Source organism: Puma concolor, chromosome E4, assembly GCF_028749965.1.
Source record: "Puma concolor isolate L17-30 chromosome E4, mPumCon1.1.hap2, whole genome shotgun sequence".
Classification (NCBI taxonomy): domain Eukaryota; kingdom Metazoa; phylum Chordata; class Mammalia; order Carnivora; family Felidae; genus Puma; species Puma concolor.
Window position 1 is genome coordinate 56564818 of NC_141683.1, and position 144179 is coordinate 56708996.

At 39.9% G+C, this 144179-nt stretch overlaps 1 protein-coding gene, 1 long non-coding RNA gene and 2 other non-coding genes across 15 annotated transcripts; 1 reads left to right on the forward strand and 3 right to left on the reverse strand.

Moving 5' to 3' along the window:
- Positions 1-6015: 6015 nt before the first annotated feature.
- Positions 6016-101990, reverse strand: PRRC2C (proline rich coiled-coil 2C). 12 transcript variants are annotated; one of them, XM_086693482.1, is made up of 36 exons: positions 101853-101990; positions 76645-76806; positions 75111-75288; positions 72802-72911; positions 71592-71717; positions 69638-69861; positions 66000-66082; positions 65210-65343; positions 65042-65129; positions 63616-63760; positions 61566-61619; positions 56204-56825; positions 50642-50811; positions 49932-50184; positions 48734-48944; positions 44530-46779; positions 42279-42487; positions 37605-37759; positions 35508-36288; positions 35016-35101; positions 30177-30365; positions 29797-30048; positions 28378-28470; positions 24565-24666; positions 21610-21811; positions 18826-19029; positions 17033-17145; positions 16530-16666; positions 14041-14272; positions 13700-13822; positions 12456-12674; positions 11710-11813; positions 11196-11322; positions 10056-10292; positions 8444-8496; positions 7781-7992 (listed from the first exon to the last, which is right to left on the reverse strand). In XM_086693482.1, the coding sequence occupies exons 2-36, from the start codon at positions 76754-76756 to the stop codon at positions 7920-7922; spliced, it is 8451 nt and encodes a 2816-aa protein (XP_086549608.1). In that variant the 5' UTR covers positions 76757-76806; positions 101853-101990; the 3' UTR covers positions 7781-7919. The 12 variants fall into 12 exon arrangements, with proteins under 12 accessions (XP_086549607.1, XP_086549604.1, XP_086549606.1 ...); XM_086693481.1 differs by lacking the exon at positions 8444-8496 and having other exon boundaries at positions 6016-7992; positions 13715-13822; positions 75111-75282; XM_086693478.1 differs by lacking the exon at positions 8444-8496 and having other exon boundaries at positions 6016-7992; positions 75111-75282.
- LOC147572698 (uncharacterized) lies at positions 73330-75058 on the reverse strand. The gene is made up of 3 exons (XR_015245888.1): positions 74762-75058; positions 73627-74523; positions 73330-73596 (listed from the first exon to the last, which is right to left on the reverse strand). It is a non-coding gene; the product is annotated as an uncharacterized LOC147572698 (long non-coding RNA).
- On the reverse strand, positions 87546-87649 carry LOC147572699 (U6 spliceosomal RNA). Its single transcript, XR_015246472.1, has one exon. It is a non-coding gene; the product is annotated as a U6 spliceosomal RNA (small nuclear RNA).
- Positions 101991-139766: 37776 nt separating the features above from the next.
- LOC112863230 (small nucleolar RNA SNORA70) lies at positions 139767-139900 on the forward strand. Its single transcript, XR_003223887.1, has one exon. It is a non-coding gene; the product is annotated as a small nucleolar RNA SNORA70 (small nucleolar RNA).
- The last annotated feature ends 4279 nt before the right edge of the window (positions 139901-144179 follow it).

A 144179-nucleotide genomic window follows, 5' to 3' on the forward strand; every position in this document is an offset into this window, starting at 1 on the left:
CTGCGCTGAGTGTGGAGGCCCCATCCCAGGACCCTGGGATCATGACCTGAGCTAACACTGAACCAACTGGGCCACCCAGGTGCCCCCGGTTTAGAGATTCTTGCTCTGAGAAGAGGAATGCATCTACTAGTGACACAGGGACATACCCATTAAGCTTTATAGCTTAGAGTTACTTCGGGTCATTTTGCCAAGGAACAGCAGGCAAGGAAAGAAGTTACCATTTGGCAGAGGTGCAGGAGACTCCAGTCCTCAGGAATTGGGCCAAGGAAGAATATGTCTGACTCTCAAGTGATCTAAGAGGGCAGATAAACATGGCCGCCTGTGGTAGAAAGACCTGGTGAACAAGGGCTCAGACTCCTCAGAGATTAGGAGCGGGTCAAGCCATCCTGACCAGCAGAGGTGCGAGTTGATAGAGCACTCTAGGAGGAGGAGAGGGGAGGAGGTCACTTGTGGCCGGGACACCAGCTTCGATGGCAGGGTCTGTGTTTTGCCCACTAACCTTCTTCAAAGCAGGAAGAAATGAGGTGGACTCTGAAGCTATTCCCAGAGCTGCTTCTCTGAAGCCGGCACCTCCGAGCGGTGAAAGGATGGCCCACACTGGATGCAATAATCAGACTACGCCGAAGGTATAAAAGTCTGGCCCTCTGGCCTGATGGATACCGCAGGAATATCGTGTTTCCAGAGCATCTCACAGGATCTCTGCACAGCCTTTGTTGCAACACCATCTCAGTTCAATTCTTCCTCCTGCCCAGTCCTCCTTTTTACTCCCTCACAAATGTTCACCCCACGGTCAGGCCCCAAGAAACTCCCCGTACGCATCTTTTGCAGTTTCCTCTGGAACCCAACACAACAGCTGAACAAATGAATACATGGTTACCTATTTGGTGCTGTGCCGTCCTTAACTCATTTGCACAACCCAAGAACTAGGAGAAATGTGGTTTTAGAATGGCAGAGACCATCCAGAGTGGAGCTCAGGCCTATGCAGCGCCTTCTAATGGGAAGAATTCAAACCACTGAGTTGGAAAAGATGTCAATGGTCTTCCAACGGTTTCTTTTTCATAGAGAACCGCGTTTTTTGAGGTGCAGTCTTACGTGGGACCTTACGTGGAGAGGGAGTTCAAAGTTACCTCCACCAACATGGCTTCTCTTGCCGTGAGACACCTCTGAGGAACGAGATTCCCTCCGTATCATCTGAAATGGGCAAGAGAAACCCTGACCTGCTGCCATGTTTACAGAAGCTATTTAACTCTTCAGACTCCTGGAGTCTGAAGAGCAGACACCAGATTAAGCGACGTAGATTTAGCAAGACAATGACCTGCTCATTTTTTTGCAACCTACCAGACACCAGGCATTCTATTTATACGTATCTTATTTCATTTAATCATCAGAACCCTGTGAGGAAGAATCGTTTCTGTGTTACGGCTGGAAAAACCGAGAGCTGTGATCTTTCTTAGTAACTTCAAGTCCAGCGCTGCCCATAGCTCAGCGGTCAAAAGCTTGTGCTGGGCAGACTGCCGGGACCAACTCCCGCAACTACTGCGTAGCTTTGGGCAAGTGACCTGTGCCTCATTCTTCTAACGCCTAAGGGAGACTGGAAAGTCACCTACCTCAGGAGGACGTTGGGAGGAGTCAGCTGATACGTGTCAATTAGAACAGAGCCTGGTGCACAGGCAACTTCTAAATTTGGCTATTTCTCTCCAGACACGGCAGGCCTGGGAAGAAGCCAGTTTCGGACATGCGAGGCCGGAGTATTACCCTTTGTCACCGCTTTTCCCCTGTGACTTCTGGTCAGAACATACTTGGGGAGAGCCTTTGTACCAGAGGTGTGGATGGGCACCCGAGGGTCGGAGAGCGGTCTGTCCCATGGGTAACCTTCACCACCAGGGAAGAAGTTCCACCTGCGTCTTTTTCCCTCTGTGCTCCTTGGGAGGGTGGAATCATGCCTCTCTGGGATTCAGGACCTCGCAAGGGTGATGCCTGCCACATGTCCGGTGCTACACAAATCCTTCTGAAATGAAAAGCACTCATGAGAAGGGGATGGCTTCACGTGGGAGGCCTACTCCACCATTCTGTGCTTCCTGCTTGCGTCTCAAAGTACCTTCAGGATGAAGGTTAAAAATCTCAAGTACCTGAACCATGCCCTGATCCTGGGCTGCAGGGAAGGGGCGAGTAACATTTATTATGAGTAACTCTGTTTTTCCCTGTGTGGCTTTAAGCTGATAGAAAATCTGCTAACAGCCATTTAAGAGGAAAATTTGTAACATCCTTTTCAATGACCAGGTTATAGAAATCCAATACCCAATCAATCCCCCCACTGTGGGTATCACTAGCAGCTTCCGTGGGGGAGTATGGCTTTATATTTGTTATTTTCAGCTTCTCATACTGAGGAGTTGGAGAGCAGCTCCTCCCTGGCACCAATTACCCTTAATTTACGTTAGTACTCATATTCTGTACAAGCCATGGAATCCCTTAGCCAAACAAATACTAAAAACCACCTCAGGTGAACACTATGCGTACTTCCAGCCCTAAGTCAGTAAACCAGGGATCATTCCCCACAGAACAGGTGGGCTAGTCAACATGGGAGATCAGAAATTATGGATACCTTAATTCCTCGACCTTACGTGTGCACTGATTTTCCAAGCAATCTTTTGGTGAAGTCCTATGCCATTTCTTTGAGATGCCTGCTGGAGTCTTTCACACAGGGTAAAAGAATTGAAATCGAAATCGGGAAGGACCGGAACCAGGAGGGCTGTCCCTCCTGGTTTAGCTCCTCTGCACTATTGCCCTTCAACCTGAGGCCCACGCATCTGGCAGCACAGGCCTGCTTAAGGGAATCTCCCCGCTCCGATTCCCCACGGAGCACCAATGCGTTTGCGGGCTCCCTTTTCATTTCAGGTGAGGAAACTGTCGACTCCTGCTTTTGCTCAGAAACCAGTTAAGACCAAAATTTACAATCTCACGTATTAGCTGATGTGTCAGGAAATGGTGAGAAATGAGGCCAAGTAAGTACTGCCTAAGTACCTTTAGAAGATCTTAGTCATATTTAGGAAGTTAAGCAGTATAGATAGATGGAAAGAGAGATACAAAGGAGAAGGCCTCGATGGGCAGAAGATGGCCTAAGGCATCCAGAAAACAGGTCAGGTTATTAGTGGCAGAAATCTGAACGACCTCAAGCCACCACCTGTAGCTCTACCTCCTCCATCAGACTACGTTGAGGTAAGAAACGGGACTTCTGCAGTCCCAGCGACTGATACAGAAGTTGATACTTGACCCCTTGCCTCATTTTACCAGTCTCACCTTTTGCTTAAACTCTCTAGTTCAGGTGAAATTTTCTTCTCCTGTGGTACCTTATTCCCCTGTTGAGGGAAATGTGTTTTTAAAAACAGTTCGGGGGCACGTGGGTGGTGCAGTCGGTTGAGTGTCCAGCTCTTGATCTCAGCTCAGGTCATGATCTGTTTGTGAGATCGAGCCCCGTGTCGGGCTGTGTGCTGACACCGTGGAGCCTGCTTGGGATTCTCTTTCTCTCCCTCTCTGCCTCTCCTCCCGATTGCCCTCTCAAAATAAACTTAAAAAAAAAAAAATCTTACATTGGAAGATGGAGTACATTAGCCAGTCTTAAGCACATTCTGACCACTCGCTAGATACCAAACTGACCGATGCCCACAGCTAGTAGGCTGTTAAGTCCAGATTAGTTGAATTCTACCAATTTCACTCTGAAAAACTCTTGTCAAATTAGGTGTAGGGAAAACCAGAAAACTGAGGGAAAGTGTCTGTAAAAACTCAAAGGAATTCTGTGCTTACCCTGTGTAAAAGACTCCAGCAGCATCTCAAAGAAATGGCATAGGACTTCACCAAAAGATTGCTTGGAAAATCAGTGCACACGTAAGGTCGAGGAATTAAGGTATCCATAATTTCTGATCTCCCATGTTGACTAGCCCATCAGTCCAGCTTTCTGGTGTTTTTTTTTTTTTTTTTTTTTTAAGTAATCTCTACACCCAACACGGGGCTTCAACTCACAACCCTGAGACTGAGTCGCATGCTCTACTGACTGAGCCAGCCAGGCACCCCAGATCTGAAGGCTTCTACTTAAGAATCCAAGTGACACCAAGTCATGCTCCCCCACCACAGAAATAAGCTTCATTTCTGTCATAGCAGGAACACGACCTGCCAGCCCACTGTGCCCCAAGAAAGGCTGAAAATCAACAGCCCTCTTGGCCTGGAGCCTGTTGCCACTGTCTTCTGAATTACTTCAGGAAAACGAAACAGAGCCGCTACTTTGAGCGCCAACAGCAGACTCGGCCCTACACCTGAGGGTGTGAGTGAAGACCAGCACACAAAAGGAGGAAAAGGGACCAGCAAATGATCCCCTTTGGCAATGTGCGAATGCCTGGACGGCCAGTTTAACAGGAAGGCATCACTGTCCAGCTCTTTTCTAGTTCATTTCACAAGCAGATTGTTTTATGGCTGAAATTTCTTAATCACTTAAAATATAATCCAATTAAGATGCTTTCCACAAACAGGTCAACTGTGGCTCGCTGTAGCTGCAGGTTACGGGTAGAAGAGACTGGAAAGGGCATGTGGGGATACTGAAGATGCCAACAAGCTGTGGCAGCAGAGGAAGCCCTGTTAGAGGACGAACCCGACGCACTCAGTCCTGACAGTCCTCTCAGCTTCGTTTAACCCAAGGTATATGTGGACTCGGATCCCATCTTCCAGCCAAGAGTATGCTGGAACTTCACTTCCCGTAATTTGCATTGTGAAAATAAGTAGATTTAACGCCTTTTCAAACTATACCCTCCTCTCGTTCCCCAACCCGCCTCCCCCACTTACTCTTCCATCATAATGCACAATTTAGGACTAAGGACAAAAACGCCCTGTTCCTCCTTACCAGAACAGTTCAAACGGCAGAGAATGTTCAAAGGGTTACGCGACCAAAGCCACTACCGATGACTGACTGTAACATCTTCTGGGTAATCTAGTCACACGTCAGAAGAGCCAGAAACAAGAACTGTATGGCCAAACTGTGGAGATCATTTACATAAATACCTTACTTTCACCGGACACTCTTTTGTTCCCATTTTTAACACTGTATGATCCTACCCGGCAAAGGGCCCAAGGTGTTCGTGGTTTCAAATTCGCACAACCAGCTGAGCAGAACGTACCTGGTTGCTTACAAATGCAGAGTACAAACTACATAGTTCAGTCACTCTGAAGTTCTACCATTTACCAGGATCGAACTGAAGGGTCAGAATATGAAAAACAAAGGCCATCGAGGTGACTTGGTAAGAAGGCAAACAGGTGAAGTGGTGACTCCAGCTCTCTTGGTACCAGTCTGTGATCCTAGCCTTACCCGTCGCACCAATTCAGAACACACTTTGAGAAAGAAAACCTTACACAGAAAGCTTGGCTTCACAGTACTTGGGTGTTCTAAGTGATTAAGAATCACAGTAGCCACGAGTAAAGACGGCACACAGGTCATCAGTGACTGGATTACTATTTTTCCGAAAGCTGGGTCTGGAAGCCATGTGTTCTGGATAAGGGATTGTAGACAATTAAAATCCCTCAGCACTTCACGTTACAAAAGGAGTAAATGATAAAACAAATCTCTTACAGGCTGCTTGTGTGGGTGACGACGACTATCAGTGTGCTAGGAAAAATATGAAAAATGCTAACGTTTTAAGTACCGAGATCTATTTTGGGTCGTTCAATTTCTGCCCAGAACAGTGAAACTATTTTGCTACGTTCAGCACTTCACACCATGCACAAAGACCTCTCTCCTCCTGGGCAGACTTGTTTTCAAAAGGAGTATGGCTACCCTGGGAACAGAGGCCACGGCTAATATCTTCCATGACAACATCTACTTTGACTGAATAAGCTTTATAGTTCTTAAAAAAGCCAAATCAAGTCTTTGGATGAGAATCTCTGCCTCGAGCGCAATGTACCCTTGATCACTATTTTTGGTACATGACATACCTTCTTGCTCCAAATTTGGGGAATGGATCAGAAGTTCCAAGATTCATTATTTAGAGAATACTTTATTAGTTTCTGTAATCAAACCCATGTAGATAAGACCTTACACATTTAATACAGCGCGTTACCCCTGTACAAATGGAAAAAATTGTGTTTAACATTTCTAGACCAATATGGCTGTTAATTTCTGTACAATGCCAACCCAACACGGTACGACTGGGGTAGTTTTTCCAAAGTTGACAGCACAGCTAAGGTTTCCAAAAATTCAAATTATTTATATATATATATGTATATGTATGTATATATATATATATATTTATTTATTTATTTATTTATATAAAAAGACCAATAGCAGTATGTTATGCATCAATAGCAGCAACAGCCTTTCCAGGTTCTGCGGTCATCTGCACAAGATTATAGACACATCCAGCACGCTCCATTAATAAAAAAGAAAAAAAACCGGTAAAAAAACAAACCCCCAGAAAACAGCAAAGTTCTGTTACTGTTGTGGTACCTGGCACCATTTTTTTTTTTTTTTTTTTTATTAGCTTCTCAATCATCATCTGGAAAGAAAACATTCTAGAATAACGTCATTAAAAACAGCTCTGAGAAAGCACGGTCACTGTTACGTATCATAAAGCAGGTACAAGGTATTTTACATTCACAGAGGTATGATACAGTACTGTCCTACATCTAGAATACTAGAGGATACAATTTAAAAAGGCATTATTTGAGACTTGATTCTACTTTTCCAGCAGAGGGCCCAAAGGGTGGTACAACACAGCTCTGGTAAAGAAATGCACCTTCTCAGACAGGATTTCCTGTCATTAAGGGCACGGTTCTAGGTATTCACTGCTCTTGATGAACATGAGCTAAAAAACCGTTAAAAAAAAAAAACAACACCAAAACCCAACAAACCCCATTGGATTCATACAAAGATGATGGAGTGGAGGCAAGCCAGACTCAATCTAACTAGTATTTTACCCAATCTGTCGTGTTTGAACGGTAAGAACTCCGTGGAAGAAAGGAGACGCCAAGTAGCACTTGAAAGCTTCGGGCCACAACCAAAACAGCATCATTTCAAACAGAAGCGGTTAGCCAAACCCTGCCCTCTTGGGGACGTCCAAGGGTGTGGACGTCAACATTTCATCATCTACTCACTCATCCAGAAAGAAGGGGAGATCAGTTACTGTACTTTGATTGTGTTCAACTCAATCACAAGGTTACAAAAATAGCAAGCTGCCATAATAAAAAATAAGGCTCCTCTATCCAGCACCAGTTACCTTCAGTTCTTGACCACCAAGCCCACAAATGCTACAACCATACCCAAAGCACACAGGGAGCAAAGAGACCACACCTGACACATTAGCTGGAATCACTGCTGTTCAGCATCAGCTGTTCCTCTGCAGGGTTATTTTCCTCTACTTCTGGTGTTTCATCTAACCGTAAGGATCGCAGTTCTAAATTCTGTGCACTCACGGGATGCGTATGCATATCTGTACATAGATTCTGACCGAAGATGCACGGCGGTCAACCGAGTGTGCATCACATAGCAGGTGCGAGCCGGCAAAGCCTCACTTTACTGGTGCAGCAGCTGTGTGTCAGTGTAAATTGCTCCTGTGTCCCCTGTGTACCTCCAAGCTCTGGACAGGATAATGTCACAGACCATTTTACCCCTTTGGCTGCTGGCATTATCCGACTCAGTTCTCCCTCTTTCCCCGATCCCCTCCCCTGGCCCCCAGCCCCGGCAATAAACCACAGCCTTTAAGATTTTGTTTCTTCTGTTTTGATCGCCTGAGGCTTGATTGGTCCAGTTCTAACAGGTTTGGTGGCTATGGTGGGTGCAGGGGGTGGCTTTTCTTCTACTTTTTCCTGACAGACACCAGGTGGGTCGGCCAGTGTTTCAGGAGGTTTACTGGAATCACTGTCCACTTTCTGGGCTTTGCCTCCTATCTGTTTGCTCTGTTGTTGTTCAGAGAAGAACCGTTGCGTGGACTGAAGAACCTCTGCTCTCTGCTTTGCCTTAAAAAATAAGAAACAACAACTGAAAATGCTGCAGCGCCACCAAAGCCCATCCATCAGTCTCAGTTCACACTCTCGTACCGACCACAAATCAGTCTTCCCCTCGCTGGTCTGGCCCAAAACCAAAAGCACCTCAATGATCTTTCAGCTTTTAACTGATAGATTTCTTCCTATCTTTGCAATCATTCCATGTGATTTTTTTTTTTTTTTAAGCATTTGGAAACAGGACCACCTCCCACCACCTTTTCAAAGTTTGCCCTCTTATAAGATAAGAAGATAGAAATTGCTGTTGCTCTGTATCTTTTCCGGAACAAAACTTATTGATATCAAATTCTGTTTAGGGAAGCTGCTTGCAAATTTGAAAACATATATATGTAACACTTAAAACTTCTAGTTATCAATATGTGGTCTACAATAAAACGAAAAGGAAGCACTTATATTGTGGCATTACCAACACCTAGGACCAAATGTCTTGTGGCTGAGTCCTCTTCCCACAGCTCTCTTCTGCAGGGGAAGAGCGTCAGAAATTAGTAACTACAACTTCACTTGATCACTAAGTTCTGATAGCTCCTACCACATCCTGAGCTGGTAAAATAATCTCCTACTTTTAATGGCTACGTGCCCCGGAGAATATACTTACGTCAGTCACTCTGTAAATTATACCACTGTAATGTACACAAATAAAATTTAAGTTTCTGTATCTCTTGCATACAACAAAAAAGCCCTTCGTGTTCTATAGGAAACCTGTACTATCCAAAGATCTAAAGCAATTCAAGAAATTTTTACCACCCCCCTCCCCGTTATAAGCTCTACTGTCATTTCCAACATGGGCATTATATGAAAATCAAGTGCCAAGGAGACAGAAGCACAAGTGGAAACCATGGCCAAACAGTTTCCAAAGATTTCTACACTTGTATTAAATATACAAGTATATTTAATAGTTATGAACAGATGGAAATCCCTAGGCACACAGCCGTAATACAAGTAGATAATATTTAACAAGAGTTTCACCGCAGAGTAGTCTTTAAATTTGATTACTCAGGATGAGAAATGAGGGATATTAATGCAGAAAGAAACCAGTCAACCAAATTTTCTAAGCGACTGATCATGAACATGTTTCTAATTCAGAGTAGAGCATTACTTTGGACACTGCCCTATTTGAAAGCAGTAAACGTTTCTTTGTTCTAGTCTGACATGATAAACACACACACACACGTAGTGACAAAATAGGCAGAATTACTAAGACCTCTAAAGTCAAGTCTAAGTAAATACAGAAATCAATGGACTCTGCTGGCTGTACAGGCAGACAGGTACAGTTTACGCTAGAAAATCCCCACACAGACTCCTAAAGGCACTCTTCTGCATCAGCAAACATCACGTTATTAGTGCCTTTTATCGTGAAGGATCCCAAAGTGCTTCTCCCAGTCCTTCATCTACAGCTGCACCATCTGCTGTGGGACGTGCCAACTCAGGTGGCGGGCAAAAAAACGGGCATGGAAACAGCTTGAGAAGAAAACTGTACATGGATGACTCATGAAGGAAGAAAAATCAAGATAGGTAAAAATCTCTTACCCACTCCAGAGTTTTCACATAACCATGATGTATATCTTAAGTTTGGGGAGGGGGAAAGGATAAAAAAGAAAACCAAAGGGGGGAAAAAAAAAAAGAAAATGGGGAAGCCTATAATAATCTGTATCGCTTTTTTGCTCTTCCAAAAAATGGTAGCAGCTAAACTCAGATCTCCCTCAAATATGTATTTTTAAAGTAATTCATTTTGCCAGAGTTTAAAATGTCAACTTGTTTGCTAACTAAAGTTGCAAAAAAAAAAAAAATAATAATAATAATTAAAAAAAAAAAAAAAAAAACGAAAAAGTGGGGGGAATAGGGAGGAAAAAAAAGGAAAAAAAAAAAAAAAAAAAAAACCAGGAGTGAATAAAAGCAGTTAGCTCGGTTAAGTCTGCTAAGACAATGAATGCCTGGGTATGTGGTTATGGTCCAGAGGCATCTTAAGACATGGTTCAGAGACAGATTCTTGCTCTGTTGGCTGTTAACACTGTACTAACCTTCATGTCTTGTTCAGCCTTCAACGCAGCCTGGGCCTGATTACCTCTGACTCCAGATAGTGATCCACAAGGACCCCTGGCTACATGTGGCAAACGAGCATGGCTCATGAGGCCTGTGGTCAGCGGAGGAGGCATCTGACTGGCCAGTGCCATTGGTGGCCTCTGAACAGGCGCTGGGAAGGTGTTAGTATGTGGGGCTCTTACCAATGGAGGGACCAGGTTAGGCTGAGAGAGAATCTGAGTGAAAAAAACAAAACATACAACATTGAACTGTTAAAAAAAAAAATTCTGCCAACTAGACCAAGGTTGGCTTATCTCAGAGTAAATCTGTGCCCATTCTGCCAGTGAAAGGAAGTGTATGGATTTGTGCCATTCTATTACAGGACCAAGAACAAACAGGCCATGCTTGGAGAATCTAACAGAAAAATTAGGCAAAGCATGCTATGGCACTTCAGTGGACTCTAGCATTTCATTCAGCTACAAATTCTGAAGGGGAGATAGAAAAGCTATTAATTAGGATATTTTTTAAAAAGATATAATTGCAGAAAAGGCACACACTTATACCAAACATAATCTGAAGATAAATAAAAATGATACCAATTCAACAAATAAAGTGTTTTTTCAGGAACAAACGCTAGTTTGTGAGAGTTACTATCAATTTTAGTCTTTCCATACGATCAGCAAAGGGAAGAGAAGCCAACGTTTTTACACATATATTAGAACATCTTTTGGAAATTTTACCTCAACTACACATAGTTATCTTAAAAAACAACAACAACAACAACACAACAACAAAAAATCTTTAAACCTAGAAAACTTTAAGCACTGGGACCCTTCTCTGAAAAGTCAACTTCTTCAAAAAAAGATAAAAGAAACAGGACTAAAATAAGTGATCAGAGCTGTGTGGGGAATCTTCTGACTACTTCTCTTGTCTGCTTTAGAACTCTACGGATACTACCTGTATCTAGCTAAAAATTGCAGAGAACACAGGTCACAAATATACTGTTAAATAAGCTGTTTCTCATTAAAAACTGTTTCTCAACTAGTTACAATATGGCAAGATTATGAAATCACAGAATTAGCCAGATTAGCACTCATTTGCAAGGAAATAATACTCATTTCTCACTCGTATCTGCCCACCTGGGGTGCAAACTGTGTAGGAAATGGTTGTGTCATTCTCACAGTGGCAGGGGCTGACTGGAACTGCTTCTGATAGACAATGCTGTTCATTTTGCCGGACTGGCTGTTCGGACTTGTGGAAGTAGCCCTTGGAAAAAAGCCATCACTGGTCAGTACAGTAGTGCCAAATAAACAATGCTGTCAGACTTTTAGAGACGCTGCTCTTGGTAGATTCTTCCTGTGTGGTAGCTGATGAAAATTTACCACGGTGAGTTACCAAATATTATGGCAGTGGAGAGACACTGGAGGGGGCAGAGGTGAGAAAGAAAACTAGCTAGATATGCCCTGTATTTAAAAAAAAAAAAACAACTTAAAAATACAGTATAGCAAACACATTCTTAAGAATTTAATAGTTTAACATCTCAGATACAACTATCAGAATGTCTTGTGCTTACCACAGACCTGGTGACATAGTAAGTAAGATCTAACAAACAAATCGTGCTTAAGTATCTGAAAATCCAAATGCCCATTTTACCGGAAGGGACTAGATGTTGGTGTGGTGCTTCTACCACTGATCGGAGGTGTGCCTGGTTTTATATCAATGCCACTTCCAAAGGCTTTCAGTTCCATTTCAGACATCTGAAAAAAAAGCATAGGATAAACTCAGCATTTCTGGAATCCCATAAGCTGAATGCTGTGTTTAGTGTTCTATATACGAAGACTTAATCCAGGAACGGTCAAAAACCTTCAGTACACAAATCCTATAATTAAGTTGCAAATACCATGGAATGATCAAGGCCAAATTTATGGATGGAAAGTCTTAAGAGATTGTGTAAACCCAATTCTTCCACAAAATTTGTGAACTGTTATTAGGCAAAAACCAGAGGAAGCCAAACACATTAAAAGTAAATAGATCTTTAAAAGTATATTGGGGTTTGAGGGGCACCTGGGTGGCTCAGTCGGTTAAGCATCCGACCTCAGCTCAGGTCACGATCTCAGTTTGTGGGATTGAGCCTCGTGTTGGGCTCTGCACGGACAGCACAGAGCCTGCTTGGGATTCTCTTTCCTTTTTCCTCTCCCCCTGCACCTCCCCCGCTCATGCTCTCTCCTGATCTCTCAAAATAAATAAATAAACGTTAAAAAAGTATCTTGGGGTTTGAGACTTCCTGGAAGGTGGTAAAAACCGATGCATTTTATTTATTTTTATAAACTACACAGATGCATACATCTAAACACATGGCCATAAATTCTTAAAGAAACTGTCGGTTTCTCTTCACTTACTTTTCCCGTGGTTGCGATCATGCTATGCTGTGTTCCAGCAGGGATTAGTCCTCTAAAAGGCTGGCTTACTTGTGCAGGACGACTCAGGCTCTGGGCCTGGGCTTGCGGGGTGGTATGCTGTAATGGGGGCTGAAGAGTCTGAGGCAGAGCAATTAAAGGCTGCCCCGTAGATCCAAAATTAGGCAACGAAAGCTGAGATGCTGGTAAAGGTACCGTAACCTAGAAAATAAGCAAACAGTAACTGCAGCAATTTACTTATATCTACGGTATGTACATCCCTACAACTACATATACAACCCTTCATAAACTTTTGAATAACATTTTAAACAGACTATGTCAATCTGTTAATGTGTCTCACATATAATCTTTTGCTTAGTGCTATCTCCATTCTTTTATTAAAGGTGCAACATTAAGACAGATTAGTAGTACAGACGATATAACCAAAATAATTAGGACTATCTTTGAATGAATCCATGGTACATGTCTAACAACCACATAATACAATAAAATCATGGGGTATAACCTAAGAAAGCAGTGTTATTACCACTTCCCAAATAGACATTTCTATATTGTTTTCAGGTCTGGTCTAAATGACCTTTGACAATAAGAAACATAACCTTTCAGTTTTCATATAAACGGTATTTAATTTGAATGTCAATAAGGTTATAAATGTATTTATGAATTTCTACCCTCCAAAGAGGCACCAAAATTAGTAATAAGAAAATGACTAATGGTCTGCCTCTCTCCTTCAGTCCTCTACGAACTTTTAAAGATTAGATTTGTGACATTGCTAAGAGACAGTACATGTCTGTCATTTACACTGTCATACTCTGCCACACTGTTCTAAGTATGACATTAACCAGGGTGATGTTCTTTAGAGCCTTCCTTCGCCTCTAGCATAAATGGTTAAAGCACCTCTCACGCTTTTATGTAACTGTATATCCTGAAAATGGTTTTCGAACTTTTATATTCATGGTATCCTTTGTTACAATAAATGAGTACATGGAAACTCTTTTAAAACAAACAGGCAAACAGCTGAACTGACTTTCATGTGGCCAAGGAAAGGGTGTTGTGGGACCGAGCAGGGTCTACTTCCAGTGACCCCATGGAATTCTAGGAAACCTCAGAGAAAAGTCTGACAACTATCGTACCATCTCCCCCATCCTGGTTCTATTTAAAAACTGCCAAGCAACAACAAAAGCAGTAAAAGTAATAAAATAATGAAGAAAATTGAGGAAATTTACCATGCCATAGTTTACCTGCTGGAGAGCACTTGGTGACTGGGCAGTGTTATAAAAATTTGTCTGACCAGGCGGTTGTACTTGTCCAGAATAAAGATTTGAAGCCTGGGTAAGATTTGCTCTAGCCTAGGAGAAATTTTGTAGGAAAACAGCAGTAAGATTGAAAAATTTCCAATTCAGACATCAAGTGTGTAACTTGAAAGCAATTTCTCAGAATTTTAGTATTAGGTAAAAAGAGCTTTCCCCCGCCATTGTCTTTTAACATTTTTTCTTTAAAAACAGTTTCTTTAAGTAACCTGTTGCATAGGAATACAATGACAATGTAGGATCCTAGTTCATCTTACCTGGAGAAGATGTGTATCAATCAGCTGGGAACCTCCTAGTCCTGATGCCTGACCCAGCTGATGTTCATACAAGATAGGAATAGGTTGCGTATTTGAGGTTTGTTGAAAGGCAAGACCTGATTGTGCCTTTGCAAGTTCCTGGTGTTGCACAGCTGGAAAGTTATGGATGGCAGTACCAGAAAGGACCACAGATGGTTGTGACAGACTACTTTGCATAAAGGCTGGCTGAGACCTACATAGGTATTGAAGAGAAAAGACTTGCGTTAGCGAGTGAATTCTATTTTGGAATCTGGGGATCTTAAGAATGGGTATCCCAAATGACCAAGCACTCTCATTAGCACAATTAAGAAAAGAGAGAATGCAGATTGTGTCTAAGGCACTTGTGTCATGATTTAGAGCCCTGTACACAACAAAGTTCTAGGAAAAGGCTTGCTCTTCCTGAGAAAATAGTAAGATTTTTCTCCTCTTGAACAATGAGAATGATTCTCTTGTCATGTGTTCAATAGCAAGCTCATAACCAGATCTGGTTTTCTCTTTGGTATGGACATCCTTTTCAGATTGATAGCACTAATAGCTGACTTTTATTATTTATATTTCACTACTTCCCCTTGTATATATATTTCTTATAAAAGATCTCAACACTTCTATGGGATGAAGCAGAGTAGTTGTTCAGGATTACCCACAAAGTTTTGGTTTATTTTTATTGCGGTATAGTGGTCATATAACATTGTATTAGTTTCAGGTGTATTACATTATGATTCAGTATTTGGATTATGAAATGATCACCACCACAAGTCTATTTAACATCTGTCACCATACATGCACATAGTTACAAAAACACTTCTTTCTTCTGACGAGAACTTTTAAGATCTACTGTCTCAGCAGCTTTATTGTTTAATGTTTGAGAGAGCATGTGTGTGCATGAGCAGGGGAAGGGCAAGAGAGACAGGGAAAGAGAATCCCAAGCAGGCTCTGTGCTCAGCACAGAGCCCAACTCGGGGCTTGATCCCACAAACCGTGAGATCAAGACCTGAGCTGACATCAAGAGTCGGGCGCTTAACCGACTGAGCCACTCAGGCACTCCTCTCAGCAACTTTAAAATGCCCAACACAGTATTATGGCCAAAGGCTGCAAACTGCTACTTATAAAGTAAGTCATGGCAGGAGAGGGGTGTGTCTGGGCGGCTCAGTCAGTTAGACATCCCATTTTGGTTCAGGTCATGATCTTGCAGTTTCTGAGTTCGAGTCCTGCATTGGACTCTGTGTTGATGGTTCAGGGCCTGGAGCCTGCTTCCAATTTTGTGTAACTATAGTTAATAATACTGTATTGCATATTCGAATGGTTAAAAAAAAAATACAATGCTGAAATCTAACTTCAGACTACCCTCTTACCTCTGGGATAGGGTCCTTCAAGCTATATTTTTAAAAATGCTAAGATAAAAAGTAACTAGATCAAAGCAGTGGGTTAAAGACAATATGACCCATAAATAATATTACGCTTTGTTAAAGCTGACATATGTGGCAGAAACAAAAGCCATTAAGCAGGAATGCTAGCCTGGAGTCACGACCAATCTTTAGAAGGTCTATGTTTCAAATACAAAATGGGAAAACGTAAGCATACTGTTATAAACTGCCCTGTCATGGCATAAGTTAATTCAGGGATTCCATATTAATAAACATTATGCTGATTAGGTTGAGAGCAAGAAGTAGCAGAATGACGTAGGAATACAAACAACTGCTTTCAAAGGCTAACCTGTGCCTTCTAATATGGTTGTCATTAGCCACAATCACATGCACAGCATACATCATATTTCTATTGAACAGTCCTGGTCTTAAGAAGTACATCTTCCAAGACAGTCGTTAAGATGGGGATCAAGACACAGACCGTCAGTGCACAGCTACTCCAACTCCCACGGCTAAGGATGACATCGCTCATCACCGAACTCTTTTTTGCACAGCTGGAAAGTAGCCGCAAACTTTTCAACAATGTTTCGAGCAACTCATACCAATCAAAAGATTTCCTTGATCAAAAAAACAGTTTCTTCTATATTTGTCACCATTCTCACCACTGCTTCTGTTCTTTGACACTCTGCTCTTCTCTCTTTAATCACACCCCATCCTAAACCCTGACCCCTTACATACTCCTGTCACCTGCCAGGTCTCGGCTCACACCCCACAGCAGGCGTAGATTTCTAGTTGTTGCAGCAAGATGGCAGGCAGCCTTTTTAGGTCCGTTAGCAGCTATTTTCTGTGATTTCTAATTGTTCTGGGATTGTTGTTATCCTCATCTTCAAGAAGGTTTGAGGTCTCATTTTGTTAGGTAAAGTCTTGACTGAAATTACCAGAGGCTGAGTCTCATGACATATAATCATTTAACGTACTTTTATAACAGGGTCATCCTAGCTTGGGGGGGGGGGGGGGAGGGAGAAGGGGGGAGGAAGGAGCAGTAGGGATATGGCAAGAAGGCCCAGCGGTCACAAAAGCATGTACCTGTACGGCTGAAGTGAGGAAGTGAACAGCTCCTGAGTCTGGGAAACGGCAGGTCCAGCACCGAGACCCAGCTGGGCCTGATGCTGCCCTTGCAGTGGCGCGTAAATAGGGATCGGAATCTGCTGAACTGAGGCTGGCTGCAATGCAATAAAAAACAATACGTGAGCACCATATACACAAATCACAACACTTGGGAAAATAAAAATTTGAGATATGGAAAGAATAAAAGAACAATGCCATGCATATCAGCTCCCTTTTCAAACGAAACCAAATGTAAACATCTAAATTTTCCTTTCAATACATTACTTTTTCTACACTGCTAATCACTAAGGTTTGGCAAATTTGGGAAAAGTGTGAAAATTTGGCCAGTACCATATCAAAGTAATCGTGGATTGTCCCATGTTGTCAACAGAAGATTTTAACTTCAAAGAGGCTGTTATTTGTAGCCGAAGGTAACCATTACACCATTAGCATGCCAAGAAACAAACGTCTGTGGTATTTACCTGAGAAAGACCTGGCTGGAAGCCTTGTTGCTGAGCCAAGGATGGTGGGGCCAAGCGTGCATGTTGGGTGTTGAATAAATGACTCGTGTCCATATAGAAAGCAGGGATTTGAGCTACAGACCATCAGGAAAAATAAGCAGTAGTCAGTGTCTGAACTTCAGAATTTTCCAAAAAGTAACTAAAAACTAAATCTTGAAGCAGATTTCAAATTAAATGAGCCTTCTGAAAATTACTACAGCCAAGGAAAAACTAGATATGTGGAAAGATGCAAAACTTCTGGCAGACAGGTATATGCAAATTAAAACAACAAAACTCTAGTACAGTTGACCCTTGAAAAACATGGGTTTGAACCATGCAGATTTTTTTCGAATAATTCCATATAGTACTGTAAATGCATTTTTCCTCTCCTTACAATTTTCTTAGTAACGCTTTTTCTCTAGTTTACTTTATTGTAAGAATACAGCATATAATACATATGACCTACAAAAATATGTGTTAATCAACTGTTTATCAGTAAGGTTTCTGATCAATAGTAGGCTATTTGTAGTTACATGTGGGGGGGAGGGGCTAAAACTTGTATGTGGATTTCTGACTGTGTAGGGCGTCAGCATCCCAACCCTTGCATCGTTCAAGGGGTCAACTGTACCTGTGATGATATAGGAAAACAGATATTCATATACTGCCAATGGGGTATAAACTAGTAAAATTTGACCTGATCTACTAAAAGTGAAAATGAACCTACCTGCTTACTGGCAAACCTACTCTAATTTTATGTCTAATTAAGGAATTTAATAGTTCAAAGGCAGCGATGTTTAATAACTGAAAGAATTTGGTATAGATTCTTAACAAATTTCTATATATTATATAAACTATTTTGTGATTTGCTGTTTTTATATAATAGTATGTTTTGGAGAAGTTCCCATATTGTTTTTAATTTGTCATCATTATAAACAATATTGCAATCAATAAAAACTCTCATACATATATGTCTTATTAATAGAGAAATTTATTTATATAAGATTCCTAAGTGTGAAAACTCTCACTACAGTTAAGTACATACACATAGAATATTCTGAGATACTTTTCTAAAAGAATTAGGTTCAATTTATACACTCACCAGCAATGAATTAAGAAACTATTAATACCTGTGACCCTTAAAGAAATCAATCTTTATATCTTCCACATAGAAAATGCCTTTCTTTGAATAGAAAGGCAAGAAATAGACTGTGTTCATTTATTTTTTTCTTCTTTGCTAATCTTAGTTTACTCTTCCCCACAAATTTTATTATCAATTTGTCAAGTTTCAGATAACAAACTTTTGTAACTTGACTGGAATAACATCTAATGCAGAAGTTATTTTGCCAATTATTAGACACTAATTTGTCTAATATATTTGTAACATATGTATAAGGAACTGCTAAGAGTCCCAGAATACTTACCAAGGAGAAATAACATTAAATTCCATGAGGAAACAAATTTGCAAAGCAGATCAAAAAAATATTTAAACTTGAGGGGTGCCTCGGTGGCTCAGTTGGCTAAGAGTTCGACTCTTGATTTCAGCTCAGGTCACGATCTCGTGTTTTGTGAGACTGAGCTCTGTGTTGGGCACTGACAGCGTGGAGCCTGCTTGGGATTCTGTCTCTCCCTCCCTTTCTGCCCCTCCCCACCCTGCTGATGTTCTCTCAAAATAAATAAAGCTCAATTTTTTTTTTTAATTTGAAAAAGAGAAAATATAAGCATTTTAAAAAGTCTTCATTTTCTAAATTCCCTATACCCAAGCCCAAAAATCTTACCTGCTGCAGACTGAGACACATAGACTTGTGGACTCTGTTGTTGCTGGGCAATAAGGGAAGGCATACAGCTTAACTGTGAAAAATGACTTGCAGAAGGTAGGCTGCTTGTCTGTAACTGCTGGGGTTTCACTTTACAAATATTAGGAGGGTCTGATGTGGTTGTAGATTTTGTACTCAAAGAAGAGGTAGTGTATGTACCAGCTCCTATACATGGGAGAGGGGGAAAGTAGCATATTTTCAAGTGCCACTGTTGTTCACTGTAAAATAACTCAAGCACCAGCTGGAAACTGGCAAATTCATGTTTATGTTCCCCACGTACTTAAGTAACAATCACCAAATGTAAACAAGACTATAAAATTTGGGGAAATATATACAATAAAAACATACAAAGAGAAGACAATTTCAAAATACTACTCATAAAATAAGGTGGCCAAGGGCCTACAGGGTTGCTACAGTTTGGTCTCCAACTAATAGTGTTTAATCATCATAAAGAAAAGGAAGGTCAAGAGCTTCATTCATTTATGGCTAGGCTAAATGTAACAAGACAGAAGGATGAAATGCTGCACCTTATGAAAAATTAAGGATGTAAATGCATCTCAAGAGATCACAACTGCTCCTAAAAAGTCACGTAAACAAAAGGTTAGAGTTTTTCTTCTTTCCAGCGAAATACCTTAAGGGTAACCTTAAGAGCCGCATTCATTTATGAATATTTACAAACATCTACTAAGGTCAAGCATAGACATTAAGAATATAGAAGAACAAAGTGCTGCACCTTAAAAATCATTAATGTAAAAGGAGCCTTTAGAGATGACAAGTGCTCTTGAAAGTCATATAAACTTAAGGTTATAGTCAGTCCCCTCCCTCCTGGTATATATACCAGCAAAATACAGGTATGTGATGATACCTTAAAAACAAAGACAAATTATTAGTAAATAAGTAGAGTTATAAAACGTAAGATCTTGAGGGATCAATTAGTTCTGTAGATCAGTGAGCTTTAATGACTGTAACACTGGAGGAATGACAATACTGGCATTTGATTAAAAAGTGAGATGTAATCATCATTCTTTTCAGACTTCAAAAGATGTTCTAAGAGAGGACCAAGATCAAGGTACGTTTGTTCTTCCTTCCACTTGAGTTTCTAGCAGTAGGATAATTGGGCAGGAAGTATAAAAATTTATCTTAATCGAGGAGAGTGTGGGGGAACCAGACCTGAAGGAAAGAAGTACACCTGACCCTTGAACAATACAGGTTTGAAAAGTGTGGGGCGGTCCCTCCACTTACACATAGACTTCCCCCTGCCCGCCCCGCAATTAAATACAGTACGGTACTATAAATGTATTTTCTCTTATGATTTTTTTTAGTAACATTCTCTGTTCTCTTACTTTATTGCCAAGAATACAGTATATAACACATGTAACAGACAAAGTATGTATTAATCGGCTACTTGTATCAGTAAGGTTTCTGGTCAATAGTAGGCTATTAGTAGTTCATTTGGGTGGGGAAGGGAGGAGCCAAAAGTTATACCTAGGGAAAAGGTTATCCTGGGGTTTTGTTTTGTCTGTTTTTGTTTGTTTTTTGACTGCGCGGGGGAGGGGAGGGTCAATGCCCCTAACCCCTGCGTTGTTCAAGCTGGGTCCAAAGAAAGATGTAGGAACCTTCCCAGTCCCTTTATTTCCTAATCTCCCCACCACACTCCCCTCCTGGTTGCTTTACAGTCCCAACTCCTATCCACCCAAATGACTGGGTACAATGCTAAGTATAATGAAGATGTCTTACAAATTCATGGTAGGGAATGCTTGAAAGGGTCTTAAAGAGGGAAGAGAAATAGAATACTCTATGATTTGAATCTCTATGCTTGTCTTGATACATACTTTTGATTCATACTTTTGATAACACCAAAATAATGGTAGTATATTCTAAAGACCAATTCTTTTGGTATAGAATGCCAGAATATTGAAAGGCAGTAGTGCAATCACTAAATGAGAACCAAAGAAAGTAAATTATGTGCTGGATTATTTTATATCTTTTGGAAAGCAGCTTCTGTTGCTTTGGAAAACATTACAGAATATTGGGAAAGCTTGAAATGAAATTTGTTTTCAATATAAGAAATGTGGTTATACATATGGTAAAAGGGTGTACTTTCCTAGAGTCGAGCATTTTAGAAATGTAATTACTTAAGAACTGTAAAGTCCCCAAATGAGATATAGTTTAATGAAAGGATTACATACTAGCAAAAAATTTAAGGAAGAAAAACACTTTCTAACCTGGGGTCTTCATGGACTCTCCTTAAAAACAGATGAAACAAAAAACAAAACCCACTAGATATCATCTCGTCAAATAACAGACTGGAAATTCTTTACCCCTAATTCTTCACCAGAAAATACACGTCATCACAATAGATTTAGGCCAACAATTCCTTCAAATTAGATACAGATCACAAAAATCTACAGCTCGTGTGATTCTTTGTTATTTCTGAATTGGACTATTAGCTATATATATAGGTTAAAAACTAAAAATCCAACTGTGAATTTTATAGAAAAATTTAGAGGAAAAAGATAAACATCTTTTCGCCAATTACTTATTAGTACCTATGGGGGGGGTTGTTGCAAGCACACAGAAAGGCATGGGGGTGGGCAAGAAGAGTTTACAAAACAGCTAATGATCAGACCTTGTGCAGCCTTAAATATTTTAAAAATAGTAGGTTTTGGGGATAGTAAACAGGAAAAGATCATAGGAAATGTTAAATAATTAAGACATTTAAAGGAAAGGTATAAAACCTTCTACCTGATAGTGATGTTGTGGGAGTGACTGAAGCAACAGGAATCTGAGGCATTGATGCACTTGAGAATGAATTGTAATTAGCAGGGCTGGGCCCACTGGCACTACTGCTGACTCCACTTGCAATTGGAGGTGCTGTGGAAGTTACTGGAGACCCCTTTTCCCGTACATTTGGAGAATTCTCCCATGCCTTACGTGCCGACTCCATCTGTAATAAAATGGACATTTTTTTTAAAGGGGGAAAAAAAGCAAATGCAGAATACACATACCAACATACACATGTGTGCATATATTTAAATTCCAAATATAAAAAAAAATAAATAAATAAATAAATAAATTCCAAATATGATCCTTCAAAAAAAACTGCAAAAATTTAAAAGATTAAAATCCTAAGGCTTTCAAACCTTTCACTTTCCCCTTTATCTTTGTTCCCTTGCTCTAACTGGGAGGCAGTAGGCTGTAATTGTGTATCTAAAGAGAGCTTGTTGACAGCTTTGGCAAAGAAGTCAGTGAAATATAAAGTCAAAGCTCCTGTATCATGTCCATAGGAGTCCCCACCCCTCCAGATGAATAAAGAAACAGAAATGTCCTGCCCCTTAGGACTGACCTAAGGCTCTGACTCCAGTTGGAAAGGCACTGAAGGCCCTCCATAAATACCTATTCCTTCTGTATAAGGCAGTTGTCAAATGGCAGATGACAGGCACCTTTTGTTTGGCTGTTTTATGTTCAGCGTTTTAAAAGGCAAAGTAACCAGATAGGTTTTAGGCTTGGGTGCAGTAGAAATAGGTCTTGTTTTACACTCAGACCTCAACAAGCATTTCAGATACTGACTGCTGCCATTTGAATTTGTGACTATGGGCTTTACCTGTAGTCTCTTAGTTTCTTAAAATGTAAAAACAGGTTGCATTTTCATCTACCTAGACCAGTGCTACTGAACAGAGATGTAAATGCAAGCCATATATATAATCTTAAATTTTCTAACGTGTATTTATTTTTGATACAGGGAGAGACAGACCATGAACAGGGGAGGGTCAGAGAGAGGGAGACACAGAATCTGAAGCAGGCTCCAGGCTCTGAGTTGTCAGCACAGAGCCTGACACGGGGCTAGAACTCACGGACCGCGAGATCATGACCTGAGCTGAAGTTGGCCGCTTAACCGACTGAGCCACCCAGGCGCCCCATAATCTTAAATTTTCTAATAGCCACATTTTGAAAAACTAAAGAGATAATACTAATATCGATAACATCTTTTATTCAACCCAATGCATCCACAATGTAAATTAAAAACTACACATCAACACAAAAATTGACATGTTTTAATTTTTAAAACTATTAACATTTCAGATCTGGTGTCTATTTTACACTTACAGCACACACCTCAACTTGGACCAGCCCATTTAAGTGCTTACTAACTACATGTGGTGAGTGGATCCTGAACTGGATAGCACAGATGTAGATCTTCAACAGGAAGGAACAGATACACAGATTGTGGCGTTTTTAGACCTACTGGTCAAAATACTGGGCCAAGAAAAAATGCTGAAAGTAATCTATAAAATTCGGCTGTAAAAAATCAAGTAACAATTTTTAATGCCATAGTTAAGATGTTGTAGGTCTTTGAAATACCAACTTAAAAATACTAATTTTTCCCCTTGACAAAAACTGTCAACAAAATCCATGTAATAGAACTTTTCTATACTCATATATTACCCAACTAAAGACAGATGTCAGAAGAAGTAAAAGTAAAGAAACTAGAGAAGTTTTAAGCTAATGACATTTAATTTAAATTCGTTTGAATTTTAAATGTATATTTCTTCTTGGAATGTCAAAAACATTAAGTGAAAAGCAGTGTTGAATAGGTTCTCTGAAGAATTAACTGGCCTAAAGAATTTATGATGATATATTTGCCTATGTGAAATTAGACTAGCCTTGAATAGCATACAGTCAAAACCACACATTAAGACACAGTATAAAACACAGACTGAGACAGTCCTTCAAGTGGAAAAACAACGGCTGAGTAGGAACTGGTAATAAAGAGGAAGGACTGGGGAAAGATGGGGGCTGACACAAAGCAGAATGGTTACCTCATAAAATTTTAGTCTCAAACTTCTAGAACTGAACATTGGCCAACTCCTGAAGTTGGCCTCTCCTGAAGACCATCAAAGATTCGCTGTCAACCAATGCAGCATTAGGAGGCCCCGCTATAGAGGTTATACTTGCCCAAATTACAGAACTGAACAAACAGCACCAATGGAATAAACATACACACTTTAAAAAACCTTCACTTTATTTCATGTCTGTGCTTTTTTAAAAAACCTGACTAATCTGGAGGTGAGTGGAAATTGATTTAAAATTCTCAACTCAACTGTAAAAAAGCGTCAGTGACACAGGTCAAAGTTATAAACACAAAAGGAGTTTTAAAAACAAGCCTAAATTTCTTGATATAAAAAAAATGTGTGTTGTCTATTATCTCTTTTGCCCTCTCATTCAAAATTATCCAACAAAAATCAAATCAAAATCACTTGTAATTACCTCATTATAAAATATTCTACTTATTACAGTGCATTCATTCAATTCACATGATTTACAGGAAAGATAGAAAATTAAGTCTTACCATTACTGGTACTTAGGATAAAAAACCATGCAACACCAAGCTAGTTGGTTTGTTTTGTACACAACTGATGTATCCAAAAACTATGGTCCCTGAGAGGGACTCAGTACAAACACGGAATATAAGTGCTCTCCTGTATTTTTAACACAAAATTCGCAACCGTAACAAGCCTCACTTTAAAGTGGATTTAGAAATTAATAAAATTTTAGGGTATAATTTGACATAACTATTTCCTCAGCTTAGTAGTGTTGCTTACCACACAAAACAAGTTAAAAATACCAAAAGAATATTTTTAACGTGTGTCCCCTTGCATGCACTCATCAAGGACCTTTAGAGCAGGACGTTGTACATACCTTGAAGGTGAGGCTGAAAGTAGTGGGAGGAGCTGAAGTGAGGCTGGAGCTCTGCTGGATAGTCTCCCTCTTAGGGAGGGGGAGGGTGTTGGGCAGGGGCACCTGAAAAGGTAGGCAACACATATCATCATCAAAGTTGCTACAAAAGCCTCATTACGGAGAATGCTAAGGTACTCTTTGAGGGTGTTTATTTTTCATCAGAGCCAACAGGAATATTTCATTACTTAGAGTTACATTGTGTCTGCAGTAATTGATATTTTTGGACATCTTAGAGAAATGCAATCTGCTTTTTAAATGCATATTATTAAAGAAAAAGATCTGTTCCAAATATAAGGTATACACTCAAAGGCAGTTAAAATTTTTTTAAATTTATTTAGAGAGAGAGAATCCCAAGCAGGCTCCACACTGGCAGCACATGGCCTGATGCAGGGCTTGATCCCATGACCAAGAAATCATGGCCTGAGCCGAAATCAAGAGTTGGATGCTTAACCAACTGAGCCACCCAGGTGTCCTGCTTCGCATATTCTAATGTGTATACTAATCACCAGGGGATGTTATTAAAATGCAGATTCTAGTCAGCTGGAGTGAGGTAAGGCCTAAAATCCTGCATTTCAAACAGGTACCCAAGTGGTGATGCTTCCTAGACCATACATTACATTACGTAGCAGAGCTCTAAGGAATATAATTTCCATTAAAATTTTCAGGGACCCATGGGTTCTATCAGAAGCATTTAACATGATAATGTAAATATTAAGAAATTAATCTCCTTCCTGCAATTTAGTCAATACTCTTATAACTAGATTCAAAAACAAAAGTCAAATTGGGAGGAAAGTACAGAATATTGCTACCACCCTGTTACACTGAGCAACCTGGCTCGCTCTAGTTATGATTATGGCAAATATTGTCAGAAACGTGAATATATTACAAACTTTCTACACATATCTTTTCCCCTCTAAGTCTCTAGACCTTGAGATTTTATTATGTACTACAGTATGATTGATTTTGATGGTTCACTTATTCAGATAAAATGAGATGCTTAGCGAGCATTTTAAGGTAATCATTTTAAGATCACTTTGTGTGTGGTACTATGGAGTACTAACAAATTGAGAATACCATGGACTACTTAATGGAGATTACTTTATACATTTTTTAAATAGCTGTGCTAGGAATATTAATTAAAAAAAAAAAAAAAAACAAAAAAAACAGGGGCGCCTGGGTGGCTCAGTCGGTTGAGCGTCTGACTTCAGCTCAGGTCATGATCTCGCAGTCTGTGAGTTTGAGCCCCGTGCCGGGCTCTGTGCTGACAGCTCGGAGCCTGGAGTCTGCTTTGGATTCTGTGTCTCCCTCTCTCTCTGACCCTCCCCCGCTCATGCTCTGTCTCTCTGTCAAAAAAATAAAATAAAAACATTAAAAAATAATAAAATAAAATAAAAACATTAAAAAAAATTAAAAAAAAAAACCAACACCTGCATTTAAATCTTCAAGACATTCAAAGATTCAAGATTCAAAATGATTGCAACATTAAGTAATACTATCCAATAAACACCAGCTAAATATCCTAAATAAGTAGATTAAGCCTTGATAAGGGGCATAAACCTTTATCAAGAATAATTTTTTCAAAACACAAAAGCTCTATGCATAAAACCCTCAAACACACTAATGAGTGAAAAAGGAACATTTCAAAAGGTCCTAAAATTTTTCCCATGTAGGACATTTTTTTTAAAGTATTTATTTTGAGAGAGTGCGTGAGCAGGGGAGGGGCAGAGAGAGAAGGAGAGAATCCCAAACAGGCCCTGCACTGTCAGTCAGCGCAGAGCCCAACGCGGGGCTCGAACCCAGGAACAGTGAGATCATGACCCAAGCCAAAACTTAGAGCTGGACGCTCAACCGACTAAGCACCCCAGGCCCCCCTAGGACATCTGTTTTTAACGCTACGTTAGTTAAGTTCAGAATCACCACTATACTTGGCACAAATAAGCACCACTGTGAAATCACTCCAAACTGATGACCACCTGTAATTCTCCCTGACCCAAGATGATCTTCCTGTTTTCACACATGCTGTGGATACACAGCTAAAAAGCAAATGTAGACTACTTGCTCAGACACAGTCTGGGTCTCTCTCTTTTAGTTAACCTGCATGCACAAGGAACTACACTTTGATTAGCACTGCAGATCACACGGAAACCATGAAAACACTCTCATGAATATTTTCAATGACTTTTAAGGGTTCTGAGAACTTATCCATATTTCATGAACCATATTTTTAGAGGGTGGTCTGGCAGAAAGCATCATACACTTTCTTGAAAAAGTGTCATCTAAAAATTTTTTTTTAATGAGAGAAGACAAAGTATAATTCAACTTTATGTTGAGGCTTACTGATTCAGTATTTGATAATCAACATAGTGGTATCCACACTTATCTGACAGGGAGTCTTTCTGTCCTTTCCAAATTTCCCATTACTTCTTACAGGAAATTAAAGAAATTTAAGACTATCTCCAAAAAGGTAAGGGAAAAAGGATTTGGTATATCAAGAGAGGCTCTATTACATGGAAAAGCTGGAGACATTACATTAATCAGCTCCTGAGGAGCTCTCCTATCACTAACAGAAAACATGAAACATACTCCTTTCTCTCTCCCTTTTCCTCAGTCCTATGGCCTGACCACTAAAGTTGGATTAAATGATCCCTAATGCACTTTATGTCTCTAAAATTCTATATACTTGATGCCAGATGTAAAACTAGAAAGCACAGGGAAAAACATCTGTAAGACCTAAGATTTTTATTCTCAGAATGACAGAGTTAAAGCCCTTTGTGTGAAAGGTTTAAATATATCTGTGAAGGAGATTTTTGAAAAGAATGAGCCTTATTGTATATTTTAAAAAGAGAGCAACTGACCAAATTTCCACCACACCTGCCCTCCATAACAAGGGCCGCATGTGTAACTCTAAAATGCTCTTCCACCGCAGAGGGTTACCTAACTTGTCTGGGCTTATAATTTTTCACTTGTCAATGAACTAGGCAAAATGAGGGACTGTAACGACTTAACATAATCTTGAATTATAACACGGCTGTTCTGGAAAACTACAGCCAAATTTACGTCACTTACTATCACTTAAAAAAATTTTTTTTTTAATGCTTATTTTTTCAGAGACAGAGACAGACAGACCACAAACTGGAAGGGACAGAGAGAGAGAGGGAGACACAGAATTGGAAGCAGGCTCCAGGCTCTGAGCTGTCAGCACAGAGCCTGACGTGAGACTTGAACTCACGAACTGCGAGATCATGACCTGAGCCGAAGCTGGATGCTCAACCAGCTAAGTCACCCAGGTGCCCCAACTTACTATCACTTTTTAACAGAGCATTTGAGAGTTTCTGAAGTACAGTACTTACACATATGTTACAGCTCAATCTTTACAACAGGAATGTTGCTAAGATACAATGTAATTTTTTTTAAGCTCAAAAAGAAACACGAGGAATCTTTGGCAACACTCTTTTTGTTTTAACTGAGTGAGCTTTCACTGCATTATGAAAGGTTTCATTTAAGAACAAAATTATCAACCAAATAAATTATTGGATCTGTAGAATGTAAAAGGAAAGAACAAAATTCTTAACCAAAACCAGGTTAACAGGATTAGTACTTATGAAACTAAGCCTAAGCTTTGACTATTTTTGGTACTTATTGTTATGAGTGCCCCAAAATACAAACTGACTAGGACCTTTCCCAGAGAGGAATTAAGTATCGGTCACACGGTATGTATCAGGTAACAACAGCAGGTCCCTGACCAAACCTGAACGTCCGAAGTTGATTACTCACATCGTTAACCAAAGTGTCCTCCATCTTTGCACTATTAGTAGCCACAGTGTTAGGCAGAGAAGAAGAAGGTGTAGTATAGTCTGTCACAGACTCCTGTGGAGCAGTAATAGAAAAAAATACGCTGTAAACTAAATTAGTGACTCACCTTCTAATGATAGCCTAACAGATGTAAAGTTGTTTTGGAGAAAGCAGAAGAGGAGATATTAAGACTCAAATTACTCAAATCTTTAAAAGCAATAGTGTGATAAAACAAACGTGGACTCACCACTGAAGGGGTGACATTTCAACTACTGCTGGGGTCCTGTACAGTTTTTTTTTAATGCACTGCTATACTGTACAATTACACTCCAATTACAACTTAAAAAATTTACATGCATTGCACAGTAGGAGGCTGCCAACAGTACCATTTATTTCTGTGGATTACTAAAAGAACTCTATGTGGTTCTCATACTTAATCTATAGCTTACTTTCAACTACTGTTTTTTTTTATTCTCTTCAAAATACAACATAGATAAGTGAGTGTCAAGATCTTAGTTGTTGCACTTAGGTTTTAGGATAAACCTGTTTATCTTCATGAATCTGTTCTTTAAATATGGTAGAGTTGGATCATCCGAGTTTTTTGTTTACATGTATTGAGTTGTATAGCAATTAAAAGGAACGAAATATTCAAATATGAAAGTTTCCACCTACCTTTCTTCTCATTGAGTATATGAACCAGAGTGAACACAAAAGGGCAGGTATAAATTTTGCCATTCCCACAAGCATTGGTCCATATAAGTCACTCAGTGTATCTTGCCATGATGAGTATTTTTAAAGATCTGCACCTTTCATTCAATGAGGTCCCTAAACACTAGTCAATGATTTCCTCTGGTGCTCAAGCAATGGAAGTGATCTACTGCAACCCTGGAAGAAAACTGGCTATCCTGGAGTCACTAAAAATTTGATTTGACCTACTTCCTAATTTCAAAATCTTACTAGTGGGCAAGGTAAGGCTCCACTGTAACACCATTAACAAAATAAAAACATACAACAATCCTTTCAAAGCCTGTCAAAGCCCAATGAAAAGCATTCGAATCTTGTGTGCACATTTTTCACTTAAACTACTCAGTCCAGAATTAAGAATAAATTTCCACAGAAAGAAATAATTTATTATAAGGAATTTCTTTAGATCACAAATACATACCATGCAATAAAAGAGTCTCTGCAGAATAACCCATTAGTTTATAGAATTATATGCCTCAAGCCAAAGAAGAGGAAGAGGAAGAGAAAGAAGAAAGAAGAAAGAAGAAAGAAGAAAGAAGAAAGAAGAAAGAATAAACAGAAAGATGAAGGAAGAGAGAAGAGGATTATTGCTGTTTTCCCCACTCATTCAGACATGGTTTGCATCAACCGAGCCGGTCACCACTGCATGTTGCCTACCTTCACATTAGTGCCATATTCTGTGGATGAGACTGAAATCATTGTTCCTATTTCAGTAGACATTTCAGCAACTGCTTTGGTTTCCTTTGTTGTTACAGGATCTGTATTTCTGACTGTAGCAGTGCTTGGTTTCTCTTGTCCTTCTGGCTCCACCTGTTGGGCATCTTTCACCTTTCTATTTTTTAACGATCGCTCTTTTCCAATAGGACCTGGTTTGTGTTCTTTGTTTTCTACTGGACTCAAATCTGGAAGCTAAAAATTCAATATTTATGACAAAAAGGCATCACGACCAAAGACAATTCACTGAAAATTAATTCAACTTTAAAACTGTTAACCATTCTCCTTTAAATGTTAGTGGCTTTCATATGAATTATATTTACCTTCTGGGCTTTGATAGGGCCTGCCCGAGGCTGCTTCTGCCGTTGTTCTTTCGGTTCAGGTATCTTGTCAGTGTTTTTTTCCGACAGCACAGGCACAATTTCATTTTCATTCCCATTTGAAGCTGGAGCACCAAACTGAATTGTGTCAATGCCAATTTCAACTCCACTTTCTTGACCATTCTTTGTTCCCTAGGAAAATATTTTAAAACTTGATTATTATCAAAGCAAACGGAGTTCAAAGATGACTTAATGATGTATGTAGCACATATTTCATAACAGGAGGTTTGAAGCAATCTATGCATTAACTGACACTGATCATGTTTTAAGAGAACTTTCCTTTAGCCACTACTGATCTGTATTAAAAAACGACTCATAAAATGAAAACCAGGACAAGACTTACGTTTTCTAAAGTCCTGGCTTTAAGAGTTAGAAGTTTGAGTGTGGGCAAATCATAGCCTCAAGCTACTCACTCATTTATAACAAATGTAAAAGCAACAGACACACAAAGACAGCATCAGCAACAAATAAACGGATGAGGGAGAGAAGAAAGATAGGAACACGTGTCACATACTTTCCTTTAAAAGAAAATGAAATAATGTCCATGAAAATACTCTGTGTTTGGTAATAGAGTGCACACAATTTAGGAATCAAATTAAACTGCTAACTTATGTGGCATCTTTGTGCAAGGCACTAATCCAGACACCAGGAATCTAACTTAATCTAACTTGCAGAATTTGCATTATAGCATATGGAGAAAATGAACAACTTGAAAGGGATATGCAAAAATCAATACATGGTTAAGTCACTTCAGATTGGTGGACAAAAAAGGCCCTGAGGAGGTCACACCGAAACTTAATCTAAAAGACCAAATCAGGGGGAAGTGTTTCTAGCAGAGAAAACACCCGGTGTAAAGGTTAAGAATTAAAAAAAGGGTAGTGGAGGCTGGAACATAGCAGGTGTTAGCAGCTGTGGTAGAAGATGAACAAGTGGAAAGCTAGACAAAATAGGGTTTTCTAACCTAGAGAACATTTGTAACAATTACTTAATCTTTTCAGGAAGAACGAACAAACAAAACTTGGGACAAGGTTCAACTTCAGGCCTTGGTCTTACAATCAAATCATTATGTCCTATCAGCGTAGGTATCCCTGAACTTAGTGTATCAGTCAATTTCTGTGTAAGGTTACTGTTACATTTATCACTGTAACAATATCAACGGTATGAAAAGAACATGCCATTCAGATTTTATTTTATTTTGTTTACTGGGCAGAGGGGGCTGGAGGAGAACCTTAAGCAGGCCCCAAGCTCAGCATGGAGCCTGACACGGAGCTAGATCCCACGACCCCTGGATCATGACCTGAGCCAAAATTAAGAGTCGGATGCTCAACTGACGGAGCTACCCAGGTGCCCTCAGATTTACTTTTAATATGTGAATATTCTCTTTCAAATACAGGCAAACATTATTGATGTAACTTAGAATAAAAATCTCTATTTGCTTTAGTCAATGATGAAATTCTATAATCCAGTGTAAATGTACACTTAACATTAGAAAAGCAAAATAGTGCAGAAATTAATCACTGAAAACTATTGATTTTATGTACAGAAACAATTAAGAACTTATACATAGTTTAATGAAATGCAAAAACAGATTGACAGTTAATAATAGCATTATTACAGAATGTGAGTTTTAGGAAGAATATCATATCCTTTGAAACAAAAAATATTTATAATGAAACTGAGATCATATTATATCACCAATCTTGATGGGTCTATTTGGTGTATCTAACATTCATAGCACTGAGTGAAACTATCATAAAGAACTGTACTTCGGGGTGCCTGGGTGGCTCAAACCGACGCCAGGCTCCGTACTGACAGCGCACAACCTGCTTGGGATTCTTCTTCTCTCTCTCAAAACAAACAAACAAACAAACAAACATTTAAAGGGGAAAAAAAGAACTGTATTTCACTAGAGTCATTCAAGAAATCCCATTAAGGAACAACCTTCCATCCATGAAATGAATTAAAAGTGAAATGTAACTTTGCTAGCTCAAAGTTCACCATGAGGCAATATTCCAAAATCATGTGCAATGATCAACCAAAAAATCACATTCTATCCAGAAAACATAAAAAGGATAAAGAAAGACGTGAAAAAAATGAAATACCACCAAAGTATCTTCCTCTGCTACCTGTCTGAAGGCAGATGTGAGCATTCTTTCAAGTATGCTTTCTCCTGCAGTACTGGAAACCCATAGCAGAATGTCTACAAGAAAAATCTTGCAGCTAAGAGTGCTGAAAAATCATTCCAGTACTTCAATGTCAATTTAAAAACTGGTAACAAACAGTTTAATAAACTCATTGAATCCAGTGTACCCGTCCAAAACACAAGAAACACTTTCCACCCCGTCTTTTGTTATCAGTATGAAATAGCTTGAACTTCCCATATAAAAAATGCTACGATTAATCCTAATGCCTATACCAACAGGAAGAAGAAAAATGATTAAACTGAGAATCTTAAATACTGAATGCAGTGACTCCAAATTATACTTTTCTCTACAGGCATTTTTTCCCTCCTACTTTCTCTTAAATTCACTCTAACCAGGCTTTCATGCCTACCGCTCCACTGATACTACCCTTGTCAAAGTCACCAGTGACCACCACATTATTAGTTTCAATTCTCAGGCCTATCTTACTTGACCTTTCAGCAGAATCTGACACATTCAATTTATCCCTCCTCTTTTCAACTCATTGTTCACTTAGATCCTCCAGGGTACTTTTCCAATCACAGCTTTTTATGAGTTGGAAAGCCTGAGGACTTAGCTTCTGATTCTCTTCTCTTTTCTAACCACTCTTAGAATTCATTCTCCTCTGGTGGCCTCATCCAACCGCATCACTTTAAGTGCCTACTAATGACTGAAATTCATGTCTCCAAACCAGATCATCTCCTGTGGACTACAGACTCTTCCATCCAACAACCTACCCAACGGCTCCACTTAGATGTGTAACAACCTAAATCTAACGTGCCCCAAACCAAACTCCCTCATCTTTTCCCCCAATGCTGATCCATTTTATAGCTTCCCAATCAAAACTGAAGGAAACTCTATTCCTCTTGTTCAAGTCAAAAACTTTGGAGATAAATCTCATTCTTTTTCACATACGATATTTAATCCATCAGCATGTCAGCTTTATCTTCAAATACCTAAAAACCAACCATTTCTCATCATCTTTAATGCCACTCCTTGGTTTAAGTTACTGTAGTTTGGTTATTATGATAGCATCTTAACTTCTACTCTTTCCCCTCCCCCCCCCCCCGACTAGTCTTAACAAACTACTAAGAATAACCTTTTAAAATTCAGGTGCTGTTATTCTCTTGCTTAAAACTATCTATTATCTTCCTGCGTCTCCCAAAGGCCCTGTAGGGTCTGTCTTCTGTTATGCTTCTAGCTTCATCTGTTCTCTCTCCATCCCTTAAGTTCACTACAGCCACAGAGACCTCCCTAATCTTCCTCAAACACATCAGCCATATCCCTCTCCCCCGGCTTTTGTATCTGCTATTCTCTGAATGAGGAATTCACTTTTCCTCAGAAATCTTAATAGCTTGCTCTTACCTCTTCTAAGTCTTTAACTCAAATGCTCACCTAAGGGGCATTTCTTAGCCAACCAATTTTAAATGATCTCTATATCTCTTGGGAAATTACTTACATACCTTCCCTACTTGGCTTTTCTCCTCAGCACTGATCACCATTTAACATACTATATGGTATATGTTAGTGGTTCCCTCCCAACCACAACGGAAGCCCCATGCATACAGGGCTTTTTGTCCATTTTTAATCACACTCTCTCCCTGTTTTGTAAACCCATGAGTCAGAACACAGCCTGGTATACCACAAGTGCTCAAGAAATGTTTGTTCAATGAGTAAGTGAAAACCTGCTAACCTAGTCATTTACCAATACTGCACATTTGAGAAATTATGGTAAAACTTCTGTAAACACTGCTTCTAAGTAATTATACTAATTAGTCGAGCAAAAACATGGTAGAAAAGTAAAAAAAACTAGTAACTGCACTTATATTCTTTGTATCACAAGCACTCTTATTAAGACTTGACTTAAAAAATGTTAACCTCAGGGCACCCGGGTGGCTCAGTGGGTCCAGCATCCACTCTTGATTGGCTCAGGTCATGATCTCGAGGTTTGTGGGCTGGAGCTCAAGTCGGGCTCCACACTGACTGCACAGAGCCTGCTTGGGATTCTCTCTCCCTCCCTCTCTGCCCCTCCCCACCTCACAGTCTCTTTCTCTCTCAAAATAAATATTTTTAACAAACCTAATTAAAAAAAAAAAAATGTTAACCTTATTAGGTCTAAAGATGAGAAGTAGCTTATAAATGTAGAGATCCAGCAGCAATACTATCACTTAGGAACTTGTTAGAAACGTATCCAGGCCTGGGTGACTGGGTGCCTCAACTGGTTGAGGATCTGACTCTTGATTTTGGCTCAGGTCATAATCTCAGTCTCGGGATCAAACCCATGTCGGGCTCCATGATGAGTGTGAAGCCTGCTTGAGATTCTCTCTCTCTCTGCATCTCTCCCCTGCTTGAGGGGAAGGAAGGAGAGGGAGGGAGGGAGAGAGAGAGAGAGACAGACAGACAGAGAGAAGGAGGGAGGGAGGAAGGAATGTATGTAGGTCTCAACCGACCTAATGAAGTGGAAAACTCTGGGCAGTGGTCTCAGCAATCTCTTTTAATAAGTTGTCCAGGTGACTGTGATGCACGCTCAAGTCTGAAAACTATTTTAAGGGAACTCCGGTACACTAACCCCAACTAAGCCCATTATTAAGTCTCCTCCTACCTCTGATGAAGTAGCTGATCCAAACGATGTTAGGGGCTTATTCCACGCACTGACTGAAGGTGGCTGTGGTGGACTAATGGGACCTACTAAAAAGAAGAAGTCACGGGAAATGAGACCATTAAAATTTAGAGCTTGATAATCCCTAACCTATTTTACCTTTTCTTTCAACAGTAGCCTGACAATAAAACAATGACTTTCACGATACACTTAAGAGAATTTTGTAGACCAAAATAAATAGATGTCCCCCGCAAACAGTGTACTTTTTTAATCAACACAAATTGTGTCCATAAAATATGGCTGTTAAAAGTATAACACATTTGTTTTAGAAACAAAGCCTTCAAGAAAGAAAGTGAAGAAAAAAATTACTATTACTGCTTCTTACTAAGAAAAAAAAAGGTGGCTAGGAAAATATGCCAAGTGCATAAATGAAATTGAAAACAAACCTAATATTCTCATGCCATACCCCACCCGTCACTTCTCTGTTGAACTTACATTTCTTTGAGATGTCATTCAGCACAGCTGGTGGGGCCACCTTGTTATCCCATAATTCAGTTGTAAGTGTGCCATGTGACTGTGAGGTCTGGATGGATTTTCCTGTGGCTACGTAATCTGTGCCATTAGGTGTCTGAGCTGAAGGTAGTCTGATCGAAGGTGGTGGCTGTTTTGAAGACTGTGTCGTAGTTTGAAGTGGACTCTGGACTGGTTTGTGAGTCTGGCCCTGAGTCTGGGCTGGTGCGGTGGGGGCTGGAGCAGAGATGGGGACGAGGGCTGGAGCTGAAGGTGGGGCGGGGACTAGGGTCGGGGCTGGGGCCGGGGCCGGGGTTGGGATCGGGGTTGGGCCGGCTGGGGCTGAGGCGGCTGGGGTTGAGGTTGAAGCCGGGGCTAGGGCAGAAGCAAGTATGGGAATGGAGGCTGAGGCGAGGATGGGCACAGAGGCTGGGGCTGAGGCTGGGGCTGAGGTGAGGATGGGGACAGAGGCTGGGGCTGCGGAAGAGACGGCAGCTGCAGCTGAGGTGGAGGGTGGGACAGGAGTGGAGGCCGCGGCTGGGAGTGGAGACGAGGCTGCAGTTAGGCCTGGGGCTGGGGCTGGGGCCGGGGCCAGGCCTGGGCCTGGGCCTGCGGCTGGGCCTGTGCCCGGGGCCGAGGCTGGAGCTGGAGCTGTAGCTGGAGACTGGGCTTGCTGGGGTCCTGTAGCTTGTTTTTTGGCAAATCTTGGAGGAAGCTTAGAAGTCTGACTTCTTCCCTTCTCATTTGCATTCTTTTTGTTCCAGACCTTAAAAAATTGTTAAGAAACATTTTTGTCAATAATGTAGCTGAAAGTTAACGGTTTATGAATATCTCTAACAAGATCTACTAATTTAGTCCCGTTAGTTTGCAAAATAGGTACTTGATAGAGCAAAAATATCAAAGCTGCAATGAGATTTTAAATTATGAAAACCCAAGATGTTACTAGGGACAAAAGACAAATATGTATTATACATTCTTGATATATAGTTTCATAATCTCTTTCACAATTCTAAAAGTCAAAAAGTTAAGGAATTTTTCAGTGAATTCAACTGGCAGCAAAGTCTGCCCTGATCTGGGGCACCTGGGTGGCTCAGTCGGTTAAGCGTCTGACTTTAGCTCAGCTCATGGTCTCGAGGTCAAGAGTTTGAGCCCCACATCGGGCTCTGTGCTGACAGCTCAGAGCCTGAAGCCTGCTTCGGATTCTGTATTTTCCCCTCTTTCTCTGCTCCTGCCCTGCTTGTGTGTTCTCTCTCTCTCAAATTTAAAAAAAAAAAAAAAAAAAAAAAAATCTGACCTGATCTGACAAAAAACTACTTACTGGCTTCGCTCAACTTACATCTGCCACAGAAATATTAATCTGTGGGTGTGCTGGGGTCTTATGCTATATAGGATACCATTTTTACCTTAAAAATTAATGAATGAATAGATAAATAGACAAATGAATGAATGACTTCTGAAAATATCTAGTCCCAAGGGCTATATTCAACTGAACTCAATATTACCATTCACATAGAATTTTTACAGTGTTTCTTGTTTTTGGGCCTTCTCATTTGTTAGAGCTTATTATCACTAAGATCTATATATTTTATTTATTTTTATCCTGTGTCAGCATTTGGTAAAATGGATGTCTGGGTTGATTTAAATGGGGTAACTTACCTTGATGCATACTGTGTGTTTAAATGAACTAGTTTAGATTATAATTAAAACTTTTACAGGTCAAGAATCTGCAATTTATTGTATCATGGCAGGTGTCTTCAAGAGCTTCCCGAGATAATTTAAAATTAAATAGTTCTGCCATGAAGTAAGATGGGACAAATAAGATGACCAGTACTGAAACATGAAACATTCCTGAATGAAAGACGGTCTTCTCTACGGCAAATAGTGAGCTACGGTGATTACATTCTATTTAACATTTACCTCAATTCTGGTTAAAAACAATTTAAAGTTGTGACAATCAAAGCCATTTAGAACACATGAATAAATGCAGCCTTGGTATTATAGGTAGATAGAAACCTTTTGATTATTTGCTAATATATTTTGGGCAACAATCTAAGTATCTAGTAACAAATTGAAACACTAAACCTGTATGATTTGTTCTTCCTTCTTTCGACGTTCCTCATCCTGTAAACGTTTTTGTTGTTTTTTGGAAACCACTTCCGTAAAACCATCATCATTCAAATTTGACTGGGGGTCTTCAACTACTGTTACTTCAGGATGGTCGTCAATTATAACAACACCTATGGGTATGGAAAAAGATTTAAAATGATATTTTCTGTTTTTCAAATGAAAAGATAAACACATGTTTAATCCAATAGTGAAGAAAGAAAGAAAGAAAGAAAGAAAGAAAGAAAGAAAGAAAGAAAGAAAGAAAGAAAATAGAAAGGCAAAGCAAAAATCTCGTTCTGATAATCCACAGTATAACCCAATTCCCAAACCATAAAGTAGCCATTTGTTACTAAGATTTGAAGAGACTTAATAGATACATGATTTCATAAATAAGGTTAAAATTTTTTTTTGACTTTTTGAAGTCCCTGAATGGTATGCATCTTTTTTCCCCCCCAGCAATACAGTGGTGTTATCTTTTAAAACACTCTACTGGGGCGCCTGGGTGGCGCAGTCGGTTAAGCGTCCGACTTCAGCCAGGTCACGATCTCGCAGTCTGGGAGTTCGAGCCCCGCGTCGGGCTCTGGGCTGATGGCTCAGAGCCTGGAGCCTGTTTCCGATTCTGTGTCTCCCTCTCTCTCTGCCCCTCCCCCGTTCATGCTCTGTCTCTCTCTGTCCTAAAAATAAATAAACGTTGAAAAAAAAATTTTTTTTAAACACTCTACTATTTTAGTCAAATCACGTAACCTCTACTTCTCCCAGGATCCAATCTGTATCGTGCTATACGCATCTACATCGCACTTTACTTGTATCTAACCATTCTAAGAGGTGGATATTACTATTGTTTCTCCTTTTCAAAACACGAATAAACTCTTGAGAAGCTGACATGCTAAAGGTGAGCTGGTGAATAGCCAAGCTGGTCTTATGACTCTTAATGCCTGTTTTATGCAGACCATTGTCTACAACGTGTAGTTGGTTAAAAACAAACAAAATATATGTGAAAGTTCTACGTGAATGTAAAGTAGCACAGATGTATGCCAAGACATAATAACCTTGCAGATTAGTAATTCAAGATGTATTTTTCAACTCATTGTCCAACTAACAATTATTTGGGGTATCTTCTTAAAACTATACATCCTAGAAAGTGTAAGAAATCTAGATCTCTTAAGTTTATTTACTTATTATTTTAGAGGGAAAGAGCACGAGTGAGGGAGAGGGGCAGAGAAAGAGAGAGGAAGAGAATCTCAAGCAGGCTCCAACATGGGGCTCAAGTAACCTTGAAATCACAACCTGAGGCGAAATCAAGAGTCGGGTGCTCGACTGACTGAGCCAGCCAGGCGCCCCAAGATCCCTTAAATTTAATATTTAAAAGAAAACTTAAAATAGGTCAGGCAATGCAACTTGTGGTTGCAGGTATGTTTCCAAAATAAATATAAGAAAAGGGTGAGGCTGGGAAGCCTGGGTGGCTCAGTCGGTTAAGCATTCGACTTCGGCTTAGATCATGATCTCATGATTCAGGAGTTCAATCCCCACATCAGGCTGACTGCTGTAAGCCCTGAACCCACTTTTGGAGCCTCTGTCCCCATCCCCATCCCCGCTCTTCCCCCACTCATGTTCTCTCTCTCACAAAAATAAACATTTAAAAAAAGGGGAGGGTAAGGCAATTCAAGTAAGTTATGTTAATTTGTAAAAAATATAGATCTTAATTGGGGAACACAAAACAAAAATATGAATTTGCTTGGGAATGATACGTATACAACTCAGAAAGGTGATAACCTGTGAGGGATGGCAAGAGGGTATCATCAGGGAGTGGTTTGTAGGGAATCCACTTGCAAACAATTCTCTTTACATAGCTAAAAATTTCCACTTATGTGAATAGTGACAGGAAAACAAAAATACTAAGACAGGCTCCCACTTTTTATTTTTTTATTTATTTATTTAAAAAAAAATTTTTTTTCAACGTTTATTTATTTTTGGGACAGAGAGAGACAGAGCATGAACGGGGGAGGGGCAGAGAGAGAGGGAGACACAGAACCGGAAACAGGCTCCAGGCTCTGAGCCATCAGCCCAGAGCCTGCCGCGGGGCTCGAACTCACGGACTGCGAGATCGTGACCTGGCTGAAGTCGGACGCTGAACCGACTGTGCCACCCAGGCGCCCCACTTTTTAAAACCTATTACTGTTCTTTTCTTTTTTACAAAATTTTAAGTAATCTCAGGGACACCTGGGTGGCTTAGTCAGTTAAGTGTGTGACTGACTTTTGATTTTGGCTCAGGTCATGATCTCATGGTTTGTGAGTTTGAGCCCTGTGTAGGGCTGTGTGCTAACAGTTCAGAGACTGGAGTGTCTTTCCCTCTCTGTCTGCCCCTCCCCTGCACATGCTCACTTGCTCTCTCTCTCAAAAATAAACATTAAAAAAATAATAATACGATAATGTAAGTAATCTCTACACCCAACGAACATGTGGTTTGAACCCACAACACCAAGGTCAAGAGTTGCACGCTCCACTGACTGAGCCAAACTGGCACCCCATGTTATTTTGCTTTTCTAATAAAACCTTGATTGGCTCTGATTTATCCATGATACTTCTACTATGTGGGGTTTTAAGTCCTTTACAAGATTAACTCTAAAATGGAACAGCACTCATTTCAATGAAAGGTCTTAGACAAGTCACTGGATGCCGTGCACTCCATTACATCACAGTGGTAAAGAGACCTTCAATTGTAAGTTCACCTCAGTCTCCCGCTTAGACTACATCGTGTGTGTGTAAAGCTTTTCTTCATAGCCATGCCATCACTCATTACTTTTAATTTTCTTGCCAAAGAGCTTTTTTAGAATCCTTTGAAGAGCTCGTTTGCCCAACTACAGGCAACATCTATAGAAATCTGAATAATACTTTGTTTTCAACACCCTGTTCTTACCTGGTGCTTTGTAACATTTTGGGCTAAAGAGAAATTACTTAAATGTTATTAGGAAAACAACCTAAGGATGAGTGTATCTTAATGAGTTTTAAAGATGAATAGCCTGGGTGCCTTCGTGGCTTAGTCAGTTAAGCAGCCAACTCTTAACTTCAGCTCAAGTCGTGATCTCACAATCGTGAGACAGAGTCTCACACTGGGCTCTGTGTTGGGAGTGGAGGCTGCCTAAGAGTCTCTTTCTCTCCCCTCGATCGTGTGTGCGCTCTCTCTCGAAAAATAAAAACGAATAGCTCAGTTTCCAACCACCAATTCAGAAATACAATGGAGTTCTCACCTTTTTAAGTCTTAAGCTAATATAATAGTTCTCTGGAAGACGGAAAACTGGTAAACAAGTATTTGGGAAGATAAATCTGCCATGTTTTGTGGACTTTTTATAATCTTCATTTGTCATTTTGCAAATACGGTGTTTAGGCTCTCCTCTCTCTTATGGACCACCACAAGGCTGGCATCCAAACCTCCTGCGGGTCTACTTTGTTCTCTCTGTATCAGTGCTTTTTAACTTGAGTGCTATCAGCATTTTGAGCTGCCTGTCCTGTGCACTCTGGGAAGTTTAGCAGCACCCTGGGCCTATACCTACTAAGATGTCAGTAGCATGCAGCCCCCCTGCTATGACAAAATGTTCTCCAGAGATTGCCAGACATCCCCGGGGTACAAAAATCACTGCTGTTGAGAACCACTGCTTTACATAATCTAACTAAAAAAAAATTTTTTTAATATAACTTATTGTCAAATTGGTTTCCGTAATCTAACTAAAAATTCTTAAACACACAACTAAACCAAGTTTCTTTCTTTCCTACGTGAATCCTAAAATGGTACTCTAGAACAGTAATTCTCAAATATCTGCTCACATCAGAATCACCTGGAGAACTTGTTAAAACACAGACTGCTCCAAGAATTTCGGATTCAGTACATCTGAGGTAGATTTTGTATTTGTCACAAATTTCTAGGTGATGCTGGGACCACATGTTTAGAGCTATTGATTTAGAAATGATAATGCCAAGGGCCTGGGCCCAAAGAGTTTCACAGTTTAAATGACCATTAAATAGAAGAAAAGTCTAGTCTTTATTTTTAACACTGGAATAATAGTACCTAACTTTCCCATTATTACTATGTGGTCTTAGCAGATCTCAATTTTACACAATACTCCCTGCTTAAGTCTCATCTGAATGAATGGCAAATATGGTAAAAATACAGGTGTATTCCTTGTTAACTTCCTCACCAAATATTTTCTTATTACTAGTGTTATTTTTCGCACTTGATATCCTTTTACTTCGTGGCTTTCTGAAAGTATTTACCCAGAGCAACACTGCCTCCCATAATATTATTTATTCTGTATTCACCATATCTTAGAAACCAAATTTTAAAGCATATGGAACAGAATTCAGATCTTTGTTTTCTATGTTTTCCTATACCTGTTTGGCAAGGTAGAGTGGTTAATTTTCCCATTAACCTTTTTTATGAAGAATAGTGAAACCCTGTGGATTATCTTTAACAAGAACTTTGTTAAGTATTCAAGGCTGTGCTAAAACCTGGTGTTATGTTAGTTCATTTTATCAATTAGTGATTCATAATCAGCCTCTGTCTCCACATTGTAGGCCCAATTCTGGCCTCCTTTAATTACAGTGTCCACTTAAATGTAGCAGATGATATATAAATAAAAGGAACCTAAGACATACTTGCATAATTGTTGAGATCAAACTGTGACAGTGCATCTGCTTTCTCTTTGGGTTTTTTGGGGCCTGATTTGGGGTCTTCTCTTTTTTTCCCTGTCGAATCTTTGGAGTTCTTCTGTCCTGTACCATTTGGTGCTCCTTCCTGGTGGTGTGCAGAGCTGCCATTGACGGGATCAACAATAGTTGTACCCCCAGACTGGTCATCAAATGGCCTATAAAACAGTAATTTGAGTTATTATCACCTCCACATAACCGAACAAATGAAAAACGATTACTGGCCGTTTATAAGTTTAATGTAAGAAGAAACAGTGGGACAGAAGACTCTAACTCTAAAACCAGCAAGACTTAGTGACTTTTCTTGAGTACAATGTCACTAAAACTGAGCTTCCCAATAAAGGAGATGGACTAGCTCCCATGAGTTCCTTCCAGGAATTAAACTCTAGAATCCCAATTGTGCCCTGAAGGTTCTTATTGTGTCTATCATGGTATAAATAAGCTAATCAATATTGTTTATAGCAGAAAATTTATGATACAAACTAGTCCAGAGGATTCACTACTGGATCTTCTCCACAAGAGGGCAGCATATGAAAATTTTAAAAAGCACTGCTTACGTGTATTTTTTTAAAAGTTCAATCAGACTTATACATTAATGTAAGTACATAAAAAACCACTTTTAATTCGGAAATATTTCACAATCCAATGCATTTCTATAGTTTTTGTTTCCTATCAAATTTTATTCTTGGATTTGTTTGTTTAAATTTATGAAAATACACCACAGAAAATGGGTTCACTAATTCATCTTAGCCATTGGTATCACTTGAGATAAAAGCTTACCAAGTGCTTGGCACAAAGCATGACCTCAAATATTAGAAGAAAATCGTTTCTTATAAACGGGACTTGTTGAAAATACTGCCTTTAACTACAACCAACCAGTAACTGCTATATCTGCACGTTCAAAGTTGTTACTATCTACATGGCACGAAAGTCTTAAGTTGTTGAGATCTGCATTACACAAAAACCAGATCAAGATTTCCCTTGAGTATTATTACTCAAAACTCTAATAGTTTGGTTATAGTCAGTAACTAAACTGTGGCTACGTATGTTATCCTAATTCTTTTGACCTTTTAAAGGGAGGTTCAAATTCTGTGTTAAGAAAGTACTCAGGAAACACAGTTGGTCATACTATTTCCCTAAAATTTTTCTAAGTTATCAGAAAGCAAAAATATTTTCATTGACGGATGCAGTAATCTGAAATACCAAGCATATTGTAACTAACCAATGCAGATGACTATAGTAATTATCTGAATAAATTTCTTATCAGCTCAGGCTCCAAACCTAGGAATTTGGTAAAAAACCAGGACATACTATAATAATAGTTGGTTACTATATACCAGATATGTTATGCAATTCACAAATGTCATGTCTGTAATGTTTACCAATGCTTGTAAGTACTATTACTTTCTCTCCATTTTAGTGGAGAGGAAGGAGAGTTTTATACAGGAAGTATCAAAACCTACATTTAAAACTAGGCAAATAAACGAAATCAATCACTCAATCAATAAAGGTAGGCATGCTGCTACTGTAATTTTTCCTAATATTAAATAAACTGATAATTTATTATAAACATTTTAATATTTAAAAGAACAGAAAAAGCTTAACACAGTTTAGGAAAACTGTTTTAAAATAAATCCAAAGATATTTATGTTATTGGTGGCCTTGGTGATTGGGCAGGACTTTGCTTTCTGGGCCTTTATCCAGCTGGATTATTTATTGTAGGTTTGCAACTCAAGAGGAAAATACCACTTATTCTTAAGGTTCAACATTCACTTCCTAGCAACCAGTACAGAGCGATAAAACATATGGTTAAAACGTATTCATTTAAATCACAGAGGACACCTATAAGCACCAGAGTTTTGCAAAGAAAACCCCAAAAAGAAAGGAGGGCTGCTTGTCATCTAGAAGATGACCTACCAACAGGAAGACAATGTGCAGGCCCTTCTCTAAGTGTGAAGACTCTCCTCCCAAAGCTACAAAGTCCTAAGAGGACTCTTCTGGAAAATAACAACTTAGGAGGCAAAGACTCCGGAGACCATTAACCTCTTTTGCTCAAGCACCCTTACGCTCTGAGAACAGACCAAAAAACTGGGGGAGAACAATGTCTGGGTCCTCTGTCTAGACTGGCTCCTCTGCTCAGTTCAACTTTCAGCTTCTTTAAAGGAACACAAGTTGATTACACTGAAGCCAAAGTACTCACCCTCGCTTCCCACTTTTTGATGGCGGCCCACTTCTCCTTTCATTTCTAGGACCTGAGAAATTCCTTCCAGATTTGGGTGGACCGCTGTTGCCGCGCCGATTCTGGCGATCTACGCCAGGTCTCTGGCTAGAAAAACTTCTCTTTGCTATTTCCCTTTTTGGAGGTAAAGCATTCTCTCCGGTTTTTACAACTGCTTGTGCATTCAAATCAGCATTTTTTTTTTCATCTCTTTCACGCCTCTCATTGAAATCACTGCTTTCAGAAGCTGTTTCCCATTCCTCATTTGCCTGATCTGAAGAGTTCTGATTAGATAAGTCTGGTGTCTTGTTTCCAGAAATCTCCCCAGCAGGATTAAGTGGTTCTTGAACGACATTATTAACTGGGCCATTTGTGGGCACTGCCACCTCGTTGGTTTTTGAAGCAGCCTCCCTCTCTCTGAGACGTCTGAATCTAGGTGGCTTGTCTTGTCTCGGTGGCCGGGTAGGACGTTGTCTTCGGGGCCTCTCTCTAGCTGGGTCAAATTTTCGCTCAAATTTTGGAGGTCGTTTATCTGCTGGTATAGGAAGAAACTGCTCATGCCTTCTTGGTGGCTCTTCATCGTCTGGCTTAGGAGCTTCTACCTGCCTTGGGTTCCACTGATTGTCCCGATAAGCAGGTCTTCGGATGGTGGAAGGGCGGGATGGCCGACCTGCAGGATCCCTTCCACCGCGTCGGAATGTTCCCCCTCTGCCTCGCCGTGTAGGCTCTCCCTTAGGAAGGAAGCCTGGTTTAGATTTATCATCATCCCTCACATAAGGTTTTTCTAGAGGTCTATTATCTATTCGGATGTGATTTTCAGGCTTGAAAGAAGACTGAGGCTTCATGGGCTTTTTGTTTTCAGAACGCTCCTCTCTTTTGGGAAGTTTACCTTTGCTTAAACTATCCTTGTCACTTGCACTTTCATGAATTTCACTGTCTGTGTCAGTCTCTGAACCTCGCTGTCGTCTCCTTTTGGGAACGACTTCAAAATCGGAGCTCTCACTTCGTGTTTCACTTTCTTCTCGCTGTCTGAGAGGTCCTGAGGGCACATGCTCTGTCCGTGGCTTACTGTCTCTATACTGAGGATAATCTCGAGTGTGCCCTCTCCCACCACGGCCACGCCCTCCATAAGAACCTCTATAGCTCCGGCCCCTGGAATAGTATTCGCCTCGGCCTCGACCTCTGTACCCTTGATCTGGAAACCAATCTCTATCTCTCGCTTCTTTCCAATAGGTCCTAGGGGGTAAAGTGGATTCTTTTTTAACTGCTGGTCTTGAATCTGGTCGAGGCCTCTCTACAAGGTCTTTGCTACCAACTTTCTCAGGTTGTTTTTCTTCTTTGACTGTTGGTGCTGTGACAATCTGTGGGTTTACAGTTTTAGCCACAGGCTCTACCTCAACACTACTTACAGGTTCTGAGGGCTTCTCAGCATCTTGAGGTGGCTTTTGAACCAAAGTTGAAGTTTCTGTTGAAGGGAATTTCTCTGGTTCTGGTTGAGGTGGTGGTAGAGCTGACTGTGGCTGAGTTGGCGCAGCAGGCGGTGGGACTGGAGGGACAGGATCTTTCTTTTCCGTCTTCTCGGGTTTTACAAGTTTCTCAGGGACCTTTTCTCCCTTTTCCCCTTCTTTCTCCTTCCGTTGCTCTCGTTCCTCTTTCATATCTCTAAGTATTGGTTTTTTAATGGGACCCGATCTTCTCACAGGCCTATCACTACCCTCTTCTCTTCTGTTGGAGCTTGGCCTTGGGCCCCAACGAGTTTCCGATTTGGATTTATATAGTTTTTCAGGTTTTGGTCCTTCAGAAGATCGTATAAAGCCATCCTTCTTTGGTTTTTCCTCAGTCCTTTCTGTTGGTTCCTTTGGATCAGTGCATCTGCTGGTTACTTTAGGAATGCTTACGGATGGCTCACTTCTTTGCTCCTCTGACTTTTGAGTATGGTTAGAGCCATGGGAAACACTTCTTTTCCGGGCAGGCTGACTTTCCGCGCCAGCCGAAATCCGCTCTTCTGGAGGAGTGGATACAGGTTTTTGATCAGGAACATCAAAACAAGCAGACTGATTATTTGTGTCAGTATGGCGAGGTCTAATGTCTTCCACAGATCTGCTTAAAAACTTTTGTACTTCTGTCTCATTTGATTCTCTGACAAAGTCTGCTTTTGGATGAGCCTCTAATTGACTGTGTTCTACAGGATAAGCAGCAGTAATCGGTTCCGGATCCAGTGAGGCTTCAGGCCTAAAATAATGAGAATTCAGAGGCATCGCTATCAACGCAAAAACTCTTTTGCATAAGTGTGTAGCAAAACAACCTCTCTAATTATACATGTAAATGAGGGGCGCCTCGGTGGCTCAGTCTGTTAAGCATCCAACTCTTGGTTTTGGTACAGGTCATGATCTCACGGTTCATGAGATCGAGCCCAAAGCTGGGCTCCCCTCTGACAGCATAGAGCCTGGTGGAATTCTGTCTCTCCCTTTCTCTCTACCTCTCCCTGGCTTGAGCACACATAGCTCTGTCTCAAAATAAATAAACCTTAAAAAAAAAAAAAAAAAAAAAAGTAAATGGATCCTAATCATAAAAAACATTTAAAAAGGATCCTAATCTTTGTCTCCTTTAAAAGTTTAGTGCAGCATTATTCATAATCGCCAAGAGGTGGAACAACCTTAAATGTCCACTGACAGACGAATGCGTTAACAAAATGTGGTGTCAGCGTGCCTGGTGTCTTAGTCAGCTGAGCATCCAACTCTTGATCTCAGCTCAGGTCTTGATTTCAGAGTCGTGAGTTCAAGCCCCGTGAAAAGAAAATGTAGTATATACATATATATACATACATGGAATATATATACATACAATGGAATATTCTGTGCTACCAAATGGATAAGAATGTTATGTTAAGTGAAATAAATCAATCACAGGGCAAACACTGCAGGATTCCACTTATATGAGTATATAATATAATCAAACTCATCCAATCATAAAACAGAATGGTGACTGCCAGGGCCTAGGAGGCAGTAAGATGCAAAAGTTCCTATAAGATGCAAAAGTTCTACAAATGTGCTGTAAAACACTGTACAATATTGTTAACACTGTACTTAGAGTTAACAATATTGTACAAACACTTAAAAATTTTGTTGAGGGTAGATACAGTATGTTTTTTCCCTCTCATTTGAAAACAAATGAACTTCATAAGAAAAAAGAAGTTTAGGCTATGCTGATATGAAGTATTTATTTAAATGATTATTCAATTTTAGAGAGAGAGAGCAAGAGAGAGAGCACGAGCAAGCAGGGGAGAGGCAGTGGGGGGAGGGGTGGGGAGCAGGGAGAGAGAGGATTCAGAACAGGCTCCGTACTGACAGCAGAGAGCCTAATGCAGGGCTCGAACTCACAAACCCTGAGATCATGATTTGAGCCAAAGTTGGATGCTTAACTGACTGAGCCATGCACGTGTCCCATGCTGACGTGAATTCCAAGACTAAGAATTTCCACCTATAATTATAATCGAAGACTATCCCAGAGTAGGTCTATCTTCCCCGATTAATCAGAATGATAAAGCATCACAAAATACACTCCCTTAAAAAGGCAGAAGTTCTAACTTCATAGCTATCAATTATTATAGATCACCAACTGTCTGCTACTTCAAAGTATCTTAGTGTTTATTTTTTAGGTAGGCTCCACGCCCAGCATGGAGCACAGCACAGGGCTTGAACTCATGACCCTGAGATCAAAACCTGAGGTGAGAGCATGAGTTGGCCATCTAACCAACTGTGCTACCCAGGCGTCTCCAGGTTCCCCTAAAGGATCTTTGTAAATTAGTATTTATCCTTCTCTCAGCATTAGAAAACTTCCACAAGATACTGATAATCAAATGTCTACCATTTCTCATCAGTGGAAAAACTATATCAACACTTTAGCTAGACTACGTATCAAGTATCTAATCAACAGTAGAAACTTGCCAATTTTAACATTCAACACTGAATTTCAGTATTTAATTCAGTGTACAGAACTAGGTGACAAAATGCTCTAATACAGAAATGACAGAAAAACAATGCATGTCCAAAAATGAAATGACATACACTACATGGGAGGAAATCAGATTTGTGGCTCAGTCCTAAACCAGGATGATCTTCAGGGACACTACCTACTTTTCATTTTACCACAATATTCAGTTTAGTCTGTTAACTTCTACCATTACCTTGCATCCTCAGGTTCTTCTGTTGCCTTGGGAGCAGTGGCCTGTTGAGGCTCCGTATGAGGATAGGGATCCGACCCCCACATCACACGAGGTTCAGAGAGGGAGACTGCATGATCTCTTGCAGATCGTGCTATATGCTCAAATGACTCAGAACTGTTTGGTGATCCTTCCATTTGCTCTCTTCTCATTAATGGCTTAGGAGGAATCATTCCTTTACAAAAGGTCAGAAAAAGATGGGGAAAACAATCACTATACACACAGAATCTGGGTTATTAATTACTATTGGGACTCTCTATACTTGAGCTACAGAAATACTTTTTGCCAAGTTAAAGTGATGAACTCAAGAAACGATCAGTGAAAATTACACAAGTTTTTCTGTGAATGAGATTCTTATTGTTGCTATTAAATAGATTTAAGAATTGAGGAAGTGAAACAAAACCACAATAGCAGCTTATTTTTACTTTAAAGGAAGAAAAAAAAAGCCTATAAAAATCAGGTAACACATGATGCCTCTATGCATGTAAATAAAAAACATAGAGGATTACACCAACAGTGACAGACTTCCAGAGCAAATATTTCCTATAGAAAATTGCATTAATACAGTTTACTCAGTTGATCAATAATGCTATCGATTATTAAATTTTAAAATTGCAGTATATATTTTAAAATTAAGGCATGACTCTCGATATTTTTATATTATGATCATACCCATAATCTTCCTCGGTATCATTTTGGTAATGTACTATCTGGATTTATTCTGATAGATTCCACACAAGACTGCTAATTCACTGGTTTTCAGCTAACTTAAGTGAAAAGTCCAGTGTTAGGTGGGAAAAATGGAAAAGCTGGAATACAGAATATATGACAAAATTCAAATGCTTAAGCACTCAAAAGAATGAAAACAATTTAGCAAATAACAGAAAGCATGATTTAAGACTCAAAAAATGTTTAAATAATATTTACAAAACTGAAAATAACTAGTGTCTTGGCCTTATCACACTGTTGCGACAGTGTCTGCCTTTAACTCATCTGTGTGCAAAGTTACAGAAATTTTGATTAAAAATCTAGGCACCCTAATTTAAATTCTTACTCCATTATACCTCTTAAAGGAATTAAGGGTACAAATGGGAGGAAGATGAAAACCTTTGGTCTCACAGAGCTACAAGTGAGCCATGAGACAACCTCAATTTCAACTTACCAGGATGAATGGGCGGAATATCCATAGCAGGTCTACCTGATATCATTCGAGGATCCATGTATGACTGCATCATGAGCCACCTTGGGTCAAAACCCATAGAAGCCAAATGCTGAGGGTGAGGCTGCATGGGCTGGTAAAGAGGTCTGTGTGGTGGGGGAGGGACCGCACCGCTAGATGGCTGTGAAGGGACTGCCTGTGGAAGGACACCTTGCTGCTGCTGCTGCTGCTGCCACTGCTGCTGTTTCATCTGTTCCTGAACAAGCAGGATCACAAATCCAGATTTTAGGTCCATGTGATAAATTAGTATAATCAATCATATCAGAAAATAATGGGCTTTTTTGAATTCTTCAGGGAAAAGAATTCGAAAGACATTTAACAAAGGGAGGTGGTGACACAAAAGAACCAAAGATAAGTTAGGACACGTTGCCTTAAACTTAAGAAATTAATCAGGAAGGAAGTAATCACTCATTAATTAGACTGCAGAAATTGTTTCCTAGAAAGGAAGATGGGGTCTATAAATGAAGTAGAGGGGGGAAAATGACACAGAAGTTTTCGGTAATATCCATTAGCAACAAACTTTTATTAAAAAGGGAAAGAATTTCAGGGAAAATTTGTGTCCTTTTTGTATTTTAGGTTTCATGTTATACTCAGAGTATTGAACAATAAACCTTTTCAATCACACATACATGATACAATGTTTTCGTTGTTACCTGCTGTCGCTGGAATCGAGGCGGTAAAGACTTCTGAAACTGTTTAAAATAACCAGATAATACAGCAGGCCGAGGCTGAGACCCTGATTCTGGCTCTGTTTCATGTGCCACTTGTGTGGTCTCTTTTTCACTGCGATTGCTGTCTTGTCTAATGAAAACTGGGTCATCCTCTGTCCAAAGAAAAGGTGAAAAATAACTGTACTCATCTATGAGACTTAACACATGATGTGTGCGCTGGAGTGAAATTACTAGATTGATATAGTAAAAAGGTTAAGAAGAAAGCATCCTCAACAGTCCAGAAAACTATCCTATACTCTCATACTGGTAACCATCAATGAGATTTACATTAAGTTAACAAAACCTTACATTTCCTCAAAGCTAGATAAGCAAGAAAGAGATTCTTAAGAAAGAAAACAGGCCCAAATGCTTTACCAAGCAAAAATTTGTATTTGATATTTTGTGATAATAAAATATTTCAAATATGACGTATTTCCCATTGTTTCAATAAATATCAATCCTGTCAGTATATACCTGTGGCTCACTAGGACTTACGTGAAAACACAAATGGCCTAAACTTAAATAACAACACAATATTTTTTTGATCAACAGACTACTAGGAAAAAGGAAGCCAATCAAAGTCTGACAACAGAATGATCACCAGCTATCTTCAAACATATAAATTATTATTCTATGTACAGTATATATCACGAAATGATACCAAAAAGAACTATACACATACTTACTAAATAAATAACAATTCTGCATTCTAAAGAAAACCAGAGCCATATTTGTTCTAGAGAATGCCATTAGTCACAATTACAAAGCCAAGTTCATTATGAATTCTTTTCTCACAGAACTAGGGATGAATTTTAAAACAAAGTTTATTTTGCCAGTGTAAAAATCATGCTCTAAAGAATCACAAATCACATTTTATTGTTGGCATACATTTGACATTAAGTGTTGTAAAAGGGAAAATAAAATATTGGAGAGAAAAAAAGAACCAAGTAGATTCAATGCTTAAAACCAAAAGGGTACATCACGCTGAAAAACCTAGCAAAAATTAAATTGCCATCAGAGAATATATATGAATAAAAATAAAAATGCCATTAAATAATGATTAAAAAGAAAAGTATAAATAATTTGTGTCGGTATAGTCCTCACTGACCGTTAAATCAATCCGGTGAATACATGTATTCACTGGCGGAACAAGGACTAAAATATGAATTTCCTTATTTCAAATCTATACTCCTTTCTCATCATCTGTTAATGAGATTCTCTGAGGTTGTTCTCTTTTAGCATCCATTAATATTAAAGTATGCCAATGATGGGGTGCCTGGGTGGCTCAGTTGGTTAAGTGTCTGACTTCGGCTCAGGTCACAATCTCACAATTCTAGAGTTCATGCCCCGCACTGGGCACTCTGCTGTTAGGAAAGCCTGCTTCAGATCCTCTATCTCCCTCTCTCTCTGCCCCTCCCCTGAGCATATGTGTGCACATGTGCATGCACGCTCACTCTCTCTCAAAAATAAATATTTAAAAATAAAGAAATGAAATGTTTCAATACAATAAAACCAACTAAACACAAAAGACATGAAATGACAGAAAAGGAGGGGCAAAAATGGAAAGAAGGCATATAAAAAACCAATAATACCAAAAGGTCAGAAATAAGTCCCCTCTAATCAATATTTACTTTAAATGGACTGAATTGGACTCCAATCAAAAGACTGAGATTGTCAAAAAAGGATAAACATACATGATCTAACTATATGTTATCTGTAAGAAACTCACTTAAGATCCAAGGACAAAAAGGGATTGAAAATGAAAGTATGAACAAAGATATTCCATAGAAATAGTAACCAAAAGAGCAAGGTGGCTATACTAGTATCAGACAAGACTGGCTTTGAAATAAATTTTACAAGACAGAGGATATTACATACAAAGGTTCAATGCAGCAAGATATAGCAATTACAAATATTTACACATATTTAATACATGTGTGTGTCTCTAACAACAGGCCGTGAAAATATATGAAGTAAAATACTGAAATAGTTGAAGGGATAAACAGACTGCTCTACATTTACATTTGGACACTCAATAATGAATAGAATAACCAGACAGAAGGCAAGTTAGGAAACCAAGGACTAAACACAATAAACCAACCAGATCTACCAGATCTACAGAACACTCTAACAAACAGTCAACACATTCTTTTCAAGTGCACGTAAGACATTTTCCAAGATAGACCCTATGTTAGGCCACAAATCAATCAACTGTTGAAAGACTTAAAATGATAAATCTCATATGAAGTATTTTCTCTGACTACAACGAGATGAAGTTAGAAATCAAAAAGAGAAGTGAAACAGGAAAAGTCACAAATCTGTGGAAATTAGACAACACACTTTTTTTTAAGTAGGTCCCACGCCCAATATGTGGCTCAAATTCATGACCCTGAGACCAAGAAACAGTTGCCATGTTCTACTAACTGAGCCAGCCAAGTGCCCCTAAACAACACACTCTTAATCAACTAAGACGTCGAAGAATAAATGACAATGGAAATTAGAAAATACTTAAGATATGAATGAAAACAAAACCACAACATACCAAAGCACACAGGACATGGCAAAAGTGGTGCAAAGGGAGGATATTGATCGGTATAAATGCTTACATTAAAAAAAAGATCTTCAATCCAAAACCTAGTATTACAACGTAAGGGAAGAGAATAAGAATAAAGTAAACCCAAGGTTACTAGAAGAAAGGAAATAAAGGATCAACACAGACATCCACAACAATGAGAATAGAAAAATTGAGAAAATTAATGCAGCTAAATAGTGGGTTCTTTGAAAAGGTCAACAAAATTGATAAACCTTTAACTAGAAAGATTCAACTTATTAAAATCAGAAATAGAAACTGGGACACTACTACCAATTCTACAGAAACAAAAAGGATTATGAGAGTATTATGGACAGCTATATACCAAAATAGGATAACCAAGATGAAATGAACAAATTCCTAAAAACATAAACTTTGTAGTCCCTAGTATACTAATAACGTATGACCTAAAAAAGAAATTACGAAAACAATTCCATTTATAATAGCATCAAAAAATATAAAATGCTTACGAATGAAGCATGGAGATGAAAGATTTGCACAATGAAAACTACAAAATATTGATTAAAGAAATTAAAGAAGACATAAATGGAAACACATCCCATGTTCACAGATTGGAAGACTTAACATTGTTAACATTATCAATACCACCCAAAGCAACCTACTCTCAAAATCTTAATGGCATTCTTTACAGAAGTAGAAACACCCACCCTAAAATTCACATAGAATCTCAGGGAACCCAGGATAGCCAAAACCATCATGAAAAAAAAGGTAACAAAGATGGAAGACTCACATACCTGGATCTAAAACTATACTAGAGGGGTACCTGGGTGGCTTAGTCAGGTAAGTGTCTGACTGCTTTTTTATATGTTTGTTTGTTTGTTTATTTTAAGAGAGAAAAGAGAGAGCACTCCCATGTGAGCATGAGCAGGGGAGAGGAAGGCAGAGAATCTCAAGCAGGCTCTGTGCTGTCAGCATGACATGGGGCTCAACCCCACAAATCGTGAGATCATGACCTGAGCTAAAATCAAGTGTCATATGCTCAACCAACTGAGCCACCCAGGGGCCCCAAGTGTCTTACTCTTGATTTTGGCTCAGGTCAAGATCCCAGGGTCATGGGTTTGATGGACTCCATCCTGAGCATGAAGCCTGCTTAAGATTTTCTCTTTCCTCCCTCTGCCCCTCTCTCCCGCTCACATGTTCTCTCTCTCTCTTTGAAATAAAATAAAAATAAAAGCATACAGTAGTAAAAACAGTATGATACTAGCATAAAGTCAGGCAGAAAGGCCAATGGGAAAGAATTGAGACCCCAAAATAAACCATTGCATACATGGTTGAATGATTTTAGAAAAGGCTGCCAAGACCATTCAATGGGGGGAAAGAATAGTCTTTTCAGCAAATGGTACTGGGAAAACTGAATATCCACATGCAAATGAGTAAAGCTGTACCCTTACCTAACAAAATGTACAAAACTGAACTCAAAATAGGTCAAAGATGTAAATTTAAGACAAAGCTATAAAACCCTTAGAAGAAAACACAGCAAAAGCTTCATATAAGATTTGGCCATGACTTCTTAGACTTCACACCAAAGGCAGAGACAACAAAAAAATAGATGGATTTCATGAAAACTTTAAAGGTTTTTGCGTGAAAAGAATATTCAGAGCGAAAAGGCAACCTATGTAAAGGGAGATGATATTGCCATATCACATATCTGATAAGGGATTAACATCTAGAATGTATAGCCAACTCCTAAAACTTAACAATCTGATTCAAAAATGGACAAATGACTTGAACATTTCTCCAAAGATATACAACTGGCCAACACACACACGAAAAGATAATAATACGTGGCATCACTAACTGGGAAAAGGCATGGCGAAACTACCATGAGATACCACCTCATACTCATTAGAAGGCTACTATCATAAAAATCCCAGAAAGTTAACAGATGTTGGCAAGGACATGGAGAAACTGGAACCCTTGTACACTGTTGGTGGGAATATAAAATGGTGCATTTGATGTGAAAAACAGTATAGTAGTTCCTCCAAAAATTAAAAATAGAATTCCCAGATAATACAGCAATTCCACTTCTGAGTATATAATCAAAAGAAATGAAAGCAGGGTCTCAACAAGGTATTTGTATACTCACATTCACAGGAGTATTCAAAATAGGTAAAATATGGGATCAACCAAAGTGTCCATCAACAGAGAAAGAGATAAACAAAATGTGGTGTATATATAGGTAATAGATTATAGCCTTAAAGAGGAAGAAAATTCTGCAATAAGCTTTAATATGGAGGAACCTTGAAGACATTATGCTAAGTGAAATAAGCCCATCACAAAAAAGACAAATACTGTAGGGTTTTGTGCATCTGAGGCACTGAGAACAGTCAACATCATAGAGACAGAAATCAGAATAGGGGTTGCCAGGGGCTGAAGAGAAAGGTGAATGGGGAACTGCTGTTTAATAGTACAGAGTTTCAGTTTTATAAGATGCAAAGAATTCTGGAGATGGATGGATGGTGGTGATGGCTGCACAACACTATGAATGTATTTAATACCACTAAACTGTACAGCTAAAAATTGTTAAGATGGTAAATTTTATGTTACATATATTTTACCATAATAAAACAAACAGGAAAAAAGGATAATAAAGTATCCAATACAATTCAACTTCTATTTAAAAAAAAAACCTCAATCACTCTCATCTGGATTACAGACCTGTATTAAAAATACACAGGGGTGTCTGGGTGGCTCAGGTGGTTAAACATCTGACTCTTAGTTGCGGTCCATGTTTATGAGTTCAAGCCCCATGCCAGGCTCTGAGCTGACAGTGTGGAGCCTGCTTGGGATTCTGTCTCCAAAATAAATAAACTTAAAAAAAATACACAAACATCCACACCAGAGGTAATATGAAGCCTCGTAAATTTCTATAAGAACAAACAAGACTAGCATACCTTTACTACAGGTGTTTTCACTTTCTGGTTTCTCTACCACAGGCTCTAAAGTAGGTTCTTTGTGTTCGATTTTCTCCTCCACTTTCTCCCTTTCTTTCTTCTCCGACTCACATTCTTTTTCCTGTTCCTTGATCTTTTGCAGTTCTTTTTCCTTTTCCTGCTGCCGTTCCAGTTCTTTCTCTTTTTCTTGCTTTCTTTCCTTTTCCATTTCTCTCTGTTTTTCCTGCTCTCTCTCCAGTTCTTTCTCCTTCTCCTGTTGCCTCTCCCTTTCTTTTTCCCTCTCCTTCTCTCGCTCCCGTTCCTGTTCTTTTTCAAGTTCTTTCTCGCGCTCTCTTTCTTTTTCTCGCTCTCTTTCTCTAATCTCCTCTGGAGATGGCTGTTTGTCCACTATGCCAAGCTTTTCATCCAACCGTTTCAGTTTCTCTGCACACGCTGCCTTCCTTTGCTCTTCCATTCTTCGCTCTTCCTCTTCGCGCCGCTTCCGAGCACGTTCCACTGCGGCAGAAAGTTCTGACTGCTGTCTTCTTCTTTGCTTCCATATTTCATCTTCATCCGGTACTTGCTGCTTGGGGGGGAAAGGGCCTGGTCTTCCAGGTACTGCCTGTCGGTCTGGAGGAGGATGCTGCAACATTATGATAAATTATCAGGTGAATATGACAAATCTATTTCCGACCAACACTGGACTTCTGACATGAAGGGGGCAGGAAAAACTCCACAAAATGTCACAACTATTCCTGATAAGACACGCACATTAAAATGCAAACAAGAAGCAACATGGAAATATTAAATTCAGATAATTCCCCAAACTAAGACCAGAATAATTAATCTAGCCATCTAACATTTACTGCGCATGCACCTATTTATTGTGGCAGACATTACTGCTCACTCAGAATTTGTTGAATAAAATTAGAAGCTGTCACAACATGAATTTCAAAATCTAAATTTAGACACAAAGGAAATTTAGAATGTGAGCACTTTTCAGAGCACCAACTGTCAGAGATGGAATGCCTAAGGAGGGAGAAAAGTCCATAAAGATGCAAAACTGTGTCACATGAGCCCTGAGAATATAAAGGTACCATTACAGGGAAAAAAACACATCCAGAGACGCTAGGTGAAGAAGAGGAGACCCCCCCGCTACTGCTGACATGTCAAAGGAGGGAAGATTCCTAGAAATCAGCTTGCACAGATAGAATTTTCTACCTTTAAACTGAAAGATCTAGAAATGCATACCTAGAACCCATAGTGAAATGTGGGAGATCACGGAGAGATTTTTATGTTTTCATGATTTACGTTTCAATCGATGTGTTCTAAAACCACTACAGTCACTGCCAGCAACTATGCAGAAATAAGCAAAATAAAAAGAGCACCTGAAAGTCTGAAATATTAAGGAGCTAAAAAAAAAAACTGTCTTAAAAATACTGATTTTAGTACCTAGCAGGGTAAAGAAACTTTAAAAACCATGTAACCAGTCAGAATCCTCACAAACGAGAAAAATAATAGTACGACAAAAACACTGGGCTATATAAAAAAATATGATCCAGACTCTATCATTTACTAACAGTGCTGACTTAGGCAAACCACTTTATCTTTCTGGTGTTTAGTTACTTCATCTCCAGCTCAGAGATAAGCTTCAAACATAAAATTATACAAAAGTACCTACTTCACGCAGTAAACTTAAAGAACAATCATTTTTTAAAAAGCAACTTCATTGAAATAGAATTCACATAAAATGTGAGGCACATATTTTATTTTTTTATTTTTTATTTTTTTTTATTTTTTTATTTATATATGAAGTTTATTGTCAAATTGGTTTCCATACAACACCCAGTGCTCATCCCAAAAGGTGCCCTCCTCAATACCCATCACCCACCCTCCCCTCCCTCCCACCCCCCTCAACCCTCAGTTTGCTCTCAGTTCTCAACAATCTCTTATGCTTTGGCTCTCTCCCACTCTAACCTCTTTTTTTTTCCTTCCCCTCCCCCATGGGTTCCTGTCAAGTTTCTCAGGATCCACATAAGAGTGAAACCATATGGTATCTGTCTTTCTCTGTATGGCTTATTTCACTTAGCATCACACTCTCCAGTTCCATCCACGTTGCTACAAAAGGCCATATTTCATTTTTTCTCATGAGGCACATATTTTAAATGCAGGTCGGAGGAGTAGGGACAAATGATACACTTGTGTAACTACTGTCCCGATCAAGACACACAGCATTTCTGGGGTGCATGGGTGGTTCAGTTGGTTAAGTGTCCGACTTCAGCTCAGGTCATGATCTCACAGTTTAAGTGTTCGAGCCTCACACTGGGCTCTCTTTGCTGTCAGCATAGAGCCCGCTTCGGATCCTCTGTCCCTCTCTCTCTGCCCCTCCCCCACTTGTACACACACTCTCTAAAAAATAAACACTGGGGCGCCTCAGGGGGCTCACTGGGTTGAGCGTCCAACTTCAGCTCAGGTCATGATCTCAGTTCGTGAGTTCGAGTCCCGTGTCAGGCTCTGTGCTGACAACTCACAGCCTGGAGCCTGCTTCAGATTCTGCATCTCCCTCTCTCTCTGCCCCTCCCCAGCTTGTGCTCTCTCAAAAATAAATAAACATTAAAAAATTAAAATAAATAAAACAAACACTTAAAAAAAAAGAGACAGAACATTTCTTCACTCCTCTGTCAGTACAGTGCCTCTGACCCCAAAAAACCACTGGTCTACTTCTTGCAGCATAGAGCAGTTTTACCTTTCCTAGAGTTTCATATATATGGATATATCAAGTTATATTTTCTTTTGTGTCTGGCTTCTTGTGCTCAGGATGATAGTTTTGAGGTGTCTATCAGTAATTTGGTCCATTCTATTGCTGGACAGTATTCCATCATAGGCACATCACTTCATGTGGGACGGACACGTGGACTGCTTCTAGCTTTTTAACTATGAATAAACAGCTATGGACATTCACGCCTAAGTCTTTGTGTAAATGTATGTGTTTTCATTTCTCTTGGATAAATACCAAGGAGTGAAACTGCCAGAGTCACGTGTTACGTATGTGTTTCACTACATAAGACACTATCAAAATGTTTTTCAAAGTGATTACAAGGTTTTACAGCCCCGCCAGCAACATACGAGGGTGCTAGCTGCTTTATACCCTCACCGACATTTCATGTCACCAGCCTTTTAAATTTTGGATCCATAATAAAATCTCACTGGGGTTTTAATTTGCATTTTCCTGGTGGTAAAAGATACTGAACATCTTGAGGCACCTGGGTGGCTCAGTTGGTTAGGCATCCTACTCTTGATTTCAGCTCAGGTCATGATCTCACGATTGTAAGATCGAGCCCTGCGTTGGGCGTGGAGACTTCTTAAGACGGTCTCTCTTTCTGTTCCTTTGCCCCTCTCCTGCTTGCACACTCGCTCTCAAAAAGAAAAAACAAAAAAACAAAAAACTGAACATCTTTTCATGTGGTTATTGGCCATCTGTAGATCTTGTTTTGTGAAGTGAACGTTCGAATCATCTCGTTGGGCTATTTGTCTTATTGTTAGTTATAAAGGGTTTTGTTTTGTTTTAAATATATCCCAGTACACGTTCTTGGTCAAATGTATTATTAATATTTTGTAGGACATATTTTTTCATTGTCTTAGAGATGTTTTTCAAAGTCTAACTGACATTATTTTTTTCTTTCTAATTCATGCATCCTGCGTCTTATCTAAGACCATCTTTGTTGGCCCAAGTTTAAAGACTTTCTTCTACATTTTCCTCTAGAGGTTAGTTTTAGCTTGTGTGTATATAAAAATACTATAAAGAGCATTCAGTGGTTCAAAGGAAAATGACTGGCGAAGATGAATGTGACGGTTGTGGTAGATATACCTATCACGCAAGGCCTCTAAAGTGGTCACACCTGAGCAAAGATTTTGGTCAGAAGAAGAACCTCTGGAAAACATTCCTCTAGTTAGAGGGAACAGCAAATAAAACGTATGTTTTCGGTGCTTCAATAAACCGTGTGCGGCAAGAACAGAGAGAAAAGTAAGTAAGATCAGGAGAGTAGACAGAGACCTTAAAGACCACTGGAAGGACCTAAGCAAGAAATCACTGATCTAACATATATAGTTTTCAAGGATTATATCTACTATAGAATTTAGGATGGGGGTGGCAGGTAAGCAGGCAACAGGAGTGGAAAATAAGACCTATTAGGAACCTACTGTGGTAGTTCAAATGAAATATAACAGACGGTAGTGAGTACTCAGTGTAGGAATATATTCCAAAGATAGGGATACCATAATTTGCTGATACACATAGGCTGGATGTATGATAAAAAAGAAAGACGATTTGTGAGTGACTTCTGGGTTTCAACCTGAGCAAATGGGTAAATGATAATGCCACTACCTAAGATGGGAGGCCCAGGGAAGAAGCAGGGCCGTATGTGTATATGGGGGTGGGAGGTGTTATTACAGTTGTTACAGTTTGGACATACCTATCAGAAATCCAAGTGGTGATGCTGAATTGATCACTAAATACATGATTCTCAAAGTTAGGGTAGAGCTTTAAGGGCTATAGATACATGTATCTGAGTACCACCAGCACATAGATGAGATCCCCCAGGGAAAGGATATGGCTAGAGAAAGGAATGAGAACACAGCCCTTAACCCTCCAACACCCAAAGGTACTAAAGGCCCAGAAGAAATACAAATTGAAGAGAACAAAATAGTGTGATGGCTCAAAAGTTTAAAAAAAAAAAAAAGAAAAGTCTTTCAAGAAGGACGGAGAGGTTAACCTTGTCAAGAGCTACAGAGATTAAGTAAAATGAAGACAAGAGAAGTGGATTCAGCAAGATGGAAATCATTACCGACCTTCATAATAATAGTTTCAAAGGTATAGCGATAGATGACAAAGCTGGACTGTTAAGGGTTAATGAGAAAGTGAAGATATTAAGTGTAAATTACTCACTAAGACAATTTTGCCATGAAGGAAAACAGGGAAATGGGGTAGAAACTACAAGGAGATGAAGGGCAGTGAGAGTCAAAGGATGGGTGATTTTCTTAACAGTTTTTTTAAGATGAGAGACAATATTACCAGTAAGTGACAGAAGAGGGGATCAAGGGAACAAGTAGAAGGGCTGTGCTTAGTAGTGAGGACAGGAAGGGCACTGAAAAGGGAAAATGGTTGCTTCTCATTTCTTAGTGAAATTAGGAGCATGCTTATTTATTAGTTGAGAATGAAGAGTAGCGGAAAAAAGAGGAAGAAGATACGGTGAGAGCTAACAAGGTAAAATCTGTTAACTGTTTCACAAAAGTTATACATAAGAAACATACACTGAAATCTTACCATTAAAATAAGTAAAATCAAATAATTCCTACAGACCATTAAGAAGAGTTTAAGATTTACCTGTTGTGCAAGCAATTTTGGAGGTGGCGGCAGGTGTGAAGACGGTCCACGTTCCTATTATAAAGATGAGGACAATTACAAACTAATCACATAAAAGAGATCTACTGGAAATATTTCTGAACATACTCAATTTTTTCAGGACTACAAGATTGCAAAAAGTAAGCCATTTTCATCCTTTTCTCTTTTTCAATAAAAATACACTACTCACTGCAAAATAACTTTATATTCTATAAAATCACTTTGCCACTTTAAATTTTTTTTTTTCCAACGTTTTTAATTTATTTTTGGGACAGAGAGAGACAGAGCATGAACGGGAGAGGAGCAGAGTGAGAGGGAGACACAGAATCGGAAACAGGCTCCAGGCTCCGAGCCATCAGCCCAGAGCCGGATGCGGGGCTCGAACTCACGGACCGCGAGATCGTGACCTGGCTGAAGTCGGACGCTTAACCGACTGCGCCACCCAGGCGCCCCATCACTTTGCCACTTTAATATGATTAGAACCTCAAATGAACTTTGCAGAAAAAAGAATTTTAGTGTATAAATTCTAAAATTCTACCACAAGTGATGTGGCTATGAAGTATGCCTCCAATTTTATCACTTTATTTATGTTAGCCCTTTTCTTTTTCTGAATTTTTTTCCTAATGACAAACTAAATGTATGCGATTTACCTAAAGAAAAGAAACATCTAAAACATATCAGAACTAAGTATGATACACAGACTATTCACTTGCTAATACATGCATCAGTGTCACAAACACACACAAAACATCAAGACATCAAGATATGGCATATGACATTCCTCTATTCTTACAACTATCACTCTCCATGTTAAGCCAGTAAGTTTAAAATCACACAAAACACGAATTTTATTAGAAACAGAACAAAAAAAACTTGAAAAATCCTTTTTAAGAATTCACAAATTTACTCCCCAATGGCTAACCACTGCCTTAAGAATCAAATTCAGGAGGATGGGCTAAATGGGTAAGGGGCATTAAGAAAGACACCTGTTGGGATGAGCACTGGTTATACCCAGGGGATGAATCACTGGAATCTACTCCTAAAATCACTGTTGCATTATATGCTAAGTTGGATGTACATTAAAATTGTAACTAATTAATTTAAAGCAGAATAAAATTCAAGCTTCCTTGTATAGCATACACTTATCAACTGTTACACAGCTCTCCAACTCCCCTCCTGTATCAAATTACTGGGGACTTCTAGAATGTGCCAAGCTTTCTCATGCTCCTTTACTCTGAACATGTTACCATTGCTTGAAATGTCTCTCTTCCCTTTTGTTTACTGGCTAATTCTCACTTCAAGTACCAAGTCTTCTGCAAAATCTTTTCCAGAGAATTCTCTAAGAGCTCATTATGTACGCTGTCATGCCACTTATCACACTGTATTGCAACCAATGTCTGATGTCTTTTCTCTTTGTTTTACAGAGACTGTTAACTACCTACTTCTACCTCCTTGAAGGGACCAGATCCTCCATAGGTTGCGTATGAATTCAACAAATACATGCTGAGTACATTATGAGTTAAGTGACTCTCTGGATGATAGCCCTTTATTATTCCCAGCTTACAATGCGTTTTTTTGCTATGTCTTGAAGTAGGATCAAGTGTATCTGTTTACCCACATATTTCCTTTAACAATGTTCTTCAAAATGACTCACACTTAATAGAATTCTCTACTCCTTATGTGTTATTTCCCTATTCCGCATACTATTTCACATGAATACTGACTAGGATTTACCAAGTATTTAGTAAAGCATAAAGCACTTAGCAATGTTAGTTTGGAAAAACAGTTTATCCCTCCACTTTGATACGGCCAAGTTGTTATAAGGGAAAAAAAGTTAAACTTTAGTTTCTACTTGATAATTTTAGCTACTATATTGACAATTCTTGTTAAAATGCAAAAAAATTATGGTTTAGATCTAAACTATTCAAGACAAAATATAGTTTCTTTTTCCTAATTCTTCTTCCAACTTCATAATTACAAGATTAATTCAACCAAAGCATATGCAGTGACAAGGATCCTGAGTTCAACAAACCTGATTAAATGAGGGTCCCTTCCCGTAGGGACCTTTTGATACTGACGGCTGGGCAGGTATCTGAGAAGACGATTTAGTGTTGCAAGCTTCATCTGCTTCTTTTCGGTTTTCAGTGTTTTCAGAGGCTTTTGAACCTTGATCCTCACTGAGGAATCAAAAATCCAGATGAAATAAAAAAGTTAAGTGGATAGACTATACCATAAGTAGAAGCATTTTATCTACATAAAAAAGACTGTTTCCTATGGTTTTAGTGTGAGACAGGGGGAGTATATCAAAGAATGAGATCGTTTTGTGACCTGGTGGTGCTAAGTCATTCAATCCGTAAAACATACACCGTGTATCTTTAATAGATCTCTAATGTGTTAGTAACTGGACTTGCCCAGTTTATCACCACAAGGTATAAAGTACAGTAGAGTAGTTGTCAAATACGGACATACAACTTGAAATATAACCTGGCAAATGAATTATAATCCCACCATTTTCTATCACCTCCACCCCAAAAGTCTCTCTCATCTAAATGCAACCAAACAGGGGTGACTGGGTGGCTCAGTTGGTTAAGGGTCTGACTTTGGCTTAGGTCATGATCTCTCAGTTTGTGAGTCTGGGCCTTGTGTCCAGCTCTATGCTGACAGCTCAGAGCCTGGAGCCTGCTTCAGATTCTGTGTCTCCATGTCTCTCTCTCTCTCAAAATAAACATTTTTTTTTTAAATTAAAAAAAGAATAAATGTAACCAAAAAATATTACAATTAATTAATACCTGTATTCTAGTTTACTCTGATTTAATGAAAGAGATAAGTCAAACTATGGCATTTTTTAAAATCACAAGTCCCAGGCAGCTCACAACTGATCGTGAAACAGGAGTGTATCATACTGCCATGGCTAAAAAACTATACCAACATGTGCATGCAAGCTCCTTATATTTTAAGAGCCTGATTTTTATGTTACATAACCCATATATTTCTGACTATGATGCCCCTATGTTAGAGAAGAGAGTAAAAGCTCTCATTGTCTAAACTGAAATGCTGCTTGAAATTAAAAAAAAAAAAAAAAAAATCAAAGACTTGATTAAAGCAGCTGTAGTAACCCAAGTTATTTTTCTCCAATTCTGGAAATATGAATCAGTTCGAGCAAGTAACAAGTTGGAAATGGTCCCTGATGCTGTCTTTCTAAGTACCTCCGACTAAACATCTTGTTTTCTAAATATGTATTTTATTTAGAAACATCAAAGTTTAATTCCTTCATTAGCTGTACTTTAAAAAAATTTTTTGGCTTGTTAGTCACCTTCCCAGTCAGTATATTCTTGGAGTAGAATGTAGAAAACTTATACAAAAAGAATAAATACCTATTAATGAAGCCTCTCTGCGTGAATGGATGTTGTATCAATGAATTCATACTGTTGCTTGCGGAAGGTATCACAACAGCTTACCTGCTATTTTCTTTAGGGCTACTACTTCCTTGCTCATCGTCATCGCTGAAATTCAGCTGTTCTGTATAATCTACTTCCATCTGAGCACCTATTAAATTAAAGAAAACTTAGACTGACTGTTTAAAAACATCTAAAAACTAAAAATGCTTAATTAATTTTGCCTCCTACCTGCCCAACCTTCATCAGCTTCAGCATCGAGGTTATCAAATTTATCAAGCTCCTTTAGTTCTGATGCGCTAAGGATGGAGGGGCGTTCAGGCTCAGAGGCCCACGAAGGAGGCGGGCCCCTTCCTCGAAGGCCTCTAATGAACAAGAGGTGATGAGGGGAAAGGATACAAAGTTTTAATGCTTCTAAATTAGGTAAATATGAAAAGACTGGAATTTCATTTTAATTCAACATTAATGTTTTCCACACCATGATATACACAAAATATTTTGCACCGGGCATGTGTATGAGAAATTTCTAATGTATATATGTAAATTTAGGACAATATTTGATACAGTTTTTTTGTAAGTATTTAATATTAGACAGTGGCCTTTTTATCACCAAAAATATTTAAAAAACAATAAATATGTTAAAGAATAATATGGCTAAGACACACTAATATCAAAATGAAGAATTTTAAGAAAAATCATCATTAAGAAAAACGCTCAAGTCTTACGCTTGGCAAAAAAAGGGCGGTGGAGAAAATGGGAGGTCATTAATATCATGGAAAGAAAAAGGGATAAATGTAAGTGTCACATCTTTGTGATGATTTCCAGTTTTCAGAATCTTATGTCAATTAACGTTTTAGAAGAATAAAGCATTTGTGTTCTGTCTTATAAAGGTCAATTATTTGTTCCTGGAAATTGTACTGTGAGATCAAAATAATGAATCAATCATCACAACTCACTCAAACTACAGAAAATCTCAATGAGCGTATGTGCCTTGGCAACTTTAATCATTTAATAGCCTTACTTGTTCGTTTCAGATAAAGAAGGCGGAAACCTCAGGGGACCATGAAGAGGAGGATAAGCCATCCTCGGATACTGCTGAAACATCTGTATGAAGGAAACAAAATTGATAAATTTTTTAACCAAGTTATATATATGTGTGTGTACATAACGATATGTATATATACATAAAGATCACTCTACCTAAACCAGAGATTATAATTTATAGAAAGAAAGGTTAAAATAAACTATACTGTGAAAAATCAGTTTTATCGGCTAGTATATAAATCATCATTCACCCTTAACAATAAGCCATCTGTAAGACTACTGCTTGCACCAAGGCTTTACAAATAAAGGTAATAACTAGGGACATATCCTACAAAGAGCTTCTGTTATCCCATTAACAAAATTACATAAATAATTATATACTGACACAAAAAACCTAAAAAGACAACATGCATGCACCCCAGAGAATTGCAAAGCCTTAACCAAGTTGAAATCTTTGAAAGGAAACAATGTGAGACTTCACTGCAATGGAGGAGTAGATTTATTGAAGGCAGATTTCTTGGTAAAGGGAAACTCCGTTAAGATAAAAATATCATCCACAACCCAACAGAGTGAGGGAGGAGGTGGGTAGGGAGCTACTTGGAAGATTTTCTATGGGTAGGACATAGGTGAATTTTGATTCAAGTTATTATATAGATAGTCATCACAAACTGAGGCCCAAAGATGATGCTCTCTATGGGAACTTGGATTTGAAAGCTAAGTTTAGGAAAAGTTATAAGATAGATTATGAAGATACATCATGAGGGATTTATCTTATGATATAAAAAGGAAGATAAGATGTCAAGGGGTGTTTATAACCAGGTCAAAATATTTATAAGAAAGAAAAGAGGAAGAAAGAGAGATAAAGAGAAAGGCAGGCAAACAGACTGTATTACCTTAAAATATATAATCTATATTCTGAGACATATTAGCTTTTCTTAAAAAAAAAAAAAAAAGTTAGGTGCAGAAATTACTTTGTACTTGAAGAAAGGCTATGTTTATATGATCATGTTGTCCAAAGAAGAAATTTCTAAGTAGGGTTAGAGCAAAGTTAATTAAGTTAAGCACAGCAGCTGAAGCTCTAGTGGAAAGCTTTTTGTCTGGGGAATACTCTGGAGAATTTTCAGTTACATCATCCTGTACTGAAGTTAGTGAAAACACTGCTGGAGGCAAATGTTCATAGGTAAAGTTTTATTAGATCTCTCTTCTGCTAATTAGGCATAGAGATTAATTTCATGTGGTATTAAATGTTTAAAATTTAGGAATTTGCCACAAAATTAATTATATAAACAATCTTTAAATTCTCAATATATAGTAATTATTTTTAATGTTTATTTTTGAGAGAGAGAGAGAGAGAGAGAGAGAGAGAGAGAGGGATGGAGCAAGCATGCGCACACACAAGCAAGGAGGGGCAGAGAGAGAGAGAGAGAGAGAGAGAGAGAACCCAAATCAGGCTCCAGGCTCCAAGCTGTAAGCACAGAGCCTGATGTGGGGCTTGAACTCACGAACTACGAGATGATGACCTGATTTGAAGTTGGGACACTTAAACAACTGAGCCACCCAGGCACCCCTATAGTTATGGCTTTAAAAGCTTTTTGTTTTTGTTAATTAGTGGAAGACATTATTCAAACAAAATGGTTGATGAAACTGGGCACAAAGGCCACATGCTCTCCCCTGTTACTTTCCCTTCTCCCATTCTACCCCCATGCCAGAAAATTCAGGGGTCTCTGGAAGCAGAATTTACAAACTACAGGAGACAAGTAGCCTGGTGTAAATAATTTTTCAAGGCCAGGTTAGCATATGAGACTCATTTTTATCATGCATGCAAATTAAAAACTAATTTAACAAGCAATTGTATTTAGACATTCCTAGAATGGTTACATAATACAAAGAATCAGAAAATATGAACAAATATGGATATTTAGCACATGAATACTTAGGAATTAAGTCATAATAAAAATAAATATAGGGCGCCTAGGTGGCTCAGTTGGTTAAGTGTCCGACTTCAGCTCAGGTCATGATCTCGTAGTTTGTGAGTTCAAGCCCTGCATCGGGCTCTATGCTGACAGCTCAGAGCCTGGAGCCTGTTTCAGATTTTGTGTCTCCCTCTCTCTCCGCCCCTCCCTTGTTTGCGCTGTCTCTCTCAAAAATAAACAAACATTATATATATATATATATGCATAACATAATAAATGTAAGAACCAGACTGTTATTCTTTTTGAGACTAATGGTCCCCTGAAAAATGTTAGTTTATTTACTTGGGCACATGTAAACTGCCATAACATTTCATAGGAAGCTGAGAACAAACAGATGTGTAAAGGCACCAAATTTAAATTTTAATTTATAGGAATATATGGATCAGAAGTATATATTAAATAAAACTACAAAAATAGAATCGGTAGAATCCAGACTATAAAAACTCCACAGGGTAACAAATAAATAGTAACAAATAAGCTCCAAAAAAAATCTTAAGAGAGGGAGGATAAGAAGTAACCAAAGATAGGAAGATTCCTAAGAAAAATATTAACCAATTTCAAAGAACAGATGTTATCTAGATCGTAATTATAAGACAATCAGGGAAATTAGAACACTGACTCAATGTTTTTAGAAACTTTCTTTTTAGGTGTGATAGTGCCATTGTGGATTTTCCTCCTGGTCTTTCTGTTTTAAAATCCAACATAAAATACACATAGATGAAATGAAGTATCTGGAATTTGCTTCAGTAATCTGAGGTGGTGGGAAATAGGTGAAACAGACCACAAGTTGATAAATACTTAAGATGGACAGGAGGTATGGAATAAGGGGGAGGGTCACTGTACTATTATTTCTGTTTTTGCATATGTTCAAAATATTCTATAATAAAAAGTTAAAAAATATAAAGTATGTTTACCAATAAAAACTTTAGAACAAAGCACATATTAACTTTTTTGTGCCATGGACAAACCCCGTAGGCAGTCTGATAAATCCTATGAACTTCTTCTCATAGAAATGTTTGAAAAGTATTATCTAAAACACAGAGTACTATGAAAGAAAACAATTATACTAAAATGTTGTTACTACAATGTTTAAAAAACCAATCTGAGATATGGTAATGTATGTGATTCATTACATAACCAGTGAGTCTACCCATGTGGTCTAATAACTTACTTTTTTTTTAAGTTTATTTATTTATTTTGAGTGGAGAGGGAAAGGGGCAGAGAGAGGGAGAGAAAGAGAATCCCAAACAGGCTCCACAGCATCAAGGCACAGCTGGATGCGGGGCTCGATCTCCCTAACCATGAGATCATGACCTGAGCTGAAGCCAGAGGCTTAACCGACTGAGCCATCCAGGTGCCCCTACTAACGACCTTTGAGTGTGGCTGAGTATAATTATTTTGCTATATCCAAAACAATATGATGTGATATGAAAATACCTATGATCCCTATTAACGAGAAAAACTAGGGTACTCCTGATACCTCTGTGATTTATTTCCTGCATTCATAAATCAAGGAAAACGCTAAATTTTAGTTAGATGTTAATGCAAATAAAAACCAAAACTTTTCCCCATTTTAATTCTCTCCTTGGAAGCCAGATCAAAAGCCTCTAATTTAATGGCCTGCTTCTTCGATGATACTTACGTAAGGAGGCATCATAGCCCTGTACTGGGAAGCCAGAGCAGGCTGCTGCCCGTTCAGTTTAGCCTGTGGAGGGCCACAAGCTATCCTCTTTTCCACCACTTTGAGGATGTCACTTTGTTCTGATGTTCCAGCTGTGCTTTCATCCTGCCCAGAGGGCTTTTCATCTTGGTCAGATGTTAAAGGTGAGCCGGCAGACTTCCCACCATCTCTCCAACAAGCAACATCTGGTATGGAGAGAGATAAATTCAATTAGAACAAAGAAACAAACACCACTTTGGAATTCAGCACGGAAATTAAAAGGAAAAAAAAAAAGGAATAAGAAAAAAACCTGAAAATGGAACACGGTGAAATCAAAATAGGCACACTTCTAAATTTAATAAAGTAACAAGACACACTAAAAGAGCAGTGAAAATCTAATCTAGGCCCTAATGCTTTCAAGGTGTTTAGTATTCAAAAACAGTGGCTGGCAAAGCAGAGCAGATGTACCTCAGAAGGTGCCATCAAAAGCAAATACTGGGGATGGGGAAGAAGATATTAGAGCTTCTCTATTAAGCTTTACAGATATGTGAGATAGAGATTAAAATCACTGTTGGATCTGAGGTGCCCTGAGGGAAGGGGAGTTCTATACTTACAGTAATGCTCAAATTTGTTTTTAGTCTACTATGGCTAGTTACATGTGCCCAAGGAACAAACTCAGTGACTACAGTGTTTGGTAGGTAGCCTCCAAGATGCCCAAAATGCATTTCTATCTCCTGGTATTCACACCCTGTGCAGTCCTCCCTGACAGTGTACCAGGACTGGTCTGTGTCACCTACAGAATAAAGCAAAAGTGATGATGTGTCTCTTATGAGATTAAGTTATTAAAAACTGGGCTTCCATCCTGAGTGGGAATAGTCACATCTGTCTTCATCCGGGGAAGCAACACTCTAAGCAGCCCACATACAAAAGAGGCATCGTGAGTGAGCTTGGGACAATAGCCATGTCAAGTCAGCATCAGATGATAGCTTCACTGCAATCTTCTTGACAGAGGTCCTTAGCTAGAACTCCTGGCTAAGCAGCTCCCAGATTCCTGACCCTCAGATACTGTGTGAAGTTAAGTCCAGTTCAGTTTCTTGTTTCAAGCTGCCAGATTTATTATTCAGCAACAGATAACTGGTGAAAATCAACTGAACAAGAAAACACTAAAGCTAACACATCTATTTCTAATAGAAATGCATCAATTACATAACAGCAATTAAAAATAAGATGATTTACCCAACCACACAAGAAATGAACCATAAGAAATATGAAATATATCAGGTTATCAGAAATATAGATTTGTAACCATCAGTGAAAAGAAAAACCTCCCCATGTATACAGAATTCTTTGATATATTTGGTAATGACAATCGGAAACTAATACAATTCATTTAAAAATCTCAAGGATTTTATATTTCTATTTTTAGTTTTTGCTTTATAATGTACACAACTATTTCTCACTATCCAAATTTATTTGGTTCTCTGCTTTGAGTTCAGAAAACAAGGGATCCTTGAATGTTAATAGAGTAGTAAATAAATGGATATAATTTATAAATAAATATTTGCATATTAGGAAGGTTGGTCCAAAATTTTTACTACTGTAAAAATGACCATTATTAATGTGCAAAGAACTCATCCAGGCATCTTGTTAAAATGCAGATTTTTGATTTAGTGGGTTGGGTGTGAGGCCCAAGATGTACATCTCCAAACTTAAGTTCTCTCCCCACCCCCACCCCCAACCCACCCCCAAACTTGAGGTCTTGAGTTCTACGAATGCTATGTATGTGAAAACCACACCGGAATGATAGCAGTTACTGTCTGTCTTTCAAAACAGGCAAGTCACATATAACAATAATATTGGGCAGGAAATTAGATCATTAAATAAAACACAAATATAATCTCATTCACCATTTTTATTAAATAGAAAGTATTCTTACTTGGTGGACGTAAACTGGGTCCAGGTCCATAGTTGTCATCATTCATTTCTTTTTCTTTTTTTTCTTGATCTCCAGCTGCCTGTAGGCTGGGAAATTCTTGCTGAAAATGACTATTCACCTGGATTCCTACAGATTTTTTTAAAACATTAAGTGTAACACTTATACTCAAGATAATGGAAACACCCTCCCAGGGTAGAGTTCTCTGCTTTTCTCTGATAAATTATTCCACTTTTCAATGATGACTGTTTATATCCATAAAACGTTAAAATTTATTTAGAATTAGAATCCCTTGGAAAGTTAATGAACAGCCATGAGGAGATAAAAATTTAAGAAAAGATTCTGCCAGACACTGTTCAGAAGTCATTAAAGACGACGAGGCGAGTAAGCACAATGTCACTCCTGTTTCTCTTTCATTATGACTCCTCACATTTTCAAAAAGTCAAATTCCTTTACTAGTAACTCTAAGAATCAGTTCAAATAATATTACTGAAATAGAATATATAAACAAACACTGCAACTATTCACTGTGAGGCTAAAATGCCTTCACTGAATTTACAACTGAGATACTGGTTGCAACCTTCCTAGTCACCCATTCACCCATCCATCCATCTATCTACCTGCCTGCTTGCCTATTTATACACTTCTATAAATTAAAAGATCTGATTGTATTAGTTTAAGGGCCTGGATAGGTTCCCATACAATGCTTTATAGATGTTTCCTGGTTTGCAAGTGGAAAATTTAAATTTTTCTGGGGAGTCCATCATTCCTAAGTGGGGGGAGTATTACTGTTACTGTGCTTTATGGAAACTGTCTAGCTCTTCTCTACCATGGAATCGGGAGCAGCATGTTTGAAACAGAAGAGGTAATGGGGCACACGTGGTGATGAATATGGTTTATAGCAATCTACACAGTGTCTGGGTCCTTTTATGCCTTAAAGAGCTAAAGGTACTAGGGTAAAGATAAAACAATGTGGGACAGAGGGGATTTTAAAGACTCCCTTTTAAATTCCTATCATTGGCTCATACATGGGTTTTGGCACTGAAACTTAACTACCCCAAGAGCTGAAAAAAAGACCCTTTTTAGGGCCAGAGTATATCCTTCAACAATGTTCTCCACCCCTGCCAAAACATAATAATCCACCCCTTATCTCCTGCATGGCTGTTCAGTAACCATCAAACCTAGCCAGTTTCCTCAGCTAATGTCCACTTACCATCTCCTTGCCCACCTTGCTTGTTACTGGCCCAAGATTTGGGAGCAGGTGCTACTTCTGGGGGAGCTGCAACCCCAGGTTTTGGCTGCGCTGGTGGAACTTCTGGTGTTCTTAAAAAAAAACATGAATCCATTATTTCAGATATTGTATGTTCAAATAAAATAAATACTGTATTTATAGTAAATCTGTGTATAGATGGTTTTGGCTACATATTTACTCATAGGTGCATTTCCCACAAATGCTTTTCCTCTGCAGCATTCTTTTAAATAAAGTATAGCTATTTTCATCCCCTTTCATTTCTATCTTTTTTTTTTTTTTTCAACGTTTATTTATTTTTGGGACAGAGAGAGACAGAGCATGAACGGGGGAGGGGCAGAGAGAGAGGGAGACACAGAATCGGAAACAGGCTCCAGGCTCTGAGCCATCAGCCCAGAGCCTGACGCGGGGCTCGAACTCACGGACCGCGAGATCGTGACCTGGCTGAAGTCGGATGCTTAACCGACTGCGCCACCCAGGCGCCCCTCATTTCTATCTTTTAATAACCCAAGAAGACAGCTTGTTTTTAATTTTGCAAAAAAAAAAAAAAAAAAAGGAAACACTCATTATTGAGCATAGCTACCAAAAGTCTGTTTTGAAAAAGTCTACATTTATATATAATTAGAAATAACATTATAGCATACATACTGTCTGGACTGGTGGACTGGACCAGTGCTAAGTCTAAGCAAACTCTCCATCTGGCAGTCAACAGGTTCACCACTGTAACTTATTAATGTTACCGGAAGCGGTAACAGCAACCTGCCTGGTACATCCTCCGGTAACAGCAACCTGCCTGGTACATCCTCTTGAGTAAAAGGTATCTTTAAACAATCTACAGTTTTATTCAATAATTATAATGAGTTAATGCTTGAAAATAAAAAAGATAGTAGTTAAGAAACTTAACAGATACAATATATTTCTGGTATACTGAGACCCGTAACTAACTTGCTACTACAAAATAATTCTACAACTAAGAAACAGAGAACAATGTCTTTGACAAGCTTTATCAAGTAAAGTCAAATTTACTATATAAAGTTCCCCAAATAGGAATACAAAAATTTGATAACAGATACAGAAAAAAAGCACCAAGTACCCAATTGCTTGTATTATTTTTCCAAATTACCACTACTTCACTTGGTCATTCAATAAACTTAAGAGCCCTGCATAATCCCTGAAACACAGAATGCTAAACATGCATTGAATAAGGTCATTATTAATTCTATCATAGCCTTTTTGCTAATTCTTTATTCGTTCAAACAACATTACTTGAGCACTTAAAAATGTGCATCAGGTATAGTTTCAGTGAACCAGGCAGACAGGAATTCTTAGTATCATGGAAATTATTTAACAGAATCAACTCCTAATTGTATTCGGAGAATGCCAGATATGGTGGGGGTTTGAGGGCGCCTGACATGGTATGCAAGAAGAGTTGAAATTAGCAATTTTGTCATCTGTTGTTCTACACTGACACATGGAAACACTGCCCCTAAATATTCTCACAAAAACAAATTCATCATGGGAGCCTGGGTGGTTGAGTCAGTTAAGCATCCAACTCTTGATCTTGGCTCAGGTCATGATCTCACAGTGACAGAGCCCTGCATCGGGCTCTGGGCTGACAGCTTGGAGACCGCTGGGAATTCCCTCTCTCCCCTTTCTCTGCCCCTTCCTCACCTGTGTACACATGCTCTCTCTCTCTCTCAAAATAAATAAACTTTAAAAAATGATGGGGCACCTGGGTGGCGCAGTCGGTTCAGCGTCCGACTTCAGCCAGGTCACGATCTCGCGGTCCGTGAGTTTGAGCCCCGCGTCAGGCTCTGGGCGGATGGCTCAGAGCCTGGAGCCTGTTTCCGATTCTGTGTCTCCCTCTCTCTCTGCCCCTCCCCCGTTCGTGCTCTGTCTCTCTCTGTCCCAAAGATAAATAAACGTTGAAAAAAAAAAAAAAAAAGAAAAAAAAATGAATAAAACTTTCTTTAAAAAACAAATTTATCAAAAGTTGGCTATGTAAAAGATTTTAGATGGCATGAGGTATCTAATACATGTAGCATTACGTCTAGCACGCAGAACGAACGCAAATAGAAGCTCTCTCCACGGCACCTGGCTGGCTGGAGTCGGTGGAGTATTCGACTCTTGATCTCAGGGCTGTGGGTCTGAGACCCACGCTGGGTGTGGAGATCACTTAGAAATAAAATCTTAGAAGACAAGACAAGACAAGACAAGACAAGACAAGTTCTCTAAAGAAAGGGGAATAGTTTCATTCTTTGACTTTGACTCACTTTTCTTCTTCATGCTGTTCTTGTTTTGATGCCCATCCTGTGCCATCTTTAGGTACAATGTTCACATTAGGGTCATTGCCTTTGTTTTCTGCTTTGAGACTTGGGAGGTTAGCAGGTGGAGGCATACGCCGTGAAATACCAACTTTTCCGAGACTCTGTAATCCATGTCGAGCTGCAACTAAAGATCAATAACATCAACTTTCTTAGAACATCTATTTTATCGCTCAATTTATTCTTAAAACTATACAGAAAGACAACAGGAATTAATGAAATCTTGAACTATTATTTCCTAATATTTTAAAATATGAACTTCATTCATTCATTCTCAAGTTAGTTAACATACCATGTACTCTTGGCTTCAGGAGTAGAATCCAGTGATTCGTCACTTACATATGACACCCAGTGTTCATCCCAAAAGTGCCTTCCTTAATGCCCATCACCCATTTTCCCCACTCTCATCAATCTCTGAGTTTGTTCTCTGTACTATACATCTCCAAACTGTATAGTTTGGAGGTGCCTGGGTGGCTCAGTTGGTTAAACATAGTATCTGCCTTCAGCTCAGGTCATGATCTCGCGGGTTTTGAGTTCTAGCCCTGTATCGGACTATCTGCTCTCAGCCCAGAGCCTGCTTTGAATCCTCTGCACCCGCCGCCCCCCGCCCCACCCTCCTCCTGCTCCTCTCCCACTGGTGCTCTCTCTCTCTCTCAAAATAAATAAACTTCAAAAACAAAACAAAACCTTTAAAAATGAGTCTCCTATGGTTTGCCTCTCTCTGTTTACATCTTATTTTTCGTTCCCTTCCTCTATGATCATCTGTTAAGTTCCTCAAATTCCACATATGAGTGAAATCATGTGATATCTGTCTTTCTCTAAGAATTTTAAAACTAAGCCACATGCCAGCAACATAACCCACGGTAGAAATATTAAACTATCGAGTTACTGAAAAGATGATTTAAACAGTTTAACAACCCTATTTACTATGAAAAGGAAAAACATGGGTGAAAACAGGTTTTGTAATCTTTTCAGGGAATCTATTTTAAACCCCAAATTTAGTACATATTTAGAATATGCTAACTTCTCATTCATAATGAATACTGCTAACGTATCATACATACGAAACGTCCAGTTTTCACCTTTCACTGTAAACACTGGGTTCAAGTTATCAAGAAACAAACAAAACACCCCAGGACTGTCTTTATTCCGTAACTAAAAGTGGTGGTAAATACCCACTAATTCTATGCCTACCAATCTCGTTGAACGAGATTCCCCTTTGGAACCACACAGTTCTACTTACTGTCTGCTGACAACAAACAAGAAAATAAAAAACATATTTTAAAACACTTATAAATGTTCAGCTGTAAGATTATTTAATTTTTCCCCTGAAAAATGAATACATACACAAAGTCTAATGTACAGAGGGCTGCATAAACATGGGTTTGTCCTAGCTTCTAACAGGAATAGCTCCAGAATACCAATCACGGTAATAAAACAAAACCATGAAAATCATAAAAATATGCCACTTGTTTTTACTCACCTGTGGTTTTCTGAGTTTCTAAAGATTTACCCTTGTAAGTATTAAATAAACTGAGTGTTGCATACTTTTTCCCATCCTTTGCTTTTGTGCTCTGGCCTGACTTCTCCGACATTTCGGTGGAAACTCATCGAGTCCAAAACCTCCTGCCACACCCCTTCAAACCTTTAAGACACACATAAAAATGAAAAATGAGGAAAATTTTAGAATTTATTAGCTAGCTTACTTTAAGAAACTCTCAGTAAATTCAAATGTTCCCAGAAATTCTGAAAAATAAAAACACTAAGAAATGAAATCAATCTTCAATAACTCATATCAACAATAATTTCAGGACACCTGGTTGGCTCAATTGGTTAGGCACCCAGCTCAGTTGGCTCAGTTGGTTAGGCACCCAGCTTGGTTTCGGCCCAGGTCACGATCTCACGATTCATGAGATCAAGCCCTGCACTGGGCTCTGCACTGATAGTAAGTAGCCTGCTTGGGATTCTCTCTCCCCCTCCTGCGTGCTCATGCTCTCTCAAAATAAACTTAATAATAATAATTTCATACACTCCTTCAATACTGTCAAATTCCAAGAACACACAACCGTATCAATCAAAGTAAACTGTCCTGCCTTCAGTTAACACATTAGTGGTTTATAACCACTTAACTGTATCAGAATAAGAGTTTTAATCCAGAGGCTCCCGGCTAGCTCAGTTGACAGCACATGCTACTCGATCTCAGGATCATGAGTTCGAGCCCCATGTTGGGTATGGAGCCTACTTAAAAAAAAAAAAGAAAAAAAAAAAAAGAAAAATTTTAATCCATACTGAAATGAATAGTTCAACTACAGTAAATCTACAGAGACTGTCTTTCTATTTAATAAAAACTATTCAATTTAATAGGCTTGAGACGACAGGCATCAGTTCATACATATGGAATGTAAATATGATACAAGGATTACCATCATTCCTCTAAATTGCATGCCTCTGTTTTCAGGCAGTATGTGTCTTAAAAAACTACAGTAATTTAACAATTCAGAATAAAAGAAACATTCTATTTTCTCTGCAAACATTTCCTCATAAACCTAAGGTACATAAAAACAGTATTCTATTTCATGGCTATGGATTTAATGTTCAAGAAGTGGTGTGAACTTGTCAAAACAAGTCTCTCTATATAAAAGAAGTTATTAGAAGAAAATAGTATTTTTATGAACACTAATATACAAACAAAAAGAATTTCATCTTTGGGGCTAATATATCCTAATCTTGTGTGTGCCTTAACTAAAAACCAGTCTATTAATAAACACGAAAAATACACAAATTAGTTTATACTATTTTCCTTCCATTTCATGGAATTCACACATATCAACCTTATGGTTTTGTTTTATATTTAAATATGTCTGTAAGTGGTTAGGGTGGAAGTAGGGCATACGATGGCCAATTCTACCCCCAAACCCTACACCCATCAATAGCTAAAAGCACTGAGAACTGAAGCACAGAGAATAGATACATACATCATGCAAAAAGTATTCCAAATCAAGGAATGCCTATGCAGACTCTAACATCATAAAGATCATTTTGCCTACTGGTTTTACATGTCAACTGTAGAATCAGCATCACATGCAGAGGTGTGGTGTTACAGGTATATCAACCACCACGTTCAATATATGTATAGTTCTATAGAATTTACCAAAAATTTTCACATTATCTCATTTCAGGCTAACAACTAACTATACTATAGTTAGTATCCTGATTTTACAGATGAAGAAACTGATGTTCACAGGTAAATGGGATTGGATTTGAAATCAAGGCTTCTGGGTCAGTCCATTATATCATGCCACCTCCTCCCCATGTAACTGTAGATAACCAGTTAGCTCTCCAGGTATACACTTAGCAAACAAGCTCTCCTTGATATAAATTGTGAAAAGGACTCACCGGCAACCAAAAGAACTATATGATATATAAATAGCTTGCTATCTGCTACCATATATGTAAGAATGCATACAATTCATTCCATTCCTAAGGCGCTAATGATGATGATGGTGTAAAGAGCTGTACTCCCAGGCCCTATCGTGTTGACATATTTTCACCAATATACCATGAACAAAGATGTAGGGAAAACATACATTCATCTACAATGACAAAAACAAAAAAAGGGGCAGTGCATATTTACTAGATGATGAAATTAAGATTCAAAGAGATCTCTCTTCAGGTAAGAAAAAGTAACTGATATATCAAGAAAAAAAGTCAGTGGCGACTGGGTGGTTCAGTGGGTTGAGCGTCTGACTCTTGATTTCAGCTCAATGTGTCCCTTCCTTTGCCCCTCCCCTGTGCTTGCTCTCTCTCTCCCTCTCTCTCTCTCTCTCAAAATAAATAAATAAATAAATAAATAAATAAATAAATAAATAAATAATAGTAGTAATAAATTTAAAAAGGAAAAAAAAGAGAAATAGTCAACTTGTTCTTTCACTCTCATTTAATGGCAGTTTAACACCTTAAACCTCTCAACCACTCCCTGCCACACTCTGTTAGTGGAGACCCTCACATGCCTACATCATAGACAAAACAACGTTTTAAGAAACTCCTCAAACACAGGGGCAAACCTACAAGCCCACCTGCATCTACATCCATCTTTCTCAACAGCGTCCCTGTCTCCAACTACTGGCACCGGGGTTCTCAACCACCATGTACAACTTACCAGAAATGCAAATTCTCAGGCCCCAACCCAGACCTGCCAAATCCAACCCTGAGGATGGGGCCCAGCATTCAGTTTTACCCAGTCCTCAGGCGATGCTGAGACACACACAAGTTTAGGATTTGCTGATTTATTAAAAGCAGATATATTCTAAGCCATGGTTCTTAACCCTTGCTGCACACTGGAATCACCTGGGACTTAAAATATGTCAGTATCTGTGGTTTCAAGGTGGGGCCTGGGCATCAATCCTCTGTTTGAAAAAATTCCTCAGCTGATTCTAATATGCAAGCAGTCTTCAAAATCACTGCAGTAAAGGGGATGTATCTTTCTTCCTATTTCTTAAAAAGAAAGAAGTGAGGGCGCCTGGGTGGCGCAGTCGGTTAAGCGTCCGACTTCAGCCAGGTCACGATCTCGCGGTCCGTGAGTTCGAGCCCCGCGTCAGGCTCTGGGCTGATGGCTCAGAGCCTGCAGCCTGTTTCCGATTCTGTGTCTCCCTCTCTCTCTGCCCCTCCCCCGTTCATGCTCTGTCTCTCTCTGTCCCAAAAATAAATAAACGTTGAAAAAAAAAAATTAAAAAAAAAAAAAAAAAAGAAAGAAGTGAAATAAAATATGCCCTTCAGTACATACTCTTTTCTCAAAAGAGGTTATTAAAATACACACTGGGTGTACTCTGCAGTGAGAAATACGGACAAAGAATCAACTTATTAGGCCACAAGAATACAGAATAAACATGTGCTTTCATATGCTTAAGACCTGCTCTTGTTTTTATGTTTTACAGTACCCACTACACCAGAAAAAAATATACATCAAATACACAAGATGGTATATAAATGAATTGAATGATAATTCCATCAAAAGGACAAACTATCACTTAATGTACCTAACTGGTATAAAAGAATATGCAGCTTAACAAGGGTTTTTTCAAGTTTTTATTTATTTATTTTGTGAGAGAAAAAGAGGGGATGGGCGGGGGGATGGGAGCAGAGAGAGAATCCTAAGCAGTCTCCATACTGTCAGCACAGGGCCCGACAAAGGGCTGGATCCCACGAACCATGAAATCACGATCTGAGCCAAAATTAAGAGTTGGACACTCAACCAAGCCACCCAAGCACTCCACAATATGCATTTTTAAAACCAAAGAATTGGACGGGGTGCCTAGTAAGCTGTCGGTTAAGCATCTCACAGCTTGTGAATTTGAGCCCCATGTCAGGCTCTGTGCTGACAGCTCAGAGCCTGGAGCCTGCTTCACATTCTGTGTCTCCCTCTCTCTGCACCTTCCCCCACTCATACTCTGTCTCTCAAAAATGAATAAACGTTAAAAATTTTTTTTTAAAAACCAAAGAATTGGAGCCATAAGCAATAAAACTGTATAAATCAGAAAGGTCGATTCCACTACAGTGGTTTGCCACTTGGTATGAGAACTTTTAGTTTAAGGCCAAAGTTTAATTTAGCCTACTTGCTTTTTGGGGTGTTCCTTCTGAAAGACTTGAGAAGATATACCCTGAAAAAGCCCCAAGTAGACTGAATATTAGCTAACATATATCTGAAAGAAAAGCCAGTGACTTGTTCAAAATTTAAGATTACTTTTAGGACAAAGTATCAAAAGAATCCAACCAATCTAGCCTAAGCATGATCAAGATTTATCTTCACTTTGTATAATGTACTTAAAAAATATTTTTTAAGTGGAATTCCTGTTTGGGTGCCTAAAATAAATCAAAGAATCATAGCTACACAAGAATTTTCTAAGAAAGTAATAATCAGGCCTGACAGGTGTACACTTTCAGCTAAAACGAAGTAACAGGGATCAGATTTACATTCCCCTACTGAAACAATTCAACTCAAAAACTGGACAAAACACATTTTTATATATACCATCCAGTATATACAGATGTGTATCTGTATACACACATGTGCATATGTATAATTTTTATATGTAAGTAACACCAGAGCCTAAGATACTGCACATCAGGCAAGAAAGTACAGTGATCCCCAAAAGACAGAAAAAAGTGAATTGAGACCTATGGTTTCCTGAATTTAGTGCCTAGAGAGCAGGTCATGGCACTCAAGTGGAAGCTGGCAGACTGCCTGAGCGGAAAACTATGAAGCTAAGCTCAGGGTGCTAGGACAGAATATTTGAAAGAGAGTTATACAGAGAAAATGCTACAGACCTGAAGAGGATCCCCCTTGAATATTCAGCACAGTACCAGTGTGCAGATGTGTGTTAGGAAGCTACCAAAGCCAGGAAAGAACCTTCTTTTTTTTTTTTTTTTTTTTAAATATTTATTTATTTTTGAAAGAGAGAGAACACATGGGGAAGGGGCAGAGAGAGAGAGAGGGAGACAAGAGGGTCCAAGCTGGCTCTGCACTGACAGCAGAGAGCCCAAACTCAGGAACCACAAGATCATGACCTGAGCCTGTCAGAAGCTTAACCCATTGAGCCACCCAGCTGCCCCAGGAAAGAACCATTTTAATCAGAGGAACAGTACATGCTATTCACAAAGGGCGGGGAATAGTGTCTGTTCTCACCAGCCAGACTTAAAAAACAACAACAACGAAACTCTTAAATCACTGGGTATTGGATAGAGTATTAACAAACACCTCATCTCAGCAGTGGTTAAAAAAAAAAAAGTAGCCAAAGTAAAAGTAAACACTGATCTGGAAATCTTAAAGCAACACTCAAAAGGATCAAACTGTTGTTCCCCAGTAACCAAGTCTGAAAGAAATTTAAAGAATATATATAAAAAAGAAGGAAAATCCAACACCCAAGAGAGTAAAATCTACACTGTTGCATGCAAATAAAAATTACACAAACAGACACGAAAAGATGAACCACATTAAAGAATCAATCAATTGAAACCAACCCAGGTGACCCAGTGGCCATAAACCATTGTTAAACCAGTTTTTTAAAAGTATAACTGCATTCTATATATTCAACAAGAAGGCTGACTACAAATAGAGACATGAAAGATATTTAAAAATCAAAATTTATAGAAATGAAAAACACACTGGATGGGACTAGCAGCATTTTAGGCATTTTGATAAAAAAAAAAAAATAGTGAACTTGAAGTCATCAGTAGATGAAAAGACAATGCGAAAAAAAGAACTTAAAAAAAAGTATCAGTATGCCTTGAGACTTCAAGCAGCCTAATCTTTGTGTAATAGCAGTCACTTAAGTAGGGTGAGAGACAGAAAAAATAATGACCAAATGTTACAAATTTGATGAAAACTACAAACCCAGGTCCAAAGGACTCAACAAATCCAAGCATAAAAAATATGAGGAAAATCACACCAAAAGCACATCATAATCAAATTGTTCAAAACTAAAAATAAAGAAGGGAGCCTGGCTGGCTCAGGCAATAAAATATACAACTCTTGGTTTTAGGGTTGTGAGTTTGAGCCCCATGTTGGGTGTAGAGATTACTTAAAAATAAAAAAGTCTTTTAAAAAAATCTGTAACAATAAAGAGAAAATCTTTTTTTCCCAAATTTTATTTTTGAGAGAGAGAGAGAGAGAGAGCACAGGTGGGGAAGGGGAGGGAGGGAGGGAGAGAGAGAGAGAGAGAGAGAGAGAGAGAGAGAGAGAGAAAGAAAGAGAGAAGAGACAGGAATCCGAAGCAGGCTCCAGGTTCTGAGCTGTCAGCACAAAGCCTGACACAGGGATCAAACCCACGATTATGACCTGACCAGAAATCAAGAGTCAGACACTTAACTGACTGAGCCACCCAGGCGCCCCCTAAGGAGAAAATTTTAAAAGCAACAAAAGAGGGGCACCTGGGTGGCTTGGTCAGTTTTTTGAGTGTCGTCATGATCTCACAGGTTCGAGCCCTGCATCAGGCTCTGTCCTGACAGCTCAGAGCCTGGAGCCTGTTTCAGATTCCGGGTCTTCTTCTCTCTCTGCCCCTCCTCCCCCCACTTGTCTCTGTCTCCGTCTCTCAAAAATAAATAAATGTAAAAAATAAAAAAAAAATTTTTTTAAAGCAACAAGAGAAACAAACATAAAAATAACAACAGCAGGGGCACCTGGGTCAGCTTAGGTTATGATCTCACAGTATGCGAGTTCGAGCGTCACACTGGGCTTTGTGCTGTCAGTGCAGAGTCCACCTCAGATCCTCTGTCTCCCTCTCTCTGCACCTCCCCTGTTGGCGATCTCCCTCTCTCAAAAATAAGTAAACATTAAAAAAATTTTGTTAAGGATACTTAAAAAAACAACTCTTGTTGGAAATGATGCAAGTGAGAAATGTTGCAGCCTCATGCCTAAAAGTATTGAAAGAAAAAGACCCTGATGAACTTAGAATTCTCTACTCAAGGGGCGCCTGGGTGGCGCAGTCGGATAAGCGTCCGACTTCAGCCAGGTCACGATCTCGTGGTCTGTGAGTTCGAGCCCCGCATCAGGCTCTGGGCTGATGGCTCGGAGCCTGGAGCCTGTTTCCGATTCTGTGTCTCCCTCTCTCTCTGCCCCTCCCCCGCTCATGCTCTGTCTCTCTCTGTCCCCAAAATAAATAAACGTTGAAAAAAAAAAAATTAAAAAAAAAAAAAGAATTCTCTACTCAATAAAAATATCTTTCAAAACTGAAGAACAAAAAAGGGGTTAGGGGCTTTCTCAGACACAAGAAACCTGAAAGAATTCATCACTAGCAGGACCTACACAAGAAATATTAAATATTAAAGTTCTTCAACTAGGAAAAAAAATGGCAACAGATCAGAATCTAGATCTACAGAAAAGAATGAACCACACCAGAAAGAGAACTAAAGGAATAATATATGAGATTTTTTTATTATTTAAGTATCTTTATCCCAGGAATGCAAGGTTGGTTTAACAATCAAAAATCAATGCATTTCACCATAGATAAGCACACGATTATCTCAATATCAAAAGGCACATGACAAAGCCAATACCTATCCCTGATAACAATTCTAAGTAAACTAGGGCTCATCTTGATAAAGGGCATGTATGAAAACCAACAAAAAAATAAAGTCTATTAGTAAAGTCCAAAAACCTATAGCAACATCATACTTAATGGTAAAAGACTGAATGCTTACTCCTGTCCTCCCAAAGATCAGGAATAAGGCAAAGATATCAATTCTCTCCTTCTGTCCAACACTGTACTAGAAGTTCTAGCTAGTGCAATAAGAAGAAAAAGAAACAAAAGGAATTCAGAATGGGAGGGATGAAATAAAACTCTTGATTTTGCTGAACTGATCATATTTGCAGAAAACCTAACAGGTTCTAGAAAAAGCTATTAGAACTAAAAAAGAGTCTACCAAGGTTGCACATAAGACACAAGATCAATATATAAAAATCTGTTGTAGGGCCCCCTGGTTGTCTCACAGGTTCGGGTTCCTGTGATCAAGTCCTCTGTGTTGACAGTGCGTAGCCCGGTTGGGATTCTTTCTCTACCTCTCTCTCTGCCCCCCTCCCTCCTCGCACTCTGTCTCTGTCTCTCTCAAAAAAAAAAATCAACATTAAAAAAAAATCTTTTTTTAAAAAGATAAAACTACAAATCATCGAAGAAGACCTAGATACATGATGCTATGCCCTGTGCATGGATCAGAAGACCCAATATATAAGATGCGATTCCTTGCCAAATTGATCTACAGATTCAAAGAAATCCCAAACAAAATCAAAGAAGGAATTTCAGGGGGAGAGAGTGGTAGAATTTGTCAAGCTGGTTCTAAAACTTATAAAGAAATATAAACAGGACCTAGAATAATCAAAAGAGCTTTAAAAAGAAAGTTGGAAGACCAAGACATTGGTCACCTGATTTCAGTACTTATCAAACAGCCATGAACACAGTGTGGTATTGGCCTAAAAAAGACTGATCAATGAAACAGTACAGAGTGCAGAAATATAAATATACACAGGCATCTGATTTTTTACAAATGTGAAGAAAATGCAGTGGATAAAGTACAATCTTCTCAACGAGTGGTGGTAGAGCAATTAGGTATACATAATATACAAAAAATGAATTCTAATCCATACCTCCTACCATATACAAACAACTCAAAATGGACCATAGCAAAGAGTACAAACTGAAGTTAGAAGACATGAGCATTCTGGAGATCTAATGCACAGCATTATGGTTACAGTCAAAATGATACATTATATACACCAAAGTTGGTAAGAGAGAAGAATTTAAATGTTCTCTCTACACAAAAAAATAACTATGTGATGAAAAGAACATCAACTAATGTTACAGTAATAATCATCTGGCAGTACAGAAATGCATGAAATCAAGTCAACACACACACCTCAAACTTCTACAACGTGATATGTTAATTGTATCCCAATTTTTAAAAAAGGGGGCATAGACAAAATGTAAAATCTTAAAACAAGGGAGAAAGTCTTCGCAACCCTGGGTTAAAGAATTATTTGACAGCACATTAGAATCTGCTCTCAGGGGTCTTTGTGGTGACTGAAAGGATAGATAAATATGATCATTTCAGACAATAACAAATGCTACGAATGAAACCACACAGGATAATATGAGAAAGTAAGACACAGTGGAACTACTAGTTGATCGCCAAAGGCCTCCCTGAGGGAAACGCTTCTGATTTGGATCTAATGGGGAAGGAGCCTGCTTCAAGGATGAAGAAAAAGCAAATACAAAGGCCCTAAAGTCCTGACATGCTTATCATGTTTGAAAACATAAAAGCTGAATAAGTAGAAACTAGTAACAAAGAGAGTTGAAAGGGAAAGAGAAGTTTGCATGAGAAAGTCTATTAGAATTTTAAATGTTATCTTTAAAGTAATGTGAAACCATTTGATTCTGAACAGAGACGTGTCTTCGGTTTTAAAAATATCCTGGCTACAATGTGGAGAATGGATTGTGGAGAGCCAAAGGTACAAGGTGGAAACATCATAGACTGCAACAGCCTAGGCACAAGATGCAGCTGTGGCTAAAAATTGGAGACTAGATACATGAGGTCACACATAATATCAACACTAAAAGGAGTTTGGAAGAAGTTGATTCCAACCCCTGTGGATGACCTGGAGGGGCTGAAGACTTGAGTGGGGGAAGTAACTGCAGATGTGGTGGAAACAGCAAGAGAACTGAATGAGAAGTGGAGCCCGAAGATGGAACTAAATTGCTGCAATCTCCGCATCAAACTTAAATGGATGAGGAGTTGCTTCTTAGGGATGAGTAAAGAAAGTGTTTCTTGAGATGGATTCTACTCCTGGTGAAGATGCTGAAACGACAATAAAGGATTCAGAATATTACATAAACTTAGCTGATAAAACAGTGGCAGGGTTTGAGAAGACTGACTCTAATTTTTTTTAAGTTTATTTATTTATTTTGGGAGAGAGAGAACATGATCCGGGGATGGGCAGACAGAGAGAGAATACCAATTCAATTGATGTGGCAAACTTCACTGCTGTCTTATTTTAAGAAACTGCAACAGCCCCCCAACCTTCAGCTACTACCACCCTCATCAGTCAGTAACATCAAGGCAAGATCCTCCATGAGCAAAAAGATTACGACTCACTGAAAGCTAAGATGATGGTTAGCATTTTTTTATCAATAAAGTAATTTTTCATTAAAGTATATACACTGTTTTTATAAAACATACTGCTATTGCACACTTAATAGACTACAATACAGTATAAACATAATTTTCACATGCACTGGGAAACCAAAAAAATTTTCATTTGATTTGCTTTATTGAGGTATTTACCTTATTACACTGGTCTGGAACTGAACCCACAATATCCCCAAGGTATGCAAGTATAGCCACAGTTGAGAACCACTGGGGGGATAAAACTAATTTTGATCTGGGATAAGTGGGTTCATGTCTGAGGGAGAGAGGCAGGAGAAGAAGTCAGAGTAGGCAGCAGAAGTCAGATTTTGCAGAGCCTAGGAGACTAGGATAGGACTATTGTCCAATTTAATCTAAACGTCATCAAGAGCCACTGGAGGAAAATTAATAAAAAATCTCAACTGCTGAGTAAACCCAGGGCTGCATTCAGCAGATCCACACCTTCAGTAACAGAACAATACAATTTACACAATTAGTAATTTAAAAACCCTTGAAACAGTAAGCTCAACAGGTGCATTTCTTTTCAATCTGCCAGATTCTGACTTCAAAAACTATATTGTCACAGTTACAAAGGAACTATAGCCTCTATAAAGTAACTATATAGTCTTTTTAGTTTTAAAAATCTTTTTGTTATTTGCATGCCATTAAGAATGTATTTTTTTTTAACATTACTGTCTTGCTTACGATGTACCTATAAAAGTGAATCATTAAGGCCTGTAACACATCATCCTTGCAAGGGGCCAGGCTAATCTCTGTTATGCGTCCAATTTTAGTATATGTGCTGCCCAAGCGATCACTCAGGGTCAGTCTACGAAAACAAAGCCTATGAGGGGCGCCTGGGTGGCTCAGTCAGTTGAGCATCCAACTTCGGCTCATGCCATGATCTTGCAGTTCCTGAGTTCGAGTTCCGCATCGGGCTCTGTGCTGACAGCTCAGAGCCTGGAGCCTGCTTCGGATTCTGTGTCTCCCTCTCTCTCTTCCCCTCCACGGCTCACTTGCACTCTTTCTCAATAATAAATAAATATTAAAAAAAAAAAAAGCCTACTGAATAATAGTACATCCCTCTTTAAGGGAAGAGAAAGTAATCTTTTTTTTTTAAGTTTATTTTTTTAGTTTGAGAGAGAGTGAGAGGGAGAGAACATGCACGTGCGTGAGGAAGGGGCAGAAAGTGAGTGAGAGAAAGAATCCCAAGCAGGCCCTGCACCAAAGGAAAGTGCAGGGCTCAAACTCACGAATCGTGAGACCATGACCTGAGCCGGTACCAAGAGTTGGACACTTAACCAACTGAGCCACCCAGGCGCCCCAGTGATCATATTTCTAAATTCAAGGTTCTAGGACTCTGAGCAATGATGGTCAGAAACTAACATTTTTCACCAAAATTAGATACACCAAAACACGTGCATTTACATTTTCAAGATTTAAACAATGAATATACATATCACCTTGTAAACAAATTTTTTTTTTTTTTGCAAAAAAGTGTTAAGATGAAATAAGTGAAGAAGGAAAAAAAAGCTAGTATTTCAAAAGCAAATAGACTGTGGGGCACCTGGCTGTTTCAGTCAGTAGAGCATGCTACTTTTTCAAAAAAATTATTTTAATTTTATTTATTTTTTTTTATTTTTATTTTTATTTTTTTTTTTTAATTTAAAAAAAAATTTTTTTTTTCAACGTTTATTTATTTTTGGGACAGAGAGAGACAGAGCATGAACGGGGGAGGGGCAGAGAGAGAGGGAGACACAGAATCGGAAACAGGCTCCAGGCTCTGAGCCATCAGCCCAGAGCCCGACGCGGGGCTCGAACTCACGCACCGCGAGATCGTGACCTGGCTGAAGTCGGACGCTTAACCGACTGCGCCACCCAGGCGCCCCTTAATTTTATTTTTTAAAGTTTACTTATGAGAGAGAGAGCAAGGGTGCTCAAGTGAAGGAGGGGCAGAGAGAGGGAGACAGATTCTCAAGCAGGCTACATGGTCAGCACAGAGCCCTACACAGGACTTGAAACTTTGAGCCATGAGATCACGATCTGAGCCAAAATCAAGAGTTGGACACTTAATCAACTGAGCCATCCAGGTACCCTTTTTTTTAATGTGAGACAGAGACAGAGACAGAGACAGAGACAGAGAGAGAGAGAGAGAGAGAGAGAGAGAGAGAGAGAGAGAGAATGAATTCCAAGAATGCTCCACACACAGCATGAGCCCTACGCAGGGACTCAGGGCTGATCCCACCACCCTGGGATCAAGACCTGAAAGCCAAGGAAAGCCACCCAGGCACCCCAGAGTGTGCAGTTCTTGATATTGGGGTCATGAGTTCAAGCCTCACGCTGAGCATGGAGCCTACAAATATATATATATAATAAAAGCAAACAGACTGCTTCCAAATGGTCTAAGGGAAATTTGGAAGGCAGTAGTTTATCACAATATAAACACCAACCTTTCAAAATGAAAGGATGACACTCAACACTGGTAACAAAAAGATGGTTTTTATGAAGGACAACCATCATAGGTTGAAAATTATTTGAAAAAAAATCTGCAAAAGGTTTCCACATCAAGGCAAGATTAGCTATGATCCCTTAGATTCCTTCAGTCTCAGAAAGTGTAAGATTCTAAGGCTATTCACCATTACATAAGGATTTACAAGTATTCAATACAAAAAAACATTATTTTTAGTGACATTTAAAATCTAGCATATTTCAGTGGCGCCTGGGTGGCTCAGCGGGTTAAGGGTCCAACTTTGGTTCAAGTCATGATCTCATGGTTTGTGAGTTCGAGCCCTGCATCAGGTTCTCTGTCAGCACAGAGCCTGCTTCAGATCCTCTGTCCCCTTCTCTCTCTGCCCTGACCCCCCCATCTCAAAATAAATAAATAATGATTTTTAAAAATCTAGTATGTTCGAAAAAACCCATACTTTCACAAATTGCTAATTTGTTAAATTCAACTAAATGCCAATCATCTTTCTGACCACCATGGGCTTCTAAGTATCCAAGCTCTGTTTACCTCTTTCCTCATTAATCTTACGGTGAGAATTTAGTTCCTCTGGAAAATGAAGTACAATGTCCCACTGATTTAAATAGTTAACATTAAAAAGAACCTGCAGCCACTTCCAAATAACCATACTATATACGCACAACATATGTTTTATTAAAAAAATAAAGGAAGAATCTCTACTAAGTAATAAGTAATAGGTATCACATACAAATATAAAAAGTAAAAAGATTCTATATAAACCAATTTCTTTGGTCTCTATGACTGACAGTTTTGTCTCTCTTTTTCCTATTTCCCTACATAAATGGTAACATGCTTTTGCCATCTCTCTTTACCAGCTCTCTCTATGCGCTTTCCAGCTGGCCATCTCATCTACTGTTCACTGCTTCGGTAAGGATAATTACCAAAACTCTCCTTCAAACTACAATCTTTAGCGGGAGCCTGGCTGGCTCAGTTGGTGGATGGAGTGTGGCAACTCTTGATCTTGGGCTTCTAAGTTTGATCACCACACTGGGTGTAGAGATTACTTAAAAATTACAAAACAGGGGCACCTGGGTGGCTCAGTCGTTTGGGCGACCGACTTCGGCCCAGGTCATGATCTCACGGTTCATGAGTTCGAGCCCCGCGTCGGGCTCTGTGCTGACAGCGCAGAGCCTGGAGCCTGCTTCCGATTCTGTGTCTCCCTCTCTCTGCACCTCCCCTGCTCATGCTCAGTCTCTCTCTGTCTCTCAAAAAATAAATGTTAAAAAAAATTATTTTTAAAAATTACAAAACAAACTACAATCTGCACGCACACATTTTTAATTGTAGAACAAATGTCTTTACTTAAGTTTCTTGACAGAACTACAAGTCAAAATGCTTGATTCCCCTGTTCACTAATACAAATATTTACCCAGCGCCTACTGTACTACTATTAGGCACTACTAGGAACAAATGAAAAAGGCATGGTGTCCTCATCAACTGAGTGGAGATAACAGGAAACGTAAGAGGGTTGGAAAAGGCTTCCAAAGAACTGGGAGCGAAGACAGACAACCAGGCAAACGATGCAGTGACAATCAGTGCTGACACCCCAGGAGAAGCTGGCAACTGGGGCTATAGAATGGTCTTCCCAAGCCTGAGCAGTTTGAAGACTCTCATTATTAATGTCCAGCAGCACATCCAGGAGTGGGAAGTGGAGGGAAACACACAGCAGCTGGAACGAAAAGGAACTAGAGCTGTGCCAGACACGTGTAAAGAAAAGCAAGGGAGAGGAAGACACTGCCAGGAAAATGGTCAGAGTAACATTTCACGGAAGCCTAAGCCAGAGAGTGAAGTAGAAGGTGGAAGAGGATAAGGAGGAAAGCAGAAGGAAATGCCAATTTTAACGACTGATTAAAAGCCCCCCAAATAGTAATTATTAAATGCTTACTGAATCAAGCTTACAAGCATTGCTTTGTTCATTTAATAAAAACGAGGAGAAAATGTACTACCTGAGTGAGAAAGCATTAAGAGCTTGTGATTGGAATTTAAGGTTTCAGGTGATGACAGGATTTAGAACAGCAAACAACCAGGGAATAGGAATGAAGGAATACAGAATTCTTCATGCTACTTTTACAACTTTTCTGTGAGATTAAAATTATTCCAAAAGAAAAAAGGGAAACAAAAAAAGCTCTTCTGCTCTCCCAAATACGTTCTTCTCCCCAGCTTCACATAACCACTTTCCCTGACCTCTAGATTTAAAACCTTGAGTAATCGGGGCACCTGGGTGGCTCAGCGGGTTAAGCATCTGACTTCAGCTCAGATCATGATCTCGAAGTTCGTGAATTCGAGCTCCAAGTTGAGCTCTATGCTAACAGCTTGGAGCCTGGAGCCCGCTTCAATTCCTCTGTCTCTCTGCCCCTCCCCCTCACGCTCTGTCAGTCTGTCTCAAAAATAAATAAACATTAAAAAAAAAAAACTTGAGTAATCTTTCATATTTACATCTCCCACTTCTAACACGAAGAGGGATGTTAAGTTCTAGATGTTCTAATGTAGTAATGTCTCTTGAAGCTTTTTTTTTTTTAAATCTGAGCTCTAGAGATGTAAAAACACCAAATTGGGAATAAGAGCTCAGAGCTCAAGTTACCAAAATTTATCAATGAAGAAACAACTTTAAACAAGTAAAAATAACCTACCCAAAACTCCTAGATGGGGAGAGATAGGGCCAAGATTAAGTCAAAGCTTGATGCCAAAAGCGAACGCCCAAGATAACCTCACCACGTGAGAATCATAATTCAATTTTCATTATAACAGAGATAAACATCAAACCTTTAAAATGTAATGATAAATGTTATTTTAGGCTAAGAGATTCTAAAGACTCAAGTTTTTATTTCCAAATTTACTCCATTACAGTACAGAATAAAATATCAAGGATAAAAAATTATAGTAACAAAATACAGTAATAACTATCAACAAACACATTCCATCTGTTGTAAAAATGTCATTTTGAAGTATAATAACATAACGTAAAAAGTCTAAGAATCAGTGTACAAAAGATCGTAAATAAGGGGGGGGGCACTCTGTACAGAACTGTTTCCCCTCTCAGAATTCTTACATTGAAGCCCTAACTCCCAACTTGACAGATGGTATGTGGAGATACAGGGCCTGTGGGAGATAATCAGGGTTAGCTGAGGTGATGAGGGTGGGGCCTCATAACGGAATTAAGCTCTTCCAGGAGGAGACACCAAGGCACTCTCCCAGCCACATGGAGACACACAGCTAGAAGGCGGCTGTGTGCGGGGCAGGAAGGGAGACCTCGTCAGAGCCTGATTATGCTTGGTCTTCAGCCTCCAGAACTGTGATAAATTCCTGTTAAGCCATCTAGTCTATGGTATTTTCTCATGGCAGCTGGAGCTGACAAAGACGGGATGTATCAACTCCAGAAGACAGCATTCTGTCTATAAAATTTTAAACTAAATTTTCCACTTAAAATAAAAGGGTCTTGCTCTGGGTAAGAAGTTGAACTAGTCAACTTCTAAGTTCATTTCCATCTCCAATTGTTATAACCACTTAGTGATCCTAAAGTTAGAGTGACATCAAATATTTTTAAGATCACATTTGCAGCTATCATAGAAAAGCTAAGAATACTACCATATGTTGAGTGCCTCTACTACAAATAGCACTACAGCATTAAAAATTATCATTTTTAAAAACAAAGTGTAATATAAATAAATCTGTTGGGAGTTCTAATCAGAATGGTAGAAGGGCTCAGGCTGTTCTTAGAAACTGAAACACGTGAATTAAGTTTCTAGGGCAGAATGCCCTAAGAATTAGAAAAGATACGCAGCTATTGAATCTTCTGTACCACAAATTACTGTTCTAGCAAAGTTATAAATCTGCACATCTACCATTTACTCAATGAAGTGATTCCCAGATCACTCTTTCTGACAACTTATAATATTTTTAAAGTGCTCGTATCACACAACTACTTCTCTTAAAACTGATTTGGTTAAAAAACAAAACTGATTTGGTTTAAATCCCAACTCTAACATTTGGTAGCTAGGTGTTTTCATAGCATAACTGTGGCATATGCATATTATTGGATAAGCATTTCCCTAGTCATTAAATATAATTCTGAACTTTATTTCCTCATCTGGGGGCTATATCCTCTATAGTCTACTGTGAGATTTAATTAACAAAGTGCGTATAAAGCTCTGAAAATGGTGTCTGGCACTTAATAAATGGGTAACAGTGTTTTCAAAACTTACACATTACAAATAAAAACCAAAGCATAAAAGCTTCTTAATTAACTTTTTTGCAAGCAAGTCTGTTGGATGTTATAGGAGAAAAAGAGAAGCATTCTCTTAAAGATGTTCATTTGACATCATGAACTATCCTAAACTTCAACGAAATGACACCATAAGGGTTGAAATTTCAAGTTTAAATTTGTAAGTGTAGAGAACCAGTTAGCACCCCTCCCTGCCAAGCACTGGCTCCACTCCTCCACCATTAAAACGTGTATCTTGAGACATGGAAGCCTACGCATCTTTCTCCTACTAACTTTATTCTTCCCATGTTTCCAATCTGTCATAAATATAACTACACAATAAAAAAATTTTCTGGTCAGGAAACCAAGCAATCAGCACTTGTAGGCTATTACTGACTTTTCTGTTCTGTTCCTCTTCTCTTTCTCCCTTCCTTCCTCTCTCTCTTCCTTTCTTTAAAATCTCTACACCTATCGTGGGGCTCCAATTCACAACCCCATGTATTAAGAGTCACATGCTCTTCCAACTGAGGCAGCTGGAGGTGCCTAATTTTTAATCCTTATTCAACAGCTCTTTCTTCAGCAGGAGAGATACTTTCTCTCCCCCCAATATCCAAAGAGTCCAAAGACTCTGGATCTAGGGTTGGGAGATATTTCATCTTTCTACATTCTGTATCCTAATTCTTGATGCAAGCTACATGGCTCCACACATATTAAAACTCACAGTGGTACACCAAAAGATCCAATTTTTATCTGAATTTCAAAAACTCATACAACAATATAACCAATCTCTACTCTGTCAAAAGCCTCATTTCAATAACACCTCTGTCCTTTAAAAACAAAATTTCTCAGGGCACTTGGGTGGCTCAGTCGGTTAAGCGTCTGACTTCCGCTCAGGTCATGATCTCAAGGTTCATGAGTTCAAGCCTTGTGTCGGGCTCTGCACTGACAGCTCAGAGCCTGGAGCCTGTTTCTGATTCTGTGTCTCCCTCTCTCTGTCCTTCTCCTACTCGTGCTCATGCTTGGTATGTATGTATGTATGTATGTATAAATAAATAAATAAAGCAAACATTAATAAAATTTTAAAATTTTAAAGTAAATGGACTCTTTCATCTTCCTAACCTTCAGAAGTTAATTTTATACCTCCTACATTGTGGCTTCTTCAGTTAAAATCCACATATATAGTCTGTTTCCCAGTTACTGGAAACATTTAATAAGCTACAATACTCACCTTTAAAATACACTAGATAAAGTGGATGAGTACTTGCCCAACTACTTAACCCATCTTAAAAAGTTCTAAGCTTTTTGTCTCTTGGTGACCATTTCTCCCGATTGTTTTTTATTCTGTTCTAAATGTATCCTGAATAGATCTCCCCAGGACCTTTTCAGAGCATCCACTGGCCTCCACAGGGCCTTTGTGCAAATAGAAAAACATATGCTTCTGGGGAGAAACAGGTACTCCTCTGGGTGAGGTGGTGATGCACGGGGAGAGAGGGGAGGAGTGAAAGCACGATTACTCCTGGGAGGCCTAGCCAGAGCACAGGACTCTGAAAGCAGAGCCTAGAGATTTCAGTCCTTGTTGTCTCCTTCAGCCCAGCACATTTGTGCAGCGCACAAACGGCACAACCACATAAAGCAGCCCTATACTTTCAGATCATTCACTAGGAAAGAGGGAAGAAAAGTCAATTATTAACTTCTCTAGCCACTCATTCTCCAGCTACATATGCATCCATCCCTTACCTTGCACACTCAAATATTTGGAGGGGATCTCTCAACATCAGAAAACCTATCCTCCCTTTACCTTTTTTAACTTTCTATCTTTCATGGTTCTCTTTTCTGTTTAAGTATGGTGAATGCTCATGTAATATCAAAGAATATTAAATTCAAAAGACACATGGAAACACATTTAATGTGATCTTTGCAACAATCCTCTGAGATAGGTGAAATGGAGATTTTCTTTATTTCACAGATGAATATACGGGTTTCCCCTGCTATGAAAGAGCAAAGCTTTCCTCTGAAACCTTGCATAAGCTGAAATGGCTACAGCAAAGAAACAATTACCATTAACTCATATGGAAAAATTTTTGTAGCATTCCCAGACCCAACAAATAACCTCTCTTAGGCTTTTCTGATCCCTTAGGAGCCATCCTGCTAACAAATTCACACACACACAAAAATAAAGTACAGATGTTGACAAACACAGTTCAAAGCCATGTCCCGATGCTACGTAGTTCCTGAAGGACATTGGTGGCATCACTCTCACTGCCTCTATAATGGCTCACCACTGAATGCTATTGTCACTTTTTGCTTTCTGTAAAAGTGAAAATCTTCTTCAGAATTCTTTCAGGGTGCCTGGGTGGCCCAGTTGGTTAAACGTCCAACCTCGGCTCAGGTTATGATCTCACAGCTCATAGTGAGTTTGAGCCCTGCGATGGGCTCTGTGCTGACAGCTCAGAGCCTGGAGCGTGCTTTAGATTCTGTGTCCCCCTCTCTCTCTGACCCGCCCCCCCCCCCCCCCCGCTTCTGCTCTGTCTCTCTCAAAAATAAAAAAAGTAAAAAAAAGTTCTTCCGGTTAGCAAAAGCAGGTACTAATGTATGTCTTTCATAAAAGCAAAGTGGGATATTACAAACTTTCAAAAAGCGGGGAATACCTGTACCTAAAATTTGAAGAAGCCATGTTACTTGCCTCTCAAGTTAACAGCAGGCACAAAGGACAAAACGTAGGTGACAAAAGGACTAAAACTAGGTGTTTTAACTCACAGTACAGAGCTCATATTGAGCATTCAAGTCGCCTAAAAATCAAGAAGTCTCACTACTTATTCCTCCCTGCTTAACCTTTCACTCTCATTACTCGATCTAAATTCTTTTAGGGTCACCAAAGATCTCTCAGCCAAATCCAAAGGCCACTTATATTTTTCTGAACTCTGCTCCATTTGGCTGTAATAATCCCCTTTTTTAGATTATTCTAAATCCACCCTGATTTCTGTGGTGACTTCCTCACTTATTCATTCTTGCCTTCCTTCTCTTCCCACAGATTGTCTTCGGTATCTTGCTACATTTCAGTCTTAAGCAAATACCTCCACTTTGCAGTTTATAATGGAAATGGTTGCCCCAAGGACATAGTCAAGGCTCTAATTTAGATCTCTTCTCCTGTAATGCTGCCATTCCCTGTGATGAATCCATTCCATCCTAGACTTTCATCACTTCTCGCCTTCATTACTTCTAACTGTTGCCTAATCCTATCCAGCATTCATTTGTTTTTCTTTTCTTTTTTTTTTTTTTTAAACATTTTTAAGTATTCTCTACACCCAACATGGGGCTCAAACTCACAACCCCGATCAAGAACTGTAAGCTCTACCAACTGAGCCAGCCAGGCTCAGTTTTGTGGTTATGTCCTGAAGAGTGGAATACAAGACTACTAATGGTGTATTAGATGATTTTAAATGGTCCGTAGAGGAATATTTAAAATTATGTTTATTTGGGGGCAGCCGGGTGGCTCAGTCAGTTAAGCATCCGCCTCTTGATTTCAGCTCACGTCATGATCTCACAGTTCATAAAATCAACCCCTGAGGTGGGCTCCGTGCTCAATGTGGGGCCTGCTTGGGGTTCTCTCTCTCCACCCCTCCCCTGCTCCCCACTTGTTCTCGCTCTCAAAATAAATAAATAAACATTAAAAATAAATAAAAATCAACTTTAAAAAATGTTTATTTTGAAACATGTTGAAGGGGGGGAAAAAACTAACACCAAGTAATCATGTATATTCTTTTAAATTCACTTACTTAGGGGTGCCTGGGCGGCTCAGCTGGATGAGCGTCCAACTTCGTTCGGCTCAGGTCATGATCTCAGTTTGTGAGTCCGAGCCCCGCATTGGGCTCTCTGCTGTCAGCACAGAGCCTGCTTGGGATCCTGTCCCCATCTCGTTCAGCCCCTCCCCTGCTCACTCTCTGTTTCTCTCAAAATAAGTGCACTTAAAAAAATAAATTCACTTATTTAAAAGACAGTAACTTGAATTAAAGAAAATATTAAAACAGAAGGTTTGAAGATCTTAAAAGACATGAATGTCTTAAGGTTGGGAAATACTGGCCACTGGGAAATCCATGTTGTATGGAAGTTACACACTTAGGCTCTGGGTCAATGATTCGAATCCCATATACTAACTAAGTAACTTTGAAAGAATTACTTAAACCTCTTTAAATCCCAGTTTACTAGTTGTGTAACAAGGACAAAATAATCTACCTCCTAGGCTTACTGTATAGATCAAAAAAGATAATCTACAAAATTACCTTAGCTCAGTGCTTAGCATGGAAAGTGCTCAACAAATATCAATAATTGCTATTATTCTTTTTTTTTTAATTTCTTTTTTAGTATTTGGTTTTTTTTTTTTTTTTTTTTTTTTTTGATAGACAGAGTGCAAGTGGAGGAGGAGCAAAGAGAGAGGTAGACACAGAATCTGAAGCAGGCTCCATCCAGGCTCTGAGCTGTCTGCACAGGGCCCAACATGGGGCTCAAACTCACGAACAGTGAGATCATGACCTGAGCTGAAGTTGGACACTCAACCGACTGAGCCACCCAGGCGCCCCAGTAATTGCAATTATTCTTGATCTCTCTTGGCCATCATGCCTTCACTTGTAATCAACTAGGCACCTGATCTATATTATAGACAATGTTCATATATGGATTTTCTGCCCCAAATTTCCCTTTTCTGCTTGTATGTCTTTATTTTTATCTTCTGGTATAAATCCAAAGATCACATGTCAACTTTTAACATTAATCCTTAAAACCGTGAGCATCTTGGCAGTAGGAACCAAAAGCCGTATTCCTCTGACTCACTATGCCTTACAAAATTAAAAGAATCTTTAACGTTTGTTGAATAAATCTAAATTTTAGAAAGGAAAATCGGATGCAAACAAATCTCACAATGCACAGTACATAAACATAAGCTATGTGAAAGCATCTTATGCTATTCTAATGGAGAGGTGGGTGGGGGGAGGGAATGACAGGGTACTATTTTGCTCTACTAAGATATCTATCAGTTGAATCTTAGTTGGTGGGTCTAGTCTTCTATTTTCTAATCTCATTCACTCAATAATAAAACCTAGGTATATGCCAACCACCATACAAGGTGTGGAAGATATGGAAACAGTCTAGTAAAGGAAAACACACTAATATTGGAACACAGACAGGTAAAAAGAAAATTACTACATAATATGCTACATAAATAATACCCAAGTGTTGTTTTTTTTTTTATACTAGATGTGCTCCACAAATGTTAACTACATCCCATCCTCCCTTAAGGCAGAGCACCTAGGGGTGAGAACATTACATCACATTGACAGTAATAATTTTATTGCTATCTTGTGTTGACTCTACGTATACTAACCATATAAAAGTTTTTGTCTGCCAACTAGACAACTGTTGAAATTCAGTAATTGTTTGATCTGATTTGCCGGCAAACATGTACACATACAGGCCCTAAAACATGACTGGCATTCTGTTAATCTAGAGCAAAATGACGGCTAATGTAACTGGTGAAAAGATCAGTTTATATTTAACCTTTCTGGGACTGGGAAAAAACACTACAGAAAATACATTGAAGTTACCCTCTCGAGAATATTTTCACCCACAAAGATGTCCTGACTGACGCATCAAAGGCTTTATTGAGAAATTTAAAATGTTATGACTCAGAAAACTAACATTAATTCTCAAGCTTCTAAACAACAGTTAACAGTTAACATAGACGGAGATAAGCTATCATTGCGTTACCCTATTCATAAACTGATTCTCACTTTGCTGAAAGTGTATTAGTCATAACTCAGTGAGACACAACTTCTGGATCTCCTTCACTGTAAGAACAGGATTTGTACCAATTTGTGTAACATTTTATCAATCATCAATCCTTGTCTTACACAAATTTGGCATAAACAGCATCTGAAACAGAAGTTACTCAACTGGCTTACAAATTGAAGTGGGGGGGGCAAGAGGAAACCACTTGGGGGGAGAGGGGGATATAATATAATCTTCAAAGACATTTTACCAATACGGGTGGTGGGGTGGCATTAAGGGTAAGGGAGGGAATGAATCAGAACTTCTGTATTTTCAGCTGTGCTCAACATACTGAACCCAGGGTTACTGACTGTAGAGCATGAAGAAATCTTTAAGAACAAAATCTAGCACGTAAGTGTAAAAAGAAAAACTATTTAAATACACAAAGAATATATACTCCATTCTAAGAATATACAGATTACTTACTGTTTATGCCAATATTCTGCCAGTCTACTATTAGTTGGCCTTTTACTGTATCCTGAGCACAGTAACAAGCCGTTTACACACATGATCTTTGTTAATCCTGCAGCAAACCTTAGAGGGAAGTACTATTATCATCACCTCCATTTTACAGATGAGGAAATATTCTACCAACAGTATAGGCCAGATCTCAAAATTTAAAGATTATGTCATACTACCTAGTCAAGGGTTTTAACCAACTGGCCTTTACTAGAAAAGGGGAGAAAAATTAGCTTCTATCCCATCCCCAAAGTAGTTACAACCATTTTTTTTTAACCTTGCAACACTTTCACCATTGTGTGCAACAATGTTTCTATACTGAAATCAAGCAAAAGAAAAAACTAGGTTAACAATGCTACATCTTCAGTTACCACAGTTCCTAAAATTACAAGAAACAGGGAGGCAGTTTGATGGCTTTACAGCATCCCCTTTCGATTTAGACAGTCTGGGTTTGAATCTCTACCGCAACACGGTAACTGCCTGTGACCTTGGTCACATTAATATCTCTGATTTTATCTCATCTGTAAAATGGGGATGATAATAAGAGCACCTCCCTCAAGTACCGGCTGTAAGATGAGAAAAGATAATGTATGTAAAGAGCTCGTTACTGTGCTCAGTACACAGTAAAAGGTCAACTAATGGTGGAGGGAAAACAGCCACATATGTAAGCTCACCAAACCAAAATATACAAGTAAAAAGCCTGCATTCTGACAAGCCCACTATAAAAAATCAAATTACTATTTGACCACACGCCAAAGACAAAATTCAAAGTCAATCCATTCCTAATTTTCTTAGAGGATCAATGCATTTGAGGTGGGCCAGAAACGATGCTGCAGTGCATCTGACACACACCTAAAAATGGCTCCAGTCGGAGTAGCATCTTAATCACCACCAGAGGAGGTTAAATCTACTTTTTAACAAATGCTGGAGTTAGGCTCGGTGGGCGCTTAAGTATCACGCCATCGTGGTTATTTGCAGGAGGAAGCTATCAAGCACTGGATCAAGAATGCTGATTTTTCTGGTGCATTCCAAAGGAAAACCTTCCAGCACAAGCCGCCTACCGTACAATTCCAAGGACCCTAGCGAGGTATGAATCTACGAGCCTAGGCTGAAGATCAGCCAATGCAGAAATCCGGGCGGCTTCGGGAGCCAGCAAACATCAGGCATGTTGGAAATCTCAAACAAATCTCAAATCAAGTCAAAACAAATATGCATCCCTTTAAAGGAACTAGACGCATTCCTCTCGGGCAAAGGAACAATTTATCAGTGTTCCCATTGGTCCCCATGCCCTTTTCTGCAAGTCCTGAAGTGGGGCCTTTACCGTAACACCAGTAACATTAACGCTATCTCAAAGAGAGAGAGCTGCAGAGTGGGATTCACTACGCAGGTCAGGGGATGGCGAGGCCTGGGGAACGAAATGACTACCAAATCGTCGTCTGGAGTTGGGGCTGCACGTCCCTAGCGGAAGTAGGGTTGGTCCAGATTCCCCCAAGCGCCTCTCACCGAGTCAGGTCTTTAGCCCGGTCTCTCTCACACAGTGCTCGCTGCAAATTCCACCCTAACTACACACGGAAAAGAAGTAGGCAGTAAAGGCCCCAGATGAGCCCTTGAGCTGTTTGGGGGACGCTTCCCACACGTTAGGAAAAAAGCCATTATCCCAAGGACGGGAACCCCCTTCGTTTAGCCGGCTACACGAGTAATCCCCCCGCGGGGCCTGAGCGGGGACCGGGTGGGAGAGAGACCGACGGCTCCGGAACTCCCGCTGCAGACCACATGGGGCGGGTCTGACTCCGGTTTCCCGCTCCCCGACCAGGAGGCCGAGACTTCCCCCAGACACAGACATGATGAGAACCAAAGAGAAAGCGGGGGATGGCTCGACCCCAGGCCGTCTCCCAGCGGCTCCCCAGTCTCTGCCCGCCAGGGCCGGGGTGCGCTCCCACGCCCCAGGCGGCCCCCCGCCAGCCCACCCCGATGGGGCCCGCTTTGATCACAGCTCCTACGCCCTCGCTTTCCTTACCGGCCAGGGCGAGTGTCAAGCGGAGTGTGTCTGCGCACTTCGAGAGTCTCTGCCGCGCTCTGACCGAGGGAAGGGGAAGGGGAGGCGAGGGGTGGGGGGGGATGGAAGGACCACCCGACCGGGGAAGCCGAAGCTGCGGATGGACAAACCGCCAAAGCACTTTCGCTGCTTCCCGAGAGGGAGAGAGCGAGCGAGAAAAAGAAGCAAGATGGCGGCTAGCCAGCCCCTACGTACTACGTCATGCCGCGGCGTACGTAAGGCAAATCTCCGCAAGACCGCCCACCGGCGCAGAGACGGCCCGATCACGTGAGGCCTCCGTGGCGGCCCAACCCCGGCGGAAGGCGACGGCGCCTCCTGCTGGAAGGAGGGAGTTCCTGCAATCGGGGTTCCCGCCGCGGGGTAAGGATTTGCAGGAGCTCTCTCCAGGAATTCTGGAAGAGGCCAAGATTGTACACTGATAGGCCTCAGGGAAGGCAGCACTCTTGTAAGTGGTGGATGCGTGTGTGAATTGGTTCAACCGACAGTCTGGCACTACGTATCAACAGTACATTATGCATAATCTTTAACCTTGGTGTTTGACAGTATCTTGATATTTTCCAGAAATATGAGTACACAGTATTCATAATACCAAAAGCTGTCCGTTGACAAGAGATAAATAAATGCATTATGATACATCCATATAATGGACTATTCTGAAGCCATTAAATTCAGATTAATACTTAATGATCAGGGAAATGCTTATGCCCTAATATATTTATGCTGTAACTATGCTAGAAACACACACACATACACATATTCATTGAAAAGAATAAAAAATGTACTCTGGATGTTAATAATGGTAATGTGAACAATAGTTTTCTTAGGGCATTCAGATTTTTAAAAAAGATTTTATGTGTGCCTTTCTATAATTTCCATATTTTATCATCACAAATCAGTTTTAATGTGTAATGAAAACTTTGTGAGTCATAATATTGTTATGGACACAAATGATAAATATGTGCACACATATAGTGTATATAGTGTGTGTGTAACTGTATATGGTATTGTGTTAATTTAAGTTTCATAAAGCATTACATATTTTTTTAGGTTTTAGAATAAAACAAAAACATGTTTTGCTAAGTGCTATGTCATATGGGTAAGTTACTTAATATCTCTTTGATTCAGTTTTCTCGTGTAAAATGGAGGCAATACCTACTTCTATCTGTGTCAACTATACTTCAGTTAAAAAACACAATAAAATGTTTTAAAAATTAAAAAAAATTTTTCTTCCACAAAAAATAAAAATACCTACTTCTCAAGTTTGTGTTATTTACTCACCAAATATGTATTGAGCACCTACTGTCTATGCTAGGTACTGGGATATAAAGGTATAGAACAATTAAGACATTGGCCCTGGGGCACCTGGGTGGCACAGTGAGTTAAGCGACCGATTCTTGATCTCAGCTCAGGTCTTGATCTCAGCGTGGTGAGTTCAAGTCCTGTGTGGGCTCCTTGCTGGACATGAAGCCTACTTAAAAAAAAAAAAAAAAAAAGACCTTGGTCCTAGGCAACAGTCTAGTGATACAGATCAAATAATAGGTTTGGATATGTGCAACAAAAGAAACAAACAAGATATCAAGATAAAGAATAACCAGGAAGAAGGGCAGGGGGAATTTATTTTAGAAAGTGTGGTCCCTGAGTACTTTTCTGAAAAGGAGCCACTGAAACTGGGACCTGAATGACAAGAAGAAGTGGTAATGCAAACAGTAGGTGGAAAAGTGCTCTGGACCAAGTGAACTGCAATTGCAAATGCCCTGATCTGGGAAAGAGTTTGGAATGTTCTAGAAACTAGGAGAGGCATATGTCTGGAACTTAGTTAAGAGAGTGACACAAACAAGATGAGACTGGAAGGAGAGTCGAAAGCCAGATTCAGAGGAAGCTAGGTTAGGGAGTTCAGAAAGAATGTCACCTAGGAGCAGTGAAAAGCCATTTGAAGGTTTTAAGAAAAGGAGCCACAGGATCTGATTTTACATTTTAAGGAGATCACCAGTAACTGCTGAATGAAGAGTGTGAAAAACAGATTGTGGGGAGGCAAGAAGGGAAGCAAGGAGCTCTACTAGGCAGTAATGAAGTAATTACAGTGGCGAAGAATGATAGTGGTCTGGACTAAGATGGAGGCTGTGAACTTGGAGAGAAGTAGACAGATTTGGCACATATTTTGGAGCAAAAATATACTCGCTTGTGGGAAACGATCACTTCTCCATGTAGGGAAAGAAGAAAAGAATCAATGACAACAGATTGACGGCTTGAGCAACTGGGTGAATGACAGCAGCGTTTATAGAGATTATGGTGTTGGAAGAGGGGAGGAAAACCATTTGGCTGGTAGAGCAATATTAAAAAGAAAAACTGGGGCTGAGCCCAGGTAGCTCAGTCAGTTAAGTGTTCGACTCTTAATTTCAGTTCAGGTCAGGATCTCACGGTTTGTGGGTTGGAGCCCCAAATCAGGCTCCTGGTGGAGCTTGATCCCAGAGATTGTCTCCCTCTCTCTCTGCCCCTCCCCTGCTCGCGTGTATGAGTGCACGCACATGCACACATGCACACACATGCTCTCTCTCTTTCTCTCATTCAAAATAAATAAATAAACAAACAAACAAACAAACAAATAAATAAATAAATAATTTTTTTTAATTTAAAAAGAAAAATTGGAAAGGGGCACCTGGGTGGCTCAATCGGTTAAGCGTCCAACTTCAGCTCATGTCATGATCTCGCAGTTCATGAGTTCAGGCTCCGCATTGGGATCTATGCTGACAGCTTGGAGCTCGGAGCCTGCTTTGGATTCTGTGTATCCCTCTCTCACTGCCCCTCTGTCACTCTCACTCTCTCACACTCAAACATGAATAAACATTAAAGAAAGAAAGAAAGAAAGAAAGAAAGAAAGAAAGAAAGAAAGAAAGAAAGAAAGAAAGAAAGAAAGAAAGAAAAGGAAAGAAAGAAAGAGAAAGATTGGGAAAGATTAAATTTTGGACATATTAAATTTGAGGTGTTCATGTAATGTCCAACTGTGGATCAAATATGCAGTTGACACGCATATCTAGAGAGCAGTTGACACGCATATCTAGGGGGGAAGTCAGCATCGGAGAGAGAGAGTTGAGTCTCACAGACATGGGTTTCATACATGTACACATGTATTTCATAGACATGTGTTTAAAGTGGTGGAAGCAAGTCAGATCCCCTAGGGAGAGAGTAGGGAAAGAAGGAAAAATGACCAGCTCTACAGAACAGCAATATGTAAAGGTCAGGTGGAGGCAGAGAACTTAGAAAAGAAAACTGGGGAGAAGCCAGAGAACTGGAAAACCTGAAGATGATGATGTCACAGAAGCCAAGAGAGGAGGGGATTACAAGATGGCGTGAGCACTCACATATGTTAAATGCTGCTGAGAAGTCAACTCATATGAAGAAGGAGCCAGAAGTATCCACTGTGTTTGGCAACATGGAGGTTACTGGTATCTTTTACAAGAAGTTTTGGTGGAGTTAATGAGGCCAGAAAGTCATAAGATAGTGAGCTGAAAAGGACATAGATGCTGAGAGAGTGGAGACTACGGATAAACAATTATTTCCAGAACTTGAACTTCGCCATAACAGAAAAACAGCTATAACTGGAGGGAATGTGGAGTAAAAAGAGACATTAAAAAAAAAGTTTTTAAGTTTACTTACCCATTCTGAGACAGAGAGAGCGAGCGGGGGAGGGGCAGAGAGACAGGAAGAGAGAGAATCAGAATTCTCTGTTCAGCTCTTTGGTATAGCTACTGAGAAAATAGATTCACCAATGCTGGGTTTGACTAGGCAAGTATGATGTAGGGAAGTGATCATATTGAATTTGAACATATAGTGGGTGTGTGGTAAATGCAAACTTGTGTCCACTTTATGAATTACATATGGTATATTTTAAATTCAAAAATTCCCTGCCACTTCTTCTGGTCTGAGCTGTCTTCCCCACCAATATGGTCAAGGAATTGTCACTGTAGCAATGTTAGAATAAAATAATAAACAGAGGTAAATCACAAGCACACCCCTCCATTGATATCAACGGTCCTTTGAAATGGAAAAGTTTGGCTGATAATATGCTCATTGCTGGGGGAAGGCCTACTGACTGTCCCCAAGAGGACAGGGAAGCCTTACCTCGGTGAATTTTTCCCAACCCTCCAGGATCCGGCCTAGAGTACTTTAGTCTCAGAAATACGTTTCTTCAGCAACATAAAACAGCTTCAGCCATCAGATGAATTTACATTAACCAAGGTCATGAGAATGATACATAGATCCAGAATATTAATTTATTAATTTTCAATGTATATACCTGAAGACTCAAGACTGCAAAGCCAGTGAATTTTCTATGTAGACAAACCTACTCAGGAAACCTAAGGCATTATCAATCAGAAGGCTGCTTGATGGGCACAGATTCAGAACAAGTAGGGTTATGCGTATAGATTATTCTTGATTCACCTATCTGCATGACAGGATGATTTTGTCCCAAAGATGGAAATACTTAATTTCCAATGGTTGCAACTTTCTACATTGATCTCCAATACAGTAGGGACATCCTGGCATGCTATTGATTTGAGCTGCTTCTCTCCTTGACAGCACTTGGATGGGCACTGGCCCCGAAGTGCCTTGGATGCTTCTTTCTCTGTTTCAATGGCTACTCAAACCTCTTAGCAATATTCTTTCAATAAAAATCAAGTTACAGTCAGGTCAGGCCAGTTTGTGTTTTAAAGGTGACTTTGCTTACTTCTGGTCTTATCCATTGTGTGTCATCTTAAAGTTTAGCTCTCAGTCTCTTCTGTCTCTTCCGTCTTCTGTCTCTTACTTCCAATATCTTGGGGAAGAGTCTTCTGTCTTCTGTCTCTTACTTCCAATATCTTGGAGAAAATCTGACTGAAATCTCTAGGTATTGGTACAATGTCCAAAGCCAAATAATATTCTTTTAAAATGTGTTTTGTTTTGGGAGTGCCTGGGTGGCTCAGTTGGTTAAGTGTCCGACTTTGGTTCAGGTCATGATCTCACAGTTCATGAGTTCGAGCCCTACGTTGGGCTCTGTGCTGAAGGCTCAGAACCTGGAGCCTTCTCCAGATTCTGGGTCTCCCTCTCTCTGACCCTTCCCCTGCTCACGTTCTGTCTTTCTCTCTCTCTCTCTCTCTCTCTCTCAAAAATAAACATTAAAAAAATTTTTAATGTACTTTGTTTTGAATTATTTGCATCTCTCCTAACGCCCCTTCAGCATAGGTAAATTTGTCATTAATGGAAATGTTCTCATGACAGACTGAATGAAACTTGTCATTTAATTTCCAGTTTTGATTTGTAAAAATTAATTTGGGGGCTACATGATCAAATTGCCAATTGATGGTATGCAACCAAGCAAACTGTTTCTTACTCAAAACAAATTGTCCAAACAATGTGACCTATTTCCTTTGTGATTGCCCAAGTCTTATTTGCTAGTGTTTTTATTGAGTTTCTACCCTTGTCATTGAGATTGATTCTATAAACCTAGAGGCACTGAAGATTTATGAGATGTTTGGTAAAAAATAAAAGAATCAGTTACCATATCATGCTTTATTAGTAGTAGTGTTTCCTAAAGTTTTGCGTGCACATGACAATTTTGGTTTCTTTTCACCAATGGTCCAGCATATCATCTAGTAAAACTGTGAAACATTATAATCCTGATGTAATGAAAGCTATAGTAATGTAATCTCATTTTTTTAACTTCAATAGATATTGAACTTTGTTAGTAAAGAAAAATATTGCCAGTGCCTCAAAAAATTACCTTTTGTCAACTTGTAAAAGGTTATATGCTAAATATAGTATATATGCCATATATAAAATATTGCATTAAATGTAAACTGGAATAAATATTTTTGTTTTGTTATCAGTCTATTTTTTGAGGGGAGTGGGGCAAAGGGAGAGGGGAAAAAAGAGAGAGAGAGAAAGAGAGAGAGAGAGAGAGAGAATCTTAATCAGGCTCCATGCTCATTGTGGAGCCTGACACGAGGCTCAATCTCATAACACTCAGACCACAACCTGAGCCTAAATCAAGTCAGATGCTCAACCGACTGAACTAACCAAGCACCCCAGTCTATTTTTTTTTAATTTACTTTTTTTTTTAGTAATCTCTACACCCAACATGGGGCTCAAACTCATGATCCCAAGATCAAGAGTTGCATGCTCTAATGACTGAGCCAGCCGGGCGCCCCCATCAGTCTTTTATTATTATTAATTGGCTCAACCAACCCTTCTTATAATGTAATAAAAGTACAATCTGGTTAAAAGTGTTATTCATTTATCACAAGTCCTTTGTTAATGACATTTGAATTAACTGGAACATGCTGTCCACCTGAAATTTCCCCAGATTTTTCTTAGCTAAGAGAAGAAACTAAATTCTTGGAGCAGTGGACCCGTCAGGAAGGTATAGTGTTGTTAACGAACACAGAACAATATTTGGGAGCACAGGGAAGAAGGGAGGGAAAGTGAAAGGAGATGGAGAGAACAGACCTGCCGAGCTCACAGTTTTGCCTGAGGCTGGAATTTCACCCAAGTCAGGAAGTGAGTAATGATAAGGGACAAGAATCTAGAGACAAACGGGAAAGAGGGTGGGTCTAGGGAATGTAGAGCAGAAAAGGTTAAAAAGGAAAGTAGCCAGGGGGCAACTGAAGATAGAGAATAGGGGATGTCTTAACTTGTTAGCCCAGAAAATAGAAACTTGACATCTTGCTGATGGATGTACAGTGCTCAATAATTACCTCTAAAATTGTAACACTGGCAGCTGCTTGTAGCACTTCTCAAAGTATAAGTCACTTTTTTCCCCTGCCCAACCAATTGTATATACAGTGTACAAATGAGGGGCTCCTGGGTGGCTCAGTCAATTAAGTGTCCGACTTGGTTCAGACCATGATCTTGTGGTTTGTGAGTTAAAGCCCGGCACCGGGTTCTGTGCTGACAGCTCAGAGTCTGGAGCCTGCTTCGAATTGTGTGTCCCTCTCTGCCCCTCCTCTGCTCACACTCTGTCTCTCTCTCTCTCTCTCTCAAAAATAAATAGACATTAAACAAAGTTTATAATGTATAAATGAAACCACACAGTTTCAAATGTTTTATTGCTCCATAGTAATTAAGAGAAGTGATATGGATAGTACATTTCTTTGTTAGCACTGGGACGAAGTATTTGTTTGCTTTATTTTTAATCGACGCATAGTTTCACACACAATATTATATTAGTTTCAGGTGTACAATATAACAATTCAACATTCGTATATATTATGAAATGCTCACCTTGATAAGTGGAGTTGCTACCTGTCACCATACACAAGTATTACAATATTATTTATTCTATTCCTAATGCTGTACTTTTCATCACAGTGATTTACTTATTTTATAACTGGAAGTTTATACCTCTTAATCCCCTTCATCTATTTTGCCCATCCCCCTACCCCGCCTCCCCTCTGGCAACCACCAGTTTGTTCTCTCTATTTATGAGTCTGTTTCTGGTTGTTTGTTAGTTTTGTGGATTCCATGCGTAAGTTAAATCACATGGTATTTGTCTTTCTGTGTCTGACTCATTTCATTTGACATAATGCCCTCTAGGTCCATCCGTGTCATGGATGGCAAGATTTCATTCTTTTTATATGGCTGAGTAGTATTCCATTATATGTATGTATGTATGTATGTATGTATGTATGTATACACACACGCAGACCCCTCCCCCCCACATCTTTTCCATTCATCTATCCATGGACACTTAGATCGCTTCCATATCTTGACTATTGTAATTCTTCACTTTTAGGCTTCTTACAGAAAAGAGACTTCCATGTGTTACAAAGTATCTGCCACCCATGCCTTGGTCAGGGTTTGTTTCTTTGTATTCTCCGTTCTTATTTCTGCTGGGTTTAATTAAACAGTGATTTCAGAATTATTTGAGTTGCTGAGTCTCAGTGAGATGATTGCTTTAAGTGGGAATTCATAGTACAATACTCCAGGGATTGGAGTTAACCTTAAGGGAAGAGTCATAATAGGAAGAAGAAAGAAGAGGAACAGTGATTGAAAGAATTGAGAAAAAGCTTCCAAAGTACTTAAGAGGCTGGGTATATTGCAGTGAAATGAACCTCTCTTCATTTCAGTCAGTATTGCCCATGTGAAATTTTTAATTCAAAAGTCTTAATCATTGTAATGATTAATAAAATTGTGCTACCTTTTAGGCTACGTGTAACCAGGACACTTGTCCAACTTAGAGAAGATGCTGACAGGGTAGACGATCAATCATTCCAGTTTACATGAAACTGTCATGGTTTTATTTATTCATTTTTAAATTTTTTATTTATTTTGAGAGAGAGAGAGAACACAAGCTAGGGAGAGGCAGAGAGAAAAGGAGAAAGAGAATCCCAAGCAGGCTCCACACTGTCAGCACAGAATTTGATGTGGGGCTTGATCTCCCGCGAACAGTGAGATTATGACCTGAGCTGAAAATCAAGAGTCGGATGCTCAACCAACTGACCACCCATGTGCCCCAAGACTGTCATGGTTTTAGTCCTGAAGATCCCATGACCCAGTACACTTCTCAGCCTGGGGCAAATAGGACAGTTGGTCACCGTCTGCTAGCTACAAGGAAGTGGACGCAAGGATCTTAATTCCAAGCTTCTTCCACATTGAAATCTCCATTGGGTCCCTATTATCTGCCTGAGAAGATATCCTTACTGAAGACCACTAACAGAAATGGAGCCTTGTCTGAGACCAGAGAAGATTCTTTTAATCCTGGGGGTTCGTGAAGCGGCAGAAAACTCGGAAGTTAGTCCTGAAGAGCCCCCTGGCAACAAGTGGACACATCATCGTTGTGGTGCTCACCTGGTTGTCATGGGTACATTAACCCTTTCTATCCTGTTCCAGCTGCCAGTTATCTAATGCTTATGGGGGCCAGCCGCGTGCTAAGTCATTTCCATTGCACACATCATGTAACCTGGCAAACTGCAATACAGATTATAAACCTGAAGTTCCAAGAGGTGAAATGGCTCGCTTTGAGCTCACGGTGCCCATCAGCGCAGAGCTGGTGTTTGTACTGAGGTCTAACTTCGAACAAAGCTGATGCCCTCATCCACTCTGCCGTCTCCCACGTTGCCTGAAAACTGCATGTTCTCTCTGACCTTTCATTTAAGGTCTCTATCTCTTCATCACTTGCTCTATGACCCGGAGGTTTGGTGACTGATGCTGTCGACTAGACCAGGCTCTTTCACATGGAGCATCGTACTCCGTGACTGGTGCTGGTGGAATCTCCCTCTACTCAGGGGCAGAGGGTGATTTCAAGTGATTCTTTAAAAACCACAAAAAGAACAAGCATGAACCAATACTACGCGTTGGTACAAGATCAATAACAATGGCAAGAAACCCTGTTGCTAGAGTACTGATTTAGAAAGTGAGCTAAGTCACTGTTCTTAAAATTCCAGTTGAATTGACAATTCAGCAAGGCATTAATTATTTATCTAATTTTATCAGTGCTATGAAATGAGGACATAATGGGAAAGCATTGAAGCTTACATAATACCATGCAAACATAAATTCTAGTTATTAGCTTGGCGTTTTGAGCTTTATCCAAGGTCAAAGGATAAGAGAAAATTTGGTCTCAGCATCATGATTTTTTTTCAGCACCCCAAGTTGCAAAAGGTAAGCTTTTCCCAGAAACAGGGGAAAAAGATATCTTTAGTGAGCTGCAGCCTGCTGCGTCTTCTCTAGCAGTGTGACCTCTGAGCCAATCAGCCAGACCCCGGTACTAGTTGAGGTTTTCAGAGCTTAGCAGGAAGAAAGACATTGTTAACAAATCATAACTATTATCATCTTATACTAGAAAAAAATTTTCTCAAGTCACCCTAGAAGGAATTTGGCTTTAAAGAATTGGCATCAATGGGGCACCTGGGTGCCAACTTCAACTGGGGTCATGATCTCAAGGTCGGTGGGTTCCAGCCCCACGTCGGGTTCGTGCTGAGAGCTCAGAGCCAGGAGCCTGCTTTGGATGCTGTGTCTCATTCTCTCTCTGCCCCTACCCCACTTGTGCTCTGTCTCTCTCTGTCTCTCAAAAATAAATGTAAAAAATTTTTTAAAGAATTGGCATCAAGGGCACCTGGGTGGCTCAGTCGGTTGAGCGTCCGAGTTCAGCTCAGGTCGTGATCTCACAGTCTGTGAGTTCGAGCCCTGCCTCAGGCTCTGTGCTGACAGCTCAGAGCCTGGAGCCTGCTTTCAGATTCTGTGTCTCCCTCTCTCTCTGCCCCTCCCACCACTGCCCCCCTCCCCCATGCTCTTTCTCTCTCTGTCTCTGAAAAATGAATAAACCTTAAAAAAATAATAAAAAAAAAAGAACCGGCATCAATCTTAGAAGTAAGCATTGCATAGAAATTTATTAGGTCACAGAAGTGATCTAGTGACAGGGAAGAGTTCACCTTTTTCTAAGTGGATCACAGAAAATAAATGGAATAGAAATTCTTTTCTTTTTTGGAATAAGAATTCTTTTTCAAAGCTTTTTTTATTTTTTGAGAGAGGGGGGAGCGTGAGTGGGGAAGGGGCAGAGGGAGAGGAAGAGAGAGAATCCTAAACAGACTCCACACCCAGCAAGGAGTCCCACGAGGGGCTCAGATCTCACAACTGTGAGATCATGACCTAAGCTGAAGTCAAGAGTCTGACACTTAACCTACTGAGCTGCTCAGGCACCCCTGGAATAGCAATTCTTTTTAAATTTTTTTTAATGTTTATTTATTTTTGAGAGAGAGAGAGAGAGAGAGAGAGAGAGAGAGCTCAAGCAGGGTAGGGGAAGAGAGAGAGGGAGACACAGAATCCAAAGCAGGTTCCAGGCTCTGAGCTCTCAGCACAGAGTCTTACACAGGGCTTGAACCCACAGACTGTGAGATCATGACCAGAGCCAATTTGAACCCTCAACCGACTGAGCCACCCAGGCACCCCTGGAATAGCAATTCTTAATGCATTACTCAAATTGTGTATTTGCTATTTGTAAACATCATGTCATATATCATAAGTCTGCAATATTTTATTTTATTTTATTTTATATGTTTTTTGATTGTTTATTTGTTTTTGAGAGAGAGAGAGAGAGAGGAGGAGGAGGAGGAGGGGCAGAGAGAGAGGGAGGCAGAGAATCTAAAGCAGGTTCCTTGCTGTCAGCACAGAGCCCAACCCGAAGCTCCATCTCACGAACCAAGAGATCATGACCTGGGCTGAAATCAAGAGTAGGACGCTTAACCGACTGAGCCATCCAGGTGCCCCAACTGCCTTTGAATAAAGACAAAAATCTTTCTCTGAAGGCTTGGTTTGATCCCCCACTCACCTTTCCAGCTTCTTCTGGCTGGCCTCTATTTCTAGCCAGGGAGGATTGGATTTTCACCAAGTTTTGTGTTGCCTTGCCCCTCTTCTTCAGGGCCTTTGCCCATGCTTTGTCCTTTCCTTCTACTACTCTTTTCTCTGTTTTTACCCCTGCTTTTACATATTCTTCACTGTGAATGAATATTTTATTTTTTAATTAAAAAATTTTTTAAATGCGTATTTATTTTTGAGAGAGAGAGAGAGAGACAGAGACAGAGACACAGGGCACGAGCAGAGCAGGGACAGAGAGACGGAGATGCAGAATTTGAAGCAGGCTCCAGGCTCTTAGCTGTCAGCACAGAGCCCAACGCGGGCGGGGCTCAAACTCACGAACTGCGAGATCATGATCTGAGCTGAACTCAGATGTTCAACCGACTGAGCCACCAAGGCGCCCCTGTGAATGAATATTTTAAATAATCACTAATGAATGGTTATTCTTACTTTTTGTCAGGTTCTATGCTTTGTATACATTGTATCTCTTCACCCTTACAAAACCTATAATTGGTATTATTGTCCTCATTTTGCAGGTAAGGAACTATGACTCACCCAAAATCAAGCAGGTATGAAGTGAAGTTGTTCAGTTTAGGATTCATTTGCTGCTGAATCCTTAGACCAAGATAAATTCCCGGTTCCAGCCTCCTGGGAAACAGCCTCCAGTTTTCCTATAGAATATACATTGCATTCACTATTAAAGTCTGTTTTCCCAATTAAACCGGAAGCTGTATGAAGACAGAGACCATGTGTGGCATGCGTCTATGCCGGTGCATAGTAGATGTTTATTAAATACTTTTTTTTTCTTATTACATACCTCTTGAGTGGGTATTGAACGGCTAGAAATCTCCACTTGCACTTTGTGTAGTAGTTTAGCAGCGAAAGATTGGATTCCGGAGTCAAAAGGGAAGTTCAAGTCTAAACACAGCCAATATACGACCACGAGCTGGTATTTAACCTCTGTGAACCTCAATTTCTTCACCCGTGAAACAAAGATAATACTTTCCCCTCTTACAGAATTGTTCTCAGGAATGAATAAGATGATGTCGAGAAGTTCCCACCGCAGGGTGTGACACGTTCTTTTGTCTTTCCAACTTTGAATGCGAAGTATTCAAGTGCAAGTATCAAACCTTGTCATCATTTTGTGTGTGTGGCATAAGTAAAGTATATAGTAGATGGCCGATAAGTAGTTACATTGAATGCCAGGAGGTATTTCTGGGAGCTAGCTGGGGTTTAAGATTTTAGTTTACTTACTTCACAAGTCAAGGGGTAAATAAAGCAAAGTTTTCTCATCACTGTCACTGTTTCGCAGTTGAGTGAGATTGTTGCTGTGTTCACAGGGTGGAATTGGATTGCGATCAGAGTGACTCTCCATCTATCTAGGCCAAACAATGCAAGATACTTACAAGGTACATGGAAGATACAGAGACCTGTAGACGGTGGAAGGGGTCAGAATTCATGGAGTTGCCAATTTCCACAGTTTGGACCTTAGAAGGTACATGAAAGATACAGAGATCTACAGACGGTGGGTGGGGTCAGAATTCACAGACTTGCCAATTTCCAGTTTGGTCTCATTTACTTATTCATTCATTAATCAAACAATTATATGAAACTACTGTATGTGGAATGCCCCTCTAGGTACTCTGGGCAATGATTCTTACACACTTGCTGGCCCCAGAATAAACTCCTGAGGGATTAAGATTATAGGTTCTTGGGACACCTGGCTGGCTCAGTTAATAGAGCATGTGATTTTTGATCTCAGGGTCATGAGTTCAAGCTCCATGTTGGGCATGCAGCCTACTTAAAAAAAAAAAAAAGATACACACACACACACACACACACACACACACACACACACAGATTCTTGGGTCTCACTTGGGGTTTCTTTTTTTTTTATTTTGAGAGAGACAGAGACAGTGTGAGTGGGGGAAGGGCAGGGAGAGAGAGAATCTCAAGCAGGCTTTGTACCATCAGCGTAGAGCCTGACAAAGGGTTTGAGCCCATGAAGCCTTGAGATCATGACCTGAGCTCAAACAAGAGTCAGATGCTTAACCGACTGAGTCATCCAGACGCCCCTCATTTGGAGTTCTTTTTTTTTTTTTTTTTTTTTTTCACTTGGAGTTTCTGAGAAAGGTCTGGGATTGTCCTGGGGACCTGTGTTTTAAAAAAAAAACTCTTGGGGGTGCCTGGGTGGCTCAGTCAGTTGGGCGTCTGACTTTAGCTCAGGTCATGATCTCATGGTTCGTGGGTTCAAGCCCTGCATCAGGATCTGTGCACAGAGCCTGCTTCAGATCCTCAATCTCTCTTTCTCTCTCTGCCCTTCCCCCCTTAAACAAACAAACAAAAAACTCTTGATGTGATACCCACGCACTGTTCTGGGAAAGCAAACATAGTGAAGGCACTGTTTCTTCTTCTTCTTCTTCTTTTTTTTTTTTTTTTTTTTTTTTTTAACTTAACTTATTTAAGAGAGAGCATGAGCACCAGTGGGGAGGGGCAGGGAGAGAGAAGGAGTGAGAGAGAATCCCAAGCAGGCTCCACGCTGTCAGCACAGAGCCGGTCGCGGGGCTCGAACTCATCACGGACCCTAGAGATCATGACCTCAGCCCAAGTGGAACTTAACGACTGAGCCACCCAAGCGCCCCCTGAAGGCACTGTTTCTATTCGCAAAGAAGCCTGGGGGAGGGACATAGTTAATGAGGAAAACTTAATCCGGTCACATTGTTACCAAACAATCCATCTTGGCAGCTAACTCGGGAAACCGGTGAACCCCGCGGGCGCTTCGGGGGCCAACGGCTCCATCCCGGAGAATCCCGACGGGGCTGGACGAATCGAAAGCACAGCCCCTGGCTGGGTTCGCCAACACTTGCTGAACAAACGTCACAAAGAGAAGCCAGTAACTCAGGAGATGAGGGTTTGGGAAAGAGAATGGGAGAAATTTATTTCGGGGGCCAGCAGCAGGGGGAGGCCGCAGGCTCAAGGCTTAACCGGCAAGATGGACATCTGAGGGTTTGACAGAGAGAAGTTCAGGGGGGTACGTGCGAAAGAGCAGGCAGAGAGCATGAGCTCACTGGTGGGGGTTGGGATGCGTTCAGGGAATGGGAGGGATGGTGGGGTGTGGTCTTCTAGGCCTCCTGTGGCTATCAGGGCTTTTCTAGTCTGGCAGCTGGAATGTTCTGCGCCTTGCAAAACATCTCCGTCAATGCCTCAAGAAAGTGCGATAAGAAATAAGCACAAAGGGTTTTAGTTAAGCATGAGTTAAGCAGTCTAGTCTATTTCTGGTTTTAACTGTTGGGGTCTATGGTGGAGCAAGAGGGCGCACTGACAACATCCGGGTTTTTTTTGGTTTTGTTTTGTTGGTGGTGGTGGTGGTGGTTTGATTCTGGTTCTGGGTAATATGAATTTATTTGCCCATATCATCCCTCTTGCAATCTAGCCTAAGGCTTCATAGAAAGGGTCCAGCGACATTGTTTTATTCATGTTACCATTGTTGGGGTTGAAAATGTACTGGAACGTGTGGGCTGATAGAATGAGCCAGCATACAAGTTGGTAGGAATTTAGAAGCATACATGATAAAATAAACTCTACTTAGGTCTAGTAAATTCCAGGCCAGGAAAAGATGAAATAGAATTATCTGAAGAGGGATGACCTCCTTACCAAGCAGGCTAACTATCTAGAAGAGTCAGCACTTTGCTGTGTAAACATATTGATCAGTGTCTTTCTATCAATATCTAGAAAATGCCCCCATTACCAGAAATGTGCCCATTCTCACCCGCCCTGTGGCCTGTCCTCCAGCTCCCCAAAAGTTGGTAATGGGAGCAAAGGAGGGGTGCTGGATGTCTTCACCCACGCAAACACAAACTCAGCATGAACCCTGAATAGGAGCATATAGATTTGGTACAGCAGAAAATGCACTGAGTGCAGAAGGAAGGTACGTGTAAGAAAAAGCATTTCTCCTACTCAGTTCCAGGATGTGGAAGAATACGTATCCCTTGCATTTTCCATAATCGGGAATTTCATGGTTGTTATGTTGGAAAAGTTTGGTTCCAACATTAAAACCAATCAAATATTACTGAGTACCTGCTGTGTATGGCGGGGTCTTTATGCCAATAGAAGAAAAACACTGTTGCTTTGACTGTGTTTACTTAGAGCCCAACATTTTACAAGCTATGTCAAAATCCCTGTGATTAGCGTCTGCTTTGACATGGAGGTATTAAGAAGAGAACTGCGGCCCAAGGTGAAGTCACTTGCCCTCAGGACAGCAAACCAAGACTTAATTGCAGTTTCAAGCTCTCCAGGGGTGGAGTTTTAAGACCATCAGTCTGGAATTTTTCTGGTCGGCACCAATGAGGTAATCTATCACGTGTGCTCTCTCCCCACCCCACCCCTACCAAAGGAAGATGAAGTAATCTGCATGATAAGACCCCTGCCCTTCTCCTTGAGGAAAGATGCACAGGCCTGAACTCTCAGAACTCTGCCCCACCTTCCTTCCTATAAAAACCTTCTTCAGATACAACTCTCTGCTACTTGCTAGGTGAGAAGCTCCCCACACTGGAGCTGCTTAGCAAAACCCACTAGGTCTTGGAATTTGGTTGGTTGAATTTTATTTTTTTTTTAAAAGGGAGTAATTGTGGCCTGTCACCCAATTGCTGTTTATTGTGTGTGTGTGTGTGTGTGTGTGTGTGTGTGTGTGTGTGTGTGTGATATTTGAATTTCTAGCCGTGAGTCTTTGGGGGCTGTTTTGTACTACCTCTGCGTGGCAGATAGTTGAATCATAGGATACACTTTTTATTAGAGAGGGACGGAGGGAGAGACAGAATCCTAAACAGGTTCCACACTCAATGTGGAGCCCGATGTGGGGCCCCATCCCATGACCCTAAGATCGTGACCTGAGCTGAAATCAAGAGTCGGATGCTCGACCGGCTGAGCCACCCAGGCACCCCCATAGGATACACTATTAACATAGGGCTTTTGAAGTAACTAAGTAAGCCTCTCATGGCTTGTCGTGGATGCAGGGTCTGACAATCACCCTACTTTAGCTTTAAATTTATCTTTTGTAAAATTTTCCATAATTGCCCTAAAAATGCTTTTTTTTCCCCTGAAAAAAATATGATTAAATATATTAAGCTCATGTTGAATTAAAATATCAGGAAGAAATGGATAACTAAAAATAACAGGATATGATTAATGGTTTTGATTCATAGCCTATTTTTATCCTTTTCTGGAATCTGAGTGTCCAGATTTGTATTTGCAGAGCAGTACAGGAAACACTGAGATTGGAACATTTGGTTTTGAAATTCTCTTCCTTTGCATTCTTAACTTTGGGGAAAGACTGTCACTTGAGAATTTGATCCATTAGTGAATACTAATAGAGTGGTTTTTCCTGGACTAGATGTTAGCTTATATAAGAATTCATTGTTAATTTTACAGGGTGTGATAATGTTGTTGTGGTTATGTTGTTTAAAAACCCTCATCTCTTAGAGATATACATAGAAATATTTATAGATAAAATGATATACACCTTGGTTTCACTTTAAAAATATTCCAGCCGAGGGGCTCCTGGCTGGCTCTTGATCTTGGGTCCTGAGCTCAAGTCCCATGTTGGGTGTGGAGCTTACTTAAAATTTTTTAAAAAATATTCTGGCCAATGGGGCGCCTGGGTGGCGCAGTCGGTTAAGCGTCCGACTTCAGCCAGGTCACGATCTCGCGGTCCATGAGTTCGAGCCCCGCGTCGGGCTCTGGGCTGATGGCTCAGAGCCTGGAGCCTGTTTCCGATTCTGTGTCTCCCTCTCTCTCTGCCCCTCCCCCGTTCATGCTCTGTCTCTCCCTGTCCCAAAAATAAATAAACATTGAAAAAAAAAATTAAAAAAAAAAAATATTCTGGCCAAACAAAACAAAGCAAGAAGAAAATGGAGAAGTATATGTAATAAGAACGGCAGAATGTTCTTCATACCTGTCAGAGTGGCTAAAATCAACAACACAAGAAACAGGTATTGGCAAGGATGTGGAGAAAAAGGAAACCTCGCGCATCGTTGGTGGGAATGCAAACTGGTGCAGCCACTGTGGAAAACAGGATGGAGTTTCCTGAGAAAGGTAAAAACAGAACTACCCTACCATCCAGCAATTGCACTATTGGGTATTTACCCAAAGAATACACAAGCTCTAATTCAAAGAGATACATGCGTCCCTATGTTTATAACAGTATTGCTTACAATAGTCAAGATATGGAAGCAGCCCAAGTGTCCATCCATAGATGAATGGATAAAGAAGATGTGGTACATATGTACAATGGATTATTACTCAGCCATACAAAGAATGAAATCTTACTATTTGCAATGACACGGTTGGAACTAGAGAGTATAATGCTAAACAAAATGAGGCAGTCAGAGATAGACAAATGCCATATGATCTCACTCACGTGGAATTTTAAGAAACAAAACAAATAAACGAAGGGAAAAAAAAGAGAGATAAACCAAGAAACAGACTTAACTATGGAGAACAAACTGATGGTTAGTGGGGGTGGGGGACTGGGGAAATAAGTGATGGGGATTAAGCCAGGCACTTGTGATGAGCACTGGGTGTTGTACAGAATTGTTGAAACTCTATATTGTACACCTGAGACTAACATAGCACTGTATGTTACCTAACTGGAGTTAAAATAAAAACTTAAAAAAAAACAACAACGAATTTCAGAATGTTGATAATTGTTTAAGGCAGGTGATAGACAGTTGGGGGCTCATTAGGTTCTCTTTCCATGCATTAAAAAAAAAAAATCCACAATAAAAAGTTTTGAAAAAGGTTTTTCTCAGTAACACAGTATATATGTATGTATATGTATATATATATATATATATATATATATATATATATATATATATATACATATATATATATAAATTTTTTTTTTTTTTTTAGAAATCTTTTTAGTTTTTAAATTTTTTTTGGCAAAACTCTACATCTAGAATGTGAACACAGTGAGACTGGCCCTTCCCATTCTTTGTTCATAAACACAATTTAGCACCCATTTAATGAATAACCTATGTTTGGTGCAGTTGCTGCTGAGGCAAAAGGATTCAAAAGGAGCACATCATGTGGTCACCGAAAACAAGTCACATTTCTGACCTTCAGTTTCCTTATTGGAAAATGAGCAAACAAAACTGGATGGCCTCAGTAATCCCCTCCCAGTTCTATGCCTCTTGGAGTCTGGCTTCTTGAGAATCAGAACCATAATGACCTTTTGGTTAAGACAGCATAAAACGATTAGACTTTAAATACATGTGTACTTAATAATAGGTGACTTTCAACCAGAGGCCTGTTCCTTCATGTGATAACAGGACATTCTTCATGGCTTTTGCTTCCCTGTCAACTCCCCTTTACTTTCTCTTCCGGTGCTAGTTTCTTTCCAAGAATAATCTGGGATTTTCAGCCAAATAGTTGCATTGCAGAACTTACCCTTCCAAAATTTATGGTATTTTACAATAACATACTCATAAAAATTTTTGGTAACTCTGTTGAGTTTTGTTTTGTTTTGTTTTTAATTTTTTTTTTTTACATTTTATTTATTTTTGAGAGAGAGCGAGAGAGAAAGAGAGCACAAGTGGGGGAGGGGCAGAGAGAGAGAGAGAGAGAGAGAGAGAGAATTTGAAGCAGGCTCCAGGCTCTGAGCTGTCAGCACAGAGCCCAACGCGGGGCTCCAACTCACAAACCGAGAGATCATGACCCGAGCTGAAGTCTGATGCTTAACTGACTGAGCCACCCAGGCCCCCCACCCTTTTTTTTTTTTTTTTTAATGTGAGTTAATGTATTTGCAAATTGAATATGGTCATTTTCCTTAGCTATGACGAGTAAGTGAAATCAGAAACACATTTGACAGGACAAGCCAAGTGCCATCTGGTACTCAGTTATTAGGAAATTGGAAGACTTAAAACCTCAATTTTGACATCCTGTGAAAAGAGCAAATACCAGGTTGTTCTAAAGAAATGAATTTAAAGTAAGTGTAGCTATTTTAAAAATGTGTTTAGCAGAAGCAGGAGAAAAATGTGTTTACAGAGTTGAATGTTGCCCTGGAGAATTCAGAAGTTAATTACATATATATATATATATATATATATATATATATATATATATTTATGACAGAAAAAGATAGACTCCCACAAAACCATCTTTTCTTGAAAGCTTTTTACATTCAATAATGTTATATCTTTGGATTCTTTTGTAGATTCTTGTTGGATTATTAATTACATATAACAAATCACATATAACAAGTACTTCTTTAAAAAATTTTTTTTAATGTTTATTTATTCTTAGAGAGAGAGAGAGAGAGAGCATGAGCAGGGAAGAGGCAGAGAGAGGGAGACACAGAATCCAAAGCAGTCTCCAGGATCCAAGCTGTCAGCACAGAACCTGGCATAGGGCTCGAACCCACGAACTTTGAGATCGTGACCTGAGTGAGCCGAAGTCAGATGCTCAACCGACTGAGCCACCCAGGCGCCCCACAAATACTTCTATTAAATACTGTCCAAATAGTATTTTGCTCAGGGAGGCTTAGAGATGTATTTTGCCAACATGAGTGTGTGTTTTCTTGCAATCTTTTCTTGGGAACTGGGAGTACGCACTGCAACTGTATGCCTTAAACTTTTTTATTGGCAAGAAGGCAGGGCTAGGTTTGCAGTTACCTACAAACTTAGGTAAGTTGGTAACTTGCTTTTTTCACAAATGAAAGAAAATGCCCGTTTTTTTACCTCCATCTCCTTCAGTCATTCTTCCTCCCTTCCTTCCACAAAAATTCATTGAGGTTTTTCTATGTGTGAACTTTTAGGGATTTAGAGAAGCAGGGATTGGGATGTGGAAGAGAAGAGGCTCTGACATTCCAACCAACCATCAAGAAAGTCCTGAATTCTAGGACAGAACTATACCCCACTTTCTTGCCAAGTCATGGCAGAGCTCTGATTCTCTCCTCAGCTCTGGAATTGTATTTCCAATTTTTTCTTTAATGTTATTAATTTGAGAAAGAGAGAGAGAGAGAGGCAGAGAGGGAGACACAGAATCCAAAGCAGGCTCCAGGCTCCAAGCTGTCAGCACAGAGCCCTACAGAGGGCTCCAGAAACAGCACAGACCCTGACACGGGGCAGAGAGAGGGGGACAGAAGATCAGAAGCTGACAGCAGCGAGCCCGATGAGGGGCTTGAACTCACAAACCGCAAGATCATGACCTGAGTTGGAGGCTCATCTGACTGAGCCACCCAGGGGCCCCTCCAATTAAAAAAGAAAAGTTTATGTATTTATTTTGATAGAGAGAGAGCATGTGGGGAGGGGCAGAGAGAGGGAGAGAGAGAGAGAATCCTAAGCAGGCTCTGCACTAACAGATGATCATGGGATCGTGACCTGAGCGGAAATCAAGAGTCCGCGATTCAACTGATTGAGCCACCCAGGCGCGCCTATATTCAGCTGCTTTCTAAAGATCACAACTCCTGGCTTCACCTAGTGGGGCCAATCACCAGTTCCCAACACTTCAGATAGCACAAGTTTCTGGGAGCCCCGCCGTCTGCACTGGCCCCTCAGTTCTATAGACATTTGGGATTGCGATCTTGGTACTATAGAGTGATGAGGTAGTAAAAATGCAAGCTGTTTGCCATGGAACAGACTTGATTTGAATCCTGGCTCGTCCACTTAACTATTCTGACCTGTATCTCCTTATTGCAAAGTGGGCAGAGTATCTGTCTTACAAGAAGTTTCTTAAGAGAGTTTGAAGAGAAAATGCGTGTAAAGCTCCACAATAATTGTTAGCAAATGATAGCTAGAAAAAATATAATTAAAAATTGGAAATAGAGGGGTGCCGGGGGGCCCAGTCAGTTAAGTCCAACTCTTGATTTCAGCTCAGGTCATGATCTCACAGTTCGTGAAATCAAGCCACATGTCAGGCTCTGTGCTGAGTGTGGAGCCTGCTTGAGATTCTCCCCCTCTGTCCCTCTCCCCTGCTTGTGCTGTCTCTCTAAAATTAAAAAAGAAAACCATTTGCAACAATGTGGATGGAACTAGGGGGTATTATGCTAGGTGAAATTAGAGAAAGACAAATATATGACTTCACTCATGAGGAATTTAAAATACAAAACAGATGAACAAAAGAGAAGGGAAGAAAAAAATAATACAAAAAGAGGGAGAGGGACAGAACATAAGAGACTCTTAAATATAGAACAAACTGAGGGTTGCTGGAGGTGTTGTGAGTGAGTGGGATGGGCTAAATGGGCAAGTGGGATGGGCTAAATGGGTAAGCGGCATTAAGGACACTTGTTGGGATGAGCACTGGGTGTTATACGTAGGGGATGAATCACTGGATTCTACTGCTGAAATCATTATTGCATTATATGCTAACTAACTTGGATGTAAATTAAAAAAAAATAATGAAAACATTAAAAAAGAAGAAAGTAAATAGCTGAATATAGATTTTTATTTTTTATCATTCATTCATTCATTCATTCATTCATTCATTCACTTTTTTTAGAGTGAGCAGGGGAGAGGGGCAGAAAGAGAGAGAAATCTTAAGAAGGTTCCACGGAGCCTGATGCAGGGTTCAATCCACGACCCTGGGATCACGACCTGAGCTGAAATCAAGAGTCACGCCCTCGACCTACTGAGCCACCCAGGCACCTATGAATTCAGATTTTAAATGAAACCCCTCAGTTACCAAATGACGTTATTTAATCATACACACGTTTTTTCAAATGTCAGGGCCAAACAAAGCGTGTCTACAGGCACCTCAACCTTGATGCCTCTGCAACTGTGTTCATCTTTTCCCTTCAAACCTGTTCATTCCTGCTCATATGGCAGTAGTGGTATCTCTAGCCACAGAATGTGTGGGGTTCAAAACTGAAGTCGTTTCTCCTTTCTCCTCCTCATCCCACATTTCCAACTTCAGAAATATCTCCCAAATCTGATATTCCTCTCTGCCCTCCCTCCTCCTCGCTGCCCCCACCCCAACTACTGTCTTTGGTCAAATTCTTATTTCTATCTGGCCGATAGCAATACCTCTTACCTGGTATCCCTACTTCCAAGCTTTCTCCTCTGCAGAACTATGGGTTAAATTAAAAAAAAAAAATTGCCCCCAAATCAGCGGAGAGAAAGGACACACTGTTAAAAAGGTAATTTGGGGAAAATTGGCTCACTATGTAGAGAAAATAAAAATTGGATCCCCACCTAACACCACACGGGAGAGTGGATTCTGGATGGCTTGAGGATCTAAATGCAGAAGGTAAAATGACAAAGTTAATAGAAGAACATGTAGGAGAATAACTTTGTGATTTGGGGTCAGAGAGGACTTAAAAAAAAATAAAGCAAAAGCCTCAACTATAAGGAAAAAAAAATTGACAAATGGGATTATATCAAAACTGAGTATTTCTGTAAAAGATGTTAACAGAGGAAACAATAAGGAAAAGGCATTTGTAATATCTAAACCTACCTAAGGATTAATATATAGAATACTTAAAGATACTTCTGTAAAAGGCAGCAACCCCAATGGGGGGAAAAAAAGGACTGAGGATTAAAAAGTAGGCCACAGAAGCTTCCAGAAGAGGAAACCCGAATAACTAATAAGCATATGAAGAGAAGCTCCTCATCGGTGATCACTGAGGTGCAGATAAAAACAGCAAGGAAGGGGCGCATTCTGTCAGCGCAGAACGTGCTTGGGATTCTCTCCCTCTGTCTCTGCCCCTCCCCTGCTCGCCCTCTCCCCCCACCCCTCTCAAAATGAATAAACTTAACAGCAATGAAATGTCAGTTTACAGTGATGGGACCAGCAGCTATTAGAAAGCATAGGTGGGGTGAGGGAGTTCAGTTACTCTCCTGAATTACTGTTGAAAGTGTGAAGTGGGGTGGCTGTTTTGGAGGGCAACCTGGCACTATGTAGTCAAATTAAGTATAAGCAGGCCCTGTGACCATAATTCTGCTCCTGAGTATATATACCAAAGGAATTGTTATACAGATGTATAACGGGACACATAAGAGATGTTCTGTGAAGCTTTTTCTCCCCCCATGTATTAGTGAGGAGTTGGGTGTTCATCACTGGGAGAATGGATAGTAAAATTTGATGGATGTACACCCCCTTTAAAAAAATGTTTATTTATTTTTGAGAGAGAGAGAGAGAGAAAGCAGGGGAGGGGCAGAGAGAGAGGGGGACAGAGGATCCAAAGCAGGCTCTGTGCTGATGGCACATGACCTGAGCCAAAGAAGAAGCTAAACCAACTGAGCCACCCAGGTGCCCCGATGGATGTATACCCTTAAGTACGATATAGCAATTACAATAAACAGATTGGCTATGCACACTGCCATATGGATACATTTTAAAATCATAATGTTTCGAAAAAAACAAGTAAAAGAGAATGAGTTACGTGACACCCTACCATTTACATTAATTAAAAATACATGCACGTTTCTATTCGATATAGGGTTCCTATCCAGAATATATAAAGGATTTATGCAACTCAGCAGCAAAAACCCCACAAATAATCTAAAAATGGGCAGAAGACAAAAGAAAAAATGGGCAGAAGATACGAACAGACATTTCTCTAAAGAAGACATACAGATGGCCAAAGGCACATGAACAAAGTGCTCAATATCACCAATCATCAAGGAAATGCAAATGAAAAGCACAATGAGATATCATCTCACACCAGAAAGAATGGCCCAGATCAAAAACATAAGAAATGAGTGCTGGCAAGATATAGAGAAAAAGGAACTCTTGTGCACTAATGGTGGGAATGCAAGCTGTTGCAACCACTGTAGAAAACAGTATGAAGTTTCCTCTAATATTAAAAATAGAATTACCATATGATCTGGTAATTCCACTACTGGGTATTTACCCAAAGAATACAAAAACACTGAAGTTGAAAAGATATAAGCACCCTTGTGTTTACTGCAGCATTATTTACAGTAGTCAAATTATGGCAGCAGCCCAAGTGTCCATCCATAGATGAATGGATAAAAAAGATGTGGTATATGCATACAATGGAACGTTACTTGGCCATAAAAGAATGAAATCTTGCCATTTGCAACAACGTAGATGGACCTAGAGAGTATAATGCTAAGTGAAATAAGTTAGTCGGAGAAAAACAAATACTATATGATTTCACTCATATGTGTAATTTAAACAGAACAGAAACAGAAACAGAAACAGAACAAATAAACAAAGAAAAAAACTGACAGACCAAGAAACAGATTCTTTTTTTTTTTTTAATTTTTTTTAATGTTTATTTATTTTTGAGGCAGAGAGAGACAGAGCATGAACGGGGGAGGGTCAGAGAGAGAAGGAGACACAGAATCTGAAACAGGCTCCAGGCTCTGAGCGGTCAGCACAGAACCCGACACGGGCCCGACGTGGGGCTCGAACTCACAGACCGCGAGATCATGACCCAAGCCGAAGTCGGGCGCTCAACCAACTGAGCCACCCAGGTGCCCCAAGAAACAGATTCTTAACTATACAGAACAAACTGACGGTTACCAGAGAGAAGGAGAGTGGGGAGAATGAAATAGGAGAAATAGGTGATGGGGGTTAAGAGAACATTTATCACAATGAGCTTTGAGAAGTGTATATAATTGTCGAAGCACTATATTGTACACCTGAAACTAATATAACACTGTATTTTAACTATACTGAAATCAAAATAAGAAATAAAAGATGAGCACATTTAAAAAAGAGTTTATTTGGGGCGCCTGGGTGGTTCGGTCAGTTGAGCGTCCGACTTCGGTTCAGGTCATGATCTCGCAGTTCGAGCCCGATGTCGAGCTCCGTGCTGACAGCTCAGAGCCTGGAGCCTGCTTGGGATTCTGTGTCTCCCTCTCTCTCTGCCCCTCCCCTGCTCGTGCTCTGTCCCTCTCTCTCAAAAATAAATAAACATAAAAATATTAAAAAGTTTATTTATTTTGAGAGGGAGAGAAAGAGAGAGTGAGAAAGTGAGCACATGTGAGTGAGGGAGGAGCAGAGAGAGGAGGAGAGAGAGAATCCCAAGTAGGCTCTTGCACTGCCAGCTCCGTACAGATCTGTGAGATCGTGACCTGAGCCAAAATCAAGAGTCCGACGCTTAACCCACTGAGCCACCCAGGCACCCAAGATATGCACATTTTGTACGAACACACACAAAGAAGAACACAAACACACATAAACGAAAATATCATTGCATGTTATATGATTGCATATAGTAGGAGTTAAGGGGCATGAAAGAGATGAATATGAGGATACAAAGAGAATAAATTAGAAAGTTTTGTCTGGACAAAAAAATAATAATAGGCCATGCACGACCTGTTCAGTATGATTAACTAATCCTTGTGCATCTGAGGTCCAATAAGAATCATATTCCCCCTCCCACCCCGTACACACAGACAACGCACACAAACGCTTACTTCTTAGTACTTCCAAAGCTAACTTTCCTCCAATGACTTTCTGTCACCTACAATTAAGTCAAATTTCATAATAAACTGTCCCAAGGTCTTCCACCTCTCCCTGAAATTCTTGCCATTCCTGAACATACCTTTCCTATTGTTTCCATCTTGAGTTTTGACTCTTATCATATTGTATTGTGATAATTTGTTTACATGTTTGGGGGTGACTGGAGTTGAGGGTCCGACTCTTGGTTTTGGCTCAGGTCGTGATCCCAGGGTAGTAGGATTGAGCCCTGTGTCGGGCTCTGAGCTGAGTGTGAAGCCTGCTTGGGATTCTCTCTCTTTCTCTCTCTCTCTTCCTCTGCCCCACTTCCCCACACTCTCTAAAATTAAAAAAAAAATTTTTTTTTAAAGAGCATTTCTTTAAAAAAAATGGGAGGTAAAGGAAGTGGTGAAGGAAAAAAAAAGTTTGTTGAATTAAGTAATTACTCAGTGAGTTATCAAATCCAGTCAGCACCCTAAGGACTGAAATTTGGATCCAGTCAAATTCCCAATGTCTTCTGGAAATGAATGTTGATAGGGAGAAATATGAGGCCTCCTGACTTTCTCCTGTATGAATGATTTAATTTTTTCAGTCCAATAACTTTATTAGGATATGCCTTTTTGGATGAGTTTTCCCTGGTACTTATTAAGTCCTTCCAGTAAGTACACTCACATCCTCATTTGTTTCAGGAACATTTTCTTGAGTCTTTTGGAACTATTTATTATTGCATTATTTTGGTTTTCTTCTTCAAGGACTTAAATTGTGCAAATGTTGACACTCCTTGTGTTCTAGATAATGCTGTCTCCATTATAATCTTTATTTTAAAAAAAGTAAGATCTTTATTTCGCTTTTCTTATTTTTAAAAAAAAATTTAGACAGGGAGAGAGGGAGAGAGAGAGAGAGAGCGCAATCGGGGAAAGGAGAGAATCTTAAGCAGGCTCCAACTCAGCATGGAGCCCAACATAGGGCTCAATTCCACAACCCTGGGATCATGACCTGAGCTGAAATCAAGAGTCAGATGCTCTACCAAGTGAGCCACCCAGGTGCTCCACTTTTCTTATTTTTTTATACTTTAGGACACTTACTGTATTTTTCTTCCGTGTCTGTTCTCCCTGTGTTTCTGCTGTCTCATCCTCACATTTGTTGGCCTTACTTTTTCCGTGTCCTTCTTTCAGTTTACATTTTATCTCCTAGGATTATCTCATCAAGTCTTTCCAAAATTGTTGTATTTCTGCTTTGCGTATGTCTTCCAGGTATGCAATTACTTCATTTATATTTCTTAACTTCCTGGTAAAAATTTTGGTTATACCTCTTTTTTAAAAACAATTTCGTTCTTAAATTTGAGTATGTTTGACACACAATGTAACGGTAGTTTCAGGTGAACAACATAGTGATTCAACATGTCTATAGGTTATGCTATGCTTACCACTTTCACCGATTTCTTTTTTTTTTAGGTTTTTATTTATTTATTTGAGTCATCTCTGCACCCAGTGTGGGGCTCGAACTCACGACCCCAAGATCAAGAGTTGTGTGCTCTTCAGACCGAGGCAGCCCGGCACCCCTCACCTGTTTCTTCGTAGCTAGTTTTCCCCCTGGTTCATAAGTTTGGAATTATCTTCACATTTTGAAAAAGTACATTTGTATCAGTGCTGTGATAGAACCTTTTTTTTTTTTTTTTTTTTTTTTTTTTTACTGCCTAACAACGAATGTGTTAGATTTTCACAAGCCATCGTTTGCAGATTATTGCACAGCAAGACAGGCAGGTTAGGGTAGTGTCTGTGGGCTCATAACCCAAAGGCTCTCTCCTTCTCCGTTGCTACAAGAACTTCCCCCACATATTAGGATTATTTTTGTGACTCTTTGGAGAGTCCCACCCTGCCCCCGAGCCCCTGGTATCCCCTGTTCTGCTTTCTCTCTTTATGAATTTGGCTACTCTAGCTATATCATATAAGTGGAATCATACAGTATTTGTCCTCTCGTGTCTGGCTTATTTCACTTAGCACGTTTTCAAGAATCATCCACGTTGTAACATGTATCAGAATTGCTTTCCTTTTTAAGGCCAAATAATATTCCATTGTACGTATATGCCACATTTGGTTCATCAATTCACCTTTCAGTGGGCATTTCCATTGTTTCTACCTTTTGGCTATTGTGGATAATGCTGCTATAAACATTGGCATATCCTAATTGTGTATTTGTTTCTGTGTTTCATTGTTGCTTTTCTAGTTGCTTTGTGTGCTTTCCAGGAGGTTTAAGATGCTGATCTGCACAGCTGTGATTATTCTGGACATTCCTTGGAAGCTGCATTTTAAAATAAATATTCCAGAGATTCTTAGGGTCAGCCAAGTTTGGAAAACAATTTGACCCGTTTCCATTTGAGTAAAATCCAGTGAAAATAGCATCCTATAGTCTCTGAGAAGAGAAGAAGCACCCAGAAACCTGGGTAAGGTTCGCCCGAGGAGAAGCATTGATAGGAAGTGGGAGGATTGGTATGTATAAACAGGTTAGATACATAAGAACCAATTGTTCTATGAACCACCATCTGGCAGAGCTGGTCCTGCTTCCACGGGTCTCTATTCGGGCAGAGAGAGGGTGGCATGGATGGGTTAAAATTGCCTAATTCCATTTCTGGGCTGACAGCACCTACAGAAAATCCCTATTTGGCTCCGCTTTCAAGAATGCCAAGCTTAGCTCAGCACTTCCGCTGTGCATCTGCTGATGCCCATATTTTGAACAGGGGGTAACCCAAATCATGTCACAGTAACTGTTAGTTCCTGTTTTAACATCATAATTTTAAAGCTTGTAGGGGCGCCTGGGTGGCTCAGTCAGTTGAACGTCTGATTCTTGATTTCGGCTCAGGTCGTGATCCCAGGGTCGTGGGATCAAGCCCTGCGTTGGGCTCTGCGCTGAGCATGGAGACTGCTTGAGATTCTCTCTCTCTCTCTGCCTCTGCCTCTCTCTCCCACTTGTGCATGTACTCTCTCTCTCTCCGAAATAAAATAAAAAATTAAAAAAAAAATCTTGTAAAGGTTTCCAAGAGTTATTGGCTGGTCTAAACTCACCTCTTGTGCATGTCTTAGATTTGCATCAAGGGAGTTATGTGAGTACCCCAAGGAATAACCTCAGTGACATAAGCAAATTGTAGTCATGGGAATATCTTTGAGGCTGTTTGTTAGTGCACTGTTGTTCAAACTCCATAAAGCAATGGCATAGCGACTCAGGTAAAACAGTTTGGTATTTTATGGCCAGCAAAGAGACACTTGGGTAGCTTTCTAGAGTGAGAAAAACATTTTGCAGGGCACCTGGCTGGCTAAGTCAGAAGAGCAAGCAACTCTTGATCTGGGAACTGCGAGTTTGAGCCCCATGTTGGATACAGAGATGACTTAAGTAAATAAATAGGCTTAAAAGAATTTTGCTAGCGGCTGCCACATTTTTATTCATTCTGTAAATATTTATTGAGCTCCTATTGTGTTCTAGGTGTAGCAGATAAAGCAGAGGAAAAGATTTTTTTAAAAAGTCCCTAAAGTTACTGAGCTTTCATTCCGGTGTGGGAAACAGAAAATAAACAAGCGACCAAATACCAAGATCTTTCCAGAATACACAGTACCAAGTTGATCTAATTAAGTACTTCATAGTGATTGATTAAATGTATTGCAAGAATGCTTTAGATTTTGAGGCCCAGTGGCTGATTTCAATTCGGCTTTGTCTCTAAAAATACAACTTACAAACAAATCTTCCTGACATGAAATTATTTTGCAAAGGTCTTCCTCTTTCTTAAGGACTGAGAAAACATGGAGACTCATGGATAAAGAGAACCAACAGTATCAGTTAACAATAGGGTTACACGAAGGGGCACCTGGGTGTCCCCCTCTTGACTTTGGCTCAGGTTGTGATCTCTCGGTCACGGGATGCGGCCCCACGTGGGCTCCTCGCTGGTGCGCGGGGCACGGAGCCTGCTTCAGACGCTCGCCCTCCCGCTCACGCGCATGCGTCACCACTCACACGCGTGCATCATGGCTGGCCTGTGCCTGACTGCGCATGAGCGCGGGCAGTCTCTCCCTCGGATAAAATAAAATAAAAAAAAAAAAATACATGGTGAAGGGCAGACTGGCAGTATAGATTCAGAGTGCCACGGCATTTCGCATAGGAACCGAGGGTTTCCATGGTTTTGGGGTCTGAGTGTGGAAGCTTTTGCGTCTTCAGACAGATTTCAGACTTCACCCACAATTTCTTAAATTGGCTTATCCACTTGTTCACTTTCTTTGGTGTTCCGTCCCTTAGCGGAGGGAGTGGGAGGTGAGAGGAGGCGGAGGTTATTATGTGCTGTTCCCTGTGGGCTGCCGGTATATAAAAATGGCACCGGGAGATGGTTGGGAGCGGTGCTTGTTGTTTCTAACCAGGATGGCAGGGGTTGAGGGTTTGGTGGTTGTAGCTGTTAAGGAAAATGTGGAAAGATCCCAGGTGTTAGAGTGCCTGACTGATTGTCCACAGCGACTAAGTGGAAAACGGTGCTTTTGGTCTGGGATATGAAAATCTCCATCAGAAACGAAACAGTGGTCATTCTGGCTCGATTTGAGCGGGCTAGGGCCTGAATGTGTTTCATTTGCTTTTGATAATACCACACAAATATCTTTCCTGAAATATTTAGGTTGAAAGAATGACCAAGGACGGAAAAAGGAATGCTGTCTAAATGTCACACAAGAATGAAACTGTAAGGACTTAGAAGCATAGGAGATTAAATTGGTATTGAGCAGAGTATTTGGTGGGAGTAAAATCGTTAATTTAAGTGACATGCCACCATTGAATGTAAATTATTCTTATACAGGTGATTTTTTTTCTCTAGATGACATGTAAATATGCATGGAATCCTCCTTTAATCATGCCTGCACTAAAGTTTTTGAATTTTATTTATTTTTTTTAATGTTTATTTATTTTTGAGAGAGAGAGACAGAGCACGAGCAGGGGAGGGCCAGAGAGACAGGGAGACGCAGAATCCGAAGCAGACTCCAGGCTCCGAGCTGTCAGCACAGAGCCCAATGCGGGGCTCTAACTCAGGAGCCAAGATCATGACCTGAGCTGAAGTCAGGCTCCCAACCAACGGAGCCACCCAGGCGCCCCTAGGATTTTATAATTTATTTTATTTTATTTTATTTTATTTTATTTTATTTTATTTTATTTTATTTTATTTTATTTAAGACACAGAGAGAGTGAGGGGCACCTGGGTAGCTCAGTTAGTTGGGCGTTTAACTTCGGCTCGGGTCATGATCTCACAGTTTGGGAGTTCAAGCTCCATGTGAGGCTCTCTGTTGTCAGTACAGAGCCCACATCAGATCCTTTGTCCCCTTCTCTCTCTGCCCCTCCCCCACTCATGCTTGCTATCTCTCTCTCTCTCTCTCTCTCAAAAATAAACATTAAAAAAAAGAGAGAGAGAGAGTGTGGCAGAGGGAGGGAGGGAGAGAGAGAGCAAGAGACAGAGAATCTCAAGCAAGTTCCGTGTCCAGTGCAGAGTCCGGTGCAGGGCTCAATCTCACAAGCTTGGGATCGTGACCTGAGCTGAAAACAAGAATTGGACGCTCGACTGACTGAGCCACCCAGGAGCCCTAAATTTTTAGAATTAAAAAAATTTTTTTTTTGCTACACGTGTCACTTGTAAGCTTACTCCCTTTCTAATCATATTGGGGCAAATAAGTTTGTCTGCCAAACATTAATTAACTTGAAGAAGTATGAGGAAACATTTAGGAAATAGGAACCTATATCCAAAGTTTACACAATTAGCAAACGGACTTGATTTGATCTCATTCCAATTTATGTCAGGCAAAAAGAATTGCATTTTGCTTACAAACGAATTTACAAATGAGAAAAGACACATGTAGCATTCAGTCAAGTGTTCTCCGGGGAGTGTGTCATTATCTGTTTATATAATGAACTCCCAAATGAAGGTGAGAAATGACTGCACACAAATGTTCTATCCCTGCTCTACTGAAGCAATGAACCTGGAGAGGTGGGGTTTTTTTGTTGTTATGTTTGGTTAGTTTTGAGAGAGAGAGAGAGAGCTCACCCAGGTGGGCGTGAGAGCAGCGGATGGACAGGGAGAGGGAGACAGAGGATCCAAAGTGGGCTCCACGCTGAGAGCAGAGAGTCCCCATGTGGGGTTGAACTCCTGAGCCCAAGTCGGGTGCTTGGAACTGACTGAGGCATCCTGGCGCCCCCCCCCAAGACTTTTTTTAAAAGAAGGATTGGCTTTGAAATGTCAGTGTGTCACAGACCTGTTTGTAAAGGCTCCTCCCACCCCATCGTAGGGAGCTGGGAAAAGGCTGGTAACAGCAGAGACAATTTAAGTCTCCGTAGAATGTTTAAAAATCAAAAGAGAAAAAAAAAACCTTCTTTACATTAAAGCCTGATGATTAATTATGGTGATAGTTAAAAACCAAGCTTAAAAAATTTCACTTTCCACATCGCTTTTAAAATATGTTTGGAAACAGAAACCCATGGGGAGAGGGGAAGAAGAAGAAGAAGAAAAAAAGAGGTTAGAGAGGGAAAGAGCCAAAGCGTAAGAGACTCTTAAGAACTGAGCCACCCAGGCGTCCCCATAAGAGACTCTTAAGAACTGAGAACAAACTGAGGGTTGATGGGGGGTGGGAGGGAGGGGAGGGTAGGTGATGGGCATTGAAGAGGGCATCTTTTGGGATGAGCACTGGGTGTTGTATGGAAACCAATTTGACAATAAATTTCAAAAAAAAATGATTGAAAACAAAATGCTTCACAGAATTTTCCTTTTCACTGGCTTGTGTTGATGGACACCGAACCAATTGGAATTGATTTTTGCTTGTCTAGTTGATAATGTTAAAATTAAAAACAAAATTTTTTTAAAAAAATTAACATTTATTTATTTTTTGGGAGTCAGAGAGAGACTGAGCATGAGCAGCGGAGGTGCAGAGAGAGGGAGACACAGAATCAGAAGCAGGCTCCAGGCTCTGAGTTGTCAGCACAGAGCCGGATGCGGGGCTCAAACCCACGAACCGTGAGACCATGACCCGAGGTGAAGTCAGTTGCCCAACCGACTGAGCCACCCAGGCGCCCCGATAATTTTAAAATTTTTTATGATAATATTTTCATGTCCTTCTTTCCTTTCCTTAACACATTGCATGAATATGTGACCATTTTTCCTTTCACACTGCTTGCTTTATAATTGCAAGGGACTATTAACCAAATTAGAGATATCTTGAGGTAAATAGTAAATTACATTTACCTACGACACACATTGCCACTGAGGCATACCATAATAAAAATTGATAATCTATGAAACAGGCCTCTGAGGCTCCTTTCACAGAAGATTTTCTTCTGAAAGAGTTGAAAAAGCTTTTAAGAATGAGGATCATCTTTTTTTTTTTTAACGTTTATTTTTAAGAGACTGCAAGCGGAGGAGGGGCAGAGAGAGGAGACAGAGGATCCGAAGCAGGATTTGCGCTGGCGGCAGTGAGCCCAATGTGGGGCTCATGGACCAGGAGATCATGGCCTGAGCTGAAGTCAGATGATCAACCGACTGAGCCACCCAGGTGCCCCCAAAATGAGGATCATCTTAAAATGAGTTATCATTGAGGTCAAGTCTCTATCATTAACACATTAGAAGATAAGTTTACGCTGGCAGGAGTATGATGGCTCTGGATAGAAATGTCCTGGAAATCTCCTGAATAATATTTATGAACCTAAAATGTACATACTGATCATTTATTCTACAAGCTTACGACTTTCTCCTCTTTCTTCTTTTTCTTCTTCTTCCCCTTTGTCTTTTCAGCTCCACAGACTTGAAGTCATTTAGTCGTTGACTCAACGTGTTCTTTTTCAGTGCCTATATCAGGCACTACTCTAGGCTCTGGGAATATGGCAGTGAATGAAATATACAAAATTCCCCTTTTTGGGAGAAATCTGATGGATGTGGGCATCCAAGGTCATATCACCCTCATTGAGACAGACCAACGTCTTATATCTCCTGATATGATGCTCTGAAGGCACACCACTTCTGTAAGATTCCTGCCCAAAATGCGTAATCTGAATCTGACCATGAGGAAAGAGACAAACACAAGTTGAGGGATATCTGCGAAAGAACTGGCCTCAACTCTTAAAAAATGTCAAGGTAAAGAAAGACCACCACGACCACCAACAAAAGACTGAGGACCTCTTCCAGATTACTAAATGCAGTGGACTGGGTCCTGGATTAGGAAAAAAAAGCTATAAAAAACATTATTGGGACAATTGATGTTATTTGAATATGGACTGTGTGAATTAGATAATAGTGTTGTACATTTTTTTTTTCAACGTTTATTTATTTTTGGGACAGAGAGAGACAGAGCATGAACGGGGGAGGGGCAGAGAGAGGGAGACACAGAATCGGAAACAGGCTCCAGGCTCTGAGCCATCAGCCCAGAGCCTGACGCGGGGCTCGAACTCACGGACCGCGAGATCGTGACCTGGCTGAAGTCGGACGCTTAACCGACTGCACCACCCAGGCGCCCCGATAATAGTGTTGTATAATTGTTACGTTTTGAGATTTGGGTAATTACAATTAGATATGTATCTATTTGTAATTTGTATCTATTTGTAATATCTATTACAATTAGATATGCTGTATTACATAGAAAACATAGGGGCACCTGGGTGGCTCAGTTGGTTGAACATCCAACTCTTGATTTCGGCTGGGGTCATGATCTCATGGTTTGTGGGATCGAGCCCTTTGGGCTCTGGGCTGGGTGTGGAGTCTACTTAAGATTCTTTCTCTCTCTCTCTTTCTCTCTCCCTCCCTTCCCCCTTCCCGGCTTACTCTCTCTCTCTCTTTCTCTCTTTCATAAAAAGAAAATATATATATAACACAGGATATATACCTAAATATATAGTATATATTCGTCATGTCTTTTGTGCATATTGTGCATATATTTTTGGGTTTACTGAACAACTGAGCATAGAGTACAGAGTTCCCATATGTGTCCTTCAAACGATTTCTTTTTTATTAACATCTTTCATTAATGTGATACATTTGCTACAATTGATGAGCCAGTAGTAACACATTATTATTATTATTTTAATCTAATAATTTATTTTTTATGATTTACATCCAAGTTAGTTGGCACGTGGAGTAACACATGATTATTAACTGAAGTCCATAATGTACATTTTAGGGTTTGCTCTTTGTATTGTACAGTTTTATGGGTTTTGCCATAAAACTATCTCTGCATTTTTGCCTTTTCCAGAATGTGAGGTTTGGAATTAATTATACCACATGTAGCCTTTTCAAATAGCTTCTTTCACTTTCGAAATATGCATTTAGGGGAGCCTGGGTGGCTCAGCTGGTTGAACATCTGACTCTTGATTTTGGCTTAGGTCATGATCCCAGGGTCATGGGATCGAGCCCTGTGTCAGGCTCTCAAGCCCTGTGTTGGGCTCTGTGCTGAGTGTGGAGCCTGCTTGAGGATCTCTCTCTCTCTCTCTCTCTCTCTCTCTCTCTCCCTCTGCTGCTCTCCCCTGCTCACTCTTTCTAAAATTAAAAAAAAAAAAAGAAATATGCCTTTAAGTTTTCTATGTGTCTCCTTGTGGCTCGATCACTCCTTTCTTTTTATCCCTGAATACTGTTCCATTGTACAGATGTACCACAGTTTGTTTATCCATTCACTTATTGAAGAATATCTTGGCTGCTTCCAATTTTCGACAACTGTGAAGAAAGCTGCTATAAATATCCATGTGCAGATTTTTGTGTGGACAAAAGTTTTCAACTCATTTGAGTAAATAACTAGGAGTGCGATTGTTGGCATGCTAAGTCTATGCTTAGCTTTGTAAGAAACTGCCAAACTGCCTTCCCAAGCGGCTGTACCGGTTTAATGAGCATGGGAGTTTTGACCTCCTGCATTTCTGACCTGGGCTAGCTCAGCCCTCCTTAAGCAACCTGATGGTCCCCTCGCTCCCAGGAGGTCGCTGTGTTAAAGCCCAACATGGTGCAGATACCGGATTGGCACAGTGTGCTATACCGCCCGGAACTCCTAGGCTCGAGTGAAATTCCTGTCTCCAAAGCAGCTGGGACTACAGGTGTGGGCCATCGCCTCCAGTGCTCCTGGCCGTACCATGTGGCATTCCCACCAGCAATGAATGAGGGTTCCTATTGCTTCCCATCCTCACCAGCATTTGATGCTGTCAGTTCTTATCCTAATTTTTGAAATTTTAGCCCCTTCTAGTCGATGTGTAGTGGGATCTCATCTTTCCTTCAATTCGCATTTTCTTAGTGACATATGATGCTGAGCATCTTCTCTTGTGCGTACTTCCCATCGGCATACCTCCTTTGCAAAGTTGTCCGTTTAGATCTTTTGCCCGTTTGCTTCAGCTCTTTTGTCTGAGGGGTTGTAGTTTTAAATAGTGTGTTCAGAGAAGGTCTCATTGAGACTTCTGAATGAAGATCTGACAGGCTGAGGGAGGAAGCTGTTTGGAACTCTAGGGAAAGAATGTTCCAGGAAGAAGTATAAACCCCTGCAAGGGCCATGAATGAAGGGTGTACTTGGTATGTTCTAGGCTGGCAAGAGGCCAGTGTGGTGTGAGTGAGTGGCCAGGGGAGAGATGAGCAGGTAAGAACAGAGGGACTAGGGGGTATGGCTGTTGTGGCTGGTGGACGCCAAGATTTTGCTTTCATGCTGAGTGAGACAGGAGCTGGAAGATCTAAAGCAGAAATTGATGTAATCTGACTTCTGTTTAATAGGCTCCTTTTACGTGCTGTGTTGAAAGCAGACCATGGGCATTTACTTTTGAACGTCGCCTCTGCAAAGAGAGCTTTCATACTATTCTTATTTTCTAATCTCATACTCTCATAAAATTTTGCCTGCTGCTCATTTTGTGTCCACCTCTTCATTCTTTGAAGCCGCGAAACAACCAGCCTCGGTTGAGCAGTCTCCACGCTGGGCATTGAGCCCAGTGCAGGGCTTCAACTCACGACCTTGAGACCAAGACCTGAATTGAGACCAAGAGTTCAGGCTACACGGGCTCAGCCACCCAGGTGCCCCGTCACCATGCTCGCTTCTAATCGACTGTCTCAAATGCATTTATCCTTTCAAGTTATAATTGCTATCCGATCTCTGTTCTCCAATGGTTTCTTCGTGGAAACCAAAATGCCAATATTTTGTCATAATATTTTAACTCTTTTAGGTATTTTATATTCTTTTATTAAAAAAATTTTTTTAATGTTTATTTTTGAGAGAGAGAGAGAGAGAGGGAGTATGAGCAGGGAGGGGCAGAGAGAGAGGGAGACACAGAATCTGAAGCAGGCTCTGAGCTGTCAGCACAGAGCCCGACACGGGGCTCGAACTCACGAGCCATGGGATCATGACCTGAGCTGAAGTCGGACACTCAACTGACTGAGCCACCCTGGCGCCCCTATTTTTTGCTCTTTTAACATTTGTATTCTCATTTCAAACTTCAAAATATTTTTCTCTTCTGCCAATTCCCCAAATAAAGTGTCAAATTTAATTTACATTTCTGGTAAGTCTGTCGTAATTTTGATCCAATAATATTTTAAATATAAATTTATTTCAAAAACATTCAGAAACCGTTATAATGAACAGAAGTAGCAGAAAAGTCTTCACATGATAATCAGGATGCAAACTAGATGAAATACTCCAAAGGCAAGAAAAACACTGAAGAGATACAAGTACAGATTTGCACTACTTTTAAGGTCTTTGGGGATGACATATTTTTGTTCTAAAGTCTATGGCAAGCCACAAAATGTTTGTTGGTGAGAGAATGGCATAATTTGTTCACATAAGAGTTCTCACATTTCATAGCCTGTACCTGTGTATTTTACTTATATAAATAAATCAATAAATGAACCCTGAGGGCTAAAAAAAAAAAAAAAAAAAGAAAAGAAAAGAAAGAAAGACAGAAAGAAAGAAAGAAAAAGAAGCAAGCAGACCAAAGGCAGGAAGACACAAAAGCAGACTGGCTGGGAGACTGTTGCCAAAACAGCCAAGAGGTGAAGGTGACCAAGCCCTGGGGTGGTATTGATAGGAAAGATGAGAAATGATTGAATTCTGCATATATTTGGAAGATAAGGGATTTACTACTGGACTGGAATGGAGGTATGAGAAGGAGGCATGGAGGATAAAGAGTCTGCCGCTAGTTAAGCCAACTGTGCTCTTTCCCCACGGGGGCCTGCTGGGCCGTGGCCAAAAACAGTAGCCTCCTGGGTAGTGTACGCAGCCTGTTGCTTGTTGGGGTTGCCCTAAGGGACCTTGGAGACAGCCCTTTGCAGTGGACATTCGTGTCTGGCCTCATGCTGTCTCCAATCTGGACTCTAGACAGGTAAGCGAGGTGACTTTGGAAAGCCCCAGGGCACAGTGGCCTGGGTCCGCATTGGCAGTCGTCACGTCCATCCATGTCAAGCTGCAGAAAAGGGAGCATGCAACTGAGGCCGGCCCTATGCAGGGCCAAGTTCAGGTTCCCTGGCTGCCGGAAGATCCACATCTCCAAGAAGTGAGGAGAAATTCGAAAACGTGGTGGCGCAGAAGCGGCTCATCCCAGATGGCTATGGGTTCAAAGACATCCCTAATTGTGGCCCCCAGGACAAATGGTGGGCCCCGCACTCATGACAACCTCGGTGCCGCCCCCTCCTTATTCATGCCGGTTGATGGATCCTACTTTCTGGCAACAACAGCAACAAGAACAAAAATAAACTGAGGTATATTAAAATGTTAAAGGTTTATTTGAGCTAACATTGATTTGAATCAGGCAGTGCCAGACTGGAAGCAGTTAGAAGCACCCTACTGGTGGGAACGAGGGGAAAGGTTTTCGGAGAGAAGCAAAACAAGGAAATGATTGCATTGGCTATAACTTAAGGAGTGCGTTACTTGGGAAAGCCTAGTTGGCGGTTTGTGATTGGTTGTTCCTCTTAACCTCGAGGCATCTGCAGGATTGACTCTGGTTTAGGTTTCAGTTTGTTTATGTAGGCCTACCATCAGAGCCACCCTCAGTCTGGTGACCTTCTCGTGTGACTGCTGTAACAGTTCTGAGTTTGTTTTGTTTGTTTTTTTCCCCTAAGCAAGTGGAGAATAGCATTGATCACCCTGTCACCCTAGGCCTGCACAAGGCCCTCTTTTTCCTCTTTATTTCTGATCCCGTATTCCTCATAGGCATCTGCCAGTAGGCTTGAGACATATATTATTTAGAGTGTTTTAAATTTACATGGGCTCCGTGCTACCGATTTTATTTTGTGCATCACACCTTTTCCACTTGACACGATGTCTTCAGAGCTGACCACGTAGCTGAATGTATATCTGCTTCATTAATTCTGGCTGCTGCTTAGTTATGCACTGACTGCATACATTCCACTTGATAGAGTTATTTCCCTGACCACCAGCCCCCAGCTTACTCCCTGCCACCGCAAATGGCACTGACAGGCACACCCTCATACAGGTTCCAATAAAGACTCGCATGCAAGTTTTTGCGGAGTGTATTCCCAGGAGTGTGATTGCTGGGACGTATTTAGTTGCATAATTACTGGTTGCATCGTTCACTGTCGCAAACCAAGAGCCTTTGAGGTAACCCTTGCCCCACATTCTTACCAGTTCTTGGTATTAAACTTTAAAATTTTTATAAAGTAGTATCTCATTGTTATTTTAATCGCACTATCTGCTTCCTAGGGAGTTCAAGCATCTTTTCATAGATTTGTTAGGCATTCTTCCTTCTGTGATTTGTCTATTCTAATTTTTTGTCCACTTTTCTATTGGATTTCCTATCAATCTATTGGATTTCCAATCACCTCTTGTTGATACATAGAAGTTCTCGTTCTCTCTATATTCTACATATGAATTCCTTGAGTTTTAGAGGTGGCAAATATATTCTTCCAGGTTGTCACTTGTCTGTTAATTTTGTGTATCATGTCCTTCTTTCATAAGAAGCCCAATTTTTGTACACTCAATCTACATATTTCTCCTCTGATGGTTGTGGTTTTGAGGATTTCCTTACTAATTCCTCCAATTCATGGTCACAGAGATATTCTTCTATACTTTCCTTATCTTTATTGGTTTCCATTTCAGATTAAAGTATCTAATCTCTGGCACAAAAACAGACACTCAGATCAATGAAACAGAATAGAGAACCCAGAAATGGACCCACAAATGTAGGGCCAACTAATCTGGGACAAAGCAGGAAAGAATATCCAATGGAATAAAGACAGTCTCTTTGGCAAGTGGTGCTGGGAAAACTGGGCAGCGACATGCAGAAGAATGAACCTGGACCACTTTCTTACACCGTACACAAAAATAAACTCAAAATGGATGAAAGGCCTAAATGTAAAATAGGAAGGAGGAGAAAGCAGGCAAAAACCTCTCTGATCTTGGCCACAGCAACTTCTTACTCAACACGTCTCCAGAGGCAAGGGAAACAAAAGCAAAAATGAACAACTGGGACCTCATCAAAATAAAAAGCTTGTGCACAGCGAAGGAAACAATCAGCAAAACTAAAAGGCAACCGACGGAATGGGAGAAGATATTTGCAAACGACGTATCAGATAAAAGGTTAGTATACAAAATCTATAAAGAACTTATGAAACTCAACACCCAAAAAACAAATAATCCAGTGAAGAAATGGGCAAAAGACATGAATAGACACTTCTCCAAAGAAGACATCCAGATGGCCAACAAACACATGAAAACATGCTCAATATCACTCATCATCAGGGAAATACAAGTCAAAACCACAAAGAGATACCACCTCACACCTGTCAGAATGGCTAACATTAACAACTCAGTCAACAACAGATGTTGGCGAGGATGCAGAGAAAGAGGATCTCTTTGGCACTGCTGGTGGGAATGCAAACTGGTGCAGCCACTCTGGAAAACAGTATGGAGGTTCCTCAAAGAATTAAAAATAGAACTACCCTATGACCCAGCAATTGCACTACTAGGTATTTATCCAAGGGATACAGGTGTGCTATTTTGAAGGGGCACACACACCCCAATGTTTATAGCAGCACTATCAACAATAGCCAAAGTATGAAAAGAGCCCAAATGTCCACTGATGGATGAATGGGTAAAGAAGATGTGGTATATATACACAATGGAGTATTCCTTGTCAATCAAAAAGAATGAAATCTTGCCATTCGCAACTACGTGGATGGAACTAGAGGGTATTATGCTAAGTGAAATTAGTCAGAGAAAGACAAATACCATATGACTTCACTTATATGAGGACTTTAAGACACAGAACAGATGAACACAAGGGAAGGGAAACAAAAATAATATAAAAACAGGGAGGGGGACAAAACATAAGAAACTCTTAAATATGGAGAACAAACAGAGGGTTACTGGAGGGGTTGTGGGAGGGGGGATGGGCTAAATGGGTAAGGGGCATTAAGGAATCTACTTCTGAAATTATTGTTGCACTATATGCTAACTAACTTGGATGTAAATTAAAAAAAAGTAATCTAGGGGCACATGGGGTGGCTCAGTCGGTTAACCATATGATTCTTGATTTTGGCTTAGGTCCTGATCTCATGGTTCTTGAGTTTGAGCCCCACATTGGGCTCTGTGCTGAAAGTATGGAATCTGCTTGAAATTCTCTCTCTCTCCCTCTCTCTCTCTCTGTCCCTCCCCCACTCACATTTCCTCTGTCTCAAAATAAATAAATAAACATTAAGGCATCTAATCTATTACAGTCAACATTTCTATATGGTATCAGGTAGAACTCCAACTGACTTTTTCTCCATGGAGAAGACAGTGCTTCTGGCATCAATGGGTAAATGGTCTACCTTTTCTTCATTTTTAGAGATGCTATTGTATATGAAATTTCCGTGTACGTGTGGGTGTGCTTCTGGATCCCTATTTTATTCCATTGATGTGCTATTCCTGGGCCAGTAGTAAATTACTTTCATTGCTGTGGCTTTGTGACATATCTTAATATCTGGTAAGAAAGGTCCTCCATCTTTGTTCTTCTTTTTCAAAATTGTGTTACATACTTGTGTCTTAGTTATTCTTTTATTTTAAAATTTTCTAATGTTTATTTTTAGAGAGAGAGACAAGACAAGAGAGTGAGCAGGGGAGGGGCAGAGAGAGAGAGGAAGACACAGACTCTGAAACAGGCTCCAGGCTCTGAGCTGTCAGCACAGAGCCTGAAGTGGGACCCAAACCCACGAGCCATGAGATCATGACCTGAATCGAAGTTGGACGCTTAACCAACTGAGCCACCCAGGCACCCCTGTGTCTCAGCTATTCTTTATAATTTTTAGAAACAAGTTTGTCACACTCCTCTCAAATTTGTGTTGGAATTTGAACGAAAAATGTATAGTAAGCATGTTATTTTTAGAAGAATCTATAGGTTTCTTGTTTTTGTTAACTGTTTATTTTGAAAGAGAGAGAGTGAGAGTGCACACAGCGGGAAAGGGGCAGAGAGAGAGGGAGAGAGAGGATCCCAAGTAGGCTTTACATTGTCAGTGCAGAGCCTGATGTGGGGCTCAATGTCACGAGCCTGTGAGATCATGACCTGAGTCAGTTGCTTAACCGACTGAACTACCCAGATGCCCAGAAT

Bases quoted from the DNA above. Each gene is read 5' to 3' on its own strand.
- PRRC2C (XM_086693476.1), bottom strand. From the start codon at position 76,756: ATGTCGGAGAAGTCAGGCCAGAGCACAAAAGCAAAGGATGGGAAAAAG. The intron at 65,130-65,209 runs GTAGGAGGCAAA...TTAATTTAATAG, and splicing joins AGCTGATGAAGGTTGGGCAG to GTGCTCAGATGGAAGTAGAT. The intron at 35,102-35,507 runs GTAAGTTCAACA...TCTTCTTTTTAG, and splicing joins GAATGACATCTCAAAGAAAT to TAGGTCCCATTAGTCCACCA.